Here is a 144,179-nt window from a genome sequence, read left to right on the forward strand (position 1 = left end):
CAAGTAGTGGGGATGCAGCTGACTGAAAAACAAATCAAGGATTGTGAATTTAAGACACATAAGACTTCAGTAACAGGGTCAGGGTCATAAGTTACTGTAGGACACAAGTTTACACGTCTCAGACTTGTCAGTCCTTCACCTCTGGATAGGATCGCACATCACACTTCAAAAACATGCTTAAGCATTGGGGGCATTTTCTCACTGTTGACATAACGCCAGAGCTGGGGTGAGCTGGAGAGGGTGTGAAGGGGACATTTTCTCAGTTTTCTAAGTGAGTGAAAGCTGTGTGCTTACAGCAAGCAGACAGACGCCCCCGGTTCCCCCTCCTAGCTCCTACCTCCCACACATAGCAGAGGGGAGGAGGGTGGGGGGATAAGGAACTAGGAAAGGTTTCCAAAACGATCAGAGAGCAGCCAAATCACAGAGCGTGACGGAGACTGTGGGAGTGACATATGCAAACATGATCAAATATAATTACATGGGGATGTCTCCTTGTTTCTATCAAAGGGTTGCTTGTCGGCTCTGTTAGGAGGATGAAAGAGAGGAACTGTTGGATGTGTACTGTATGCTTTAATATATTCACCATGGCTTTACAAACCAAAAAGGTATTGTGAGTTTAATTACTGTACGTTGCTCTCTTGAAAAGGCATAAATCCCATACTGAGTAGAAAATCAGTTGCACTTACTATTCAAGTGCTTTAATCATCAGCAAAACAACCTGGTTAATGAGTTTCACCTGTACCTTGCTGCCCATTCAAACACCTATTCATGAATTCACTGTACTGTAAGCTATCCTACTGAATGCACAGAGCAATTGGGGATGCACAGCACTCTGCACAGTGCATGTAGCAATATTATATATTCTGTGGTAATGGGTTATATTTTTCTTATAAATATGCAATAAGCATAATCCCTTTAACATGCTTTGGTTTTTAGGTGGTATTTAGTATGTCAATATTGATCTACAAGGGGAAGCCGCTTGTTCTATGTCTTGTACTTGGGCAAATTAAAGGGACATATATTTTAAAAAGCTTTGGCATTTCTCTAGTTCTATCAATACACACTCCTTTTTCCAGCTGCACTTCATGAATAAATTACTTCTCAAACATAAATTGTTTTTGCCACATTGGCTGTTTTAGATGCATCTTTTTGAAAGGTCAGCAGCCAAGGGACCGGTGTCTGAGATACAAATTAAGTTAGGAAGAAGACCGATGCCAACCAAAGTGGTGGTGTTTATTGCTGGCCACTATTTGTAGTCCCTCACAATCCATATTTTTCATTTGTGCTTGATTTTGTGTTTGTTTTCTGCTATTAGTATCCAATAACACACATTTGTTGAGCATAAGCTATCTCAGTGCTAATACATAGCTTATGTCATATCTATACTTTCAACCTAATGCATGTCGCACACAAATCCCTTGCCAATGCCCACACTGTATCAATGGCAACACAATGCATAATGTACACCCCCCATATCAAGTTTAGTGTTATTCACAGTGTGCATAAAGAAAACCAATGCCTGCCAGCACAATACACATACACTGTAGGAATACAATAACCATCATACACTGTATGAAGGGCTGCAATGCAAGCCTGAGGGAATGGCTATGCAAGCAGAGACATGGCAGGGTCTGAGGGGCTGTGGTCTGATTGCAGGGGCTGAAGGGTTGTGGTCCTGGGGGGCAGGAGATTATGGAGGTCCCTCATTCGAGGAGATCGCTAAGGGAAGGACCTCTCTCTGGGTCCTACTGGGCAGGGAATGACGATGGGCAGTGGGAATGGAGGATCGACACCTCATGGTGAGGGAGATACTGCAGTCTCGACTGAGGGAGGGTTGGGGTCAATGCCATTTCAATTCAGGAAGTAAAGTGAGATTCAAATGTTTACCTCTTGAATGGACTGGACTGAAATGGATGGAACTCTGGTCTAAGTGTGTGTCTATTTGTATTGGTTTTCAGTTTGGCAAAGTCACTTGAGCAAAATGTTGTTGGAAGGATTGCATGCGTTTCTTCTTACCTTTGCTTTGCCACCCACAGATCTGTAATGAATTCTTCTGATCCTCTGGTGCTGGAAGTTTCATAAAGGAGACATGTTTGAAACGATTTTACAAATCAGTGTGTCATCATGGTCTTTCATGTCTTAAACCGTGTAATGATTTTACATTTGGGAGATATGGTCCATTTTCTAGTGTGGGAGTTTGATGTTGTAGGCTATAATGTTGCTTTATAATGTTAGCCTAAAGCTTTCTTAATGAGCCAGATATGGACCTTGTCATCTTCTTCCAAAAAATGTAGAGCCTATATTTCCCTCGAAAACTGTGCCCAAAGACATTATTTCAAGAGAATTCAAAGCCAAAGACAACCCATCTTGGAATATAAATCCAAAACAAACTGAGAAATGCTAAACATGATCCTCTCTAGATGATCTGGGACATATATATATATATATATATATATATATATATATATATATATATATATACTGGTATTACAATCACCTTGCATTCAAATCCAGAACCAAGACTCTCTTGCTGGGCTACATACAGTGCCTTGCAAAAGTATTCACCCCCGTTGGCATTTTTCCTATTTTGCTGCATTACAACCTGTAGTTTAAATTGATTTGATTTGGTTTTCATGCAATGGACATACACAAAATAGTGTAATAAAAAAAAATTAAACTGAAAAAAGTTGCATGCATATATGTATTCACCCCCTTTGCTATGAATCGCCCAAATAAGACCTGGTGAAACCAATTACCTTCAGAAGTCACATAATTAGTTGAATAAAGTCCACATGTGTGCAATCTAAGTGTCACATGATCTGTCACGTCATCTCAGTATATACAGTGGGGCAAAAAAGCATTTAGTCAGCCACCAATTGTGCAAGTTCTCCCACTTAAAAAGATGAGAGAGGCCTGTATTTTCATCATAGGTACACTTCAACTATGACAGACAAAATGAGAAAAAAATCTTGAAAATCACATTGTAGGATTTTAAATGAATTTATTTGCAAATTATGGTGGAAAATAAGAATTTGGTCAATTACAAAAGTTTATCTCAATACTTTGTTATCTACCCTTTGTTGGCAATGACAGAGGTCAAACGTTTTCTGTAAGTTTTCACAAGGTTTTCACACACTGTTGCTGGTATTTTGGCCCATTCCTCCATGCAGATCTCCTCTAGAGCAGTGATGTTTTGTGGCTGTTGCTGGGCAACACGGACTTTCAACTCCCTCCAAAGATTTTCTATGGGGTTGAGATCTGGAGACTAGCTAGGCCACTCCAGGACCTTGAAATGCTTCTTACGAAGCCACTCCTTCGTTGCCCGGGCGGGCATGCTGAAAGACCCAGCCACGTTTCATCTTCACCCTTGCTGATGGAAGGAGGTTTTCACTCAAAATCTCACGATACATGCCCCCATTCATTCTTTCCTTTACACGGATCAGTCGACCTGGTATCTTTGCAGAAAAACAGCCCCAAAGCATGATGTTTCCAACCCCATGCTTCACAGTAGGTATGGTGTTCTTTGGATGCAACTCAGCATTCTTTGTCCTCCAAACACGACGAGTTGAGTTTTTACCAAAAAGTTATATTTTGGTTTCATCTGACCATATGACATTCTCCCAATCTTCTTCTGGATCATCCAAATGCTCTCTAGCAAACTTCAGACGGGCCTGGACATGTACTGGCTTAAACAGGGGGACACGTCTGGCACTGCAGGATTTGAGTCCCTGGCGGTGTAGTGTGTTACTGATCGTAGGCTTTGTTACTTTGGTCCCAGCTCTCTGCAGGTCATTCACTAGGTCCCTCCGTGTGGTTCTTGTGATCATTTTGACCCCATGGGGTGAGATCTTGCGTGGAGCCCCAGATCGAGGGAGATTATCAGTGGTCTTGTATGTCTTCCATTTTCTAATAATTGTTCTGAAAGGCCCCAGCGTCTGCAAGAATGCGGCACCTTGAATACCAAGGAGCTCTCCAAACAGGTCAAGGACAAAGTTGTGGAGAAGTACAGATCAGGGTTGGGTTATAAAAAATATCTGAAACTTTGACCATCCCACGCAGCTCCATTAAATCCATTATTAAAAAATGGAAAGAATATGGCACCACAACAAACCTGCCAAGAGAGGGCCGCCCACCAAAACTCATGGACCAGGCAAGGAGGGCATTAATATGAGAGGCAACAAAGAGACCAAAATAACCCTGAAGGATCTGCAAAGCTCCACAGCGGAGATTGGAGTAACTGTCCATAGGACCACTTTAAGCCGTACACTCCACAGAGCTTGGCTTTACGGAAGAGTGGCCAGAAAAAAGCCAATGCTTAAAGAAAAAAATAAGCAAACATGTTTGGTGTTTGCCAAAAGGCATGTGGGAGACTCCCCAAATATATGGAAGAAGGTACTCTGGTCAGATGAGACTAAAATGAGCTTTTTGACCATCAAGGAAAATGCTATCTCTGGCATAAACCCAACACCTCTCATCACCCTGAGAACACCATCCCCACAGTGAAGCACGGTGGTGGCAGCATCATGCTGTGGGCATGTTTTTCATCGGCAGGGACTGGGAAACTGGTCAGAATTGAAGGAATGAAGGATGGCGCTAAATACAGGGAAATTCTTGAGGGAAACCTGTTTGTCTTCCAGAGATTTGAGACCGGGACGGAGGTTCACCTTCCAGCAGGACAATGACCCTAAGCATACTGCTAAAGCAACACTTGAGTAGTTTAAGGGGAAACATTTAAATGTCTTGGAATGGCCTAGTCAAAGCCCAGACCTCAATCCAATTGAGAATCTGTGGTATTACTTAAAGATTGCTGTACAACAGCAGAACCCATCCAACTTGAAGGAGCTGGAGCAGTTTTGCCTTGAAGAATGGGCAAAAATCCCAGTGGCTGGATGTGCCAATCTTATAGAGACATAACACAAGATACTTGCAGCTATAATTGCTGCAAAAGGTGCTGTACAAAGTATTGACTTTGGGTGGATGAAAAGTTATGCACTCTCAAGTTTTCGTTTAAAAAAATATCTTATTTCTTGTTTGTTTCACAATAAAAAATATTTTGCATCTTCAAAGTGATAGGCGTGTTGTGTAAATCAAATGATGCAAACCCCCAAAATCCATTTTAATTCCAGGTTGTAAGGCAACAAAAATGCCTTCGTATCTACAAAGGTGTTTTTGGGGGAAACTGTGATTTTTAGAGAGGAACTAGGATGGGTAGGAAGCTGTCACATTGAGTTTCCCTGCCGTCCCAAGTATCATACCACAGAATGTCTCCTACCCCTCATTTAGTCTGTAGGAGAGATGCTCTATTTGTGTCTGTATATATTTATGCACAAAACTCAGGGAGAAAAATATGCAATTATCACTGAATTAAAATATGTAAGGGTCATGATAATTGTCAGAGAAAAGGCAACACGAACTCTAAAATATCTCTATCAGAGAGTGTACATCTGGACCATGAACTTGCACTTTAAAGACTGAAGGAACTACTGTAGGTTGTAGAACGTTGCCCGATTCTGTTGTGAAACACCGCTGACCCCTTATGGTCAGTTAGGGCAGACTACTCCAAAGGGATATGGCCTGACTGATTTACATAAGCTCTACAGTACTAGAGAGAACAGGCTACTGTTAAGTGCCATTCAGTGATGTCCTGAAGCTCATTGTATCCTAGAAAAGGTAAAACACTTAAAAAGAATTTCCAGATCTCACCTGATCATTTTAGATAAGAATCAAGCTGTAAAACGTGTTCTGATGATGATTCTGAATCAGTATGTGAATGAGAGGAAACAGAGAGAGGAAACATAAGAGAATGAGAGGAAACATAAGACGATTATGAATCCCCAACCAATTAATAGGAGAATAATAAGAACAATGCAGCCTCTCTCTAAATTCACCACAAGACCAGTTCACTGCTTATTTATCAAAGGAAGGCACTTCTGGTACACCTTGCAATTCATCTCGTGACAATTGTTCTATACACATTATTAACTAAATATTTAGTAGGACAATTAATCTATTCACATATTATCTTCCAGTAAGTGCTAATTGAATGTGCGTAGAGGTCAGCCCATCCCCCAACCTGCTTCTTTATCACCACGCTTCCCAAGGATTTAAAAAAGGGGGGAGGGGTAAAGAAAAGCAGAGAAAGTGCAACATACAGTGCCTTCAGAAAGTATTCATACCTTTGTCAAGTTGGTTGATGTACAATGCTATAAAGACAGTTTTAAGTCATGCCATAGATTTTCAAGCTGATTTAACTCAAAATGGTAACTAGGCCATTCAGGAACATTCAACGTCGCCTTGGTAAGCAACTTTAGTGTATATTTGGCCTTGTGTTTTGGGTTATTGTCCTGTTAAAAAGTGAATTTGTCTCCCAGTGTCTGTTGGAAAGCAGACTGAACCATGTTTTCCTCTAGGATTTTGCAGGTGCTTAGCTTTCTTCAGTTACTTTTTTTTACGATAAAAGACTCCTTAGTTCTTGCCAATGACAGGCATACCCATAGTCATCATGGTGAAATCCCTGAGTGGTTTCCTTCCTCTCCAGCAACTGAGTTAGGAAGGATGACTGCATATTTGTAGTGACTGGTGTATTGATACACCACCCAAAGTGTAAAATTCACCATGCTTAAAGGGATATTCAATGTCTGTTCTTTTTCAAATTTTACCCATCTACCAATAGCTGCCCTTCTTTCCGAGGCATTGCAAAACCTCACTGTTCTTTGTGTTTGAATCTGTGTTTGAAATTCACAGCTTGACTGAGGGAGCTTAAATATAATTGTATGTGTAGGGCACAGAGGTAGTTATTCAAAAATCATGTTAAACACGATTATTGAACACAGAGTGAGTCCATGCAACGTATGTGACTTGTATCACATATAATTTTTTTTTACTCAAGAACTTATGTAAGCTTGCCATAACAAAGGGGTTAAATATCTATTGACTCAATTTCAGCTTCTCATTTTTATTAATTTGTAAACATTTCTAAAAACATAATTCCACTTTGACATTATGGGGTAGTGTGTAGGCCAGTGACAGATAACAATTTAATCAATTGAAGCTGTAACACAAATTCTGGGAAAAAGTCAAGGGGTGTGAATACTTTCTGAAGGCACTGTGTAATTTTACAATAGCCTCACGTCAACCGGAAACATTTTCTTTATTGAATCAAGAATTGCAGCACTAATTTTCCTTAATATAAAGAGTAGCAAAATAACCTGTTCAGAGGTCTTTCTCAGAGGTAGGTCAATAGGACATAGGCAGATGGACATTCTACTGGCTATGAAGTCTATTGTTTTTAAGACATCTATAGACAATCTGAACCTGTGCATCTTCTAGCTGTCTCAGCAGACGCTCCTCTCATACCAGGGCATGGTGGATGACACAGCAAGACGGCGGCCCGGCAGAGGACAGAAGGCGTATGTGAGTATAGGACAGAGGGTGTATGTGTGTGTATGTCACTGTGTTTGTATGTAGGTCACCCAGCGACCTGTGTCGTATCTGGTGACAGCCACAGCGGTCATTGTGCCTGTGCCGTGGTGTCGCCCGCCCAGCGGGAGGTGGGATAGGGATTAGAGTGGACAGACCACGGTGGGGCACAGAGGCCTCCCCCCACACGTCAGCGTCAACTTTCTCATCTCCTCCCTTAACGACTTTGACGTTATCAGGCCAGGCAGTGCAATGTCCAGCTGCATTACTCTCACCGGCCCTACATTATTCATAACGGCCACAATGTAGGCAGAGTGTAGGGAGGGATAGGAAGCGGTGTGAGGGTTCAAAAGACTGGACAGACAACATGGTGAAGCAGTTCAAATATAAGGTCTGAAATATAATGCCTGTACTCTGACACTAAACTCCACACTTGTGTTATATATTTTGAAAGACATAGCTCAACATGTCTGTGATAACACATTTTCTTTGTGTGATAAATTAACATTGTGGGTTATCTGGATAAAGGTAAATCAGAAAATAAAGAGCTAATATTCCCTTTTCATTATTAATATCAAATCTTCTTTTAGATTCTCCTGCAACAATTACCAAGTTCGCAAAATGTCTTGACCCTCTAATATAAATGGGAAGACCATGCCATCTAGTGTTCACAAATTGAAGCACATATCCGTTTCACTACATTCACCGACACTGTATGATGCCTTCTTTTCAAATGGATTTATTTAATCAAAAGATAAAACACAGCATATATCAATATGAAAATTGTCATTGCTTTACGTCACTCTCTCATCATCCTGAATACTTTATCAGTATTGGATAGAGAATCTTATCGGTTGTAAGGATGCATTGAGGAGGCAGCCTTGATGTTTGTCTTGATGTTGCTTGGCATTTTCCCTGAAAAAAAAAAAAATGTAATAATAATAAAGTCAGTTACAGAGCAGTCCTTTGATCAATGCCTTTAGGGCCGGGTACCCAGATACACGTTAAGCCAAGATCTCTATTTAGTTATTTTTAGTCCAGGACTAGGTATAATCTGTGTCTGAGCAACCAACTGCCTTTATTATACAAGTCTATATAACCTTGATTAAGGGCCTTCAAATGAATACAAGACTTTAAAGTATAGCAAAGCCAGATGATGATATTCAGGCGCATCATACCTGCCTGTCCCTGTTGCTGAGGAGCACCAGGCCCCATGCCTTGCTGCTGTCCTGAACCCCCACCAATGGTAACTTGCTGTAAGGTGGGACCTCCACTCATCATGGGTCCTTGTCCTGGGTGACCAGGGGCAACGGGCCCAGGGGGCCTGCACTTCGAAAGCCCCTTGCCAAAGCCCACCGCTGCCACCAGTGCATTGGTGTCAGCGGTGTTGAATGATGGTTTGTTTTGCCGTATAGCTGAAACAGAGAGTAGAGTGCATAAGTATCAACTCCATAACATGGATCTTTGGTTAGACAGTGTGTACATTAGCATCAATAGCAACTCCATAACACAGTTCTTAGGTTGGCTTGTTTAAATGTTCAGGTAAAAAAAGGTAATCTTGGTTCAATCAGTGTACCTGCACTTTCTGCATCCCTGTCATCGCGAGGATTGTTCAGTTTCTCCAGTAGATTTGAGCATAGCTTATTCAGTGTCTGGATTTGTTTCTGTCGTGGGAGAAACAAGGGATTATTTTGTTACTCATTGCTTCCAAATATAGTTGTGAGATAAAAAGGTTACAATGTGCATTACATGACAAGCACCATTTTACTTAGAATTGTGTCTTCCCACCACACACCATGGTCATGTTCATTATGTAATAAATGTATTGTACTGTAAGCTCACTCCACAGCTTGAAATGTATCCACTTGCTTCGCCAAATTGGTACATTTTCAGTGGTACAACTGACTAACAGCGTTGTCAAGCGGGCAGATGACCCTGGTATGAGCTGTTGTACGGCATTGTACCGAGGCGAAGTGAAGCTGCTAAAGCAAGCATATTGAGGTCCGTCACACTTGCTTGAAGTGGCCTCAATATTTTCTTGTTGTATTGTCCTTTCCAACAAATGGTGGATGTACAACTTCACTCAGTAGTAAGAAAAGGATACAGGTTGCCTTATGTGAACCAGAGACCTACTCTCCTCACACAGCTGCCATAAAGAACTTGTGTGTTTAGATAAAGACCATGTCTGTTTACCTGTGCCACCTCAGGTCCTATCCGGGCAGCTTCTGCACTCAGCTGTTTCTCCTGCTCCTCCACCTCAGGATCAGGCTTGGTGCGCAGGTGATCTGGCACAATCTCATGGCTGAACACAGGCACACGCTGCTCTGTCAGTTTCTGGAGAGTGGGCGCAGTGTGTATGGATGTAAGCAAAGACTAGGGTAATGGTATCTGTAAAGTCATCCTCCTCTAGCCTGGTTAAACCAGAATCAATGCTATTCTCACCATTGTTTCACTTAGTGAACACAGTATTCAGTCTGGTTTAATCAGGCTAATCCGTATCCACAGAAAATATACTCACAGCTAGTTCCTCATCCCTGTCTGGAGACAGCAGAAGGGGGATGATGACCTGCTGACGGAAAGATGGTGTCTTCTCATTCCTCAACAGTTTATTGATGGTATTCAACTGACCGGACAGGAGGGCAAAGTTGTCCAACACTGAGGGCCTGTTGTCCAAGTTGTTCAATTACAGAGACACAACAACTTCATGAATTAGCTAGAAGAGTATATTCACTTTCAATGATATGTATTTATCCAAATAGCTCGTTAGCTAGCCAAGTCTTACATCCTTACATATTGGTTTAAGTGATGTAATTCCAAAAGCAACACTAGGACCTTGGTTCGCTTTCTCCAAACTCAGCATTTATACACACCACGCGGTGGAAATTTGTTTGAAAGAGAACCCAATGGGTGTATGGGCTTGGGTTCTCGAGAGTTGGCTAACTAACTAATCAGTTGAACGTGTTGCATGCGCAATGCTGTCTAAAGTTAGCTCGTCACTTAAGTTACCATGTCAGTCGTTCATACTCGTTTTCCAACTTGTAGATGAAACTGTGAAGAGCGTTTTTTAGATGAGCCACGCGGGAAATAAGGGATTCCACGGATGCTTCCAGTAATTTTTCTTCCCGTTGCTTGATATAAACAATTAAAGAGACATTTGATTAGCTAACTAACGTTACCTTTTTACCTAAAGTAGCAGAGTAATTGGATAATGTGAGCTGAATCAAACGAAATATTTAACCTGCGATGGTGATTTTTATTCAATGGTTTTAATTTCAAACAACTGACTGCTTAGGAATTTAACATTTGTAGAAAACGCACTTTACCTGCATTTTATCCGCCTCTCGTTATGTTAACTAGCTAGCCAGCTAAAAAAAAGAAATAATCTTAACCGGAAGTAAACAATTAGCGCAACAGTGCGCATGTTCCGTTGAGAATAATTTTGCTGTATGTTCCACACCTTTATACTGAAGTCGCCACATAATCCTGTCTTTGAGTCATCATGCCGTGAAATATTCAATAATATATGCTATAACGCTTATCTGCACGCATTATTTTCAGAAAGCTGGTCATATCGGAATCAAAATAAATTAGAACTACAAAACCTTCGAGGTCTAGCTGTGTTGTTCCGGCGGAAAGACGAGGGTGCGAGCATCCAGGTCACGTGCTTCTTAACCAAATAAACAAAATACAACGTTAGCCAGCAATCGTGCATGAAAACGAACTGAACAAGTCGTTATATGTCAGCCAGGGCCTGAAAATATCCTCGGAGCTTTCACAGAACCTGCTAGTTATGCCATACAAGGCATGGCAGAGAGACAGGACAATGAGGTAATTTACTGAGGTTCATGGTTTTGTAGCCCTGACCTGTCACTAGCTATAGCTTGTTATGCTAGCTATAGCTAACATCTCCAAGTAAAACAGCTAGCAGAGCAACGCTAATTTTAGTTGGCGTGTAGCAAAGCGCTCGCGTCTGACTGAGCATACCAAAGATACTGCAACGTTACATATGCTGTAAAATACAGCATATGACAGGCCATACAGGCCATATTTAGCTATAGCCAAGTTGTTTTGCCAGTGTCATGCCGTGCATCCCATGAGTCAAATTGGGATCAGAATGCTGCTCATTAAGCTTTGCAATGATGTCACACAGCGTAATGGCATATGATACTTTACACCCAGAATATGCTAAATGTTTAATGTTGTCAATGTATTGTGGTAAAGCCTTGCTTACGGACATAAATAAAGTGTATCTTCTTGCTAAGACAATATTGAACAAAAGGTACAGTGACAGGATAGTCCTTCCTTTGCAGATGCAGTCTGCGACCTCAGTACCCATTAGAAAAGTTCATCAAGATATTTGCAGAAACCTGCTTGGGTGATCAGGCTCTGTCATTCCTTTCAGGAGAATACTATATGTTTGAATATTCTCTTTCTTCAGGTGGAGGAGGCAGACCAGGTGTACCTGCTGATGAAGGAGGAGTACCGTATCTCAAGGAATGTACGTCTGGCTTGGTTCCTGGGCAAGCTTAACCAGGTCATCTGGCCAGCCCCAAAGTCTGAACTGGTGGGTTAATTAGCTCTACTGGAGGAGATGTAGCCTGCTCCTAGATCTGTTGTGCTGTCTCGTCAATGACCACGACCATAGGGGTTGGAAAAACAGCATAAATAGATCTGGGACCAGCCCAGAGGAGATGGTTGAATCACTATTTTTATAGTTATGATGTACTGATGTTCCCGCATGTTCCATATATACTGAATCGATGTGTCACTTCAAGTTGCTTTTGATGAAACTTAGCATCTGCTCAATGACCATATATCCTTTGGGTTGTTGTTGATGAGGATTGTTGTGGTTCCACCTACTGTGCAGCTGAACTCTGAGAATGAGCTGGACCTGCTCAGCATCTTGCCGAAGGGGTGGCAGCCAGACTTTCCCCCCTCCACCATACCCTACCTGCTGGTACCTTCCACTCGGGTCACCTTCCTGGCCCGCAGGTACCGCTTCATCATCGAGCTGGACCTCAGCCCCTCCACTGGGATCGTGGTGAGTAAGAGGCTTCTTCAACAAGTTACAAACTAGGCTACTAAACACAATCTAGGCTACTTGGGTTAAAACAGATACCTAATGGAGCAGGTTTTCCATTAGTCCGCAATTGCCGGCTTTTGTACCCCCCCCAAAAAATTTTTTTATAATAATGAAAAGCATTTTTATAAAACTGTGGTTGGCCAAAATGACCAGGTTGGAAATACCAGTTGTTCATAGTTGGAAATACCAGTTGATGGAAATGCATCAATACCGTCATGCTTATCTGTCTGGGTTAATTTGCATAATATAGTGGAATTAAATTGCCGTGTATATTTTCGTTAATCATCATGTAGCCCATCTTAATTATCCAACACAACTATCACAAACATACAACATACAGAGTCTATTTTGAGCAGGATTTCTCCTGCAGCTCCTCAGCTGGCTTTTGTAAGCCCATTCCCTAAATGCCATCGTGGGGTAAAATCGGTTTGTGCACGATTAAAAAGAGCTAGGCCTACTATCTTTAGAAGCGCGCCTCACATTCAAGTACAGGCAACAGACTATCAGTGCGTCACCACCACTTTACAATATGAGCTGGAGGCAGTATGCATTTTGAAAACATAGACCTACTTAATTGTTTCAAAACCTGAATGTTTTACATCATATTATGAGGCGTGTCTTACCTTGCTTCAAAGTAGCCTACAGACAAATCCAACCATGGAAACGTGGAGGCAATTATTTTATAAAGACTTCGTAGGTGCGTGAGTTTCAAGTTTGTGGTAGCTTACAATTTATCCAACCATTTGTACCCATCTGTGTGCCAGTAATGATTTTCATATGTGCATTTCCATGGAATAGTTTTTCATTTGAATAAAAAAAAATGTGTTTCTTAAAATCATTGTCACGTGGTTAATCATAAAAATGGTATAGATCTAAAAGTTAAAATTCAACTATTGCGAGAGCACCAGCCTCTGCCACATGGACACGTTGACACACCGTGATCCATAGGCGGCTAAAGAAATTAGCGCATGGAACTCATAGCCTATAGGCAAATGCAGCAGTAAGCATGTAACTTAATTGTCAATTAAGTCCAAATACATAAAGCTGACAAATAGAAATGGTAGAAAATAATATGATAAATTCAGGTTCTTTCAATTGCATTCCTCTCTACTCAGCCTGTCTGCCTACCTTTTCTGTAGGTGTTGAGCTACTCTATTTATTAATTCCCAATTACATATGTACTGCTGGTGACATACAGTACCAGTCAAAAGTTTGGACACAGCTACTCATTCCAGGATTTGTCTTTATTTGTTTTTTACTATTTTCTACATTTGTAGAATAATAGTTAATACCGTAAAACTATGAAATAACACATATGGAATTATGTAGTAACCAAAAAAGTGTTAAACAAATCACAATATATTTGAGATTCTTCAAAGTAGCCACCCTTTGCCTTGATGACAGCTTTGCACACTCTTGGCATTCTCTCAACCAGCTTCATGAATGTATTTCAGTTAACAGGTGTGCCTTGTTAATATGTGGAATTTCTTTCCTTTATGAGTTTGAGCCAATCAGTTGTTGTGACAAGGTAGTGGTGGTATACAGAAGATAGCCCTATTTGGTAAAAGACCAAGTCCATATTATGGCAGGAACAGCTCAAATAAGCAAAGAGAAACAACAGTCCATCATTACATTAAGACATGAAGGTCAGTCAATCTGGAAAATTTCAAGAACTTTGAAGGTTTCTTCAAGTGCAGTCTCAAAAACCGCCAAGCGATATGATGAAACTGTCTCTCATGAGGACCACCACAGGAAAGGAAGACCCAGGGTTACCTCTGCTACAGATGATACGTTCATTAGAGTTAACTGCACCTCAGATTTCAGACCAAATAAATGCATCACCGAGTTCAAGAGCAAACCCATCTCAACATCAACTTTTCAGAGGAGACTGTATGAATCAGGCTTACATGGTCGAATTGCTGCAAAGAAACCACCCACTACTAAAGGACACCAATAACAAGAATAGACTTGCGTGGGCCAAGAAACCTGAGCGATGGACATTAGACTGGTGGAAATCTGTCCTTTGGTCTGATGAGTCCAAATTTGAGATTTTTGGTTCCAACCGCTGTGTCTTTGTGAGACGCAGAGTAGGTGAACGGATGATCGCTGCATGTGTGGTTCCCACCGTGAAGCATGGAGGAGGAGGTGTGATGGTGTGGGGGTGCTTTGCTGGTGACACTGTCTGTGATTTATTTATAATTCAAGGCACACTTAACCAGTATCGCTACCACAGCATTCTGCAGCGATACGCAATCCCATCTGACCCAAAACATACCTCCAGGCTGTGTAAGGGCTATTTGACCATGACGGAGAGTGATTGAGTGCTCCATCAGATGACCTGGCATCTACAATCACCCAACCTCAACCCAGTTGTGATGGTCCAACTCATCCCAAACCATCTCAATTGAGTTAAGGAAAAGAAGCCAACAAGTGCTCAGCATATGTGGGAACTCCTTCAAGACTGTTGGAAAAGCATTCCAGGTGAAGCTGGTTGAAAGATTTGTGTAAAGCTGTCATCAAGGCAAAGGGTGGCTATTTTGAAGAATCTCAAATATAAAATATATTTAAATTTGTTTAACACTTTTTATACTCACTACATGATTCCATATGTGTTATTTCATAGTTTTGACGTCTTCACTATTATTCTTCAATGTATTAAATGGTCAAAATAAAATAAAAACCCTTGAATGAATAGGTGTATCAACTTTTGACTGGTACTGTATGTAATGGGGAATTGATCAAAATGAACAGTCAAAGGGCAAACCGTTCACAAAGTTAAACAATGAATGCTAAGAATTGGCGGGAGACGGGTGAGCCATTCTGGAGAGAGACTAGCCAAAATCTTTTCCACACCCCTCCCCTTCTTCTTGTCTCAACATGTTATGTTATTATGTTCACACATATTTTAATTACTTTTCACTGACAGCCGCAACCCAATAATCAGCTAGGCCCATGGCCACGCGCTCTGGCCACATTGCGAATTTGAATTACCATAATCTAAATGTGATTTCTGAGCGTCGTAGGTGGATGCCCTAATGGGTTACGCAGCTAATGCATATGGTTCTGGTCAATTTCTCAAATGGCCAGTAAATTAAAATATTCCTGGTCCTGTTGTCCGGCGCTACAATTTCCTAACGGAAAACCTATAATGAAGGTGGTTCTCTGAACCGCTGAGCTCCATTAGAAAACAAGCACGCCATTATAAGCAATGGCATGCAGGAGACCTGGATTTGAACCCTGCTTGTTGGACAATGTGTGCAATAGGACTATTTTACAAGCATCTATGGGAATCTATGAAGGGATGCTTTTCTTTTTGACGGCAGGAGGAAGTTTATAATCCTTTATGAAAATCGTGTAACATATCACACTTTTATGCTATGGCTATTTTGGTCGAATGCCAAGAGCAGATCCTTCTCATGATGTGTTGTTTGGTATGTTAGGTACATCATGTTAGTTTTGCCTTCTGTTCACAGGATGACAGCACGGGGGAGATGATATTTGATGAGGTATTCCATGCCTTGTCACGATGCTTAGCTGGACTGGTCCGACCCTTCAATGTTCCAGGCACAGATCTTGTTTTCCAGCCGGAAATCTTTGTCACTATCCTGGCTTATTCCTCCATTATTGGGCTCAATACACACCAGGTGATCATATTATTCATATCAAAATTATATACTACTTGGTGATTGAACCAGAGACGGGTGCAGGTAGATGTGCTACCCATGATGGAGATGGATTTTAAAGGGGATGGGAACTATAGTAATACACTCTAGTCATGTGAGCCAATGTAGGTGATTGTTAAGTGTATCACTACTGAAAACTAGAAGGACTTTCCACTCCATCACACCTATAAAGAAACTGTGTTGTGTCTCCTTTGACTGTAGGTGTTGGTGCAGGGTTGTCAGCTGAATCGTACAGACCTGGTTCAGTTCCTACACCAGGTCTACCAGCAGCTGCGATCAGTGGAGAACAACATTGCAGAGGTCCTTCAACAGCAGCACAGCCATCTTCAACAGCAGCACGACCAGGCAAGAGGACACATGGTTATTACAGTACTATATGGTTATTACAATACCTTTTAGGTCATCTGTCAATCTTTTTACTCGAGAACAGAACCATATAATTACATATGTATAATACAGTCAGGTCCAAAATTATTGGCACCCTTGATAAAGATGAGCAAAAAAGAGTGTATAAAATAAATTATTCAAGTGCAGAGCTATATTGTATGCTCAAAAAGAGGGGGGAAATTATATTTTATATATATATATATATATATATATATTAAAGAGATTTGGTTTAAAAAAATAATTATCTCAAAAAGATAGGGGTCAAAATGATTGCCAACCCTAAAGATTCTTAAACAAACAAAATTACATCTGCATTAAGATTCTACTTTTTAATTTTTATTAGTCGTATTTAAGGAACTGTATTATGGCTTTCTGTTTCACTGGGTTATAAAAATGAGGTAATACACATGTAAAATCACTTTGATAATCATCAGCATGGGAAAAGGCAAAGAACTCACAATTGAAAAGAGACAAATGGTTGTTGACCTTCAGAAAATGACGTCATGCCTACTGTAAAACATAGCACCTATCAAAAATCACAAAGAAATGGTTTAATTGACCACTAAATCAACATTTTGCAATGGCCATCTCAGTCTCCGGACTAGAACCCCATTGAAAACCTGTGGTTTGAATTTGAAGAGGGCAGTCCTTAAGTGCAGACGAAGGATATCAAGCATCTGGGAAGGTTCTGTATGGAGTAATGGTGTAAGGTCCCTCCCAATGTGGTCTCCAACACATAAAACATTTTAGAAAAAGGGTCAGTGTCGTTATCATCACAAGGGTTGTTTTGCGGAGTATTGAAAACAGGTCCAATAATTTTTACCTTATCTTTTAGATTTTTTAAAATTATTACTTGTTAAACAAAATATATTTCTTTGAGGAATTGTATTAGTACAAAATAATATAATTTCACAATTTTTGGGAGCAAAAATATACAGTAGTACAGTATTTGCATTATTTATTTTATATAGTGTTTTTGCTAATCTTTATCATGGGTGCCAATAATTTTGTACCTGACTGTACTGTATATGTCTCTGGAGTAGAGTATGACTATGAAAATGTTGTTAGAAGATGTTTGATATAATTTCCAGGTTGATCTCAGTTGATTATTATTCAATTTGTCTCTGATAGTCTGATGGGCCAATCCCGTGCTCCGGGCTTGGCAGTGACATCACCATGGAGGAGGTGCCTGTGAGGAAACATGGTGTTTCCATGGTGACTGCAGACGTCGGGCTGGTCAGCATGGTGCGACAGGGCATCCTAGCTCTACAGCTGCTGCCCCCCAACTCCTCCGCAGGTTGGTTAAGTCTGTCAATACCTTCACTGTTAAAGTTGAGCTTCTCAAGGCTGGTTCCATAGGGAGAAATGACACTTGTTTGAGTCAGACTTATGTTAAGGTCCTCCTTTATTGCAACCTATTGAGTGATCTAGCCTGGTCTGAAAGGGCACTATCAAAGTAATTGTCTAAAGGCACCATCGAAGGGAGATCTGATTTATTTATACATGATTGATTATTTTAGGCCTATGACACAGTTCCTGTCACCTCTCCCAGGTATAATCATCATCACAGACGGGGTGACCAGTGTGCCTGATGTGGCTGTGTGTGAGACCCTTCTGAACCAGCTCAGGAGTGGAACCATCGCCTGCTCCTTCGTCCAGGTACTGAAACATGCCACAACATAGCCCAGTGGATCAAACTGCTATTTGTATTCAGTCTACATTACAACATGCTGACACACCATGAGAACTGCTGTCTGTCATCTACTGCATAGATTGTTGTATCTTCTCAGCAAAGGCCGGCAACTAGCCTGGAATCCAAACTGAATCCATGCTCTGTTTAACAAAGTGAAACGCAGCATGGATTCAGTTTGGATTCCAGACTAGCAGGCAACTGCTCTTTACAAAAGTCCATTTACTAATTACGGTCTAATATCTATCATTCAATGACAGTACTTTTGTAATCTTAGTTCGTTCTGAATATATTTTTATTTGGGTATCGTAAGTATTCACCCCCATTTTGTCTTACAAAGTGGGAATAAAATTGATTTGATTGAATTTTTGGTGTTCACAAAATATTCTAATGTCAAAGTGGTTTTCCTTACTAACAATTCTTAAAAAGTAATACAATTGTATGAAAACACGAATATACCTTGATTAGAGAAGTATTTACCTCAGTCAATACATGTCAGAAAGAACTTTGGCAGTGATTATAGCTGTGAGTCGTCTTGGATTAGAAGAGAAACGTCAGGATGTATATGAAAAAGGGACAAAAAAATCAGTCCGGTTCACGCATTCAGACTGTGAGGTGAGTTGTTTCTTATTTTGCACACCTGGATTGTGCAATGTTTGCCCATTATTCTTTAAAAAAAAATGTAAGTTCTGTCAAGGAGTTGGGGGTCATGGCTACACAGCAATTTTCATATCTTGCCATAGATATTCAAGCAGATTTAAGTCAGAACAGTAACTGGAAAATGCTCATCCAGAAGCGGCGCACCTGGTGGCCGGGGACTTTAATGCAGGCGAACTGAAATCCGTCTTACCTCATTTTTACCAGCATGTCACATGTGCAACCAGAGGAAAAAAACATTAGACCACATTTACTCCACACACAGAGATGCATACAAGCTCTCCCTCGCCTTCCATTTGGCAAATCTGTCCATAATTATATCCTCCTGATTCCTGCTTACAAGCAACAACTAAAGCAGGAAGTACCAGTGACTCGCTCAATACGGAAGTGGTCAGATGATGCGGATGCTATGCAACAGGACTGTTTTACTAGCACAGAATGGAATATGTTCTGGGATTCTTCCGATGGCATTGAGGAGTACACCACATCAGTCACCAGCTTCATCAATAAGTGCATTGACGACATCGTACCCACAATAACCGCATGTACATATCCCAACCAGAAGCCATGGATTACAGGCAACATCCGCACCGAGCTAAAGGTTAAAACTGCCGCTTTCAAGGAGCCGGACACTAAACCGTACGCTTATAAGAAATCAGGCTATGCCCTCAGATGAACCATCAAACAGCTAAAGCGTCAATACAGGACTACGATTGAATCCTACTACTCTGGCTCTGATGCTCGTCAGATGTGACTGGGCTTGAAAACTATTATAGACTACAAAGGGAAACCCAGCCGCGAGCTGTCCAGTGATGCAAGCCTACCAGATGAGCTAAATGCCTTTTATGCTCACTTGGAGGCAAGCAACACTGAAGCATGCATGAGAGCACCAGCTGTTCTGGACGACTGTGATTTTAAAAACTTTTATTTTATTTAATTAGGCAAAACAGTTAAGAAAAAAAATCTTATTTACAATGACGGCCAAACCCTGACGACGCTGGGCCAATTGTGCACCGCCATATGGGACTCCCAATCACGGCAGGATGTGATACAGTCTGGAATCAAACCAGGGACTGTAGTGACTCTTCTTGCACTGAGATGCTGTGCCAACATCGAGAGCATCGTGACTGGTTGCATCACTTGCTCGGCCTCTGACCGCAAGACACTACAGAGGGTAGTGCGTATGGTCCAGTACATCACTGGGGCTAAGCTGCCTGCCATCCAGGACCTCTACACCAGGCGGTGTCAGAGGAAGGCCCTAAAAATTGTCAAAGACCACAGCCACCCCAGTCATAGACTGTTCTCTCTACTACCGCATGGCAAGCGGTACCGGAATGCCAAGTCTAGGACAAAAAGGCTTCACAACAGTTTTTATCCCCAATCCATAAGACTCCTGAACAAGTAATCATATGACTACCCGGACTATTTGCATTGTGTTCCCCCCCCCAACCACTCTTTTTACGCTGCTGCTACTCTCTGTTTATCATATATGTATAGTCACTTTAACTATACATTCATGTACATACTACCTCAATTGGGCCGACCAAACAGTGCTCCCACACATTGGCTAACCGGGCTATCTGCATTGTGTCCTGCCACTCACCACCCACCAACCCCTCTTTTACACTGCTACTCTCTGTTCACCATATGCATAGTCACTTTAACCATATCTACATGTACATACTACCTCAATCAGCCTAACTAACCGGTGTCTGTATGTAGCCTCGCTACTTTTATAGCCTCACTACTCTATATAGCCTGTCTTTTTACTGTTGTTTTATTTCTTTACTTACCTAACACCTTTTTTGCACTATTGTTTAGAGCCTGTAAGTAAGCATTTCACTGTAACGTGAATACCTGTTGTATTCGGTGCACGTGACAAATAAACTTTGATTTGATTTAGACCACTGCGCCTCTCGGGAGCCCAATGTGAGCAAGAACTTTAAACAGTTCAACATTCACAACGCTGCGGGGCCAGACGGATTACCAGGACGTGTACTCAAAGCATGCGTGGAACAACTGGCAAGTGTCTTCACTGACATTTTCAACCTCTCCCTGACCGAGTCTGTAATACCCTCATGTTTCATATAGATCACCATAGTCCCTGTTCCCAAGAATGCAAAGGTAACCTGGCTAAATGATTACCGCCCCCGTAGCACTCACGTCGGTAGCCATGAAGTGCTTTGAAAGGCTGGTCATGGCTCTAATCAACACCATCATGCCGGAAACCCTAGACCCACTCCAATTTGCATAACACCAACAACAGATACACAGATGACGCAATCTCAATCGCATTCCACAATGCCCTTTCCCACCTGGACAAAAGGAACACCTATGTGAGAATGCTGATCATTGACTACAGCTTAGCGTTCAACACCATAGTACCCACAAAGCTTATCACTAAGCTAAGGACCTCCCTCTGCAACTGGATCCTGGACTTCCTGACAGGCTTCCTACCCAGACTTCCTACCCAGGTGGTAAGGGTAGGTAACAACACATCTGCCTTGCTGTTCCTCAACACTGGGGATCCTCAGGAGTGCGTGCTTAGTTCCCTCATGTACTCACTGTTCACCCACGACTGCGTGGCCAAGCACGACTCCAACACCATCATTAAGTTGGCTGACGACACGGTGGTAGGTCTTAACACTGACAACGATGAGGCAGTCTATAGGGAGGAGGTCAGAGACAAGACAACAACTTCTCCCTCAATGTGAGCAAGACAAAGGAGCTGATCATGGACTACAGGAAAAGGAGAGCTGAGCTGGCCCCCATTAACATCAAAGATGCTGAAGTGGAGCGGGTCGAGAGTTTGAAGTTCCTTGATGTCCACATCACCAACGAACTATCATGGTCCAATCACACCAAGACCGTTGTGAAGAGGGCACGACAACATATTTTTTCCCCTCAGGAGACTGAAAAGATTTTGCATGGGTTCCCAAATCCTCAAAGTGCTCCAGCTGCACCATCAAACATCCTGACCGGTTGCATCTTTGTCTGGTTTGGCAACTGCTCGGCATCTGACCGTAAGGCGTTACGGAGGGTAGTGCATATGGCCCAGTACATCACTGGGGCCAAGCTTCCTGACATCCAGAGGAAGGCCCAAAAATGTTTTGAGACTCCAGTCCAGTCCTAGACTGTTTTCTCTGCTACCGAACGGCAATTGGTACGGGAGCGCCAAGTCTAGGACCAAAAGGCTCCTTAACAACAGCTACCCCGAAGCCATAAGACTACTAAACAATTAATCAAATGGCCACCTGGACTATGTACATTGACACCACCCCCTTTTTTTTTTTTTACACTGCTGCTACTTGCTCTTTATTATATACATAGTTAGTTTACAAATTACCTTAACTAACCTGTACCCCCGCACATTGATATTGGTACCGGTACCCCCTGTATATAGCCTCTTTATTGTTATGTCATTTTCATGTTACTTTTATATTTATTTATTTTATTTTATTTAGTAAATATTTTCTTAATCAACAACGCGGTTAAAGAAATGGAGTTAAGGGCTTGTAAGTAAGCATTGAGTTTGAGTTTATTTTTATTTTTACAGGGACAGTGCACATTAATCAACATTTCAGTAAAAGTGCCGGTAAGGTCCACACCTGTTCTGTTTGGTGCATGTGACAAATAACATTTGATTTGATTTGGCCACTCACTGTCTTCTTGGAAGCAACTCCAGTGTAGATTTGGCCTTGTGTTGTAAACTCAGCAAAAAAAGAAACGTCTCTTTTTCAGGACCCTGTCTTTCAAAGATAATTTGTAAAAATCGAAATAACTTCACAGATTTTCATTGTAAAGGGTTTCAACACTGTTTCCCATGCTTCAAAGAACCATAAACAATTAATGAACACGCACCTGTGGAACGGTCGTTAAGACTAACAGCTTACAGACGGTAGGCAAGTTGTTGAATCTTGTTATGATCATACAAGTATTTACACATGTTAAGTTTGCTGAAAATAAATGCAGTTGACAGTGAGAGGACGTTTCTTTTTTTGCAGAGTTTAGTTTATTGTCCTGCTAAAAGGTGAATTCCTCTCCCGGTGTCTGGTTAAAAGCAGACTGAAGCAGGTTTTCCTATTGGATTTTGCCTGTGCTTACCTCCATCCCATTTCTTGATGCAGCTACCACCACGCTTGAAAATAAGCAAGCACTTACTCAGTGATGTCTTTTGTTGGACGTATGTGATTTGGTAGCTCGTAACCTAGCGTGGCTGACACGCAACCCATATGACTACACAGCAGGGATGCAGAGAGGCTAGGGTTAGCAAGACTAACTCATTCCTGTCCTACCCCACATTTTTCAGGAATTTTCTTATGTTACTGAATGTATCCAGAGTATTTTCAGATTTCGTTATCAACAAGTAAGGTAAATGTAACGTAGAATCAAAGGTGTAATGTTTGGATTCAGTTTTGTCAGGTGAACTGTTGTGTCCTCAACTTTGGTCTAATACTTTTCCCATAATCTCCAAACGGTTCCCTTTCAATTGCTACCATGCTTATGCTTTTCATATTTATTCTGTCACAAATATTTTGATTTAGCCCTATCCATATTGGCTAATTCCCATGAGTAAACCTACATTTTAGTTTCAAGTTCCTTGATGTCTACATCACCAACAAACTTTCATGGTCCATACACACGCAAGCCTAAATGACTCCTGAACTAGGTCAGGCTTGCGTCAACAAAGGGGGGTGAATACTTATGCAACAACTATATTTTAGTTATTTAATTTGTATTAATTTATAATTGTTTGTAGAATTTTCTTTTCGCTTTGACATTATGGAATATCTTCTGAAGATCAATGACAAAAGTACAAGTAAATGCATTTCAATCCCACTTTGTAACGCAACAAAATGAGAAAAATAGTGGTGTGAATATTTATGATACCTGCTGTAATTTACATATTGTGGAGAGTCTGTAGTTGTGATTTGTTTCATATTTTGTTGCTATTCTCTGTGTCTGTCTGTTTAGGTGGGTGGGGCCTACTCCTACAATTGTAGTTTTGGGTACATCCCTAATGTTGAGTTGATGAAGTTTATCTCCCTGGCGACCTTTGGCTCCTACCTATCCAGCTGCCCTGAGCCTGATCTGGCCTGTCAGGATATGAACACCTACCACAAGGCCTTCCTCACATACTCCTTCCTCAAGACCAGCGAATCCATGAACCCTGAGTACTACTGTGGTAAGAAAGAGCATGGCATTCGTTAGGGTTGGGCCGACATATGATTAAGTTGAATATTTGACATTGACGATATTTCAAGTTTTAATGTGTATTCGCCACGAGCCTAGGATACAACAGGTGTAAAACAGTACAGTGAAATTCTTAACTTGAGAGCTCTTTCCAACAGTTAATAATAGAAAATAGAACAGTTTCTATCCCCAAGCCATAAGATGGCTAAATAGCTAACAAAATGGCTACACCTTTGTATTTTATTTATAGTTTCTAATGACACTCAGTTATCTACACACTCACGCACACTGACACTCCAACACACACTCCAACACTCACTCACTCACCTACTCACTTCATTTGCTTACGCACACACAACATGCACACACATTTACACTGACTTCACACACTCACATACCATCATCATATACACTGCTCCTAAACAGTTTATAATATATCCTGATGCCTAGTCACCTTACCCCAAAATATACAGTACCAGTCAAAATGTTGAACACACCTACTCATTCCAGGGTTTTTCTTTATTTGTACTATTTTCTATATTGTAGAATAATGGTGAACACATCAACACTATGAAATAACACATATGGAATCATGTATAGAGCAACAAAGTGTTAAACAAATCAAAATGTATTTTATATTTGCACACTCTTGGCATTCTCTCAACCAGCTTCATCTGGAATGCTTTTCCAACAGTCTTGAAGGAGTTTGCACATATGCTGGGCATTTGCTGTTTTTCCTTCACTCTGTGGTCCAACTCATCCCAAACTCAACTCATTGGTTTGAGGTTGGGTGATTGTGGAGGCCAGGTCATCTGATGCAGCACTTCATCACTCTTCTTACACATCCTGGTGTTGTTTTTGGGGTCATTGTCCTTTTGAAAAACAAATGATATTTCCACTAAGCACAAACCAGAGGGGATTGCGTATTGCTGCAGAATGCTGTTGTAGCCATGCTGGTTAAGTGTTCCTTAAATTCATAAATAAATCATAGTGTCACCAGCAAAGCACCTCCACACCATCACACCTCCTCCACGCTCCACGGTGGGAACCATACATGCAGAGATTTTCCGTTCACCTACTCTGCGTCTCACAAAGACAGCGGTTGGAACCAAAAATCTCAAATTTGGACACCGGTCTAATGTCCATTGCTTTTGTTTTTGGGCCCTAGCAAGTCTCTTCTTGTTATTGGTGTCTTTTAGTTGTGGGTGGTTTCTTTGCAGCAATTCGACCAGGAAGCCTTGATTCACACAGTCTCCTCTGAACCGTTGATGTTGAGATGTGTCTGTTACTTGAACTCGGTGAATCATTTATTTGGGCTGCAATCTGAGGTGCTGTTAACTCTAATTAACTTATTCTCTGCAGCAGAGGTAACTCTGGGTCTTCCTTTCCTGTGGCGGTCCTCATGAGAGACAGTTTCATCATAGCGCTTGATGGGTTTTGAGACTGCACCTGAAGAAACCTTCAAAGTTCTTGAAGTTTTCCAGATTGACTGACCTTCATGTCTTAATGTAATGATGGACTGTCATTTCTCTTTGCTTATTTGAGCTGCTGTTGACATAATATGGACTTAGCCCTATTTGGTAAATGACCATCTTCTGTATACCACCAGTTCCTTGTCACAACACAACTGATTAGCTCAAACTCATTAAGAAGGAAAGAAATTCCACAAATGAACTTTTAACAAGGTACACCTGTTTAATTTAAATACATTCATGAAGCTAGTTGAGAGAATTCCAAGAGTGTGCAAAGCTGTCGTCAAGGCAAAGGGTGGCTACTTTGAAGAATCTCAAATCTCAAATATATTTTGATTTGTTTAATAAGTCCTCAACTGGCAGCTTAATTAAATAGTACCCGCAAACACCAGTCTCAACGCCAACAGGGAAGAGGCGACTCCAGGATGCTGTTAATGAAGCTGCCATTTGAGGACTTGTGAAGTGTCTGTTTCTCAAACTAGACACTCTAATGTACTTGTCCTCTTGGTCAGTTGTGCATCGGGGCCTCCCACTCCTCTTTCTATTCTGGTTCAAGCCAGTTTGCGCTGTTCTGTGAAGGGAGTAGTACACAGCGTTTTACGAGATCTTCAGTTTCTTGGCAATTTCTCGCATGGAATATCCTTAATTTCTCGGAACAAGAATGGACGGACGAGTTTCAGAAGAAAGGTCTTTGTTTCTAGCCATTTTGAGCCTGTAATCGAACCCACAAATGCTGATGCTCCAGATACTCAACTAGTCTAAAGAAGTTTTATTGCTTCTTTAATCAGAACAACAGTTTTCAGCTGTGCTAACAGCGAGTAGCAGCAGTGTACAAAACAAATGGGAGGGGGGGTCAATGTAATATTCCGGTGGCCATTTGATTAATTGTTCAGCAGTCTTGGCGCTCTGGTACCGCTTTCCATGCGGTAGCAGAGAAAACAGTCTATGACTTGGGTGACTGGAGTCTCTGACAGTTTTATGGGCTTTCCTCTGACACAGCCTATTATATAGGTCCTGGATGGCAGGAAGCTTGACCCCAGTGATGTACTGGGCCATACACACTACCCTCTGTAGCGCCTTACGGTCAGATGCCGAGCAGTTGCCATACCAGGCAGTGATGCAACCGGTCATGATGGTGCAGCTGTAGAACTTTTTGAGCATCTGGGGACCCATGCCAAATGTTTTCAGTTTGCTGAGGCGGAAAAGGTGTTGTCGTGCTCTCTTCACGTCTGTCTTGGTGTGTTTGGACCATGATAGTTCGTTGGTGATATGGGTACCAAGGAACTTGAAACTCTCGACCAGCTCCACTACAGCCCCATTGATGTTAATGGGGGCCTATCCGGCTCGCTCTATCCGGCTTTCCTGTAGTCCACGATCAGCTCCTTTGTCTTGCTCACATTGAAGGAGAGGTTGTTGTCCTGGCACCACAATTTCAGTTCTCTGACCTTCTCCCTATTCAGACCCTTTACTCAGTACTTTGTTGAAGCACCTTTGGCTGCGACTTCAGCCTCGGGTCTTCTTGGGTATGACACTGCAAGCTTTGCACACCTGTATTTGGGGAGTTTCTCCCATTCTTCTCTGCAGATCCTCTCAACCTCTGTCAGGTTGGATGGGGAGCGTCACTGCAAAGCTATTTTCAGGTCTCTCCAGAGATGTTTGATCGGGATTCCTGCCGCTGAAAATCATCCTCCCAGCATGATGCTGCCACCACCATGCTTCGCCGTAGGGATGTTGCCAGGTTTCCCCCAGACGTGATGCTTGGTATTCAGGCCAAAGAGTTCAATCTTGGTTTCATCAGAACATAGATTGTTGTTTCTCATGGTCTGAGAGTCCTTTAGGTGCCTTTTGGCAAACTCCAACCATGCTGTCATATGCCTTTTACTGCAGAGTGGCTTCTGTCTGGCCACTACCATAAAGGCCTGATTTGGTGGAGTGCTGCAGAGATGGCAATCAATAATCAATCGACAGCATATTAATGGAATAATTCATCTAATCAATAATGATTTTAGCAGCAGCATATGTTGTGTCTGTTTGGGTGGATAGTCTGTGGGAGAGGTTGTGAGCCATTCACAGTCTTATGGCCAGGGGATAGAAGCTGTTTAGGATTCTGTTTGTCAGTGATGCACTGGGCCGTCCTCACCACCCTCTGTAGGGCCTTCCCGTCGCGTACAGTGCAGTTGCCATACCAGACGGTGATGCATCCAGTCAGGGTGCTCTCAATGATGCAGCAGTAAATGTTCCTGAGGATCTGAGGGGCCATGCCAAGTCATTTCATCCTCCTGAGGGAGAAGAGGCATTGCCTGGCCGCCTTCACAACAGCTCTGGTGTGAGAGGACCACATTAAGTCCTCGGTGCTGTGGACACTGAGGAACTTGATCCTCTCTACCGTGCTCATTGATGTGAATGGGGGTGTGCACCCCCCCCTGTTTCCTGTAGCCCACGATCAGCTTCTTGGTCTTGCGGAGGGATAGGTTGTTGTCCTGGTACCACACTGCCAGTTATCTGACCTGTAGGCTGTCTTATCACCGTTGGTGATCAGGCCTTCCACCGTTGTGTCATTAGCAAACTTGATGATGGTGTCATGCGTGGCCACAGTGTTGGTAAACAGGGAGTACATAAGGGAGCTGAGCACACACCCCTGGGTGTCCCCTTGTTGAGTGTCACTGTGGCAGAGGTGTTGTTGCCTACTCTCACCACCTGGGGTCGGCCCGTCAGGAAGTCCAGGATCCAGTTGTAGAGGGAGGTGTTCAGTCCCAGGATCCCTTGCTTGGTGACAAGTTTGGAGGGCACTATGGTTTTGAATGCTGAGCTGTAGTCGATGAACAGCATCCTCACGTAGCTATTCCTTTTGTCCAGGTGGGAGAAGGCAGTGTGGAGTGCATTGCCTGAGGATCTGTTGGGGCGGTATGCAAATTAGAGTGGGTCTGGGATGATGGAGGTGATGTGTGCCATGACCAGCCTTTCAGAGTACTTCATGATTACAGATGTTAGTGCTGCGGGGCGGCAGTCATTGTAGTCTAAAGCATGAAAGGCACAGAGAATCTTAACTGCCGATAGTCTTCCTATCGGTGCTTATCACAGTAGGAGGCTGTTCCTTCTCTTGTTAGAACAAAGGGGTACCTGCTGCTTGCCTACCCGGTAGCGACAAACCTACCGTTTCTACTTGTAGAATTGCAATGATCGTCAGTGGCCAACAACTTGGAGCCAATAGGAGAGCACGTTCGTGGGGGAGCCAACAGGAGTGACAACAAAATGCAATATAGGCAATGGGATGGTAGCTAGCTAAGTGCACAGACGCAATGCACACAACACTAAATACTTCTTCCAAGCTAGTTAACCACTGTAGCTAGTATTGACATTCTAATTAAAGGTGCAATATGCAGACTTTGTCTACCTTTTTTTCTAATCCGTAATGGACTGTGTCCCCTTCCACATGCGTAGACCATCGGTTCCTATTTTGTCATTTTGCCTGTTTGACGGCTCTGCTGCGGTCGTAGCGGGACATCTTGTACGTATTAGTTGCCTCATCCATAGCCTCGGGGTTGGCTGCGATAGCCCTGTGTGCAGTATCTCTCTGCTTTAGTGTATACCTCAGTGTTAATCTAGGGCTTTTGATTGGGGAAGCAGCGAAACTTCACTGTGGGGACAACGTCAGCGATGCATTTCCTGATGAAGCTCCATACAGGTGCAAGATGCCCGAGATGTGACGTGCAAGACAATATATCATGATGTGAAAGACTATACTCTATGTGAACTTTACAAATCAAAACTGTACAGTTTTAGCAGTTAGGCTGTATCAATATGTTGAAAATAAAGTTGTCTTTTTGCTGCTGTGTCCCCGATCCCATCAGAGTGCAATTTTGCCGAAACAAGTTGGTTTTAAACATAGTGTTCTTGATTGTACTCGTTAGTGCTCTCTGTGACAGCCCAAACACAGTGGCTTTTAAGCAAGGCTCTTGTCATTTCCAAACACCCTGTCATTATCTGTGAATCGTGTTGGAGACACCCACAGTGATGGCTGCTCACTGAATAGAAGTCCGCTTTCATCGTGAGAGGTTTAGCATAAAGAGATGCGAATGACAGGACAATGTTTAATGGCTGGGTCTGACTTCACCGAGACATAATGAAATGGGTTGTCTTTTTTTTTTTCTTCTCTGCTGCTTTTTAGAGTATTTCCTTCCCAATATATCTCTTTACGTTAGAGAGTATACCCACCGGTAAATTATTTTACTGGACCAGAGTTTGTCACAGTGGAGATGTCAACAGAGGAAGTGAAAATGCATGATGTTGCCAATCGTACTTTCATTTCATACGTTTTTCTTTTGATATCCCTTCACTGCTTCTAAAAGAAAGCATTGAGGTAGAGCAATGACTCAGGGCTGCCAGGCAGTTCAGCAGACATGATTTTGGTTAAAAGGCAGACTAATTGCCTAATTATACGCTGTTGTAAACGTTGAACATCTTTGTTGGCATGTTCCAAATTCTGTTTTCCAGTGTCTCAGCACAAGTTGTTCAACGAGCACCTGGTGTCAGCCAGTGGGAACCCTGCGCTGGTGATGAGGAGGAAGAAGCACACAGAGAAGGAAGTGCACGCCCACCTGGTCAGTGTGGTGTCGGTCAGACTGAGAGAGGGATACACCATCAGGGAGATCAACCTCACTAAAGGTACCGGCTCACACCAGCCTCGAGCCTAACCTCGTCCCCGGCTAAATTGCTAACACAGATAGAGCCTGGAAACACTTTGCAACAAAGTGGCAATGAAAGGGGTGTGGGTTCAAATTGAGATGGGAGAGAAAGAGAGCCTACTACAGCTCTGTTAGATGGGACTTGCAGAAAATCACAAAAAAGAAAGAAATGTTCTATCCCAGCGACCATATTTATTTTTGGGATGCTCACTTGATTCTGATTAGTTCCGATCCAGTTGCACTGCTCACACTTTGAAAGTCCACAATGTAGAGAGGAGGTTCTAAGGGTTGTGCTAGGTAGTGATTGGCTGAGAGATCAGCCAATTTGTCCGCTCCTGCCATAGACTTCCATCCAAGTCCTGTGTTTAGGCGCTCGGAAACCAGACGTCTCGACAGAGAGAGAGAGAGCAGGATGGTGGGATTAGCCTCCAGCCTAACATTTTAAACTGACTTTCTACGACCCACAGAAGACCCACGATATCGAACATCTGTTTTACTGCAAGTGCATCCACAAGGCCATCTTTCTTGCTCTTTTCCAGACTGTATACAGTTTTAAATAAACCAAACTACACATGTTTCACATGTTTCAATTTGTGTTTTGGTCCCTCCCGTAGGTGGCACCCAGCTGGAGGTGAAGCTGGTGTTGCTGTGGAAACACAACATGCGTATAGAGTACCTGGCAGTGGCCCAGTGGCCCCTGGATCCTGCCAAGAGGACCACCTGGGTAGAGGTCACCATGGAGGGAAGCTACGACATCCTCCATGATATCAGCTGTACCATGAGAAAACCCATCACCTCAACCTACCGCACCTCCGTCATCAGGCGATTCTGGAACACACTGCAGAGGTGACCTTTGACTCACCTGTATCTACCTGGCTAGGGAAACTGCTAGGGAAACACTGATGCAGCTCATTGTCAAGGATACTATTCTATTTAAAAATATATTATTTAGTTTTACTCCTATAATGGGTAATCATAGGACCTACTTTAAAATAGTTTTAAAGCAATTCTACACATTTTGCCATGTCTTATGCCGTGTTCTTATGCTATCTGAGTGACTCAAACATATCAAAATCAATAGGGTCCCCATACCATTTTTTTTAATGTTAGATTCTCTCAGTCTAGTTTTTATTTTGGTGATTGTTAGTTCCTCAAAGATCTTATTTAAACATATATATAGTGTAGCTACATTATCAATTGTATATACTTTGTCTCTGGTTTTAGTCATTTAAGTTTACACTGAAAACATCATATTGTACTGGAAATTTTTAAAACAAATTATTATAATAATAATAATAATTTGGAGTGGCGTCAGTAAATATAGGGGAAACACTGAATTGAATTCGAAGTACAAGATTTTGAAAGTGTATACTGTGCATTTCTCCTGATACGACACATGTTATTATGCTCTTTGTCTTCACAGTATAAACCAGACAGATCAGATGCTGGTCCACCTGCAGTCCTTCAACTCTCTCCCAGAGAACTACACAATCCCTGAGAGCACCAAGAACGGAGTTCCTCTCTTCTACATCCCACCTGGATCCACCACGCCTGTATGTACTTTGTCTGCTCTGGTTACTCCTTTACACTTACCAACACAGATTTTTCAAATTCATTATTACATTGACCTATATTCATAAAGCTGATCTAGGATCAGGTCCCTACTTTCTGTAGTTGTATTCATGATGGTCTAGAAAAAACTGATCTTATAATCACGAAGGCAAAACTGATCCTATATATTCTACTGTTCTGAGAGACACTATGAATATGGGCCATTGGTCCTATTGACCTAAGGACAGGTAGTCACAGTGTTCCTCTGCTGTTTCCTTCAGGTTCTCTCCCTCCAGCACAGTGGCTCTAAGGACTCCTCCCAGTCCCAGTTTGCCTTCTACTGGAAGCCCATCCTGTCCATGGACGCCAACTTCTGGCAGAGATGGCTTCACATGCACCGCATTGCTATCATCCTGGAGCACGACATGTGAGACATGGTTTATAGATACAACACCAACTTCTGGTGTCAATTTCTTAAATTACAATGTTGTCAATTCATATTGATTTCATTTCTCCTTTTAGATGTAATGTAAAGTGATGCATCACTGAGAGCAGTGTTGATAGTCCTCTCCCAGTCATTTAGTATAATTAGTCAAATCTAAGTAGAATCTACAAGTGTGCAGGTTTCATTTTAAAAGTATTTTCCCAGTCATTGTAATGGTGATCTCCTGTCTTCTCTTCTCTGCAGGCCTGTGCCCAAGCACCTCCACACTGCTGGTAGTAACGGGCGTTTCAGCACCATCCAGTGTCGTATCTCCCACTCAGCCCTCACCTCTTTACTGAGGGACTGGAGCAGCTTTGTACTGGTGGAGGGATACTCGTATGTCAAGCTCATATACAGGTAGCGGCAGAGAGACTCATGGGAAATGTTGTTCACATTGTGGAGTGAGATAGAACTGTGTTAAAATAATGTTTGTTTTTTCTTTCAAATACTTAAGCTGTTATTCAATGAACCAATGGAATAGTCTCAAAATATACTAAAACTACAGTAAATGACTGGCTACAGTAAATGACTGGAGTAAGGTTTTAATGAATGTCCTGTTCTGTCCCCAGTGCCTCTGACCAGCCCCCCAACTCATTCTATCTGGTACGTCTGATCTCCAAGGCTCCCTGCATGGTGCTGAGGCTGGGCTTCCCTATCGGCACCCTGGCCCACACCAGGAACAAGGTATGGGACATGGTCCACACCGAAAACACTTAACAATTTTTGAATAAAATATAGATTTTGAATCTCGAGCTGTGCCTATTTCTCCTCACTAAATGGATCTAGCAAGCAGAAAGAAGTCAGTCACTAGGTGAAACATCACCTTTTTTCCCCTCAGAATGTTGCAACCCTCTGTTGGTGTGACCTTTTGTTGTCGTTTATGTAAATGTTGATTCTTAACTCATTGCTGAAGATGCAAAAACAAAAAATCCTGAACAAGGCCGAAAAAGGCAGGTGAACTAAACTGAACTGTTTGTGAGGGAACCAACACATCCTATTCTTCAGCTTAACCTTTTCTCTGCCCCACTTCCAGATAGTGGATGAGCTGCGGGAGCAGATCCTGAGGCTTCGCTTCCCTCACCGCGTCCAGAACAAGGAGGCTACGCCCAAGACCAAGAGGAAGATTCTGGGGCATGCATCCCCCTCCATGTCTCCTCCTCTCCCTGCTCCTAAACCTGCGCTGTCTGACCGGCCATGTGTGGTGGTCCTCAACAAACCTCTGGAGAAACTACTCATCAGGTCAGTGGAATGTTGTCAGATTTGTGATTTCAGCGACGTGGCTTATTACTGTAGATTACAATTATTGAGGTCATAGCACAAAGTATCAGACCTAAGGTTGGATTATGAAGACATTTTACCCAATTATAAACATGAATACTCTAATGGTGTCCAATCTCCTCCTGTAGGTACGAGAAGCTCCCGTCAGACTTCCGGACCCCATTTATTCTGAACATGGAGAACTTCACCCAGCCCACTAACATGACCGTGCCCCTTAGCATGGCAGCCAATCGGACGGCCTCGTCCACGCTGGCGTCGCTGTCACGCTACTTCCTCCATCAGCGCTGGGTGTGGACGGTGCAGAGCGGCCTGGGTGCTACCGTACCGCTGCAAGCTGTGGTTCATATACTGTCCATGCTGTCTGAGTGAGTCCCACAGGCATGTCTAATGGTACCTGACTCGTGCACTATGTATGTCATATTTGTGAAGACTCTCCTTAGGAATATAAATAAAGTCATTATCATATCAGAGAGTTGTTAGGGAGGTCTTAGGAGTACTAACATCTTCTGACTTGTTGCCTGAAAATGTTTTTGGATGTTTCCTAAGGATTCGCCTCTCTGAGGGCTTTCATTTTGCTGCCAGTGGAGAGGGCATAGTCAACATGGTGACTGAACTGCCAATGAAGGTGAGAGTAACATGCTGGGGCACCTAGGGACAGCAAATATTTACTAAACTCATATGAACTCAATAGAAAGACCCTCTCACTAATCCTTTGAGTACTAATGTAGCGTTGTCTACATTAACACTGAAGATTAGGCTACACAATACACACATACATATGTTCTAATCTGGACATATTGAGGCCAGACAGTTTATTGCTGTATAGTGTTTGCATTGAATTCCTATAAAAATCCCATTGTAATGATGACTTGTGATGGTGTGCTCGTAGGGGATGCCAGAGGCGGTGGACAGAGAAAGTCACACCTGTATCGTCCAGTATATCCTGTTTCCACCTCACTCCACCTCTACCAAGGACAGGTGAGACTGAATTCCATTGAATATTTGGCCATTATTTCTATTGCTTTAGTCCACCAGTTCCACAAATTCTACACATTCTCCAACCGTATCTTCAAATATGATCAAATTATTTTTTATTTTTTTACCCTTTGAACACTTTGGTATATTTTGCTGGTTATTTAGTCAGTAAATGGTGCTCTTGCTGAATAAGCATCTGTTTGTCTCCTCCTGTCCTGACCCCTTGTCTTCCATCATGGGTCTCCAGTTTCTCCACAGACGATGACAACGACACAGAGGTGGAGGCCATTGATGTGGACACAGAGCTCAACCTGGTGACCGAGTGTTGGGTAGAGCCTCAGAGTGGGACAGTATGGAGCCCTAGAGACCAACATAGACACTTCCAGGAGCTCACCTACCAGGAGATTCCACAGGCGGTCAGTATCAATCGCTTAATCGATTAATCAAATTGATCTTCTTACATTCTCAGCTGTTGTCAAAGGTACTGTAGCTATTCAGTAGTACAATCACTGATAATTCCAATTCACCAATTTGTATAGTATTAAAATACTGATAGAGATGAGATGAAGTTGAAGCGTGTGTACATATGCAGCCAGAGGATGGACTAAGTCTGGATGGACTAAGTCTGGTTTCTTTAAGTCTGGTTCCTCTCTCTTCATTGGATTGATTTGTAATAGCGAGTTTACTTTAATAACTGGCCTATGGAAGCCCTTCTCTTAGTGAGATGTGTATTACATGTTTACGTGAGCTACATACGCTACCTTTTATATTCTTGATCCTAATGATATAGACCTAAGTGTAAAACGGACGAGGTGATAGAGCAACAGCCCTGGAGTAAAAACCAAATGTGTGTGGGTGGAGAGCGGGTTGGTTTTACAGGTTTACTCGTTCTAGAATGTCAGTACTGCATGTCTTCTTTGCTGTCATGCCATGGCTGTGTCACTTCCCTTCATGGGTAGTGTGATGCGTAAGACACATTTTTACAGACAGTCATTAGCGGCTGTTAAAATGAATGTTCATTTTTCTTTCTTCCTTCTTGTTGGAATATAACAGGATATAATAAGGAGTACATGAAATGTCTCTCTGCCGATAGGCTGCGTGCATGTAATGGGCATAAAGAACTGGTCTTTTGTTATATTTCTAGGTATTTTTCTTATTTTCTTTTTCTTTTTCTAACAACTGGATCCAATGAACTGAGCGGGCTGGGCTGACATGCTTATAGCCCTTTCTATCACTTTCTTTATATGAGCATGCATCTATATTATTGTGCTCTTATTCATTTGGAAAAAGTCAATGGGTCTGAATACTTTCTGAAGGCACTGTATATGGACCAAATAATGACGATCCACACTTCTTCGAAAATATATATCATAATCTATTGAGCCCACAAGTAACGAATGAATCTGTTATTATTGTGAGAGATTACAATATGATTTTAAGTACCTCAATGGATCGTAAAGGAAATCACACTACAAACTATCACCCTCATGCACTTAAAGAGATCACAAATATCATGGATGCATTAGAACTAGTTGATATATGGAGGCTGACTTAGTGAGATATACATGGAGGAGGCTTAATCAAGATAGCTGAATTGACTACTTCCTGGTCTCATTCTTGCTGGCATCAAACGTTTAAAAGGTATTAATAGGAGACAGAATGCGATTGAACATTCATCTAATTGGCCTCCACATAACTCTTACAGAATTTCCACGTGGATATTGGCAATGTTATCAAAGCCTACTGGATGACAATTTGTTCTTAACTAAGAGAAGATAATTCATTATTTACTTTTTTTTGCACAACATAGGTACCACAGATCCCCTTATCCAGTCCATTTAAAAAAAACTGGAGGCCTCTTACACTTCAATGTTGTGATGCAAAAATCCTGGCGAAGTGCATAGCACATAGAATAAAAAAAGGTTTTTACCAGATATTGTTCATCCTGATCAGACAGTTTTTTTTTACAAGGATGATGTATTGGAGATAATATACAACAATTACTTGAAACAGTGGAACATTATGAAACGTCAAAGATACCAGGCCTGCTCTTCATAGCAGATTTTGAAAAGGCGTTTGATAAAGTACGACTAGAATTTATATATAAATGCCTTGACTACTTTAATTTTGTTGAATCTTTTATACAGTGGGTTATGGTTATGTAAGCAACCCCAGGTGCAAAATAGTAAATAATGGTTACTTCTCAGAAAGTATTGAGCTTTTAACAGGAGTATGACAAGGCTGTACATTGTCTCCTTATTTATTTATTATGGCCATTGAAATGCTAGCTATTAAAATGAGATCCAACAAGAAGGGGTTAGAAATCCAGGGGATAAAAACAAGTGTTAACTGTAAGCTGATTTCTCTAGTTTTTACCCTGTTGCGCTAGCGGAACCCCTCGCCAATACAAATCAAATACAAATCTCATAAATCAAATTTCTCAAAATTTCAAGTATTAGGCACCATTTTAAAGATAAAAGTATCATTAATCCAGCCACAGTGTCTGATTTTCAAAAATGCTTTACAGCAAAAGCTCCACATAAGATTATGTTAGGTCACCACCAATCCAGCCATTTTTCCAGCCAAAGAGAGGAGTCACAAAAAGCACAAATAGAGATAAAATTCATCACTAACCTTTGATCTTCATCAGATGACATTCATAGGACTTCATGTTACACAATACATGTATGTTTTGTTTGGTAAAGTTCATCTTTATATCCAAAAATCGTATTTTATATTGGCATGTTACGTTCACTAGTTCCAAAACATGCAGTAATATTGCAGAGAGCCACATGAATTCACAGAAATACTCATAATAAATGTTGATGAAAATACAACTATTATACATGGAGCTTTAGATACACTTCTCTTTAATGCAACCACTGTGTCAGATTTAAAAAAAACTTTTACGGAAAAAGCATAATCTGAGAACAGCGCTCAGAGCCCAAACCAGCCAGAGAAATATCCTCCATGTTGGGTAGTCAACATTATTCATAAATAGCATTCTACATATTCACTTACCTTTGATCATCAGAATGCACTCACAGGAATCGCAGTTCCACAATAAATGCTTGTTTTGTTCAATAATGTCCATCATTTATGTCCATTTATGTCCAATAGCTTCTTTTGTTAGGGTGTTTGGTAAACAAATCCAAAAGTGCGATCTGGTCCATTTGAGCAAAACGTTCAAAAAGTTATATTACAGGTTGAAGAAACTTGTCAAACTAAGTATAGAATCAATCTTTAGTATGTTTTAATCATAAAAGTTCAATAATGTTCCAACCGGAGAATTCCATTGTCTGTAGAAAAGCAATGGAACGCAGGTCGCTTTCATGTGAAAGTGCGTGACTGAGAACGAGGCTATAGGCAGACCCCTTAGTCAAACAGCTCCCATCCGGCCCCCCTTCACATGAGCAGCCTGAAACAACGTTCCAAAGACGGTTGACATCTCACAGACATAATTCAAACAGTTCTAGAAACTTCTGAGTAATTTCTATCAAATACTAATAAAAATATGCATATATTAGCATCTGGGAGTCAGTAGTAGGCAGTTCACTCTGGGCACGCTATTCATCCAAAAGTGAAAATGCTGCCCCCTATCCCAAACAACTTAAGTCCGCAATCTGCATCCCTGCACAGTCATATTGAAGATCATGATCCCTTTTCTAACTTCTCTGAACTAAAAGCTAAGTATGACAAGTGTACCATATTATGTATTGGATTGTTAAATCACAATGTTAATACTACCTTGACATACTTTGTATTTACATCTCAAAACTTACCACAAACTTACCACAAACAATTCCAAAGAAGGTTTGTAAAAATATATTAGATACTGCAACCATTGAGAGGGAAATACTTGTATATTATGGAAAAATCACATTGATTTAACTCTTTAGTCCTATCAAAGTTTACTTACTAATGGTGCTGCCTACTCTAGACGACTCGTTCTTTTAAATCATATGGCAAAACATGTAACTTTATTTGGAATTCGAAGACAGACAAAATTAAATGTGCCTATCTACAGTGGGGAGAACAAGTATTTGATACACTGCCGATTTTGCAGGTTTTCCTACTTACAAAGCATGTAGAGGTCTGTCATTTTTATCATAGGTACACTTCAACTGTGAGAGACGGAATCTAAAACAAAAATCTAGAAAATCACATTGTATGATTTTTAAGTAATTAATTTGAATAATATACCAGTTTCATTTGAGGACAAAAATGTTGACAGCTGAGCCATACAGGTTGCAAAATAAATTGGAAGATATTTTCAATGTACAGAATCCATGGCACGTGATACAGTATATGAATGGATACAAAAAAGCAACACTTGATTCAACACATTTCAATTGACATTTTTATCCAAAATTATTGCCACCAACAAAATGTTATATACAGTATATGGGGCACACAGCAATCTCAACTCTGTAGATTTTGCCTGCAAAGATACAGAATCACTAGATCATTTATTCTGATATTGCCCCTATCTAGCTTGTTTCTGGTCACATGATGAGGAATTGTTACAAAAATCTCAACATTAACTTGAAATGAACCTTACAAAAATGCAGTGTTGGGCGATTTGGAAAGCCATAGTCAATGAATCAGCAATATAATACTACTTGTAGGAAAGATTTTAATCTTTTGCTCACAATCTGTGGATGAAATGCGATTAGAAAGGTAAACCGTTAATGTAAACATCACAGCACAACTGAAAAATATATGGCACATGGAAACCAAATGAGGGTGGTCTATGGTGATAAGTGGGATGGGCTGAGAGTGGCTGAGGGGCGGGATTAAAGAGCTTATGTTCAGTAATGTATTATTGTTATGTGATTGCTGTATATAATAGTTCAATCTGTGTAAAATGTGTATGTAAAATATGTAGCAGAAAAGCTGTAAAAACGGTGTGTCCTCCGAAGAGGGGGGGTGGTGGATGGGCTAATATTTTTTTTTCAACGATAGTGAATTTACGTTATCCACAGATCTTCCCCCGGGATCTGACCTGTATGTCCACCATTATGACGTTTGAGTACCTTAGCCAGCTGTGCCAGAACAAGGAGCAGGTGTACCCTCCCATTGGGACCGCTGCAGGAGAACCCCCTGCCTCTGAGGACTGCATCCACACTGTTCCCTTCCAGTTTGACCTCATCGAGCTGCTGCCCAAGTGCCAACAGATAGAAATATTCTTCCTCACTCTCAGCAGAGGTGAATTTTATCATGTTATTTTTTCCTCAAGTATCTCATTGTTATCAAACATGAATTTATACATTTTTGCTAAATCAAGGCTTCCCTGCGACTGTTAGTCCAACACCTTAGCCATTACCCCAAAAAGTCCAAACCTCTTGACATGGTCACTAGGTGTTGTTGCTGCAATATGAAGATGGTGGATGAATTAATGAATGCTTATTTGTGTGTATTGCAGTGGAGAACGAGGAGGTGTCCCAGAGCACCCCCTATATTCCCAACGAGCTCCTGCTGAGCCTGTTCCACAGCAGCTTGCAACAGGAACTCAGTGACCGGGAGATCCCATTGGCTGACCAGGACAACGTCACCTTCATGCATCACATCCTAGACAGGGAACGAGACGGACATGTTGCACCCTTCTCTCTACCTGTCATCAGAGGTAGGCTTTTTGAATGTAAAGCACTTTGTGACAACTGTTGATGTAGGCTTTATGAATACATGTTGACTGACTGAAAGGAACAGAATCCTGCTAATGATTGTATTCATTATGTAAAAACATCCTATACTCCTGCACACCTTTTTTTCATTTTTTTTTTGCCTTGCCATGTGGTTACTTTCCCTTGACAGAAGAGTGCCTGAAACCTCCAGAGAGACAGGACACAATGATGTCCTTCCACACTACAGGGAGCAGTAAGGAGGTGACAGGATCAACCAGTACCCTTCAGGTAAACCTTTTAACCAGTCTGCATTCTCTCTTCAGGGAAATAAATCCAGAAGGTTCCTCCTTGGCATTGATATCGGTTTTATGCAGTGTAAAAACAATGGAAAACCAGCAGTGGGCCCGAAGTTCCGTTTTGGATGTCCAGACATGGTTTACACTACCGTCTTCTCCCTCTCATTGGAACTCTGTCCACCTTGGGCAAAACATTATGTTTAGTTTATTTTGTAGCACTTGTCCTGTCTGTTATGCCCGGTGAGTTTGTCCCCTCTTTCTCTCAGAGTTTCAGCAATGCAGACCTGGTGGATGAGGAGCCAGTCCCAGTGGAGAGGGATGGGTCTACCCCTCAGTGGAAGTGTTACGCCAAGTACATCAACCCTCAGCAGATCCTACTGACCTTCCTGCCCGCCACCTTCACAGGTAGGCACCCCGCTACTGTTCCCTGTGCTCTGCTGTAGTTGTGTGATGTGCGTGTACGAATAGGACAGAGCTTACAGATCTTTTCTACTCATTATTCAAGTGGGGGCTCCACTCTAGTTATAGGAATCCTATGTATTTGGGCTAGCCGCCAGCCTGGCATCGTGCTAGTTTTAACTGATTGTAATCGACATGCTTATCATCATAACGTAGTACAGCAACAGTGCTGTGTGTTCGTAGATGTTGGTAACCCCCCCACAAATGTCTAATAATTAACCAGCACTTGACCTACCCACCCCCCCAACCTTCCTGCTCGGATTCCACTGATAGCTCCGTTTATTGAGGAAAAATATTGTTCTATGCCTGTGACATGTGGTTGTAGCACCGAGCTATCTTAAAACGAATGCAAGTCCCTCTGTGAAATGTTTGAGTTCAACATTGTTGTGTTTTCTCTTAAGATGTCCAGATGTTGATGTCGTCTGGGCTGGAGACCGAGCCCCAGGATAACGGAGATGATGACGACACCCTGACTACTGGCAACAAATCACAGGCTGATTCTCACTCTGGCTCCACCAATGGGCTGAATGGTGGGTTGAGTAGCGGGTTGAGGTCCCCCATGCTCTCCCCTGGTGTTGGTGGTCCTGTGGGACCCAGGTCACCCCTGCTCTCCCCTGAATCTGGGAGCTCCACGTTGGAGCAGGACAACTGGGATAGCCGTTTCTCTGAGCCTGAAAATGGCACCAAAGGTGCAGGTAAGTACTGTAGGATTATTGCATCATTAGTCCTTTGCTACCAACATACTGTGCCTTCTCACCAACCCAACGCTCTCTCTTTCTATCCCCATTTCTCTCTGCAATAACATAATGTTACTGTTGTGAAAAGGAAGAGATGGGGCTCCCTGAGCAAATTGGAAATTACTCTCTCTCTCTCTCTCAGGTGTGGAGGAGAGGGACGGGGTGCAGTTCGCTGAGCCCCAGAAGAGAGACTTCCACATCACGTTCAGTCGCCAGGCGTCCCAGCAGAGCTCAGGGGATCTGTCCCGTCCGCGCTGCCCTGTATATGTCTATAACTGTTCCCTGGACTCTCTGAAGGATCAGCTACTCAATCCCCACTCTAACAGGCAGCCAAGGGACATCTTCTTCAGGTACCCAGTAACACACACACACACACACTGGGGCTACTGATGGGGAGCACATCTGGGTTCAAATAGGATTTGTTTTCTTTCAAATACTTTAGCTGCACTTGATTGAGGATGGATCGTTCCCGATGCAATGTTATCACTTGAATATTCTCAGAAGTGGAAAATCCAGCCATCTGGGACTGAGGAGTATTGAGGAGGAAATCATTTCAATTTGAACCCAGGTCTTGGGAGGGGAATACAGCAGATCCAAGGCTCCATGTATTCAGCACTTTACTTTTCATCAGTTTAATCACCTTACCACCCATCATATGTGACTGACTCTTGAAACGCTCTGTCAGAAGTCCTACCATGCCATACCCGATTATACCCTTCATAAGTCTACCCTTCACTCAACATTGGCTGCCAGCAAGCTCATTGTTGTTGGTTGAGTCCCATGTTAACGTTGTGCACCTCTGATTGTTTCCCTGTACTACGTTGATAAATAGACCTCAAGACGCTGACTCCTGGGAGATGCATCAGCAGATGAAGTTCAGGTAGCACAGCACAGCTAGCTTACTGCTGCTTCCATCATCCTGCCGCGCACCTCGCCCCATTCTCCTCTTCCTCCTCCCCTCCGTCCCTTCCTGGTGTAGAGCTGTGGTGAGATCAATCTCAGTGAATCTTTCCTCAATTTCTTGCGTCTTATCTCCTTGCGTCCTTCTCAAAAGACAGCGGAGAAGAAGGTCTGAAGGAAGGGGCCTTGGACCTTCTCCTCCAATACGGTTGAGGAGGTGAGGAGAAAGGATGCAAGGGATCATGGAAAGATGAATTGATGGGGTTAGGAGGGACTTAGGCCTGGCCATATGCTCATAGCTCCTCCTTTTTCATACCAGGGAGAGGTACTCTCTAAGTGGGTGAGGCTGAGGCCCTCGCTCCCACACTCACTCCAGGCCTGTGTTGCTATTGGGAGGTTGGTATCTGCCTCCAGATAAGACTGTTGCCTATTTTGACTTTATATTCATTTACATGACTGAAGGCTTGACTTCACAACGCAAGCCACTTATGTTTGCTGGAGCTCAAACTTCTTGTAGGAGGCTGTCTCTCTCTGTCTGCAGTCAGATACTAATGGGTGGAACTCTCCAAAATCAACATGTCTGATGTGTTAACTGACAATATCTAACTTATTGCATGTTCACAGAAAATCTAATTTGGTTCATGCAGTTGCAGTACTTTTTTTTCAAGCTTCTCTGGGGGGGGTGTGGTGACTTTTTACAGACCCTACTTGATGACATGGGTGTGGTGCTTTGGAAATCTCTCCTCTAAGCCTGTGATTAAACAATTCATGTTTTTTTAATGAGTAAAGTTCCTTTGTACTCTCTTTCCTTTTAACCTGCAAGTTCCAAGTCAAATATGGGAATTATACACTTGTGTATCATGGTACAGGACTGGCCATGTGTTGATCTCCAAATTAACATAAGACACATAGTATTGACATATCGGATACATTTTCGGAGTGATTATTCCCCCCCCCCACCCCTTGTTTAAAGCACGCTTCGGCGCTCTGTTTTTCAGTGACCGCTCAAGCTAATAGACTTTTAACAGCATCCTCCTCAATGCATAATGCAACATTACATGGAGCTGGACAGTGTGTTTATTCTCTAACGGAGATTAAATGTCATCAGAGATTTGTGTGTTATTGTGGCGTGAGATTACAGACTGTGCGTTTGCAAAGGAGACATGCGGCATGTTAATTGGGGGGTGAGATGAGATTGTGTGTTTTCAAAGGGGTGTGTAAAATAACCGTGTTATATACTGATGATGAAGCTGTGCTCCCTCCTTTTCTATGGCTTGTATGTTTCTCCCACAGATCTACTATTGGGCTTCCTGATTCTGCACTTGCTCCTCTTCTTCTCTAATGGTGTTTGGGGTGTTTGTGTGTGTCTGTCCTCTTCCTCCTGCAGGTCTCTATCTCAGGAACGCAGCAGCACCTCCTCCTGGACAGACCTGATGTCGCAGCCTCATAAACACAAGGAACTGGCCAACTACTGCAGCCTGCTACAGGAGCACTACCACCAGTGTTACGTCACAGGTAATACACTGCTGACAGACGTGAACATTTACGGTAACGGCCTGTCAAGGTGACCTGTCCAGTCTGACTGTTTAATCTGTCTGTGTAGCTTGCCTTTGACCACTGCGACAGCCAGACGTCATAAAACACCCCTTAAATAAACTGACTCGCAAATGACTGACGCAGAGAGGAGCCCAATGGTGATGTACCCTGCTTTATGGCACTAAAGGGACAAGGGATGGGCTACTGGTGCTGGGGAAAGCAGATGGGAGAAGAAGTTTATTATTGACCAGAGTATCAGCTAGTAGCTGATTCTCTTCCTATTCCCTATATAGTACACTACTTTTAATCTGGGCAATGCACCCTATTCCCTATTTAGTGCACTACTGTTGAACAGAGTAATTTAGGCCTTTGACTCGCCATACACACACACACACACACACACACACACACGTACCCGAAGATAGCGCCTCCAATACTACAGAAGCAAGCACAGGGCAAAGCCGTCACCTGCATCATCCTAGTGACGGAGAAATCTATTAGAGTGTTTTAAGCTGTCATCTCAGGATTTGTTTTTATGCTCCTTTGCAGCATCTGTAAACCTCAATCAGGAGGAGAGCGACTAGACAACGCACGTACACTCACACACACTAGACACAACTCTGCTTAGGCGAAATATCCGCTTCTCTCTGACAAGCCTGATGGATTTAAATTGGTCTGGCATGCCAATTTAAATATAAATATATTCACACCAGGGCAGCATCTTTTTTCTCCCTGCTCACTGAGTCAAGAGGTTAACACAAAATGTATACCCAGTGGTACTGAAAAAAAGCATAATTTAAATGCTGTTTTCTCAAGATGAATTTGATATAAACAACATCCAGATAAAAGTATTGACCATTTCTTTAGGGTATATTACAGTGCTTCAGAAAGTCTTACTTTTGTTGTGTTACTGTGTGAAAATAGTTTTTTTTTATTTTTTAAAATCATTCTCACACATCTACACACAATACCCATAATGACAAAGTGAAAAAAATGCTTTTAGAGTTAAACGCAGAAATATCTCATTTGCATAAGTATTCGCACCCCTGAGTCACTACATGTTATAATCAGCTTTGGCAGTGATTACAGCTGAGTCTTTCTGGGTAAGTCCCTTAGAGCTTTGCACACCTGGATTGTACAATATGTGCACATTATTATTTAGAACAATTTCAAGCTCTCTCAAGTTGGTTGTTGATCGTTGCAAGACATTTTCAAGTCCTGCCATATATTTTTAAGTACATTTAAGTCCAAACTGTAACTTGACCACTCAGGAACAATCAAAACGTCCTTGTCCTTGCCGATGACAAGCATACCCGTAACATATGAGGATTTTCCTCAAACATAATGCTTTGTATTCAGGACATAAAGTGAATTTCTTTGCCAAATCTTTTGCAGTTTTACTTTAGTGCTTTATTGCAAACAGGGAGCGTGTTTTGGAATATTTTTATTCTGTACACGCTTCCTTCTTTTCACTTTGTCATTTAGGTTAGTATTGTGGAGTAACTACAATGTTGATCCATCCTATCACAGCAATTAAACTCTGTAACTGATTTAAGTCCCCATTGGCCTCATGGTTTTCTTTCCCTCCGGCAGCTGAGTTAGGAAGGACGCCTGTATCTTTTTAGTGACTGGGTGTATTAATACACCACCCAAAGTGTAATTAATAACTTCACCATGCTCAAAGGGATATTCAATGTCTGCTTCTTCGAGGCATTGTGGTTGAAACTGTTTTTGAAATTCACCGCTCGACTGAGGGACCTTACAGATACTCGTTTGTGTGGTGTACAGAGATGTGGTAGTCATTAAACAATCATGTACATTTTTATGTGACTTGTTAAGCTAATTGTTACTCCTGAACTTATTTAGGCTTGCCATAACAGAGGTTTTATACTTATTGACTCAAGACATTTCAGCATTGTTTGTAAACATTTCTAAAAACATTATTCCACTTTGTCATTATCGGGTATTGTAGGCCAGTGACACAAACTCTCAATGTAATCCATTTTAAATTCAGGCTGTAACACAACAAAATCTTGAAAATGCTCATGGGGTGTGAGTGCTTTCTGAAGGCACTGTTTTTTTTATGTGGATTTATGTGCTGACCTTGACTGAACTTAACATGGAATAGTTGGACAGATTTGTATTTGAGAGTATAGTGGAAGGTTTTTGACGATGTAGCTAAGATATTCCTTGCATCCTCTCTCCTCCCCTCATTTTCAGATGACATTGGAGAAGGTCCACTTTTACGTTCTCCTTTTAATGCAGTTGAGAAGGACGCGAGGAGATAAAGACTTGAGGAATCGTGGAAAGATGAATTAAGACCGAGCAGGCATGGATCTGAAGTGTGTGCGTGTGCATGATCGTGTTCTCTCCCCCTAGGTGTGTACCGCAGCCTGCAGCAGTCCCACAGCATCAGTTCCCAGGACTTGCTGACAGCCATGGACTACTGTGAGGAGTCTCTCCAGGAGATAGACATCACTTCCTTCCTCCAGACGCTCTGTGGACACATCCGGGTGTTCCGAGAGCGCCATGGAGACGGAGGGGTCAGGGGTCACAGCATCACCCCCGCCACTTTCACAATCGGAGAGGCAGAGGAAGATGGGCCGGTCAAGAGAGGACCCATGGCCTCCTCATCCAGGTACTACTGAGACCTACAGAGCAGTTACCCATTTTTTTTTTTGTTGATTTGAAGTACTCAGTGTGTCTTTGACTGGTGTCTTTGACTGGTGTCTTTGACTGGTGTCTTTGACTGGTGTCTTTGACTGGTGTCTTTGACTGGTGTGTTGGACTGGTGTGTTGTCTCTGGCTGGAGCAGCCTTCTACTTTAAATGATCAAATAAATAAAATCTAACAATCTGGAGTTTGCACTTTTAGCGACTGACAAACTAAATCAAGGGCACCTGAAGTCTATTACATATTTTCTATACGTATTTGACCCAGGTCGGCTACAGAGTGACCCTCAGAATGTTATCTGACCTTGGTTCAGAACTTAATTAGCAAAGAGTGGTACATACAGTACATTTGTTTGGTTTGTTTTGGTACTTGTTTGGTTCAGACTATTGATTGACGGTGCTGAATGGTGCTCTATGAGTAAACATGATGACCTTGTGTCTGCAAGTATTGAGATGGAGGACGTGAGTGAGGCAGAGAACAGGGGGAAGGCCTCGGCCCCTAACTCCCCCCACGGCCTGGACGAACCCCCCGGGACCATCAGGATACCAGAGTTCCCTCTGTCCCTCCTCCGCCTTCAGCAGAAGTGTGAGGTCTACCCTGACCTGCACAAAATCATACAGGTAAACAACTGAAGGATAGATAATGGTAGAATGGAAAGAAATTAGATGGATTATGTTACAATTTGATGCTCTTGTTAAAGAACCGTTTTAAAGCTAGCTAATGCCTGCATTCAACAGGACAAATTCATGGACATTGGTGCTCAGTTCTTCAAGACCGTGCCTTCCAATCCTCACTACTTCTACTACTGCCCACCATCATCTAAGAAAGAGATATGTGTATGTTATTTCCTATCCATTGTTCTCGGTTGGTATCCACCCCCAGGACACTGAAGAAGTCCTGTTTCCAAAACATTGGTTCAGTATTAACTGTTTCCAAAACATTGGTTCAGTATTAACTAACTGGGACTCTGAATAATATAGCGTGATGATTTTATTTTTTGTTCTCCTCCTAAGGACTCTGATAGGGAAGAGGAGAGACGACTTAGTGAAGAGGTTGTCTCCGAGGCTGAGCCTGCTACAGAGGACGGTGGGGATCCTTGTATTTTAGTTGCTTGGATTGCTTCGTGTTACCCCCGCCTAAGATCTTCTAGATAACAGTACATCAGATACTCTATACTCATCCTGTGCACCACAGACAACATGTAGTTAAGGATACGTCATAAATCCTGTGTACTATGTCATCCTAATGTGCACCTCAGAGAACATGTCGGGCTGTTGCATCATGATGGAGAGCGACACAGACCTGGAGGTGGAGTACCAGGAGAGGGCCGGGGGCCGGAGATCCCTAGGGGCAGACGGAGAGGGGGAAGCGGGGGGAGAGGGGGAGGATGAGTCCCTGTCTGACTCCAACACGGTGAACCAGGATGAGGACTCCTTCAGCATTCTAGAGGGAGACAGCCTGTTGGAGCCAGAGGGGCCTCAGCCTGAGATGCCTCCGCTGTTCGTCCACCTCACCTGCTCTGTTAACATGAAGAGCTGCCACGGATCCATGCCCATAACCACACTACCCACCTGCCTGGGTGAGTACACGCAGTACCTGACAACCGTCACAGAAGAGACACAAGCCAATAGACAATGTGTGACTCAGACCTGGTGTTCTATCTCAAGGCCATCAGACTGTTAAATAGCCATCACTAACCAGCTACCACCCGGTTACTCAACCTTGCATCTTAGAGGCTGCTGCCCTATACATAGAAATGGAATCACTGGTCACTTTAATCATGTTTACATACTGCTTTACTCATTTCATATGTGTGTTTTACTGTATTCTACAGTATTTTAGTCAATGCCATTCTGACATAGTTCATCCTAAAATGCATACGTTTCTTAATTTCATTATTTTACTTTTAGATGTGTGTGTTGTTGTTGTGAATTGTTAGACACTACTGCACTGTTGGCGCTAGGAACACAAGCATTTCGCTACACCCGCAATAACATCTGCTAAATATATGTATGTGACCAATAAAATGTTATTTGATAGCTTCACTTTATTGAGTTTGTCTGGCACAATGGAACCAGTGGACTAGTTCCAAAAGTGCTAAACTTTCCCATCTGGCACTACAAGCAGGCTCACTCCTGCAGTCAAAGTATTTGAAAGACAACGAATACTATTTGACCCCAGTTCTGCTGTGAATTTTCACAATGCTATTAAATGCCCTGCTGTTTGTGTTGACGTGTACTGTTTTGTTACAGGTGAGGTGATCACATGTCTGGAGAATGCAGAGGCCCTGCAGGCTCTTGATCTGAATGATCTCTCTGTCACATTGGACATCTTTGTCCTCACCTTACCCCTAGAGATCGAGGGCATGCAGTCTGACTTGAGGCACAACAGGTGAGAATTTTAGATCCTACTTGAGAATTATGTGGAATAAAATAACAATTTTTAAAAATGCATCTGTTTGTTCTTGGATTCATTAGTGTTCATATGGTAAGGTGCCCTTTGGTAAACCAGGTTTGTAAAAACATTGAAAGAACTTGGAGCTTAAACTAGGATATCAGTCATTAGGATAGGCACTCTTACCAGATACATTGTCATTGGAATGATAATGTGCAAGAGCATAACCCTGTGCTGTATACTTTCGTCAAACTGCATTTCCACATACAGTAGGATCTTTCACTAGACGATGATCATGTTAACTAACGGGCTGCACTCTCTCCAGGTACACGTCAGAGAGCAGTGTGTCTCTGAACCGTTCTCCAGGTCAGCCCTCCTCCTACCGCTCTGATGAGGAGCTGATGGGCAACTTGGACAGCCTGAGAGGAGTAGGGGTGGACGGGTGAGTCATTAGGAAGGGTGGGGAAAAGAGTAGCCTGGTTCTATGTCTGTGCTGTATAGCCGTTGTCTTTTGGCTATACAGCACACACATCTGGGACCAGGCTAGAGGAGTAGTGGTTGACGGGTGAGTGGTCTGAAGGATAAGAAAGCATGTTGAGCAGGCCTTCGCTGCCTGCATGATCATTTCACGGAGGCTACAGTAGTTCACTCTTCTTTATTTCAACAGGGTTGGAGGAGACCCTTTGGCCAAACTCCCAATTCCCCACAAACTAGCAGTGTTGGCCACCATGGATGAGGTAAGTTCAGTCTTTTTTTCTAAAAGTTATATTTAACCTTTATTTAACTAGGCAAGTCAGTTATTTAAGAACAAATTCTTATTTACAATGACAGCCTACCAAAAGGCCTCCTGCAGGGAAGGGGGCCTGGGATTAAATAATAATAATAATAATAATAATAATAATAATATATATATATATATATATGACAACACAGCATGGTAGCAACACAACATGGTACACACATTATTGGGCACAGACAACAGCACAAAGGGCAAGAAGGTAAAGACAACAATACATCACACAAGCAGCCACAACTGTCAGTAAGAGTGTCCATGATTGACTCTTTGAATTGTGATAAAACTGTCCAGTTTGAGTGTTTGTTGCAGCTCGTTCCAGTCGCTAGCTGCAGCAAACTGAAAAGAGGAGCGACCCAGGGATATGTGTGCTTTGGGGACCTTTAACAGAATGTGACTGGCAGAACGGGTGTTGTATGTGGAGGATGAGGGCTCCAGTAGATATCTCAGATAGGGGGGAGTGAGGCCTAAGAGGGTTTTATTAATACGCACCAACCAATGGGTCTTGTGACTGGTATACAGAGATGACCAGTTTACAGAGGAGTACAGAGTGCAGTGATGTGTCCTATAAGGAGAATTGGTGGCATATCTGATGGCCGAATGGTGAAGAACATCTAGCCGCTCGAATGCACCCTTACCCGCCGATCTATAAATGATGTCTCCGTAATCTAGCATGGGTAGGATGGTCATCTGAATCAGGGTAAATTTGGCAGCTGGGGTGAAAGAGGAGCGATTTCGATAGAGGAAACCAATTCTAGATTTAACTTCAGCCTGCAGCTTTGATATGTGCTGAGAGAAGGACAGTGTACCGTCTAGCCATACTTCCAAGTACTTGTATGAGGTGACTACCTCAAGCTCTAAACCCTCAGAGGTAGTAATAACACCTGTGGGAAGAGTGGCATTCTTCTTACCAGACCACATGACCTTTGTTTTGGAGGTGTTCAGAACAAGGTTCAGGGTAGAGAAAGCTTGTTGGACACGAAGATGGCTTTGTTGTAGAGCATTTAACACAAAATCCAGGGAGGGGCCAGCTGAGTATAAGACTGTATCATTTGCATATAAATGGATGAGAGAGCTTCCTACTGCCTGAGCTATGTTGTTGATGTAAATTGAGTAGAGCGTGGGGCCTAGGATTGAGCCTGGGGTAATCCCTTGGTGACAGGCAGTGGCTGAGACAGCAGATGTTCTGACTTTATACACTGCACTCTTTGAGAAAGGTAGTTAGCAAACCAGGCCAAAGACCCCTCAGAGACAACAATACTCCTTAGACGGCCCACAAGAATGGAATGGTATCAATGGAATGGTATCAAAAATTTGGGCCAAGTCAATAAAAATAGCAGTACAATATTACTTCGAATCAAGGGCAATGGTGACATCATTGAGGACCTTTAAGGTTGCAGTGACACACCCATAACCTGAGTGGAAACCAGATTGCGTGCCAGAGAGAATACTATAGACATCAAGAAAGCCAGTCAGTTTTTCCAACACTTTTGATAAGCAGGGCAAAAATAGAAATAGACCTATAACAGTTAAGATCAGCTTGATTTCTCCCCTTGGCTGCCTTTAAGGAGCTCCTTTAGCACCTCGGACTCCGTGACTGCCTGCAGGGAGAAACTTTGTCTCGGGGCAAGGGAAAAAGAGGGAGAAGTATCGGGGATAGTCACATTAGAAGGGGTGGGAGATGAGGAAATGTTGGACGGGCAAGGAGGCATGGCTGAGTCAAATAGGAATCCTGACTTACTGAAGTGGTGATTTAAAGAGCTCAGCCATGTGCTTCTTGTCAGTAACAACCACATCATCAACATTAAGGGACATGGGCAGCTGTGAGGAGAAGGTTTTATTCTCCAGGTCTAACTGTTTTCCAGAACTTCTTGGGGTTAGACCCACAGAGAGAGAACTGCTCCTTAAAGTAACTAACTTTGGCCTTCCGAATAGCCTGAGTGCACTTATTTCTAATTTGCCTGAGCGATAGCCGGCCAGCCTGAGTATGCGTGTGACAAGCCTTTCACCAAATACAATTCTTGAGGTGGAGTAACTCTGCAAGATCACAGTCGAACCATGGGCTGAACCTGTTTTTAATTCTAATTTTCTTTATGGGGGCGTGTTTGTTAACAATACCACTGAAAATATCAAAAAAGAAGGTCCAAGCATCTTTGACAGAGGGGATCAAGCTGATTCTATACCGTTTTACAGAGGCCAGTTCATGAAGGAAGGCTTGCTCATTAAAGTGTTTTAGCAACGTCTATGACAAATCAGGACAGGTAATTTCACTGAGCAGCTGTACAACAGTGATCACTAAGGAAAATACCAGACTGATGCCTATCAGGATTATTTGTGAGGATAATATGAAGGAGAGTAGCCTTTTCTGGGTGTCTGGAGTCATACCTTGTGGGATTGGTAATAATCTGAGAAAGATTTAGGGAGTCACATTGCGTTTGGACTTGGTCAAGTGGTTTAAGCATGCCCCAGTTTAGGTCACCTATTAGAACAAATTCAGACTTAGTATAAGGGGCCAGGAGAGAGCTTAGGGCAGGTAGGTTACAGGCCGGTGCCGATGGAGGACGATAGCACCCAGCAACAGTCAACAAAGAGCTATTTGAAAGATTAAGGCTTAAAACAAGCAAATCAAATTGTTTGGGGACAGACTTGGTGCAGACAAACGAGCACTGAAGGTGATCCTTGGTAAAGATTGCCACTCCCCCACCTTTGGAAGATCTGTCTTGCCCGAAAAAGGTTATAACCAGAAAGGGTAACATCAGTATTCAAAACACTCTTCCTTAACCACGTCTCAGTAATGACCAACATATCTGGATTGGAGCTGTGAACCCACACTTACAATTGATCCATTTTAGGTAATACGCTTCTAATCTTAACGTGCAGAAAAGCCAGGATTTTACGAGAGCAGAAATCAGTGAAGCAGATATCAGAGCACAAGTCAGAATTGGGGCTAGCAACAGTAGATGGGCCAGGGTGAGCAGGCACATTTTCAGATATCATCAAGAGTAATACAGTCAAGGCTCAGCATAGGACAGGGAGAGCTCTGCAGTGCTGATTTATGTAATCTGAATGTGCATCAGATGGCAACAAGATCATATTGTACAGCAATTTCATCAGGTAACATGAAAATAAAGTCGGCGAGAGGTGGTTAGAATAGGATGGGAGGCCAAAAGTCTGTAACCAATAGAGAGTCAGAGTCCTGAGTGTAGGAACAAACAGTCTGTCCACTGCTTGGGTAAAGAATGTTTGTAGTCAACAAAGTATGCAGGAGTCATGAGGCAAATAGCAAAAAGCACAAGAAAAAAATGTAATATATAACGACTTGGAGATAGTCATTGTAAGTTCAGAGTCACTCGCCCCAACAGTGCATGTGTGCTGGAGGAGAGAGAGAGCTCGGGAGAGAGGGGGGAGTGTGGTAGGGGTACCTGTGCCAGACATGGGGAGACAGGCCAGGGCAGATGGTGAACAGATCACCAGGTGGAATCCAAGCAGCAGTGCAGCAGGCAACGGGAGTAGGTGTCACACGCTTTTGTTTATTTCTGGAGGCAGATTTCTTGTAGAAAATGCCAGTGAATGGCCTTTGAACAGCAGGAGGGGGCTTCAGAGGACGCTTCAAAGACTCCTGCCACTTGTTGGGCCCAAAGGCCTCGACACCTTTTACTTCACACCGTAGTGCTAATTGAATTTGTATCTGGTCTGTCCTTGCAAACTTGGGAGCCTCAGCATTCAGTCCCCATGAAGTAAAATATATCCTTGTAATGTGCTTTATTTTGAATGATTTCTTCTACTTGGCTTTCAAAATAGCATCATACCAAACACGACTCACTCAGTTCCAGGTTGGAATGGTGTCCTCTGGTCTCTGCTGTTTGTTTGCTAGCAGTAATCTCTCCGGTTAATTTGTCAAAATTAGGTTGTAGGTTGGACGTTTTGATCTGGAGCAAAGGCCATGCGGTGGAGGGTAGCATCCTGCATATTTATCTGCCGAAAAATCCACATTTATCCATCCTTTTGTAAAAAACATGTTGAAAAATGTGAGCGCTCACATGTGTGAATTACTTTTGAACTTGATCTTGATCTTTGAACTTCCATATTGATATTGATTTGACTTTGAGCTAGTCGACCACTAAATAGCGTTACAGATTTCAGGCCCCTTCACTCACCTCTCCCTCTCCTCTCCCTGTTGCCTCTCGTTGTAGATCCGTTGGCTCTTGGAGGACGAGATTGTGTCAGCGCTGCGTCTCTCCCGGGTTATCCGCTCGTCCACGCTACAGAAGGTGGCGGATCACGTGTTTCGCTCAGGCGGGCGACCACGGTGCCACTGTGAGGTCGTTCCTCTGCAGTTTGTCTTCGGCCCTGAGCAGTCCCTGGAGAAGTTCAAAGAGGTATGGTGGGAGGGTGACTAGAAGCGATGACAGGGAGAACTGTTTTTCTTTCATAGCAAAGATGAGTTTTGGCCCTTTTTTCTAGTGGGGTCAATTCGTTTTTCACATTGTCAGGAACCTTACATGTTGCATACCCAAGTGCTACTCTGACGATTTGTTTTTCAATTAGGAAAATTGGTACTGACCCTCACCCTTGAATCTTCCCATCCACAGGAGTTCCGTAGGATGTCATTCTCAGGTTATCTTCTGAATGGAGAGCAAGACAACTTCTACTACATGTCTCTGAGTAGACTCCACCCCCAGAGGATCCAGGCTGCTAAGAGGCTGTCTGAGAGCACTGTCAACCCTGGGGAGGTGGGATGGAACTCTATGATTGGACGGAACTCACAGCCAACCAATCGCTGTCCTGATGTGGACGACAGCGCCAGGGCTCCGTCCAATCATGGCACACCAGGGAGAAGACCTGACCAGGAAGCAGAGGTGGCGAGGGTGGAGCCAGACAGTGAGGTTTGTCAAACCTTTGGGGGGAAGGGGAGTTTCAACCTGACCAACTAGTTTATTTCCAAGCATCCTCTTTCATGGTTATTCCAGCCGGATTAAGGTCTCTTATATTTAAATTTATTTTTATGAATAAATGAAATTTTTATGAATGTATGAATAAATGAATGGATTAATAAATGGAGGAATGTGTATGAATTTAAACTGAATTAATTATTTCATGTACCTTAAGGTTCAGGGAGAAGAGAAGAAGTCTACTGTCGGGGCTGTTTGTGAATCTGCGAGTTACCCAGCCCAGGAGCCCAGCTACACCCCAATCAAACCATCCCGAGTTGACTCAGAGGAGGGCCCTAGACCCCGCTTGAGTTCAGTTGGTGCTACCGCCACTGCTGCGGGTGACAGCCCCCGGTTGAGTTTTGTTGGTGCCTCTACCAGTCGACCCCGACTGAGCTCTGTGGGCAGAGGAGGAGAGGAGATAAGACCTCGGCTGAGCTCCGTGGGCTCCGCCTCCACCTCTACCTCTACTGCTACAGGGGACAGCGGCCAGGTCAGCACCCATCAGCTCCAGCCCAGCACTAGCACCGACCGTTCCTCAGAATACACCTCGCCCCCCAAGACCCCCTCCACAGTCAGCCTGGCCGAGTCGGTGCAGTCCACCACCCACAGTGAGTGTCCCTTTCTCTAGACCCAGACTATATCAAGTACCTTTAGTTACAGCTGCATTGTTGGGTGGTGTTAAGTAGGGATACAGTTTTTTTTTTTACAAAGTGCAACAGCGGGGGTGTTCATAGACAAAACAAAGGCCTTAAAATGTCCAAAGTCTTCTCTGCCACATGTCAATAGTACCAGCCCACATCAATACAGTTCAAATGGCAATACACAATAAACTTGCAGGCAACCTCCCTTTATCTAAAATGTCAACCCAAATACGTCTAGCAGGGCAATAGTAGTCCAGCGACACTGAACATCAAAGGGAGGCGCATTGAGAAAAAAAAAATCTGCTGCACTGAAAAGCACTGGAGCGATAGCGGGAAGAAAGAGAGAGGGTCTTAGTGCAACTGCAAGCCTGAAGTCAACCGCTGTCTGTCCGTCTGGTGGTTTGTTTGTTTGTATGTCAAAGCTTGCTACTAATCAATGCGATCAATAACTGGTGCGTTCCCAAAAGATAACCACGTTCTAGAGTGGTAACAGCGACGATCGAGTTAAACACTTTACAAACTAAGCACGCTGAAAATAAACAAGACTTCTGCAGCATTGCACACCCCAATCAAACTGTCGCGCCAACCAAGAGCTCCCTCCCAGAGATTCGGAAGAGCTATCTTTATTTCTTCCTTTCTGACTGCTGATGTGCTCTTAAAGTGGCAGCGCATGGTGAAGGCTCCATGCAGGATTTTGCCCCACTCCTCCTGCCATGAATTAATAACAAAGCCTGTAGAAACAGAGAGGATGCAGGCTTTGGCAGGTTCATGTTCCTGCTACACAAAACCAGGGAAGTCCTCATCATCAGTCCTCCAAGAAGAGGTCCTGCAGGTGTTGCTTTTGCCTGCGATCCAGCTCTTCTGCCGTAGGGTAGCAGGCTTTAGGTCAACAACCTGCACCGTCCTGACATCTTCCCCAGTGTCTTCCAAACAGACCAAGTAGTTCACCGGCCCCAGCTGCTGCACTACACGGTATGGACCTTTCCATCTCGAAGCTAGCTTGGCAGTGAACTTCTTAGATGCCTTTGACAGATGATGTGAATGTATGTACTCAGACTTGGGTGGGAAACACGTCTCGTCTATGTCATAGTTGCTGAGCTGTCGTTGGCTTTGTTTCTGCTGGGCCCAACCACTCTGGCTAGTAAGGTGTGGTGGTGTTGGACTGCATCAAACACTGGGCAGTCAAGTGAAACATTGGAACTTTGTCCATCTGACCTTTTAGTGGTCTTCCCAGGTGGAGTTCGTTAGGAGTGACACCAGAAGTCTCCTGGACTGCACAATTCAGTGCAAAGCTAAACTTAGGAAGATGCTGATCCCACATTGTTTGCTGATCCCCCCACAAATGAAGAAATCATCCCCTTCAGGGTTTGGTTTACCCTCTCGGTGAGATTGGTCTGAGGATGGTAGGCCGTGGTCAGCTTGGCAACTACACCCCAGTAGGTACAGAGCTCTTTGTAGATTCCTGATATGAACTGCAGACCTCGGTCAGAGAGAATTTGGTCTGGAATCCCGTATCTGGTAAAGACCTCCCTTTGCAGAATTAGAGCAATGGCTGATGCAGTGGCTTTGCGAAGTGGAAAAGACCACCCAGTGTGTGTAGTTGTCCACTACCACCAGTAAAAATTCATTCCGGGTTCCCCGGCTGGGAGGAAAATGTTCATTGAGGTCAATTCCCAGCATTTCATTGGCATGGTTCACCACGGTCTGCTGCAGTTTCTCAGCAGGTCTGCCAATGTCTGGTTTGTGTTTCTGTCAGACTTCACGCAGTTGTACAAACTTCTTATGCCATTCTCTCTGGCACCAAAAGTTTAAAAAGTGTTGATAGGGGACAGAATGCGGTCGGATCATCACATATTTGGCGTATATATTACTCTTACAGTATTTCCACGTGGGCGAGGACATTGGAAATTTATTCAAAGCCTACTAGATGATACATTGTTTAGATCTAGGACAGAATAATTTATAACTGACTTTTTCAGACATAACATAGGCACAGCAGATCTCCTTATTGTATGGGACACTTAAGTGTGCCTTTAGAGGCCATGCAATTCAGTACTCATCAATAAAACAAAAGCAATTTAGATCAAGAGTCCATATTAACAAAGGAAATTGAAGGACTAACAATACAGTTAGATAGCAATTAAAACTGTACCATAGAGGAAAAACAAAAAGAAATGGAGGAACTTATTCAAGAAATATCCAGTGTAATAGATTATACAAATAAAGGGAACTGGATGGAATATGGGGAAAAATGCACAAATTCCTTTTCAATCTTCAATATAGAAATGCTACCAAAAAACATGTATTAAAACTTGTTACAAATGATGGAGTCACGCATGATTCACCAAATTATATTTTGAGAAAGGAAGTAAAGTACCTTAAGAATATGTTTTCGTTTCAGACGCCTCCATCTCCACTAACTGAAACTAATTGTATGGATTTTTTTCCTAATAATATAATAAAATGAACGTCTGTACAGAAAGACTCATGTGAAGGCCAAATTACAGAGGAGGAACTGCTTGAGGCAATTGGGGGCTTTAAAGATGGGAAAACTCCAGTGGAAGTATACAAAACCTTTTGTTGATATACTCAAAGGACCATTATTAGCATGTTTTAACCACTCCTATATAAATGGTAGATTATCAGACACGCAACAAGAAGATCTGATATCATTATTACTGAAACAGGACACAAGTGGTATATATAAAGATCTAGTCCATTAAAAAAATTGGAGACCTCTTACACTTCAGTGTTGTGATGCAAAATGCTTGGCACATAGAATTAAAAAAGTATTGCCAGATATTATTCATCCTAATCAGACAGGTTTTTTACATCAAATCAAATCAAATTTTATTTGTCACATACACATGGTTAGCAGATGTTAATGCGAGTGTAGCGAAATGCTTGTGCTTCTAGTTCCGACAATGCAGTAATAACCAACAAGTAATCTAGCTAACAATTCCAAAACTACTGCCTTATACACACAAGAGTAGGGGGATAAAGAATATGTACATAAAGATATATGAATGAGTGATGGTACAGAGCGGCATAGGCAAGATACAGTAGATGGTATCGAGTACAGTATATACATATGAGATGAGTATGTAAACAAAGTGGCATAGTTAAAGTGGCTAGTGATACATGTATTACATAAAGATGCAGTAGATGATATAGAGTACAGTATATACGTATACATAGATGAATAATGTAGGGTATGTAAACATTATATTAGGTAGCAATGTTTAAAGTGGCTAGTGATATATTTGACATCATTTCCCATCAATTCCCATTATTAAAGTGAATGGAGTTGAGTCAGTGTGTTGGCAGCAGCCACTCAATGTTAATGGTGGCTGTTTAACAGTCTGATGGCCTTGAGATAGAAGCTGTTTTTCAGTCTCTCGGTCCCAGCTTTGATGCACCTGTACTGACCTCGCCTTCTGGATGATAGCGGGGTGAACAGGCAGTGGCTCGGGTGGTTGTTGTCCTTGATGATCTTTATGGCCTTCCTGTAACATCGGGTGGTGTAGGTGTCCTGGAGGGCAGGTAGTTTGCCCCCGGTGATGCTTTGTGCAGACCTCACTACCCTCTGGAGAGCCTTACGGTTGTGGGCGGAGCAGTTGCCGTACCAGTCGGTGATACAGCCCGACAGGATGCTCTCGATTGTGCATCTGTCGAAGTTTGTGAGTGCTTTTGGTGGCAAGCCGAATTTCTTCAGCCTCCTGAGGTTGAAGAGGCGCTGCTGCGCCTTCTTCACGATGCTGTCTGTGTGGGTGGACCAATTCAGTTTGTCTGTGATGTGTATGCCGAGGAACTTAACTTGCTACCCTCTCCACTACTGTTCCATCGATGTGGATAGGGGGGTGTTCCCTCTGCTGTTTCCTGAAGTCCACAATCATCTCCTTAGTTTTGTTGACGTTGAGTGTGAGGTTATTTTCTTGACACCACACTCCGAGGGCCCTCACCTCCTCCCTGTAGGCCGTCTCGTCGTTGTTGGTAATCACTGTTGTGTCGTCCGCAAACTTGATGATTGAGTTGGAGGCGTGCGTGGCCACGCAGTCGTGGGTGAACAGGGAGTACAGGAGAGGGCTCAGAACGCACCCTTGTGGGGCCCCAGTGTTGAGGATCAGCGGGGTGGAGATGTTGTTGCCTACCCTCACCACCTGGGGCGGCCCGTCAGGAAGTCCATGGACGATACATTGGAGATAATATAAGACAAGTACTGGAAACAATAGAATACTATGAAATATTGTGGACACCCCGGCCTGGTTTTCATAGGTGATTTTGAAAAGGCTTTTGATAAAGTACGACTGGAGTTTGTATATACAGTGCCTTGCGAAAGTATTCGGCCCCCTTGAACTTTGCGACCTTTTGCCACATTTCAGGCTTCAAACATAAAGATATAAAACTGTATTTTTTTGTGAAGAATCAACAACAAGTGGGACACAATCATGAAGTGGAACGACATTTATTGGATATTTCAAACTTTTTTAACAAATCAAAAACTGAAAAATTGGGCGTGCAAAATTTTTCAGCCCCTTTACTTTCAGTGCAGCAAACTCTCTCCAGAAGTTCAGTGAGGATCTCTGAATGATCCAATGTTGACCTAAATGACTAATGATGATAAATACAATCCACCTGTGTGTAATCAAGTCTCCGTATAAATGCACCTGCACTGTGATAGTCTCAGAGTTCCGTTAAAAGCGCAGAGAGCATCATGAAGAACAAGGAACACACCAGGCAGGTCCGAGATACTGAAGAAGTTTAAAGCCGGATTTGGATACAAAAAGATTTCCCAAGCTTTAAACATCCCAAGGAGCACTGTGCAAGCGATAATATTGAAATGGAAGGAGTATCAGACCACTCTAAACTTGACAGTACATGGCCCCGTCCATCTAAAGTTTAGAGTGGTACAATCTTCCCAGCTCTGCAGATTCTGCTCTGAGGAGGCAGAGTCATTAGATCATTTATTTTGATATTGTCCATATGTAGCTTGTTTTTGGTCACAGGTCCAGGAATGGCTGAAGAATTGCAACATTTGCCTAGAACTAACGCTGCAGATAGCACTACTGTTTGATTTGAAAAGCCATAGTCAATCAATCAATAATATAATTATTATTTTTAGCAAAAATGTTTATTTTTAATTTACAATCTGTAGAACCTATGAGAATAGAAAGGTTCAATTCGTTTGTGAAGCATCACAGCACAGTTGAAAAATATATGGCAAATAGAAATCCAAAATGGATGATGTTGAGAGATAGATGGGAAGGGTTGAATGGAGCTGAAGGGTGGGACTAATGGCAAGATAAAACATGTAAAACATATGGGATCTGTAAAATGTATATAGGTTCAGAACTTCTGTGAAATAGCACAGTTACAAATAGAAATCAAACTGGATGGACATCAGAAATAGAGGAAGGACTAAAAACAAACAAATAACTATTGTAAAATAGACTGTAGAATGTGTATAAGATGTATAAATTGAAGGGAAAAGTGCTTAGGGTCCTTGTCCTGTTGGAAGGTGAACCTTCACCCCAGTCTGAGGTCCTGAGTGCTCTGGAACAGGTTTTCATCAAGGATCTCTCTGTACTTTGCTCCGTTCATCTTTCCTTCGATCCTGACTCGTCTCCCAGTCCCTGAAAAACATCCCCACAGCATGACGCTGTCACCACCATGCTTCACTGTGGGGATGGTGCCAGGTTTCCTCCAGACGTGACGCTTGGCATTAAGGCCAAAGAGTTCGGTCTTCGTTTCATTAGACCAAAGAATCTTGTTTCTCATGGTCTGAGAGTCCTTTAGGTGCCTTTTGGCAAACTCCAAGCGGGCTTTCATGTGCTTTTTACTGATTATTGGTTTTCCTTCTGGAAAGTTTTCCCATCTCCACATAGCAACTCTAGAGCTCTGTCAAGAGTGACCATCGAGTTCTTGCTAACCTCCCTGACCAAGGCCCTTCTCCCCCAATTGCTTAGTTTGGCCGGGCGGACAGCTCTAGGAAGTGAATGGGGTTTCCTGTAGTCCACGATCAGCTCCTTTGTCTTGCTGACGTTGAGGAGAGCTTGTTGTCCTCACACCACACTACCAGGTCTCTGATCTCCTACCTATAGGCTGTCTCATCGTCGCCGGTGATCAGGCCTACCACCGTTGTGTCGCCTGCAAAATGAATGATGGTGTTAGACGTGCGTGGCCACAGAGTTGTGGGTGAACTGGAAGTACAGGAGGGGACTTAGGTGCCAGTGTGGCGGATGTGTCGTCGTCTACCATCTGTGTGGAGTTTCTCTTGCAAGGCTAGCTGTGTGTAGCAGATACTGACAAACCGATGATAAACCATTGAGAAGTGAGCGAGTGTTATGTGAGTGAGTGAATCATCTTCAGCACTAACAGCACAAGTCTCTTGGCTTAGCTTGCAGCTTTACGGAGTGTCTACCTCCAGGCTGTTTTCTCCTTCTCCTCACCAAATCAACAGGGAGCAGCACACAGCTCAGATCAGAGCTGACAGACAGACAGAATAATACATGTGATGACCCCCCCCCTCCCCGTACTCTCTTCTCTGGGTTACTTGTTCCAACACTGATTTGGGGAGACTCATAGGCTCTGCCAGGATAAGGGAGGAGGAAAAAGCCCTGAGGGTCTCAGTGATGCCTCGGAGAGTCTAGGATAGTAGAGCTCTTGAGATTGGTCAGTGCTAGGGAGGGTTGTTTAGATTGGGCCTGGGTTGTGTTCAGTAGGCACGAACCTGAAGAATGCTCCGTGAAACAGCTGGGTACTGTCTGTACATTCAAAAATACATTTTTTTGTTTTCATTTTACATGTGCCCTAGCGAACATGCCCTTGGGCTGTGCTGACTCCGGTGAATGTGTTGTGGCGTGAGACTATAGAACCCATCTCCTTCTTTCCTCAGGCAGCGGGAAGCTGAGGCCCAGTCGAGTCCAGAGTGTGGTCTCCAGTCAAGGCAGCCTGGACTCTGACATGCTGGGTAAGAGATGGACATTATAGTGATGATGACAAAGATGATGATTAAAGTGTTGATTATCACAATGACAATGATAATGATGATGATAAGGATTATGATCTTCATCACAATGATGATAATGATGATGATAATGCTGCTGGTAATGCCCATGATGATGATAATAATGATTATGATACCAATTCTAATGATAACTGATCTCTGGGACATAAAAAAAACATATCTACCTGTATATTTTCAGGTTATGACGGTGGCAGCAGTGATTCTGAGTGTGAGAGCCCCACTGTGGATGAGCAGGAGTCCCAGGCCCCTCTGATGCCTGACTTCTGGCTCATCGTTAAGATTCACCAGGACAGAGTGGAGGTGTACTCTCAGTCTAGGTGAGGGAGTGGCTTAGGCAGGACACTTATCCAGCTCATAACTGGTTCTCATCTTCATCTATTTGAACTTTTCAGAATGCCATCTGACATGACATAATTGTTCCATAATGTTTCCATTATTTAGCTCCTGAGAACGCTTTTGGAAATACATTTCATAAATACAATATTATTCTTACTAACCACGTTTCCGTCCACAGTTTTTGTGAGTAAAGTCATACGGTATATTAAAAAAAAATCACAACAGCTCTGACTGAAACAGGAAGTGTCGTTTAAATTTCAGAAATGTCAACAGATAATGTGTTCGTTGGACATGGCGGGATCTTTTTATGTCGGTTTAATGAATTATGCGACAAATTGCGGCTCCAACGATTTCTTGCGCAATTGTTGACAGAATAACCATGTCTGTCAAAGTCGATTTGCAGTCACCCTCTGCTGCTATGTTGTGTGGTCCTCCTACTATGACTTGAAAATGCTGCCAATTAACAAATAAGAATGATCTTGCTCTTATCCATCATCATATAACCTAACCTGTCCACTTTATGAGCAAACTGTTGTCTAGAGAACATGCGCGAAAACTAGATTGGGCAAGTTTGCCATTTATCGCAACCGTTTATGTGACAAAATCATCGAGAGAGTGGAAAATGCCACGGAGAAACAGTGAACTTATTTATTTATTTTTCTGGTACATTAAGAACTTTAGCGCAATTTATTTGTATTTTTATGTGCGCTACCTCTTCATGCATCTTGTACATTTTTATTTATGCGGATAATATTCGCATGGAAATCTGTCGCAAATTGGATGGAAAACTCGCTACGGAGATAAAATCTATTTAGCAAGACAGACCTGTAAGATACAAATCCATCATGGCATATTGTGTACAGGAGCTTCAATGAAGCTAAGGAGGGCAGAGTAGAGGAGAAGGAGGAGGAGGAAGAAGAAGAGGAGGTTCCAGAGTACTTACGGCTGCATCAGATGGTGGTGAGGAAGATTGGGGAGATCTGTCGTATAGTCAATCAGGTAGGTTACACTCCTTTATGTGACTGTGATCCTCTGACCTTAATAAAAAATGTTTCCATGAAGAAATTGTTTGTAAAAGGTAGGTTACGCTCTCGCTCTTCAAGACACATCTGCCACTTTATTGCTTGAATAGCAAGTAGCAACATTAAAGTGCAGTCCTAGCCTTTAACCTTCCCTCCCTCTGTCGGTCTGGTTGGTGCTGTTCAACCTCTTAAGGCTACATTCAAATGTCCACAGTAGCATACCTCTTATAACTAAGCAGCGTATTATGCTTGCATTCTAAGTAGTGTGGATATTGGAACAGGCACTAACTCTCCTCTCCTCTCTTGTCACTCTCCTCTCTTCTGTCTCGCTCCTCTCTTCGGTCATTCTCCTCTTCTGTCAATCTCCTCTGTCTCGCTCCTCTCTTCGGTCATTCTCCTCTTCTGTCACTCTCCTCTGTCTCGCTCCTCTCTTCGGTCATTCTCCTCTTCTGTCACTCTCTTCTGTCACGCTCCTCTCTTCTGTCACGCTCCTCTCTTCTGTCACGCTCCTCTCTTCTGTCACGCTCCTCTCTTCTGTCACGCTCCTCTCTTCTGTCACGCTCCTCTCTTCTGTCTCGCTCCTCTCTTCTGTCTCGCTCCTCTCTTCGGTCATTCTCCTCTTCTGTCACTCTCTTCTGTCACGCTCCTCTCTTCTGTCACGCTCCTCTCTTCTGTCACGCTCCTCTCTTCTGTCACGCTCCTCTCTTCTGTCACGCTCCTCTCTTCTGTCTCGCTCCTCTCTTCTGTCTCGCTCCTCTCTTCTGTCACGCTCCTCTCTTCTGTCTCGCTCCTCTCTTCTGTCTCGCTCCTCTCTTCTGTCTCGCTCCTCTCTTCGGTCATTCTCCTCTTCTGTCACACTCCTCTGTCTCGCTCCTCTCTTCTGTCTCGCTCCTCTACTGTCTCGCTCCTCTCTTCTGTCTCGCTCCTCTCTTCTGTCTCGCTCCTCTCTTCTGTCTCGCTCCTCTCTTCTGTCTCGCTTCTGTCTCTCTTCTGTCTCGCTTCTGTCTCTCTTCTGTCTCGCTCCTCTCTTCTGTCTCGCTCCTCTCTTCGGTCATTCTCCTCTTCTGTCACTCTCCTCTGTCTCGCTCCTCTCTTCTGTCACGCTCCTCTCTTCTGTCACGCTCCTCTCTACTGTCATGCTCCTTTCTTCCGTCACTCTCCTCTGTCTCGCTCCTCTCTTCTGTCACGCTCCTCTCTACTGTCATGCTCCTTTCTTCCGTCACTCTCCTCTGTCTCGCTCCTCTCTTCTGTCACGCTCCTCTCTTCTGTCACGCTCCTCTCTTCTGTCACGCTCCTCTCTTCTGTCACGCTCCTCTCTTCTGTCACGCTCCTCTCTTCTGTCACGCTCCTCTCTTCTGTCACGCTCCTCTCTTCTGTCACGCTCCTCTCTTCTGTCACGCTCCTCTCTTCTGTCACGCTCCTCTCTTCTGTCACGCTCCTCTCTTCTGTCTCGCTCCTCTCTTCGGTCATTCTCCTCTTCTGTCACTCTCTTCTGTCTCGCTCGTCTCTACTGTCTCGCTCCTCTCTTGTGTCTCGCTTCTGTCTCTCTTCTGTCTCGCTCCTCTCCTCTGTCTCGCTCCTCTCTTCTGTCACGCTCCTCTCTTCTGTCTCGCTCCTCTCTACTGTCTCGCTCCTCTCTTCTGTCTCGCTTCTGTCTCGCTTCTGTCTCTCTTCTGTCTCGCTCCTCTCTTCTGTCACGCTCCTCTCTACTGTCATGCTCCTTTCTTCCGTCACTCTCCTCTGTCTCGCTCCTCTCTTCTGTCACGCTCCTCTCTACTGTCATGCTCCTTTCTTCCGTCACTCTCCTCTGTCTCGCTCCTCTCTTCTGTCACGCTCCTCTCTTCTGTCACGCTCCTCTCTTCTGTCACGCTCCTCTCTTCTGTCACGCTCCTCTCTTCTGTCACGCTCCTCTCTTCTGTCACGCTCCTCTCTTCTGTCACGCTCCTCTCTTCTGTCACGCTCCTCTTCTGTCTCGCTCCTCTCTTCGGTCATTCTCCTCTTCTGTCACTCTTCTGTCTCGCTCCTCTCTTGTGTCTCGCTCCTCTCTTCTGTCTCGCTCCTCTCTTCTGTCTTGCTCCTCTCTTCTGTCTCTCCACAGCGTCTGCTACTCCAGGACCTCCACGACAGCCATGTGTGTAACTCGCTCCTGGTGGCAGAGAGCGAAGAGGACATCTGGAAGAATGAGTCCCTGTACAGACAGAGACTGGCCAACTCCGATGGTCAGTCAGTCAGCGACGCTCACAACCACACACTAATACAAACAGACATGATGCATGCTTTTATGTAGACTCAACGACTTTCTTAACCTGCTTACATAAATCTCCAACAAAGGTTTTGGGGTATCGACTACAGTCGTAGTTTGTGTGGAACATCCCTATTCTAGTACCTACGGCTATTTTAAGAAATTTTTGCAAGTATCATAAACTTCATGTGCATCATATGCACGCCTTTGGTGGCACCAGGTTTGTTGTTGTACAGTCCACAAGGTAGTAATGCATTGCGCTTTCTTGGCCCCACAAGCTCCCAACTGTCATAGTGATCGTAGAGCTCAATCCAATACAGGTCCATGGAGAAGGAAAGGCACACAAACACACCCACTCTCTCTAATGTATTCAAGGTTACAGGTAGGAGCATTAGTGACAGGCCAGTGAAGTATGCTCGGAGACGGAACCAGTGTGAAATGCTCATTAGATTCATTTTCTATTTTATGGCAGCCGTTAAGCCAGAATTACCAACTGTTATTTTCTAATATCGCAGATTTTTTTCCCGTTCCGGTGTGTGTAAATGAATTGGATCCTGTAGAGGGGATAGGCATCAGAGAGAAGGCTTGTTGTTTGCGACTGCAGTGCAGTAACATAATGTTAGTGTGGAAGGGAAGGGGCTCCCAGAGCAAATTGTGTGTCTTTTCTCTGCTGGCGTCATGCTGAAATGCCCCCAACCCCCCCCCCCCCCCCCCCCCCCCCCCCCTTTCCTCTCAGCAACTGTTGGTAAATGTATTCGTAAATTTTCTTTTTTTAATATTCTCATGTCTCTTTCTTTCTTGTCTCGCTCACTCACCTCACTCACTCACACACACACACACACGTACACACGTACACACAACAGATTACAATGCAGAGGAGAGCTACCAGCCACGGGACTACCTAGCGGCCACAATGCAGTTCATCCCGGGTCACTTTGCCTGTGAGGTGGTGTGGAGCACCGTCATCCACATCCACCCTCGCCTCAAGATGGGGCCTAACATGGGGGTGTCCAGGGGTGAGTCCGGTGACGCTCTTAAAATACAGAACAACAATGTGTTTGGGCATGCAGGAAAATAAAGACCACCCACAGAGCAGGACTTCATATCTTCATTAACAATAACCCCTTGATCCTGAAATGTACATTTGAATATGCCAGTATTAATATACATATGAAAATGATCATGAATAGGTATTCCTTTACTTAAAATACATTTTAATATGATTGATTCAGTACAATCAATGTCGGTATAATTGAGAGAATTTTCTCAGTATCTTTATTTGTGTTGATAGACTCTCTTCTCCATATCCCAGCTATCCAGGCTCTGCGGTCAGTGCTCAACGCCATGTGTGTGGTCAACAGGAAGAGCATGTTTGTCTATCAGGAGCGCTCCACTAAATCAGTCTTCTACCTCAGGTTAGCCCTGGTGCCCCCCTCGTTCTAACTCCGCTGCCTGCCCTCTCTTTGTAGAACAGTCCCACCTCTTCATAGGCTCTCCTCTCCTCCTGCATCCAACCCTGCACCCAAATACTTTTATTGAAGGAATGGAGCAGGCCAATTCTTGCTTATGAATATTCCCATGATCTGTGTTCTTCCCAGACTTTCTGAGACGTCCCAAACAGGGAAATACTCTGACCTGGATGGCAACCTGCACCCCATGTCTCGCTGCGTCGGCCTCGCCCGGAGCCAGGAGCCGCTCTACTCTGAGGACCTCACGGTACATTAGCACACTTTCTCATATGAACAGCAAGCAACTTTGGTCCTGAAGAACCATTAGGGCTCTACTCTTGTCGTCTCATAGTAAACCCATACCACACTCATAGTGGATTTCTCTATGAAGAGCAGGCAGCTTTGGCCCTGAGAAACCATTAGGACTCTGAGATGGTGTCACCGCTAGATGATTGATCTGCTGTTCCCAGAACTGTGGTATCCTGCTCTTGGGTTAGAGAGGATTGTGCGATGTCACATATCTACAGTGGTCTGATGTGGGTTTGTGTGTCTGCATGTTGTTCTTGTGTCTGTGTGTTACTCCTATCCCCAGGGCTCCCGGTCATCTCAGGAAGGTGCTCGGCCAGTGGGACAGGTGGACAAACACATCCTGTTGCTGGTGCATGGAGTGGGAAGTGCTGGTAAGACAGGGGTTTGAAGAGCAAGGGGAAGAAAGGGGCTCACGTGGCTAGGGGACGATTCTAGCAAAGACTGTAATTGACAGTGATTATGACGGCATACTTTTGGTACTGATAGCAGAGAATCCTACGTTGTATGGGTTGTGAGAAGAGTTCTCCTAATGAGGGATTAACTGCATATGTAAAGGGCTGATGCAGGAGTTAGGAATAAAACACGACCGGTTTGTCTCCTCTCGGTGCATTTCCTCTCTGAGTTAAATGTGTCCCTGTATACTGTCCTCCTGGCAAACAGATAAAACATGAAACTGCTGATTCATTCTGTAGTCTGTGCTGCAGTACCTTCTAATGGCCTGCTAGATGGCACTGTTGCTCTGGCTCCATCTAGCTCTTTCCAGGCTTCATCCATGACGTCAGCTCTTTCCTCTCAAAGTTTTTCTGAGCTTTAACAAGAGGGACATATTAAATTCGTACATGTTTTTTTTTCTCTCCCCCACAACTGTTCAACTTCTTTGTTGATGAATTCCTTTGTTTACAGAGAGGTGAAATTTTCTTGAAGTGTGTGCATTTGTTTCAATGCAGCGTTTGTTTCTAAGGCTCCAGACCAGGGGCCTCATTATAAACCTTGTGTCTGCACAAAATATGTATGCTCCAGTTTTCACGCAAAGCTTGGCATTCATAAAAACTGCCCCTTGACCTGTGAATGTGCTTATCCTCCTGCAAACTTTAGACCATGCGTACGCATAGTTTCCAGTGGTTGAAGTATTGTATTGCCACAAGGCAAAAGTAGCCTTGTAACCTTGTGCAAATAGGGAATGTAAGGGTGGGTGGTAGGCCTCTTACTTGCCCTGGTTGGTTGGCGCTATCTGGCTGGTGTTGGTGAGCAAGGAAAGGGAGGATGCAGAAGATCTAGTGTGTGGTTCTTATTTTAAGGCTCTTGGAGCAGGTATTTCTAAAATATACAAATCATCCAACAAGATGCTGGACCAGGCTGAGTGTATAATAAACTGATTTCTTTTAAAAACTAGTCAAATGAATAGAAAAACTGAAGAGCAGTCTGACTAGCCCCTAGGGCTCAGAACAGATGGCCCTGCCAAGCCAGGCGGCCATCTTCAACTACCATAAAGCTCTACACCTGAGCATATATACCCTGGCAGAGACCAGGTAGCAGGAAGCACTTCTATTTGAATACATTTTGTCAAACTAAGCCTATAAACACTTAGCAAAATAAACAACTCTACAATAACAGTTTAGATACTGTAACCTGTACGATACAGAAAGATACAGAATACTTTTAAAGAGCTGGACTAGAGCAGGAACTCTTTCCCCCCAATTAGTAACATAGAGTCCCTTAATTAATTGTCGCCTGCATGCATGGTCGCAATGCCCCTCCACATGCCACAAGACCAATCTCACACAAACATTTAGTTAGTACTGCTTTAGACTGGCAAATAGTACAGATTTAGACTAGCAACACAACTAACAAACTTTCTGATTTACTTCTCATGTCTTCTGTAATTTATATTTAATGTTTAGAAATGATTTTAGAATAGATCAAACACAGGTAACGTGACCTAGCAGTTCTATCTCTATGTATACTGTGAAATGGGTCTAGTGAGGAGGCACAGAGTTAGCTTTCTCACAGGGAATGTATGATGATTTATTCATGCAATCATTGGCTGTTAGTGAGAAGAAAATCTATTAATTTGATAGTTACATTGTAAAATAATTAGATTAGAATTAAATCTGATTTATTTATTTCATTTCCATGATAATTGCTAAATAAATTCCTGACTGATGGTTTCATTCTTGCAAATTAGCCTACAACAAGGTAGGATACAGTGGGTTGCGAAAGTATTCACCCCCTTGGCATTTTTCCTATTTTGTTGCCTTACAACCTGGAATAAAAATGTATCTTGGGGGGATTGGTATCATTTGATTTACACAACATGCCTACCAATAAAAAATTTAAAAAAGAAATAAGACACAAAAAAACTGAACTTGAGCGTGTATAACTATTCACCCCCCAAAGTCAATACTTTGTAGAGCCCCTTTTGCAGCAATTACAGCTGCAAGTCTCTTGGGGTATGTCTCTATAAACTTGGCAAATCTAGCCACTGGGATTTGACTAAAAACTGCTCCAGCTCCTTCAAGTTGGATGGGTTCTGCTGGTATACAGCAATCTTGAAATCATACCACAGATTCTCAATTGGATTGAGGTCTGGGCTTTGACTAGGCCAAGACATTTAAATGTTTCCTCTTAAACCACTCGAGTGTTGCTTTAGTAGTATGCTTAGGGTCATTGTTCTGCTGGAAGGGGAACCTCCGTTGCAGTCTCAAATCTCTGGAAGACTGAAACGGGTTTCTCTCAAGAATTTCCCTGTATTTAGCACCATCCATTTTTCTTTCAATTTACGCCAGACATAGCGTTTTCCTTGATGGGCAAAAAGATCCATTTTAGTCTCATCTGACCAGAGTTCCATATATTTGGGGAGTCTCCCACATGCCTTTTGGCGAACACCAAACGTGTTTACTTATTTTTTTCTTAAAGCAATTACTTTTTTCTGACCACTCTTCCATAAAGCCCAGCTCTGTGGAGTGTAAGGCTTAAAGTATTCTTATGGACAGATACTCCAATCTCCGCTGTGGAGCTTTGCAGCTCCCTCGGGATTATCTTTGGTCTCTTTGTTGCCTCTCTGATTATGGTCCATGAGTTTTGGTGGGTGGCCCCTCTCTTGGCAGGTTTGTTGTGGTGCCATATTCTTTCAATTTTTTAATAATGTATTTAATGGTGCTGCGTGGGATGTTCAAAGTTTCAGATATTTTTTATACCACAACCCTGATCTGTACTTCTACACAACTTTGTCCCTGACCTGTTTGGGGAGCTCCCTTGCTTGGTGGTGTTGCAGACTCTGGGGCCTTTCAGAACAGGGCTGTATATATACTGACATCATGTGACAGATCATGTGACACTTAGATTGCACACCGGTGACTAATTATGTGACTGAAGGTAATTGGTTGCACCAGATCTTATTTAGGAGCTTCATAGCAAAGGTGGTGAAAACATATGCACGCACCTCTTTGCCGTTTGGACTATTTTGTGTATGTCCATTGCATGAAATCCAAATACAATCTGCAATTTAAATTGATTTTAAGGCAACAAAACAGGAAAAACGCCAAGGGGAATGAATACTTTTGCAAGGCACTGTAGGCTACCATTTGTCCCATCTCTCATTTAATTGGACCCACTTCACAGTAGTAAATACGGTTGATAAGCAGCGGTATTTTGCTCTACGCGATCTGATCCGAAGCACAGTTTAACGGTAGAACAGACAGTTCACCTTTTCCGTTGACGTTTGTAGGCTACGTCTGAATACTGTAATGTCAAATTTCTTGAGTAGCCTAGACAATATTTCATTTATAAACATAATATATGCACTATATATCAGTGACTTTCAACGTGGCACTGTCATAGGGTGCCACCTTTCCAACAAGTCAGTTCGTCAAATGTCTGCCCTGCTAGAACTCCCCCGGTCAACTGCAAGTGTTCTTATTGTGAAGTGGAAACATATAGGAGCAACAAAGGGGAAGGGGGACACCTAGTCAGTTGTACAACTGAATGCATTTAACTGAAATGTGTCTTCCGCATTTAACCCAACACCTCTGAATCAGAGCGGTGCGGGAGGCTGCCATAAACGACATCCATGTCATTAGCGCCCGGGGAACAGTGGGTTAACTGCCTTGCACATGGGCAGATATTTTACCTCGTCAGCTCAGGGATTCGATCACTCACAAAATGGTAGGCCACACAAGCTCACAGAACGGGACTGCCAAGTGCTGAAGAGCGTATCGCATAAAAATTGTTCTGTCCACGGTTGCAACACGACGACGAGCACCACCAAAAAATCCCGGGGAGAACCTTGGAAGTTATAAAGATAATTAAGTTGCTAATGGCAGCCTGCAGTACCCTGGTCGGCCTTCAACTTGAGTTGAGGCAGCATGAGCTAGCCTAAAAACGTCATTTCCTGGAGTAGCTCAAACTGTGCATGTTATGTCATGCCATCTTAACCGACTTCATTTGGCTTCAATGCGCTGTTCAGTCTTCACATAGGAATGAATGGTGTCACGTGATTGATGGCTTTGTCCATTCATAAATACAGTCATTGCTCCAGAATCCTTACTGAGCATTGATTTGCATAAATATGTCAGAGAGAAACACCTCTAAGGTATCCTCTCAACAGTAAAGGAAGTCAGCAATACACCTTCTGAAGTAGAGAAGCAGCCGTTATACACGGAACAAAAATATAAATGCATAATTTAAAGTGTTGGTCCCATGTTTCACGAGCTGAAATGAAAGATCCCAGAAATGTTCCATACGCACAAAAATGTATCTTAAATGTCGTACACACCTTTTTTTTTGTACATCCCTGTTAGTGAGCCTTTCTCTTTTCCCAAAAATAATCCATCTACCTGACAGGTGGGGCATATGAAGAAGCTGACATTACTCAGCTGCACCTTGTGCTGGGGACAATAAAAGGCTACTCTAAAATGTGCAATTTTATCACACAACACAATGCCACATATGTGAAGTTTTGAGGGTGCGTGCAATTGGCATGCAAACTCCAGGAATGTCCACCAGAGCTGTTGGCAGAGAATGTAATGTCAATTTATTTTTACCATAGGTCGCCTCCAATGTCGTTTTAGAGATGTTGGCAGTACGTCCAACTGGCCTCACATCCACAGACCACGTGTAACCACGCCAGTCACCCGGACAGTTTACACAACTGAAGTATTTCTGCACAAACTCTCAAACAGTCTCAGCTCATCTGTGTGCTCGTTGTCCTCATCAGGGTCTTGACCTGACTGCAGTTTGCCGTCGTAACTGACTTGAGTTGGCAAATGCTCACCTTTGATGCCCACTGACATGCTGGAGAAGTGTGCTTTTCACTTATGAATCCCAGTTTCAGCTTTACCAAGGCAGATGGCAGACAGCGTGTAAGGTGTTCAGTGGGCGAGCGGTTTGCTGATGTCAACGTTGTGAACAGAGTGCCCGACGGTGACTGTGGGGTTATGGAATGGGCAGGCATAAGCTACGGACAACGAACAGAATTGTATTTTATCAATGACAATTTGAATGCACAGGGATACCGTGACGAGATCCTGAGGCCCATTGTCATGCCATTCATCTGCCGCCATCACCTCATGTTTCAGCATGATAATGCCCATGTCGCAAGGATCTGTACACAATTCCTGGATGCTGAAAATGTCCCAGTTCTTTCATGGCCTGCGTACTCACCAGACATGTCACCCATTGAGCATGTTTGGGATGCTCTGGATTAGGGCTGACCCCAATTATTCGACTGGCCGATTCTTTAGTCGATAGGATGTTGGTCGACCAAGATTTTTTTTTAGTTGAGCAGTAGCGAAGATATATATTATTTTTATGGCACAAGAGACTTCTTATTCCTGCCCATCTCAGTGAACTAATCCAGTGCAGAGGCAGCAGGGATGACACTGTCCAAGAAGAAGGGGAGTGTGGCTAAAATGCACAATGTATGTCTCTCTCCAGGATACAATCTCTCCTGCCAATTTATATACATTCATTTTTTCATAACTTAATTGTGTGAATTGTTTTCATTGGATAGTTAGTATCTATGAATTCCCCATTACATATGTCACCAGTAGTACATTCCTAGAATTTCTAATCTATAATGTTTGTTTGGTTACGGTCATTTCTGTTAATGGATTCAATGTATTATTATTCCAGTCTTTTACCATTCTCATTATCGGAGTGGACATGTTATATGCAGAGAGCACAACCTATGTTTATTTCATTCCGTTTACGAGTTTGGTCAATTTAGTAATTGTATTTTGTTCAGAGCGCTCCTGTCAATGTTGAGTAAGGACGGGCACCTGATTACGCATAGAAGTAGGCCTATAGGCCACCTGGCCTGTGAACAGATGTACACTACCGTGTACAGCTGGCAGCTGCATCCCGGAGTCGCCTCTTCACTGTTGACGTTGAGACTGGTGTTTTGCGGGTACTATTTAATGAAGCTGCCAGTTGAGGACTTATGAGGTGTCTGTTTCTCAAACTAGACACACTAATGTACTTGTCCTCTTGCTCAGGTGTGCACCGGGGCCTCCCACTCCTCTTTCTATTCTTGTTAGAGCCAATTTGCGCTGTTCTGTGAAGGGAGTAGTACACAGCGTTGTACGAGAACTTCAGTTTCTTGGCAATTTCTCGCAAGGAATAGCCTTCATTTCTCAGAACAAGAATAGACTGACGAGTTTCAGAAGAAAGTTCTTTGTTTCTGGCCATTTTAAGCCTGTAATCGAACCCACAAATGCTGATGCTCCAGATACTCAACTAGTCTAAAGAAGGCCAGTTTTATTGCTTCTTTAATCAGAATAACAGTTTTCAGCTGTGCTAACATACTTGCAAGAATGTTTTCTAATGATCAATTAGCCTTTTAAAATGATCAACTTGGATTAGCTAACACAACGTGCCATTGGAATACAGGAGTGATGGTTGCTGATAATGGGCCTCTGTACGCCTATGTAGATATTCCATAAAAAATCAGCCGTTTCCAGCTACAATAGTAATTTACAACATTAACAGTGTCTACACTGTATTTCTGATCAGTTTGATGTTATTTTAATGGACAAAAAAAATTGCTTTTCTTTCAAAAACAGGGACATTTCTAAGTGACCCCAAACTTTTCAAATGTAGTGTAGGTATATAAATGTGCACATTTGGAGATCTGATACGATTCCTGATTTGGCTTAACGCACCACCACTGATGAGCTGTGGACCTTCTCAAAGTAATGTTTTCTTATGTCTTTGTTCATTGAAGAACTGGAAAGACAAAGCCAAGTCAGGTCTGAGGCAAGGGTCATTTTGACATGGTCTCGATTTGAATTGCTTAATCTGTCATCTCCCCTTCATATGCACTGATGGGAAAAATACATCATTTAAAACAATATGGTGGACACTCATCATTAACCTGGCTTTCACCTGGTCACTTCTTTCTGGTCAAAGCGATGGAGAGGTGAGGAGATGCCAGATTATTTACAATCAAAAGCTATGGTTTGAGGTCTTCTCCTGACCCTTGTCTCTGCCTGGTCTCCAACACAGGTCCAGAGATCACAGATGAGCTGGTGAAGGTTCTGAGGAAGCGTCTGGATGAGACCACCCTGGACATAATCACCATCATGCTGGGCAGGAACTGCAAACTCACCCCTGCTGACGTGGAGGTAAATGATTTGGTGCATTAGTGTCACATATTCCTTTGATGAATCGTGATTTAACGGATTTAGAGATTTTAACCGAACCGTTCGGTTTGTTCTGTGGCGGGAAGGGGCTAAATATGCTATTTTCGCCAGTTCAAATGTAGATACTTTCACCCCCAGAAGTAGTGTTGAAGTTTGCTTCTGAATCTCTTGTGGGAAAAGACAAAATATTAAGTTATGGGTTTCAGAGATTACTTAGAATTTAGTAGGAATGGGAGAGACATTGATGTGTTGCTTGATTACGTGTTGATGTTCTCCCCTCAGTTTATCCAGCCGTCAGGCTCTCCAGCCACTGAGGTGATGGAGTTTACTCTGCCGCAGTGCTTCATGCCCTGGACCCCTGCTGTGGCCCACTACCTCAGGCAGAACCTGCTCATCTTCCTCCACATCCCCAAGTACACAGACAGCTACGTAGAACACCACTTCAAGGTATGCAACACTACTTGTACACTACACTGGTACCACTACACGAGTACAAAGACGGCTACAATACAGCGAGCACCACTTCGAGGTAGACTACAGCCCAGCCTCATCCTGCATACCGACATCAGGGGCAAAATCTGCTTCTGCAAGTGAAAGCGTGTATATCATGTCCCACCTCTCTCCCTCTCAACTTTGGTAGAATTTAAACCAATATATTAACCGACCTCTGTCCCACCAACATTTTCTGCTGTGATGCCGCTGTGTCTGAATGCCGGGTAACATTACTCCCAGCACTAGGGCTGCCCAATTCCGATCTCTTTTCCACTCTCTTTTGACCCATCTCATCAGATCTTTTTCAGAGCTGATCTAATTGGTCAAAGCGTTTTTTCAGCGACGTATTTGTCAGTTTTAGAGGATGATAGAAGGGGACCATTCAATTGATGCATACAGTTCCCTATGAAGGGGTGTAGGCTAGATGTATTCAAAAAGAGAACCAAGCCACAGATGGATAGAGTAGTGACAACATGTATTTTGACAAGTTTGAATTTTGTGTGTTAAATCACACCTCTTCTCTCTCTCTATCTCTCGCTCTCTTTCTCTCAGCACTACTTCCATCAGAGCAGTGAACTACCTGACTCTGATGTCTACCTCTACAATAAGCCTGGGGGCCAGGGGACTGGAGGGAAAGGTAATGAAGTTATTTTCTCTCTTCTCTCAGCTGTCCCTGTACACACACTGTCCTCTCACTCTGTCCCTGCACAATGTCTGTCTGTCTGTCTCTCTCTCTCTCTCTCTCTCTCTCTCTCTCTCTCTCGTTCGTGCACATACACACACGTATCCCATTGCAGTTGGCATAGCGCACCCTACACCTAATTCACCAGCTGATATTGTGTTTCTTTATAATTAGGTAGCCTTCACTTGTTTTCTCAAATGATTTAGCGGAGGCTGTATTTTCTCTCCTCTACTTTACGTTTTTTGCTCAGTGGAGTCGTGTGTGTGTGTGTGTGTTTATAAGCTGCTGACTTCGAGGGAGTGATATCACAGGTTGTGCTGACACTCTCTTTCCCTATTTATACTTTTCGCCACATTAAATAATCGCACGTAAAATTATCACAGCACTGCCTTGCATAGCTAATACGCACTATCCTGACTTTTGTTCTGCTAAGGCACTTCTGGTATAGAATGTTTGTTTCTCTGGTTAGTGTTCCACTCATTCTCCCAAGGTGACTGGCCCATCAGACTCGCCAACTTCCATATGTGAAGTGTGCTTTAGTGGATAACTTGCCAAAAAATGAAACGAGACTGAATAATGGCCTGTTTTGTTGTGTATTCCCCTGTTTGAGGATCAGATCATCTTTCTTTGGGGACAGCACATGCTATTGCCGTGCGCCCGGGTGCAAGCGTGCACGTGTGTGATATGGCCTCCTGTTAGTTGGGATTAGCCTATAGTAAGACATTTCTCCAGCTATCCTGTTCATTATATAGTGTGTTGACAGCTATAATGATTAAACACACGGCTCCTATATTATCCCCACTGCCTGTCGGCATAAATATTGTTTCAAAACAGGCTGATATCTCACTTAAACTGACTTCTCTGCAGTGTCCTACTCAAAGTACCAAGGGTGATGTTTATTCGGGGGGGTTCCCTCCAGGTTGCTTCCCAAATGGCACCCTATTCCTCATATAGTACACTAGTTTTAACCCGAGCCCTATTGGCCCGAGTGCACTATAAAGGGAATAGGGTGCCATTTTAGATGCACACACAACCCAGGCTTTTGCATTCATTCCCCATGCAGTCTCACTGCTTTTTATTTGCTGTGAAGGGAAGCTCTGGCAGCATCTTATTAATTTGAAGTATTGCACAACAAGGTGCTTGAGTGATTTGATTTGACTTGATCCCTGCCTGGCGTGAGAATATGTCAGGTGCAGACTGCCACTCTGCCAGAGATGGAAGGTTGAGCCTTGCACTGTTGTGTTCCACGGCCAGATTATTAAGAAACTGTTTTCCGATGGTTACCACATTTAATCTTGTAGAAAAGTCACAACCTAAACTACACGCCTACTGTGCTTGAATATCATGGAAGGCATTTTAACATGGGCTGCTGCTTCAGCGATTCCATCTCAGTGAGCTTATAGACCTCGTTTTATTGCAGAATTCAGACAGAGATATTTTCCTCTTACTGATAGCTGTGTACGAAGGCCCTGCAACAAATAACTCCTATAATAACTCATGTCTGTTATTGTATGTGTGATAAAATAGTAGCAATGTCTGTGCATAAAGGAAGTGAAAGAGTGTAGTACCAGGCTAGTGGAGGCTTAGCTCTGGTCCAGGGCATTAGTGTGGCTTGTTAACACTGAGACTTCCTTTTAAAGCTGCACTGATGCCCTGGACCAGAGCTAGTAGAGGCCCAGGTCCCCTGGACATTTGCATTCAATTGGTAGATCAATCTGAGATGGGGTTGCAAAATTCCGGAAGCTATCCACAAATGTACAGGTTTTCTAGAAATCCCGGGTTGGAAGTTCGCAGAACCAGGAGGGAATAAGCAGGAAATCCGTAATCCTCTGACCAGGATTTCTGGAAAACCTGTGGATTTTGGGAAAGTTAGCGGGAACCCTTGGCAACCCTAATTCGAGATGATCTGAAGATGCTTGTTCCACTGACTCCGCCGATTCCTCATCAGTTTGTCAGTTTGCACTACTTAGTACACAGTTCGCAACATACCATACGTTACATTAGCAACTGATGCACCATCTGGCCTTCAGACAGGAGCTGAAAAGAGACACCTCTCATATCATATCTGATGATACTAGAAGGTAATGTATTGAGGGTATGTCTGCCTGTCTGTCTGTCTGTTGACTCAGGTACCATGTCGGACCTCGTTCAACACCTCTTCCCACCCTCTCAGTTCCAAGGTATCATGTTTGATGAACCCCTAGCTACCTTGGCTCTACTGGCCTGGCTGGCTGGGGGTGCTCTTGCTCTTGCCTCATTTTCCATATGGCTTTATTTGGCTGTGTTTTACTCTTTAAGGGAGATTGGCTCTTTGGAAGTAAATTGGCTGCACTTCAACAACAGTAGTGTTTAATGTGGACCGGATTGCTTATTTGAGTTGCCCATTGCTCTCTGCATTACTTTTTAAGTGGCATGCAGAGTGACCTGACTGTTCTTTTGTTCTTTTAATGTAGTCTGGTGGCACTTTTGCCGCCTTTTTAAAGCTTCAATGTGTTCCTATGACTGGCTTTGGTCTTGGTTATAATGGCTTCTGCAGTCTATCAAGAGATGCTGCTCAATGAGAAATTGAATGGAAAATAATCAGGCATAGGAATATGTGCGTTTTAAGTTTAATAGTATCCAGCTTTTAAACGAAATTGAATGTTGTTTTTTTTCCAATTAGGCAATGATATTTACAGCTATTGAGATATATAGGCTGGTTAAACACAGGGCCACTGCAATGCTACTCATTGATACTGGAATAATTATTTTGAGCAGAATGAAACAATGTTGTAGTATTTTATTCACTGTCTTTCCTACAGAAATGTTATCTTTGGATCTGTAGAGCTCTTTTCATTCCAAGTAAGGCTATGCTATGTAGCCTAAAATGTGCATTTTTCGGTGTTCTTTAAAAAAAATGAATTAAGGCTGAGACAGTTTGAAAATGTCATCCCGGTCCTGTCTTGTCTGTCTAGTGGATGTCAGTGTGACTTCTTCAAAGGCTGTGGAAAGGATCCGCAGTCCAGACTAACTGTAGTGTAATTGACTGAATGACTGTCTGGCTCAGGGCCTTACAGGATAACGGCGTGGCCTTGTCTTGTAGATAGATAGAGGCCCATCAGCTCTAAATCCTGTTTTCTGGCTGCCACCATTACTGATGTGCTGTAGCAATCCATTGGCTCATTGCCCTGGCTGACACGGGTAGCCGTCACAGAACCCGGACAGCCTGTCAGAGGCTGCATCCCAAATTCTGTAGCACCTTATTCCCTGTATAGTGCACTCCTTTTGACCAGAGCCATAAGGGCCCTGGTCAAAAGTAGTGCACTAAATAGGGAATAGGGTACCATTTGTTTGGGATAAACCCTCTCACGTTAAAGCCACTATGGAGGGACTGCTGAACACAAAAGGACACCTGTTGCATTGTGTTTCTGTGTGCGTTTGCGACTCACAGGTGACGGCCCGGTCAGTCCGTCAGACCTCATAAACCACCCTGTTAAAGTAGCCAAAGAAAAATGGGCCGGAGTCCCCGCAAAACTCAAAGTACAAAAAAATTCAAGTCACTTGCTCCGGCTGACCTGTTCAGTCATCAGAATGCGCAGGCATGTAGTAGTAGTAGCAGTAGTAGTAGTAAAATCTTCTGGAGAGAAACCATAACGCTTGATAAGTGGGTTTAGTGGTTTGAGAATGACAAGTGGCTGCTTTGCTGACTAGCTGGCTGCAATAGACAGATACGCACGCACAACATGCACGCGGTGTAGCATGACCGTCTGCAGTCGAGTGTAAAGCCCATGTGTGTGTTGCTGTTTTATTCCAGGTGATGAATGTAATGCATCTATGTCTCCCGCCAGCCTGCCAGGTACATCAGCCCATCAATCACTACTCCACGCCTGCCTCTACCCACTAACGGTGCAAGCTAATAGCCATAGTCGTATCAAACCAAACATGGGCCCGGGCAGATCGGCAGTAATGTTATTTAGCGCAGGTGTCCTGTATGGGTGAGGAATCCCTGTATGATGCAGGGTTTTATGAGGTGGATAGAAGATGCAGGGCGATGGGGGTGCGAATCCGAAGACGACGCTGTCTGGGTTTGTGTTGGGATGGAACATCAACTGTGTTGTAGTAGAAAGGTCATGGTTTATCCATTGATGCTGTTGTTCCTCTGATGTTACAGCAGGAGAATGTCAGACCGAATCAATGGTGAATCTCTGTAGCTTATAATGGCCCACAAAGTCGTTGTTTATTGCATTCAAACTGCACTTCATTTCACTTGAAAAATATGGTTAGCGTTTCGATGCACAATAGTCAAGGTTATTGTTAATCATGTACAAAAAACACTATCCGGCTCAAAGGACCATTCAAAAAGAGCACCACCTTTTATTCATCCTCTAATTAGTCTATCAGTGTAACTCTGGGTCACCCTGTCCTCCACATTTCACCTGTTCCCTTCAGGTATCGCCTGTATCGCCCTGTCGTTCGTTGATGCTCAAGGCTGCCCCTTGCAGGTTCCAGCCCAGTACTGCACCACACCACCCAGAGGGGAGGCATCCACCATCCTCCTACAGCCAGATCAGTTTGACACCCTGACAACTGTCATCAAGGTGGACTCCAACAACCTCAGCTCAGGTAAAGCCTGGTAGGGTTTCTTTTAGAGATCAGTGTCCTGTTTATTAGGGCACATAGTAGCCCTTTTTGGCTTCGGAAAACAATCATTCTTATTGGACAGGTTCAGATGGTACCCCTCCATTTAGTGCGTGATGAACATGACAAAGCCTGAGTAGCCAGGACAACCGTTGGCGGAGTTGTTGCTGTGTCTTTTTCTTCTCAACGAGTGTCATGAAATATGTTTTCTATTATGTGCCGCGTTGTCTATTTTGTATTAAGTGATTGAATTATATATATCATTTTTGCACACACAGTACCATTTCACAAGATGGACTCATTTATAAACAGAGCAATAAGTCGTACATAGTGGTCTCACTCTGGAATTAAATGCCAAGTCACCTTGAGTAGGACTGCTAAAGCTGCTCACATAATGATGGTCATTGCATCATTTTACAATGACTTTTTATTCTCTCTTTCTTAGATATGGGGATTGTATTTGTCAATGTGACATTGAGTTAAATTGAATAAAATTATGATGAACTTTTATGTTTTTGTAAAAAAAAAAAAAAAAAAATCCAAATCCTCATCCAAATAATGACATGAATAAAAACATATATATAATATATTATTCGCATATAGCTAACATCTTTAATTGGCAAATATGATTTATGCTTCCTAGTTTGTTTGAGAAAATGCAATTCGTTTCGAAGAGTAAAAATAACCTCCTCTCATGTGGTAATCTACTGCGTTGCCATGTGTTTGTGTAAGATTATTAATTAGAAGCCTTCTACCTGAGCTGCTTAAACTCTGCTGGGCTCTGCTCTACTGGGCTGTCTATAACACCATCATTAATCAGGTGTGCTCTGCAGTAGCCTGATCACGTGTGTGTGTGCGCTGTATAGCCAACTCCTATGCTCATAGTCACAATGTGATCATTGCTAAGACAGCACAAACAGAATTGGGACCGAGCTAGTTCAATGACCATAGGAGTTGGCAAGACCGCACAAACAGACCTGGGACCAGGCTACAGTAGCTCTGCTCATGCTCAGTGCAATTCTCATTAGTCATGAATCTGCTCTTCCTTCTTCCTGACAGGGTCAGAGATGAGGGTGCGTTTTGACATCTGGGAGCAAGGTAACGTCTCCCCCCTCCAGCTGACTGACAAGCTGCGAGGGGCCCTGCGCCACGCCCTCTGTGACGTCATTATGGAACTCCGGGTCCTGCCGAATCCCCTGTGTCTGGAGACGTTCTGCACTACACCGGGGAGAGGGCAGAGAGAGGACTCCACTAACGGTGAGGAACTAGAACTACCTTTACAGTACCTGCTTGGTAAAGCTGGCACAATCAGCAGAAAAAGGATCGACACTGACCATACCTATCACTTATCACAGGCATTTTCCTGATATCATTAATTTGCAATAACTAGCCTCTAGAGAAATGTGATGTTAGAAATGAAAGTTTTGCTAACATGGGTGGTTGTTAATGGGACAATTGATGGCTACAACCATCAAAGTATAAGTAGTAGTTTAAAGGGTAAGAAGAGAAAAATTATGCAGATTGTTGTAAACGTGTCATTCTATTTATCGTTATCGCATCAATTCAGGCAATTTATCGCGATACGGATTTTTGTCCATAGCTCTACTGCTTAGTACATATGGTTTCCTTTGGCCTTCACAACGAATGCAAATGCTTTATTGGTCTTCTTGGAAAGTAAATTGTCTAATGTTATCAGGTTCATCCCTTGTCTATCTCCACATCTTTTCCATAGGTCTTATAAGTCCTCCTCCAATGGAAGCAAAGGAGGGGAATGACCTGGAGGTTAGGGAAGTAAAGGAATTTAAGGACAGCTTCCGGCCTCGTAGTGGCTCTAGGAGGGTTAAGAACAGCCCCTCCCCTATCACCCTGATTCCTGCCCCCCTTGGGACCACCCCCAACACCGGACCAAGCACCCCTGAGTCCACTACACCCACCGGCAAGACCACCCGCCGAAGCTTCTGGGAAATACTGGTGAGTGAAGTTCTCTTTCATTGGGTTTGTGATGTGTTGTAAGAGAGGATTTTGTCCAAAATGGCACCCTATTCCCTAATGCAAAACTTGTCTATTTCTGCCAGAGTGGCCAAAATGAGTTTACTTGATTAGGGAATAGAGTGCCATTTCAGAATCTTTCATAACACATTTCTGTGGGTCTCATCTGAGTTTAGTTCTGTCAGTGCTACATCCATCCGAGATCAACATTTATATCTGCATTTGGATTATGAACCACCGTGTTGCCTGTTTCAGTCAGTGAGGAAATGATTATCCTCCCTACAGAGCAAGCCAGACTCCTCTGAGCTGGGGAGCCCGAAGACGACAGACGACATCGTGCAGGAGAAGGGGGAGGAGGGTCGGACACGCAGGAGACACAAGACGGAGAACGTGAAGCAGCAGTGGAGCCAGGAGAAGGCCATGGCTGTAGAACTGGAGCAGGCCCAGAGGTTAGAAGATACACAGGCTGGATTTAGATCTGAGTTCAAATCCTATCGTTTTTTTCTTCCAAATGCTTTTTATTCCTTTTTATTTATTTTTCCTGTCTGCATTTACAGATGGGCGGAGTTAGAACTATTTCATTGGTTTCATCGTGACAGGCAAATGAGCTACACTCACTGGACAGTTTATTAAGTACACCCATCTAGTCCCGGGTCAGACATCCCTGTGCCTCCAGAACAGCCTGAGTTATTCGGGGCATTCTACAAAGTGTAGGAAACGTTCCACAGGGATGTTGGTCCATGCTGACGCGATGGCATCACGCAGTTGCTGTAGATTGGTCACCGGTACATTCATGCTGTGAACAGCCTTTTCCATCTCATAACAAATATGCTCTATTGGGTTGAGATCTGGGGACTGTGCATGCCACTCAAGTAAACTGAACTCACTGTACCTAATAAACTGGTCGGCGAGTGTATGGAGAAAGGCAGGATCCATGATTGGCTGAGATAATGGAGGGGGATAAAAAAAAATAGACTACTTTCTGGAGGACAATGCCATGCTGACTCGTGCGTTTAGGTGTTCATTCTTAAAGAGATGGGTGGGGCTAAGGCTTAAGAGGGGTGTGACTGATGCTGAATGGGTGTAAACGAAGAAGAGCTCTTTAGAAAGTGTGGAAATCATTCAAGGGCATTTCTATGTATCCTACTTGTCTCCAAAGGATACATTTACACAATGTAAAAAATATCACTTTCCACGTTTCCAACTGCAGTGTATGATATAGAAGTTTTTTTGAGGACATAAGCTCCTTCCTGAATTCAGTCACAAATGTGGAGTTTCCGTCAGTAGTATTGCACTGTTCAATTGGTGTGTGTGTGTATTTTCCAACAGGAGACATGTGTCCCAGCTAGAGGAGGGTGACATTGGGACCCTGCACCCTCTATACCAGGTCACCTGTCAGCCCTGGATCACCTTCATGGCTAAACTTGGTGAGTGGCTCCTCTGCCCTCTCCTCTGCCCTCCTCTTTGCACTTCTCTTACCCCTGTCCTTATTTCTGCTGGAGTGTAGAGGAGGGAGAAGATGGGGGGGGTTATAGAAAATATTGTTTTTTATCCCAAATTGCACTCTATTCCCTCTGTATAACCTCTCTGGTCAAAGTAGTGCACTATACAGAGGCTATGGTGCTATTTGGGACGATACCATTGTCTCCTATCTATTTTCTGCGAGAGGCGTTCAATTTGAAGGTTAACTCTCATTTTCTCTTATTTCTTCTCCTTTTCTCTCGTTCTTTCTTCTGGTGTAAACAGGATGCCCGTCGATTCAGCAGTGCACAGCTGAGATTGCCTCCCAGTTTCTGCTCCCGCCCATCCTTACAGAGATTGTCAATCTGGTCAGCTCCCTGGCCAGTGACACCGCAGTCAAGGTGTTTGAGAGGACAAGGTGGGTCATTTTGAAATGATCACGCATACAAATATGTATACATTATTATCAGGAAAGCATCTATATACACTTTTCTAGGACCATTAACACATTTTTCAAGCGAGTGTTGTACGGATATTGTTTCGATATGAACTTACTTTATCATGGTTTTGTGTTTTTTTTGTTTGGTCCCCTAGTTGTCCCCAAGGAGACATGTTTGCTCCCCTGCCTTTGATCCACCACCTCAGCCAACCGCCTACCACCTCTAGAACCTTCATCCTCATTGGACGGAACTTCCACCAATGGCATTGCAGCACAGAGCAAGGTACCTGCATAAGCCAGAGTTCTATTATCCCTGTGCTTTTGAAACTAGTCACTGTTCACTGTTTGCTTAAGCTAATGTAGCAGGTGTAAAAAGACGCCTGAGCAGAGGTCCCGCATCCGGTTTTCAGGGGAAAAGGAAGTCCGGTTGAATTAACTGTATCCCTGAAAACCGGATGCATCCAGCTCTTAGCAATTCTGCTAATGGTGCTGTTTGTTTGACCCTTGATTTGATTGACTTTTTAGATTCATGGAGTTAAACATAGTCATTGCCCTTTGGTACTATTTGATGATCATTTTATACCTCAAATTATGCCTCATTTTCTTATTTAGTTTTTTGGAAATAAAAAAAATGATGTGGTACCTTTTTCTCCTCTGTAACTTTGGGATTCTGTGGTCAACCATGCTTTACTAACTGACTTTATGGCAGCAGCAAATTGAGAAATGAAAAAGTGGGAAATACTACATCAGCATATACTGAGAGATATTATTACGATGCTCAGCCACCCAGCAAGCAGGCACTCCATAGCAGAACTGGGCCCGAACCCAAATACTCTATCCTAACCCAACCTGGAACATTTTGCAGCTAATTTACTTCTAAATTACTCATTGCATCAAATCTGTTAGATAGATTCTCTCACTTCAAAAACAACACTCCAATGGCATGTTACTATTAGCTATTACTAATTATCAACTGGAGATGGGTGTAGAAGACTAAAGTGCATGATGTACACGAAGGCATTATTTCTAAGCTTACCCTGTCACGACATGTCTGCTCCTGCGCTTTGGGTTCTCGTCTCTCTCCTCTGTCCCTCTCTGACAATCACCGCTGTTGCTGTGATTTCTTCTTTCTTTCTTTTGCAAGCATGTCTGTCTGTAGTGTTAGCGGAGTACCTCTGTGTAGCTACTGTAGAACTGTCTTGTTGTCTGTGCCTGCACCCTGCCAATATCATGCTGTTTGTTTGTGCTCATCTCCGTTTGCCCACAGAAGACAGTTCAGATGATGAAAACATCCCTGAGATTAGTAGGTTCACACGTAAGTCTCACTCTGCCCCCCTCCTCATAGTATGTTCACACGTAAGTCTCACTCTGCCCCCCTCCTCATAGTATGTTCACACGTAAGTCTCACTCTGCCCCCCTCCTCATAGTATGTTCACACGTAAGTCTCACTCTGCCCCCTCCTCATAGTATGTTCACACGTAAGTCTCACTCTGCCCCCTCCTCATAGTATGTTCACACGTAAGTCTCACTCTGCCCCCCTCCTCATAGTATGTTCACACGTAAGTCTCACTCTGCCCCCTCCTCATAGTATGTTCACACGTAAGTCTCACTCTGCCCCCTCCTCATAGTATGTTCACACGTAAGTCTCACTCTGCCCCCCTCCTCATAGTATGTTCACACGTAAGTCTCACTCTGCCCCTCTCCTCATAGTATGTTCACACGTAAGTCTCACTCTGCCCCCCTCCTCATAGTATGTTCACACGTAAGTCTCACTCTGCCCCTCTCCTCATAGTAGGTTCACACGTAAGTCTCACTCTGCCCCTCTCCTCATAGTAGGTTCACACGTAAGTCTCACTCTGCCCCCGTCCTCATAGTATGTTCACACATAAGTTCACCCCCAGCCAGCCCCAACCAAGCAATGCTGGCTCTGGGCTATTCTGGTTTTATGTATATGTTTTAAATTCATGTAGAATTTTCGAAGACATTATTAATGGTTCTATTTACCCATTTAAGCCTCAAAGAATGTGTCCCAAAAAAAGAACGGTAAAAAAACAAGATTTGTACTGAATGCTTCACTGAATGCTTCACTGAATGCATGTTGTGAGCTGTGCATCATATAATCATGTTGCTTACGTGGCTTCATACGGATGACCTTATACCTGTGGAATATGAAGAGTTCACACAGTTTCTTCTGTCTCGTCTCCCTCCAAACTTTTATATTTCAATTCCAAATGTCAACTCAAATCTCACAATTTCTACTCTCATAAAGGGCTACAAGTTATCTTCAAGCTTAACTCTCTGGCCGTCTGGCAAAATAATAGTCAATTTCTTAGAAAGGAAATGTTTTTTTCCCCCCCTTCTTCTCTGCCTGCTCTAAAGGCAGCAGTGGAGTAGCCCCCTGCATGCCTCTCAAAGAATGGATCTGTGAATAATTGTATGCAACTGGTCTTTGGGGGGGCCTTACAAAACCCTGCTGAGATGTTCTCTGTCTGATAGGACGTAATGAGAACCGTCTATTATTTCATCTTAATAGCACCGTGTTCAGAAATCACTTTCCCACCATAGGGTGACTTACTGTCCGTTTAGTCATATACTTGATGGTCAGATGGTAATATACTTGATGGTAATCATATACTTGATGATCATAAGAGATGCAAGATTCTCAGTCTGTGACATTATTAAGGTCCCCTTGTTTAACTGATTGTCGGCCTGAGTCCATCCTACCGTACCATCCTTATCTTGGAGACTGCGCTAGAGTCTGGTTCAGCTCCGGTTCTCTCCTGTCTGTCCTCTGTCTGCTGTGTCAGGTTGGGGTCGATTCCATTACATTTCAGTCAATCCAGGAACTAAAATTCCAATTCCAATGCGCCTCATTGCTTGTCGATAAAGACAAAATGGAATTGGAATTTCAGTTTACTTTCGGTATTGACTGAAATAAATGGCATTGACCCCGAAACCTGGTCTGCATCCTTCCCCTGCGTCCCACTCTCACTGTCTTCTCTCTCCCTATTGGTCCAGCTCATAAGGGCTTCCAGCGCTTCGAGGCCTTGGAGCAGTCTGATTGTTTCAGCCCAGGGCAGGCCTCGAGGGGCGTGGCCCCAAGACAGAGGTTCCTCCTCATACACATCCTGGATAAGAAGGTGAGGAGAGGAGGTGGGGGAGTGAGTTGTGGGTGGTTGGGGGTATGTATGACACAATTTGGCCCATTTATTTCCACCCGTAGGCTATGTGAGGTGGGTTGATCTCAATCTCAGTGTTGAACTATGTCTCTCTCCCTCTCCAGGTGACCCTGTACACCTATAACTGGTCGGTGGACCTTGGTGTGTCTCTGAACCGGGGACTGGTCAGGCTGGTCCAGTGGCAGAATGCCAGGTCCCACGTTGTCCACTGTCTCCTCAACCAGAAGATGGGCCTCTTCCACCACTACTGCTTCTCAGACACACCGGCCCACGCAGACCTCAAACAGGTAAACCGTTTCTCAGAATCACCTTCACTCGCCGAGTACATTTACGTGTACCACGAATTTGACCTGGTGAAGTGGCGCTGACCGTCGCCTTACGACACTGCCAATCTCACACGGAGCCGTCATACTTCCAGTAACCACAGTCGAACGCTCACGCGCACACCAACGCCATCAGCGAGGTACCGTATCTAAATCAGACACACCTGCCCACCAAGACCTGATCAGGTAAACGCTCAATCTCACGCACGGCACAGCCATCTGCTTGAATTCGTCACGGTCTACCACTCTTTCGTGCAGCATAACTGTGGCCTATAAGTATGAAACATATGCCCACACACAATATACAGATGGTGCAATGTTAGGATTGGGAACAATGTCCTGGTGGTTTAAATGGGGGTTCAGTCAGGTGGAATCAGTCTGTTGGTTAGTGTAACGGCAGTGTCTGGTGGTACAGCAGGGTACACACAGCTGTCAACTCCTGAGGGTGGGGACTGAGATTCCTTTCACACTAGCAGGTACTGTGTATATACACACACACACACAGACACACTGCCCTCTTTCCCTCTAGTGGGTAGGCTACCTGCTATTGCCTTTCTTTGATTTCCCACTCTCTCCTCTGCTTTCTTGCTTCTCTTCTTAGCGAAAGCTGGGAGGGGGGTCTTGTCACTAAATCCCCTCCCACGTCTCTTTTCCCATCGGAGTTTTAAATGGCAGCAGTTTTAATATTCCTATTGCGCTTGTTTTGATCGGAGCCCTATTGGGCCCTGGTCAAGAGTAGAGCACGACATGGGGGGGATAGGGCGCCATTTGGCGTATGGTGTACTCAGTAGATTCTCCTTGGTCTTTTAATACGGAACATCAACATGACCTAGTTTTCTTCCCTCTCTCTGATCATCCCTCCCTCTTCCTCCCTACCTTGGTATGACATGTCGGCACCGAGGCCTCCCTTCCTCATTCCTCCTGTTCCTCTTCTTTTGCTTCTCCTTTTCAGTCAACGTTCCCGTCAGCGTCCTTGTATCTCTCACTCCTTTTGATATGCGCGAGGAGAGGAGCAGAGAGAATGGCTGTGTGCTAATTCTCACCCTATTCCCCTTGTTAGTGCACTGCTTTTGACCAGGGCCCACGGTGCTCTGTAGGGAATGGGATGCCATTTGGGACCACAGTGAAGAGAATCACTCAGCTCTCTGACTTCACAGCCCCGTGTTTTTAGTTCCGTAGCTCTGGGGTCAAAAACAAAGAATGCCTATCATTTCTGAGCAGTCTGCACGAGTGCCGATACACAGGAGTCGGAAGAAAGGCGAGACCTATTTTTAGGGCTTTGAGATGATTTTGCAAAAATAACATTCTGTATTTAATCTGTCATAGAAACAGTTTTGCTCTGCCGCTTTTCTTTTTACTGGGAACATAAGAGGATACACACACTGCATTTGGTTTTACAATGCTTTTGGGGGGGGGGGGGGGGGGGGGGGGTCCATGTGATTTAAACATCCTTCTAACATTTTGCCACCGCGCAACAACCGATTGGAGTGAAAAAATGTCAAATTAAAAGGAAAAGAAAATCTCCCAAACTTTCTCCTGTTTCTCCCTCGATGCCCTCACTCTTAATCGCCTCTCCACTAACGAATGCTGACAGAAGGCAGAATCAGAGCGACGGAAAATTTGCCCCCGCAGACCGTCATCTGTCACTGTCCTGATGAGGAGCACAGTGGGCACCAGTGCCCAGTTCAAACCCCCCCCCCCCCCCCCCCCTTGCCCTGCGGGCACAAGACAGACACTGGACAGAGGGTTCTGCCACCCTGGGGCGTCTGGGCCCTCCTCTTCCTCGTCTGTTGCCTTGGTCCTGCCCAGCAGCCGTTAAGCTGCTCCGTTGCGCTAACTTGCGCAAAAGTTCCCCTGAGCAGAGGGGAGAGGGGGGGTACGGACATATTAGCTGTGCAGTGTCAGACAGGACATGCTGTCCATGAGTCTGTGCCATCTCTAGAGCTTCACCAATCCCTGCCACAGTTTGAGTCAAGGGCTCTGTCCTAGTTCTGTTAGGCATATCAACTAGATCATGGTTTCAGCCCTACCAGAGTTGCTCTGTACATTTTGATGTTTACAGGATAGGTTTCTACCTTTTAGGTTCATCTAAAATGTGTGTGTGTACAACTTGTGTCCTGGTAGGTTGTTTTTTACACAGTGGAATTTGGAGTTGGAATTCAGATTTGTCAGATATGAGTTGCATTCTTTTGTTGTTGATAACAACCCATGGCTTAGACTTGTTTCAGGCACCGCGTTCATGTGTATTTAATAGCATAATCATTGTCGTGGCATGTTCATATACCAGAAAGTTACTTGTTCAATAACTTGGAGAGCGCCTCACAGCTTCTACGCCCCCCTCGCACTCACTCCATCGCTCTCATTCTGTCTTTCATCTTCTTCTTTATCTCTCTCCATCTCTCTCTCGCTCCCCCTCTATTCTCCTCCTTATTTGACTCTTTCTCTGTTCCCTCTCTCGATTCATCTCTCTCGCTCCCTCCTATCATCTACTTTCTCTCTCCCCTTTATCTCTCTTGCTCCCCCTCTCATCATCTCCTGCTTCCTCTCTCTCCCTCTCTTCCTCTCTCAATCTCTCTCGCTCTGACTCATCTTCTTCTTCTCTCCAGGAGCCCAACCCGTTCCTGAACCCAACCTTGGAGGCTGATGCCCTGCTGAGGAGCCCAGTGCCCCCAGTACCCAGCAAGGACCAGGGCAAGCTGGCTAGCTCCGTCCGCTCCCTGGCCCCCCTCCACTTCCCCTCAGAACTGGTGCCCTTTGACGAAGCCCTCCGGGACATCGGGATGGGCCGCCCCCTGGCCAGCGCTCAGGACGGGGCCGACGTGGTGGCTCGGCACGGGGCCCAGCTACTAGAGGTCAAGGCTGCAGAGAGGAGAGGTCAGATATGGGCCCAATGATGTGTATAAACACTGTATATGTTCTAAGATAAGGTTTATATTTCAGATTTAATGGTCAGATATGGTCACTCTGCTCCTCACCCACCTTTGCCATATAACTAATACATACTGTGCCATCTACTTTCCTACAGTTTAACTAATGCAATATTACTTAGGTTGAGAATGAAGTGGATATTTAAAGCATTTTGTTTTTATAACACAACCGATGTTAATGTGTTGTAAAAGGTTTAATGGGGGGGGGGGTTAGAGTACAGGATTCTCTAGTTATGTTTGTTTGATACAATGTGAGCCACACCAGTCCATCCAGCAGCCAGGCAGACAGGAGCAAAGATGAAGTAGACAGCTAGGCTGATTGAGGAGAGGGCGATGGTTAGTTCTTGGCCCTAACAGAGACAGGCAGATGGCTTTTAGCTCTGAGGGATGGCTACATGACCCTGGGAACTGTAAAGCTGCCCTATTGCCTATAGTAATGGCACCCTATTCCCCTTTATAGTGCACTACATTTGACCAGAGCCCTATGGGTAGTGCACTAAAGGGATTTAGGGTGCCATTCTGGACCCGCCGCGGGGCTGTGTGACCAACGAGTGTTTTGTGTGGATTTATCTCCACGTTGACAGAGATGGAGAAGCAGATGAAGATTGAGAACCTGTTTGTGACTTGGCAGCAGAGGTCAGCTCAGTCCAACATGCCCATCTCTGTAAGTACCGATCTACCGCAACCATTTTACGTCACATTTGACACTTGAGTCGTTTAGCAGACACTCTTATCCAGAGTTACTTATAGCGGTGAGGGTGTACATTTTCATTCATTTTTCTTACTCATGTCTCGTGGGAGTCGGAACACACAACCCTGGCGTCTCAAGCGCCATGCTTTTACCAACTGAGCCACGCAGGACCCTCCATTTTAGCCATTTCCCTCCCCATGACAGGCCAATGGACACAAACACGCACACGCAGCACCGTAAACGACTCTGCTGAGGAGAAATATCAGCTCCTCTCTGTCTGACAATCGGCGCTATCTACACTATATATACCAAAGTATGTGGACACCCCATCAAATTAGTGGATTCTGCTACTTCAGCAACACCTGTTGCTGACTGGCGTATACAATTGAGCACACAGCCATGCAATCTCCATAGACAAACATTGGCTGTAGAATGGTCTTACTGAAGGGCTCAGTGACTTCCAGTGTGGCACCGTCATACGATACCACCTTTCCAACAGGTCAGCTTGTTAAATTTCTGCCCTGCTAGAGCTGCCCCGGGTCAACTGTAAGTGCTGTTATTGCGAAGTGGAAATGTCCTCATACTCTCGGTCATGTAGTGTGTCTTGCAAATGCGTTGAGTTCACGGGTGCTGGCAGGTTACGCACACAGCGGCTCTCCATCTCAAATACATTTACACACATTTGCATGTGGGTGCAAATGGTTGTCTGAACTTTTTTTTTTATGCACTGTAGCTAATTGACGTATATTTAACTATTGCCATGTTTTAGTATTCTGGGACTTTGGCACGGATAAATAAATACGAGATTATTTTGAAGTAGTCCCCATTTTCAATAGTGCAACTCATTTACAAAGTTTGCAAGCTGGAGCATTTGAGCAGCTCTTAACGAGAGACGGTAACTCTTAAGTTGATATTCTAGCAAGCATTGTGGGACAGTAGACTTCATATTATTGTAGGTGTCCTGGGACTCCCGAGCACCAGCCCATCAGTGCTTTCATCAGAGGCACTGCAATATCTTGACAGGCGGCTAAGGGCTGCCGCAATAATCATATAATCACGACAATTATGGACAATTACCTGTAACAAAAAAAATATGTGATAATCGTCTTAATACATTTTAGGTGAAGGGGGGATTTAGCTTTATATTCAATGAGATAGACTTACATTTTTGACATGAATAGGGTAAAGTTTTAAGAGCAGAACAGCACGGCTCGGAAGAGAGGCTTAGTTGTATTCATTAGGTAAATCGCAGCAAATTTTCGAAGACTCATTACAATTATGACAATGCCGTGGTCATTTTGCGTGACAATTAATTGTTACCCAACATTACGTCATCGTCACGGACAGCACATCTCTGGAACATACCGGCGCAGCGTACCGTATCAATGGAAAAAAAATCACAAGTGTGTGTTGACATTCGTTCATGTTTCTGAAACACTCATTTCACAAAAATGCAATGTGGTGCAGGTGTTTCCCCCAGCTACCTTCATCATGAAAGGTAGATGGATGAAAACAACAGTGTGAATAACTGTTGGCTACAGTATAAACAGCAACACCACAACCACCACCAGTAGTCAGTCCCAATTAGACTCTTGTCTATTGAGCTAGTGCCTGGTGATGACATTGTCTGTGTTCCCTGTGTGTGCTCCTACTCCTTCTCTCAGTAAGTTACCTCTCACCAGAGCAGGCTCATCCATTACTGCCCAGTCAGATGGCTGGCTGCCTGCCTGACTTGGTCCATCCACAGTGGGGGACCCATCTCCCTTCACTGGCCCTTTAGGTCTCCTCAGATCTGCCTGCCGGCCCGCCTGTGGATTCCCAGCTCTATCACTGACGTGATGGATTAGATATGAGAGGAGATCACATCAGCTCAACAGACGGTGTTGTCTTCTGTCTGTCTCCCCTTCCCTCCTATATCACACGTGTGTGTGTGACTGTCTTCCTGATACCTGCTCAGGCCAGACTACGATAGAGCTCCCAGAATGCCTTGGGGCAGGGTTAATGGCCCTGTTTATTTGGCCCGTTGCTGACATCATCAGGACACACGCAGGACAGAAGGGACTTTTACTAAAGACAATGGAGGAGCTTGCATGTGCACACACACACACACACACACACAGTCCTATCTCCATCTTCAGGCTGCACTGGGAAGATAGATGATAGACGTGTCAATGGGAGTGATTTATAAGAAGGCAACAAATATATATGACTGAATAAGATGAGCCGTAACGTTTAACCAGTCAGATTCCTCTGTACTACGCCCACTAGCCGCATTGTCGGCGTAACGTTTAGTAGACTGTATTTATTGTGCCATTAGAAAAACCGGACGTTGATCTCAGTGGTTGTGACGGTGGGTAGGTGGTTGTGTGTGTATTGTAAAAAAAAAAAAAATTCATAAGAACACATTCTTATATACAATGACTGTCTACCCCCCGGGCCTTACCCTCCCCTGACCCGGACGACGCTGCGCCGCCCTATGGGACTCCCGATGACGGCCGGTTGTGATCGAACCCGGATCTGTAGTGGCGCCCCTAGCACTGCAAAGCAGTGCCTTAGACCGCTGCGCCACTCAGGATCTGTCGTGTGTGTGCGTGTATTAACATTCTGGGGCTTTTAGTATATATACTAGGAAGAATTCACATCTGACTCGAAGGACCACAAAGAGATGTTTCCTTACTTTCCACAGGTGGTGGACTTGGACACTCTGAAGCAGTCGTCCAGGCTAGTGCACTACTGCGCCACCCCTCTGCTCTTTGACCCCGTGTTCAGGAAGCAGATCCAAGAAGAGCAGATTGTCCAACCTCAACAGGTCAAGGTACAGCAACCATGGCTGCTTTCCCTTGGGGCCTCCAACACACTCCTCATGTGTTTTTTCACTTCTTTCTTACTTTTGAAAGATGCCCTTTTAGTTATAACATCTTGGAAACCATCCCAAACTTGGGGAATTTCTGAGAACAGGAAGGAACAAGCAGCAATCATCCAACAATCTTTCAACCAGAAACCACTGAAATCTTTCAACCAGAAACCTCTATTTTCGCCCCTCCGCTCCCCCTCTTCCCTCTCTTCTCCTACCCCTCTCCCCTCTCTTCTCCTCTCCCCTCTCTTCTCCTCCCCCTCTTCAGAAGCGCCACTGCTCCAGTGACTCCACGGCGTCTGGCAGGGACCGTAGCTACAGTACGGACTCAGCTGATATGCTGCCTAGCCGGCTGAGAGAGGAGCCCTGGCTGCAGGACATCTCTAACACCTTCCTCCAGCAGTATGTCCAGTACCTTCAGAGTATGGGCTTCATCCTGGTCCAGGTCCGGCCACAGTCCCCCGCACGCAGGTACGTCTTGTCTCAGTGGGAGCCCAGTGGTCCTCAAATCGCTACACACATACACATATATATATATATAATCAAACAATCTTTCTGCACCATACTAGCTCAAGTTTCAAGTTTATTTACCATGTGTAATGAATACATTGGATATCTAACTCACCCGATCTCTCACAATAAAAACGCAATAAAACTCAGGGCAAATGTCCTCTTTCCCTCCCACAATCCTCTCTGTGAGAGTGAGCCGAACTGTGAGCAGTGTTCATTCATCCATTAGTCATCAGATGTGTTGTGATCACATCCTAGCCCCAGTAGCCACATCCCCCTGGCCACAGATGTGATATAACTGTAGCAGCCACTGGGCAGATGCTGTTTCTGCTTCTCTCGGTCTCTGTCATCCTCTGGCCCAGGACTGGGTGATTCACTCTTTTGTGTTGCCAGTCTCTGGGACCCCTGCTTAAAGGAGAATGCACACACACACACACTCTCTCTCTCGTTGGTCTCTCCAGCTCTGCCTCACCCCTAACCCTGCTTGTCTCTCCCTCCGCCCCTCCCTGCAGCATCGCCAGGGCCCGGGCAGCCATGCTCAGCTCACTCTCGTCAGAGAGGCAGTCCTTCTCCTATAACAAGGCCAGGAGTGAGGACAGCCCAAAGGTAAGTAGTGGTGATGTAAGAGATGATGCTATTCACACACACACTTTTTGTGACTGAAAGGCATACCGGGAGATACTCACACACACACACACACACACACACACACACACACACACACACACACACACACACACATATATACAAAATTCCCTCCATCACCCTCATTAACTCTTGAGATATTGTTGTATTTCTCTGCAGAGCACAGGGTCAGGCACCACCGCGTACCACCTCCAGAGGGCGCTCCCAGGGGGCATCGTACTGATGGAGCTGGCCTTCCAGGTGAGACTGCTGCCTACAGACCTCCTCCACCCCTCTCTATATATTAAACCTCCACCTCTCTCTCTCTCTCTCTCTCTCTCTCTCTCTCTCTCTCTCTCTCTCTCTCTCCCTCTATCTCTCTCCCTCTAGCCCTTTCTCTGTCACTCCATATTACACCCCCCTCCCTTCTCACAGTGTCAGGAGATGAGTTTAGAACTGTTGTCGTCATTGTAACCACACCACACAATATGCATTTTAAAATCTCTCTCTCCTTCTCCCCTTGTCTTTCGCTCTCTCCCTCTATAATTGTCTTGTCTTTCTCGGTCTCCCTCTCTCTATCAGGGTTGCTACTTCTGTGTGAAGCAGTATGCTCTGGAGTGTTCCCGCATCCCCATGGGACAGACCGTCAACTCTCAGGTAACATCGCGACGGCGTCTCTTATCGCTGGTGCTGTGAGTTAGACCACAGAGCCAGGGCCAAATTAGCCAGACTCTAGGTCCGCCTGAGGCTGGGTAAAGAGGGATGAGTAGAGAGGGAGGGAGTGCGAGATGAGATCTTGTAAACGGCTTGATTTCACATCTCTGGAATCATCGTCATGACTTTAAACTCCTCCCCCTCCCCATGGCTATTAGGGGTCGAATGGTACACTTATTAGGAGGCCTATAGTCTATGCCTGCGCTGTGTTGTACGGCTGCCTCTTAAAAAATATATCTATATCTTAATTGGCGCATTTCATACTGTCTTTTTGTGAGGGGCAACCGGGAACTAGTTCTGTACGATGGCGAGTGGTGGGGGGGGGGGCTCCTCCATCACTGTTTCAATCTTCAGTTTGGCAACATTTTGGCTTCCCGGGTAGATCACGGCGGCGATGGACAGAGAGTTGTGGCTAAAACGTTAACCGTATGTCGCCGCGCTCAACGAGAACAGGCTATGCATCTGCAAACGCCTCAAATATGTTGACACGTTTATGTCGACATCACACCGGTATACCAGAGCAAGACGGAAACGCAAAGAAACAACATCTTCTCCCCTCTGCATTCAAGCAGCCCTCGGCAGCTGATTCTGACTGGGCCAAATCAATTATAAGAGCGATGTTTTTGACGTTTTTTTTGTTTATAGCCGCGGATATGCGCCCATTCTCGGTGGTTGAGAATAGGGGGTTTCAGCGCCTTGTGAGAATGCCCAAGACACGTGACTAAACGTTCTTTTTGCACCCATTTCAGCAAACAAGTATTACACACGCTATATAAGCAAGCCAAAGTTTTTAATGAATTTCACAGTGAGAGCCCATCAGATTACCCCGGAGTGGGAGATGTACCTTGCTACATACACACACCCCTTAGTACGCATCTGGCACTGAACGAAGCAGTGTTGGGGTGCGTTCGCATCCAAGTGGGAAGTGGGGATTTACAGCATACGACTGGGAAAAACCCAATTGAACGGCCCTCAAACTGGTAATTACTAGTGGGAAACTCATTTATCATCCTTTAGCACCCACTTCTCTATAACAGCATTTTCATCAGTTAAATGCAACTACAAAACATTATTTATAAAAAGCAATGTATTAATGTGTTTTGTTTTTTGTTTTTTACAAGCATGATAGCTGTACTTTTAATTTATAGTTTGCAGCTTGTTGGCCATTAGCCAATTGCCATTTTTCAATGAGTTCAAATCACATGAATGAATCCAACTGGTATTTACGACTTCAGAACTGGTAAATTCCACCTCCCACATGGTTACAAACGCAGCATCAGAGTGGAAACTTGAGAGGCCCAGCATAACAATCCGGTCACAACAGACAATGCAAGGAACATTGTGAATGCTGAATGAACATTGTGAATGGCATTACATTTTTCCAGTGTACCAAAACTGAACCGAACCATGACGCAAAACCGCAATACTTACCGAACCGTAGGTTTGGTGGACAGTTATACCCCTACAGGCTATTGTGTGATTCATGTGAGTCCTTCTCTCTCTCCCTCTCTCCCTCTTTCTCTCTCTCCCTCCCTCCCTCTCTCTCTTTCTCTCTCCCTCTTTCTCGCCCTCCCTCCCTCTTTCTCTCTCCCTCCCTCCCTCTTTCTCCCTCCCTCCCTCCCTCTTTCTCTCTCCCTCTTTCTCGCCCTCCCTCCTTCCCTCGCTCATCTCTCCCCCCTCTGTTCCTCCCTCCTTTTATCTATCTCCTAGGACTCACAGTTGACTCTGGTTCACTCTCTTCCTTACTCTCTCTCCCTCCCTCCCTCTTTCTCTCTCTCCCTCCCTCCCTCTTTCTCTCCCTCCCTCCCTCTTTCTCCCTCCCTCTTTCTCCCCCTCCCTCCTTCCCTCGCTCAACCCTCCTCCCTCTTTCTCCCTCCCTCTTTCTCCCCCTCCCTCCTTCCCTCGCTCAACCCTCCCCCCTCTGTTCCTACCTCCTTTTATCTATCTCCTAGGACTCACAGTTGACTCTGGTTCACTCTCTTCCTTACTCTCTCTCTTTCCCTCCCTCCCTCCCTCCCTCCCTCCCTCCCTCCCTCCCTCCCTCCCTCCCTCCCTCCCTCCTTTATCTATCTCCTAGGACTCACAGTTGACTCTGGTTCACTCTCTTCCTTACTCTCTCTCTCTCTCTCTGTCTCTGTCTCTGTCTCTGTCTCTGTCTCTGTCTCTGTCTCTTCTCTCTCTGTCTCTCTCTCTCTCTCTCTGTCTCTCTCTCTCTCTCTCTGTCTCTCTCTGTCTCTGTCTCTGTCTCTCTCTCTCTCTCTCTCTCTCTCTGTCTCTCTCTCTCTCTCTGTCTCTCTCTGTCTCTGTCTCTGTCTCTCTCTCTCTCTCTCTCTCTCTCTCTCTGTCTCTGTGTCTCTGTCTCTGTCTCTCTCTGTCTCTGTGTGTGTGTATATATATATATATAAAGCTGGAGTGTATCCAGGTTTTTGCTCCCGGTGTAATTCAATGTAAAGGTGTTTAAATGACTGCTGTGTGTTTGCTGAGCGTCTCCAGATGTCTCTCTGCCGGTAGTGAGGGAAAGCCCCAACAGGTGCCTCTCTCCAGCAGCTGGCCATCTACGACTATTAAGACATCTGAAGTAGTTTTTTTTTAACGTTTGTTTGTTTGTTTCTAAATGTGTGTGTGCTCAAAGCCCGGAAGCTATGAAATGATGGACTGGTGTATTACTAAAACCACAGTGGGAAACTCGGTGAAGCATTTATGTTGTTGAAATGACCTACAACTATATTAACAAGAGAGGGGATTTAAAACAGTCCTGTCCTCCATCTCCTTTTTAAGTCAAACTGAAATAAATTAGTGAACTCACTTGGCAAAATATCATTTTCTGCTCTTTTATTAAACTCTTCATCGTGATTGCCTGCCGTGTACGGTATTCTGATCTCAGACATATTCCGGTGCTCAAATATAACCAGTATATTTCAGACTGGTAATAGCTTTGCCGTGTAAACTAATGGGCAGAGTGGAGTGTGTGTCTCGCGACTGCAGCAGCCCGCCTACTCTAAACAGAGCTAATGGACTGTCGTGTCTGTGGACTAAGGAGATATGGAGATGGACTTAGGAGGGGTAGGTCTGTTCTGGACTTTATGTACGAGACTATTGGCTGAACTCAGCTCGGCACGGCATGCTGAGTACAGACTGACTGGATCTCCTGTGTAAGGCTTTTGTGAAAAGCTATTTTTCTCTTCCCTCTCTCTATCTATCCTTCTCGTGACTGATCAGTTTTCAGGTCGTGAGTTGACCGTTATTTAATGTGATTCAGACAGAGGACCGTGTGTCAATGTCCTCCACGCCGTCCTCTCTCCAGACTAGTGTTACTGTATGGCTCAAAGTGATGCATGTTAGTCTGAGTAAACAAAGAGAGAGGGGGGTGGTAAATAGTGTGTGAAGAGCCGTCGTGGTTCCAGAGTCTCGGTGCATAGCAGGTTGGCCGACGTGTGAGTTCAGCACTGGAGTGGATGAGTGAGAGATTCATTGGGCAGCTGTGTTTGCCTTTTGTGTCTGTGTGGTTTATAATTGGACGCTGTCACCAGTCACCCTCAGTTCCCATCAGTGTTGACCGTTGTATTTGTGGCCTGTCTGGCCTGCTCGTGCTTGGCGCTCACACACACCCACTAATGTGTCACCTCTTGTCACCGCTCTCTTCCATGTCACTGTAATCTTATTAATGTGAGTGTGTAGCAACACATTTGTTTTGTATTTGTCTTTGCATGTGTAATACATCTCAGTATTGTGACGGTTGTCTTTTGTATGTGTATTTTGCTCTGTTTGTGTTTCTGTCTGTCTTGTTCTCTGTCCATTTCTTTTCCTTTTGTGTGTGTGTATGTTTCTGTGTCTGTCTCGTCCCATCTCATATCCTCTCTCCATCAGGGCTCCCTCCTCACCAAACCTCTTCGTCTCAAGCCGTTCCCTGACGCCACACCGGTCTCTGACTCTGCGGTATGTCCCAGAACCCTTAGGGGCGGGGTGTCTTCCACCAATCAGGCTCCACCCCCTCCTCTTCCCTCTGCTTGCTGCCATGGCCCCTGATCTCTCGGTCTCTCTGTCTCTCTCTCTCTGAATCTACAGTATCCCTCTTTCTTTAACCCTCTCTTCCTCTCTCTTTCCCTTTCCGTATTGTGCTATTTTTCTCTCCGTGTCTCTCTCTCTCTCTCTGTGTGTCTCTCTCTCTCTCTGTCTCTCTCTGTCTCTGTCTCTGTCTCTCTCTGTCTCTGTCTCTGTCTCTGTCTCTCTCTGTCTCTGTCTCTGTCTGTCTCTCTCTGTCTCTCTCTGTCTCTGTCTCTCTGTCTCTGTCTCTGTCTCTCTCTGTCTCTCTCTCTCTCTCTGTCTCTCTCTCTCTCTGTCTCTCTCTCTCTCTCTGTCTCTCTGTCTCTCTCTGTCTCTCTCTCTCTCTCTGTCTCTCTCTGTCTCTCTCTCTCTCTCTGTGTCTCTGTCTCTCTCTCTCTCTCTCTTGTGATGGCTTCATCTGTCTGATAGAATAGATTCAATCATCAGTGCAGCCTGGTGGAGCTTTCGACTTCCCTACGTGTCTGTTCAGTTGTGACTCTTGGGTTTATCTCAGTCCTCTAGACCCTGTTGTCTTTGGGGTTGCCTGACTCCTGTCTCAATCTACATCTCCATTTTACTGCTGGGGCAAACAGGCCTGGGCGATTTACTGTCTGTCTGTGGGTCATTTTGCCCCTCCCTCCGAGCTACTTCTGTATCAGTCTGTGTTTGTCATGCAGCTGGTGAATAAACTAGCCTAAATGCTGCTTGTTCTGCAGAATGCCTACTGTTACTGTCTTTCCTTGTGTCTTTTTTTGTGCAGCTGAAATCTGGACTGAGCAATCTTCTGACTTCCATGAAGTCTTCAAGCATCTGTTTGTGATTTCTTTTAGCACATTTAGTGCTCTCTCTCTCTCTCTCTCTCTCTCTCTCTCTCTCTCTGTCTCTCTCTCTCTCTCTGTGTCTAGTTGAAACTTCATGTCACCTGGTGTGGGGTCTTGCGGGTTGGTGACCCATCGGTCCAAGGATCTGTGATCTTCTTCTTCTGATGGGCTCGAATCATGTCCCTGTCTGGCCCTGCCTTCCATTTCGCTCTTTCTCTGCTCCAATCAACTCTTATGTGATTTCTCTGCTTCTTGGATGGCCCCGATAATTAAGAATCCTCTCGGTATCTGTTTTTTTTTTGCATCACTAATCCACTGTCATCCTCTTTCGTTGTAATGTAAAGTGTCTCTTTGTATTAGAAAAGAGCTTTGATATACACTGTTCAAAAAAATAAAGGGAACACTTAAACAACACAATGTAACTCCAAGTCAATCACACTTCTGTGAAATCAAACTGTCCACTTAGGAAGCAATACTGATTGACAACAAATTTCACATGCTGTTGGGCAAATGGAATAGACAACAGGTGGAAATTATAGGCAATTAGCAAGACACCCCCAATAAAGGAGTGGTTCTGCAGGCGGTGACCACAGACCACTTCTCAGTTCCTATGCTTCCTGGCTGATGTTTTGGTCACTTTTGAATGCTGGCGGTGCTTTCACTCTAGTGGTAGCATGAGACGGAGTCTACAAGCCACACAAGTGGATCAGGTAGTGCAGCTCATCCAGGATTGTACATCAATGCGAGCTGTGGCAAGAAGGTTTGCTGTGTCTGTCAGCGTAGTGTCCAGAGCATGGAGGCACTACCAGGAGACAGGCCAGTACATCAGGAGACGTGGAGGAGGTCGTAGGAGGGCAACAACCCAGCAGCAGGACCGCTACCTCCGCCTTTGTGCAAGGAGGAGCAGGAGGAGCACTGCCAGAGCTCTGCAAAATGACCTACAGCAGGCCACAAATGTGCATGTGTCTGCTCAAACGGTCATAAACAGACTCCATGAGGGTGGTATAAGGGCCCGACGTCCACAGGTGGGGGTTGTGCTTACAGCCCAACACCATGCAGGACGTTTGGCATTTGCCAGAGAACACCAAGATTGGCAAATTCGCCACTGGCGCCCTGTGCTCTTCACAGATGAAAGCAGGTTCACACTGAGCACGTGACAGAGTCTGGAGACGCCGTGGAGAATGTTCTGCTGCCTGCAACATCCTCCAGCATGACCGGTTTGGCGGTGGGTCAGTCCCTCAGGAGACCATCCGCCACCTCATCAGGAGCATGCCCAGGCATTGTAGGGAGGTCATACAGGCACGTGGAGGCCACACACACTACTGAGCCTCATTTTGACTTGTTTTAAGGACCTTACATCAAAGTTGGATCAGCCTGTAGTGTGGTTTTCCACTTTAATTTTGAGTGTCACTCCAAATCCAGACCTCCATGGGTTGATGAATTTGATTTCCATTGATAATTTTTGTGTGATTTTGTTGTCAGCACATTCAACTATGTAAAGAAAAAAGTATTTAATAAGAATATTTCATTCATTCAGATCTACGATGTGTTATTTTAGTGTTCCCTTTATTTTTTGGAGCAGTGTAAATACCGAAAATTGACTTTTCAACTAAGTTCTATACTTTCACCTCTTTGCTAGCACATATGAACAGTTTGAAAGTTGTCGCATTAACACTAAGTTAAAGATACAAGCAAGTTTCAAAAGTCTACCCAAAATTATTTTTTAGATATGATTGGCTGAGCAATTCATGCATGAAATGCCTGAGAAATTAATCCACAGTGTTGATGTTAAAAGGTCCCTAATAAACGTGTTGCTCCACTCACAGAATTAAACAGTGTTATATTGTGTCCCTGTGGTTTCACTGCTAAAGGGACGTTTGCACTCCTAATAGCTTCCGCTGCCCTGTGGACTCGGGGGTCAGGGGTTCCAGTTAATTAGGCTCCAGATCTCTCCAGCTACAATTGGGGAACACTGACCAACAGAACCATTGAACTACTAAACTGCTCTGTACCGTCCCGTTCCGAACTTCTGACATTACTCTACTACTTCTACCCTTCAATCTCTTCCACCGTCTGTACATTTTATTATTGAAGGTGTCTGCCCGAACACAAAATAACATGGAAAAGTCAGGTTCAACGTGTTCACTTTATCAGAGAGCTGGTGAAAGGTTCAACTGTTAACGTTGACTTAAAAAGGAGAGAGAAATGACTTTATCTTGATGTGTAATGTACTGTATGCATCTAGACGACTAGTGCTGGCATTAAATGAAAACGGAGTGTTATTTTTCCCCCTGACTTTGGATTTGACAAGACCTGTTCCAGGCAAAGGGTCAAGATGAAAGCAGCAGTAATAGCATTTACCCCCCCCCCCCCCCCCCCCCCCCCCGGAACCCTAGCTCCTGTTATTGGGTCGTAATTACAGCATGCTCCAGCCTCTCACTGCAATCATTTGCATTTTGCCATTTAATGCTTTTGTAAGCCTCCGCTTTGATGTTGGATTTAATTAAATAAGATATACAATTGTGAAGTTGATTGATATCACAGTTGCTTACGAAAGGCTCTCACAAAGGAGGGTTGGGAGTAGCGTTGCAGTATAAGCACTTTAAGTGCATGCTGCCACAGATTGGATGGATACAACACAGACAGACAATGGCTGTAGACAACAGTTTTTAATGGGGCTGCTATCACTATTAGACACTAGACAGATGGCAATGCAGAGAGCGAGAGAGGCGCTGGGCCTAACTTTAGAAACGCTATTATAAAACATTGAATTGTGCATATGATACTGCCAATGCTGGCTCGATTTTAATCCAGGAGAATTCAGATGATTTTGTGAATGTATCGACTTGAAAAAAGGGGTTTGGGGTTTAAGGTCATGATCTGAGGATGCGAAGGATGCTGGGTAGGTTAGGTCATGGGGATCTTCTTCCTCTGGACTAGGTGATTGCTAGGTTCCATTGTGTGCGTGCGTGTGTGTGTGTGCGTTTGACTGTCTGTGTGTGTGTGTGGTGTATCCCATTCAATCCCATCCCCGCAACCCTTAATGAACTCGGTAGTGAGGGTCTACACTGTGTCGCCCCCCCCCCCTCTCTCTCACCTCCAGCTCTCCATGCTGTTCACAGAGGAGTGTGATAAGGTGCGTGACCTGATGCACGTGCACTCGTTCAGCTATGACTTCCACCTGCGGGTGGTGCACCAGTACCTGGTGGGCTGTCACATGACCCTGCGGCAAGGATACCAGCTGACCGGCTTCCTGGAGGACTTCATTGCTCATCACCCTGACATCCCCAAGTTCGGACGCAATCACGTCTTCCAGGGTGAGTCTGAGCCAGCCCACCTAAACAAGTAGACCCGGATGCTGCTGCGAAGATGAGTCCCAGCAGTAGGAACATGGTTAAGACTGTGCTTTAACATAAACCACCTGTGCTTTGCGTTTTCACTTTCACATGTGATCTCTGCTTGAGCCTAAACAGTGAGCATGGTCTCTGTGAACATCTGGGAAATTGCCTTTGAAAGTATGTCGCTGTGCGCAGGTTACTAATCCGTGTTGGGTTGAATGTAGGCCTATGTCCTGTCAGTGAGCTCATGCTCTCTACCTGTCTGTCTGTCAGGGAGTTTCTCTATCTCTACGGGGATGATCACAGCCCACCAGCTGTATAACTACATCACTGACCACGCTGGCACCTATGGCATGAAGCCCCTTCGCATGTCCAAGGTTGCAATGACCAGCGAAGGCAAGAAGGGAGCGCCACCCAGCTCCGACCTGCATGAGTACGCTCTGGTGGCGCTTTGGAACAGGTAGGTTTATGGACACACACACACACACACAACTCTGCGACTTTAAAAGATACATTATTCATGACCTATTCTTCTCCTCCAGCTCGGGCTCTTACAAGGACCTGGAAGGCCTGCGTCACCATGACGATTTTGACGTGTCCCTGCTGGTGTGTCACAATGCCGCACCATTTGAGGAGCAGTCGGAGGGAGAGAGACATCTGCTGAGGTCCAGTGTAGATCTAGTTTATAAATTGCCTGGCTGAGCTGATGAGACAGTGGATTGCGCAGTCAGATGGGTGAACGGGCATTTTAACTTCGTAGATTTAGCCGGTGCTAACTTGTGGAATAGACACCGGCTGGAATGCGGTTTTAACCAATCAGCATCCGTGATTAGACCCACCCGTTGTATAAATATCACACAATGGATGGGGGAAGTAATTACTCCTTGTCAGACGGGTTAGACCAGGGTATACATGTGGTGAAAACCATGTTGCTCTCTTTTGTCCTTGAGCAAGGCAGTTAACCCCGAACATGGGAGCCGATGACGTGGTTGTCGATTTAAGGCAGCCACGCGCACCTCTCTGGTTCAGAGGGTTAAATGAGGAAGACGTGTTGGTTGAATATCATTCAGTTGCGCAACTGACTAGGTATCCCATTTCCCCTTCTTCAATCCTCTGAAATGCTGTGGGGAAATGGTTTCTTTTGAAAATTGGGGAAAGGCTACAATTTTGTAGGTTGCTATTGAAAACAGTAGGTTAGTATTCTGTACAGTAGGTTACACAACATGAAGCAGTGTATTGTACCAATATCTCTGTGTATGTAAGAGGTTTATTGCACTGCATTGAGAGTGACTTGTCTGTCTTTTTAATCTGTGTCTGTTTAATGGTTCAGGCTGCGTTACTACGTGATCATGACCAGTCAGCGAGAGCTGTTCCCCCGGCTGACTGCTGACATGCGGCGCTTCAAAAAGCTTCCCCAGATACACCGAGAGTCCCGCGACCTGGGAGGAAAGGTTCCCCCTGAGAAGGGGACAGAACTGGGCGGGGTACGGGACCCTGAACCGGACCTCTGGGAGGAGACCCCACCTGCAACCTCAGCCCCAGACACCATCTCTACCCCCAGCGATGGGAACGAGTTTTACCCCCTGACTGGCCGCCGGAGGTCTGGGTCTGGGGCCCAGGGACTCCTCTACCCCTCTCCTCTGTTCCCTCTACTCAATCAGGAGGTAGGGTTCTCCAGGACTGCTAGAACTTAATTGTGTTTTTAATCTTGAACTATTTAATATGCGTAACATTGTACTCGCATGGATGAAGAAACTGTAGGTTACTATTTCATACTAGGTTCATTTCTGTTTAAAAAAAAGGAATAGGTTCCTATGTTAGTATAACTAAAGAAATCAGTGTACCGATATATTTACGTCGTAGTTATTGCCAATGTGGCATGTACATGAGATTATAGGCAATGTATTTTAAATGAGTCAAATAAATCCATCCAGGTGGGCTGTGCACGGAGGCAGATCCAGGCGAGCGTGGAGCAGGCCATGGGCCACTGTCGCAGGGATAATCTGTGGAGGAGGCTGTTCCATGGTGAACACCATCACCTGGCCATGGACAAGCTCAAGCTGAGCAAACTGTCCTTCAGCGAATTGGAGGAGCTCCTCAACGCCGTGCAGAGTCGATCTGTCGAGGAGATCGACCCACAGCTGGTAAAGAACACACTGTACCTCACTCCACTACAGACCACACCAGCTCACCTCACCGCCATACTTCATATTGATGTCTTTCCTGCCGGGTCGGGGCTCATTCCATTTCTAGTCAGTCAATTTAGGAAATAAGCTGAAATTCCAATACTCAATTTTCCTCATTTACTTTTCAATGATTGACCCTGACCTTGCTCTCCTGTTTACACACAAACCCTCCTTCCTCACTGACTCACTCAGATGTGCAGTGATGTATGATAAAACATGTCTTTCTCAGGTCCTGTTTGTATCGCCTCTATTCGCTTATTGCTTTAGCAGTAGCTGCTGTGTTGATTTGACAGCATCTGTTTGCTGCTCTTCCTGTTTAGGAAACATCTCAAACGCCCATCAGCACCCTACTGTACACATACAGCAAGGGGCATAATTATTATAGAGCCATCTACACCCATCATTAAAACGCATCCGGTCACTGATTGGATTGTGCAGCCGTTCAGAGCGATTGGATGGTTCCAGTCAGCTGTACATATGTATTGTTTTCAATAGCCTAATTTCCAGTATCACGTCATGTCCATATTAGGATATTGCGTTCCATTGCTGATTTTGATTTGGCTATGTACCTCTTGAGTTAGATAAGCATGCATTGTGTCAGTGTTGTAGAGTTTCCTGTTAGCCTTTTGTGTTTGTTAGATGGATACATTTAGTTACTGGGAACAGATTATCTTCTGTAATAACTTTTTTTTTAAACACTTTAACCCAGAAGTTTGTTATTGATGTTAACGATATAGCCATTCTTCACCTGTTGGCTTTGTAAAATAAAGGCCTTTCTTCAGAGCTCCAATAATTAAAAGTACCCTGCTCCAATTACACAATGGTTGGGGCAATGGTTTTGAGCAACTACAGACACAGGTAGACAGGTAGAAATGTACCTTTCAGCAGGACAATGACCTAAAACACAAAACCAAATACACACTTGAGTTGCTTACCAAGAGGACATAAAGTAATCCTGAGTGGCCTAGTTACAGTTTTGATTTAAATCGGCTTGAAAATCTATGGCAAGTCTTGAAAATGGCTGTCTAGCCATGATCAACCAACTTGACACAGCTTGAATAATTTTTTAAAGAATAATGGGCAAATATTGTGCAATCCAGGTGTGCGACGCTCTTAGGGACTTACCCAGAAAGACTCACAGCTGTAATCACTGCCAAAGGTGATTCTAACATGTATTGACTCGGGATTGAATAGTTATCTAATCAAAATATATTCGTGTGATTTTTTTTTTTTTTATTAAAAATGTTTTGTTTTTTTAATAGAATTTTTCTTCCACTGACATTAGAGTATTTTATGTAGATTGTTGACAAAAAAATGACAAATCCATTTTAATCCCACTTTGTAACACAACTAAATGTGGAAAAAGTCAAGGGGTGTGAATTCTTTCTGAAAGCACTGCATGTATTGTGATTAGTGGAATTTTACCATTAAACCCATGCAACCCAATGCCATAACAATAGCAAAACACTATAATCTTTTTTTGATCTCCTTCTTATTGTTATTACAATTATCATTATAATAATAAGTAATGTCGATATCATTAGTGCTCTTTGTATATGACTGGAAAAGTCACGTTTTGTGTGTGTATTTACCTCGAGTGTGTCATCGAAAATGGAATGAGACGGAATTCACAACACAAGCGGTTCACAAAATGTTTTGTGTTAGGCTATAAAAATGTATTTTATCAAACAATAGACCATTCATTGTGTAACAATGAGCATTGGGATTGCAAACAGAGGAAGATCGTCAAAGGTAAACAATTTATTTTATTGCAGTTTGTGATTTTGTTACGCCTGTGCTGGTTGAAATAGTTGTTTTTTATGGGGCTCTGTCCTCAGATAATCGCATCGTATTCTTTCGCATTAAATCCTTTTTTAAATCTGACAACGCAGTTGGATTAGCAAGATTCTTGGCTTTCAAACATGTGAGACACTTGTATTTTCACGAATGTTTGTTTAATATGACTTTTTATGTAGCGATCACCGTATGTTGTCGAATTTCATCCCGCTACCGGGTTCCGTGCGCAGAGAGGTTAATACCATAACTTACTTAGGCCTATATTTCCATATATAGGCTACTGTATCAATCTATCATTCATTCGTTCATGCCATCACACAGCACACGAGACATTCAGGCTTTGAAATTCAATCAAGCATTTTAGTTTTAAAATGAAATAACAAAGGGAGCTTTGAATAATTTGCCTAAACAATAAATAAACTGCAATTCACAAATGCATGCAACTGTTTTTAGTCTGCTGTAATAAAGGCTTTACAGCCTCCCTGGTACACTTATTTATTTTGTGTTTACACTGTTCCAAAGGGTTTGGGAAAAAATATTGTAGTCAACTGTTTGGCACACAATACTCACACATCGCTTGCTCCTATACCCTCCTTTTTTCTTGATCTCCAGTAGTTTCCACAACTAACTCAATGTCTTCCACAGATCTGACTTCCCCTTTCCCTTCTGAGCAACCAGTAAACATTCACCCGTTTCAAGTTTATTTTTCCACATCCATTGTGCTGTCATGTGTTACTGTGTTTGGAGTTTGTTATAACCCATTTATTGATGTGATTATGATAGGCTATAGGTCAGGCCCTATTGGTTACATGCGTGCCATGCTTATATGTGTCATGTAAAGAGAGCAAGGGTTGAGGGAATAGGGAATGTTTTTCCTAAACAAATTTGGGTTTTCGGTAACATAACTTTTCAGTCAGAAACAAGTAAGAAACTAAATGGCTGAAATAATGTTGTAGCTTCAGCATGGACAGCGCAATAAACACTTGCTGTGCTGTGGTGCCTTTCCGCTGCTGTAGGGAGGAGAGCGAGACGGCGTGCGCCAGTCACACAGGAACTCGCTGTCATTTTCTGGAACATATCGTGACCATCGGACTCTTTCTTGAGTCATTTTTGTGTCTTAATTATGTCATCAAACAGTATGGTTAAAGCATCAGACAAGCTCACTGCATATGTAGTTTATTTGATTCAAACACATAGGGGTGTGTCTGCCTATATATGGGCCAATCGATTGGTCGAAAGAACAGGATGACTCTCGGTCGACCAAGATTTTTTTTTGTCGGGGACAGCCCTATTTGGTTTTCTACCCAAAGTTGTAAAGGAAATGTTGTCACCTATTGAATAAAGACAAGAGACCAGCACAATGGATGAGTGTGGCGGTATAATAGGAACAGAAGCGTCCTGGTACTTTCGCACTACTTTAAGGTAAATAATGCAAGCGACTTCAATTACTATTTTCTCTGAAAAGAGGAAAAACACATCACCAGATTCACAGGGAATTACATAGTATGGAGAAGCAATGCTCCTCGCCGCAGCTTCATACTACATTGTCAAACATAAAGAATTTATACTGGTTGTTGGGGTGGGATTGGCACAGGGTGTGGGGGGCTTTTTGACATTTTTGTGGGGGATTCCACATGTCTTACTCATTGGTAGGAAAAATGTTGGTACAAATTGGATGTTGGGTACTATATTTATTGGATATTATCTGGATCCTAGAAATAAAAGTGGCCAATTTGAGTGCAATCAATTCGTTTAATGTTGCTGAGGTGAAATAAAATGGGTGTTTTTAAATTGCAGAAATGCCAATCTTAGCTGTTTCTAACTACAGAAAGAATTTCAGAACAATCTGAGATGGTGGGTGTCATGTGCCTTGTCATTTCAGCAAGCCGACTCCACCGCATCCTTGGATGAATAGTGATAATCACAGAGAGAGGTGTGTGTGTACACATGTTTCTTGTGCGTGTCGAAACAGGAGAGAAACACATCCATGGAGAAAGGAATCCTGATAATCACAGGCTCCCTCTAAAAGCCCCCATACTTTTCCTGATCCAGTGGTTGTGGGCTACTGGGCTCCTCACTGTGTGACCGACAGTTCCTTAGAGTCTTAGAGCCTTCCCACAGTGCACCGCAGCAGCTCATCCCATCAGAGCTGAGACGGGGAGGCAGGTGGAGAATGGAGCCAAGACCAGGCCGTATCCTCCATATATTAACCACACAAGCTTTACAGTGACTGCGACATGAGGAGAGTGCTGCCGTCGTATCGTCATGCGCAGTTGGAGAATGTGTAAATGCGCTGAATGCAGATATGGGCATTGTGATTACATGTAGCTACTCCACTGTCCACATGTCATATTTGATCTATTCTGTAGTTACATCCCTATTCCCTATATAGTTACCTACTTTTGACAATGGACTGTGGGCTCTGGTCAACAGTAGTGCACCGTTTTAGGGAATAGGGTACCATTTGGGATGCAACCTGTGAGTTTGTTTTATACCCCCTGACCCCTCTGGGCATTTCAGAAGTCTACATGCTGCTCACAACTAGGGGATAGCGCTCAGCTACCAGAGGTCTACTCTGGCTACGTGATCCCCAGCTTAAAAATAGATTTTAAACCAAATTGAACTACACATAGAATGTGTCTGATGATACTCTTTTCGAGTAACAAATGTAATTTAATTTAAATGATGTCTCGTTAAAGATGAACTAAAACTATTATCAAATCCATCATGAGGTTGAAGCTTCTCGATGCTCAGAAGCCCAACGTGCAGAAGGTATTCATTCTGACTAGGATGTTAGCATGGGATTCTTCCCAAACCCTATGTCCTAGTATATAGGCAATGGGGCGCCATTTGGGACAGTGGAGAGCAGCCTTTCAATGAAAAAAAAAAAAATGAAAAAAACATTATTATATCATTATGTAGTAAAAGATCTACACTTCAATTTAGTGTGGAGGTATAGCTACAGTAAAGAGCTGCCCTCTTCCAAGATAATACCCGCTCTGTCTTTCCCACGGGGATCTCAGCAATTATCAACAGGAAAGTCCTCATTTAAAAACCCAAACGTACTATTTATATGGCCGTGTGATAAAGAAAAAAGAAGTGGAATGGAAACTTCACTGCCAGCGAGCTGAGAGAACAGATTAAGAGTGTGTAGTAAAGTATGCACGTTGAGAACTGAGTAGGCTCTACAGCATTGCAGGGGTCTCCGTTGAAAAGCTGCCTACAGCTTTGCCTTCCCTCCCGATCCTCTTCTCTGCCTGCATCAATTGCTGCTATTCATAATGTATGCCAGGGAATCACAGATTCTCAGCCAAGAAATGTTTTATACATTTTAGATTCAAAGCCAGCTTAGTAATTGGATGTGTACTATTTCTGCATTTTTAATTTGGGAGGTAATATGTAGAAGACTTTGAAAGATCTTTACTTTTTTATCTTAATTCCTAATGCATCTTTTGTCAGTGTGTGTAGGCTATTTGTTCCTCCAGTTTTAGCAATAGTTCTTATGTTGCTGAAGCGGTTTTGTGTGTGGGTGGTAACATGTAGGGTCAAGCCATTTCTTTGTCTGTAGTTCAGAAGCCTGATGAATACTTTCGGGTCGAAATGTTGAACAATAACACTTCTTTTTCTTGTAAGCTTTGTGTCCTCTCTCTCGGTTCCAGGACTGTTTCCTAACCATGAGTCCCAGCTGGTACCAGAGTCTGATCAAAGTGCTACTGACTCGATTCCCTCAGAGCTGCCGACACTTTGATGACAGTGGCATTCAGTATCTGGTAAGAACAGAACAACTAATATAATGTATAAAATATAAACACTACAAGAACATGTCAAAACTGCCACTCCACAATCACAGTGGAATTCAAATGGTTTGTCAAAATAGGTTCCAGAGTGCGGCCCTCATCCCCCCACTAAATCAGGGTAATGTTCAGTAGGGCACACGTAGCATAATCTGCAATGGAAAAAGTATCAAAACACTTCTCCCCACTGAACACATCCCATCCCAGTATATTATGAGGTGCCACCCCCCCCTATTTCTGACAATATATAAATAGCTCTCTAAGTTCTGCAATCACTGACATGACAAGAGGAAACCTACTGATGCACTACCCAATTTCAAAATTGCACCTTGTGCATTCAACTATTACAACTTTCAAGAGTAAGTTGAAAGCCTGACTTTCAAAAAGAACAAAAACAATTGCATTTGTTCATCTCCCCCTAGCTCTCCGCACCCAAAAGTTTGGGAACCACTGGACTACAGCACCACCAGCTACTGCACCTCCAGCTGATTCAATGTGACCCAGAATATAATGCAGATTAACAGGGGAAAGCACCCCACTAAGCAAATGAATCATCCCCTGTTCTCTACTCCACATTCAAATGATTCCATCCGCCTCAAGCCAAACTGTATCGTGACATTGTATGCAACAACATCAAAACCACCTGGTGCCTCTATCAAAGTTCCCATAGCTCAGTCATTGGACTCCACTGTTTATTAAATGCATTCAAGACAAATACTATATCAATCTATATGTGTAATATTCAATCATTAATTCCCTCCCTCTGTCCCCTATTTGATTTCAATGGCTTTTGAAGGTCAACTTTTTAAACTGAACAAAAATATAATCACAGCATGTCAAGTGTTGGTCCCATGTTTCATAAGCTGAAATAAAAGATCCCAGAAATGTTCCATACACACAAAAAGCTTACTTCTCTTAAAATTTGTGGGCACATTTGCTTACATCCCTGTTAGTGAACATTTCTCCTTTGCCAAGATAATCCATCCACCTGACAGGTGTGGTATATCAAAAAGCTGATTAAACAGCATGATCATTACACAGGTGCAACTTGTGCTGGGGACAATAAAAGGCCACTCTAAAATGGGCAGTTTTGTCACACAACACAATGCCACAGATGTCTCAAGTTTTAAAGGGAGAGTGCATTTGGTGTGCTGACTGCAGGAATGTCCACCAGAGCTGTTCCCAGATAATGTAATGTTAATTTCTCTACCATAAGCTGCCTCCAATGTCGTTTTATAGAATTTGGCAGTACGTCCAACCGCAGACCACGTGTAACCACGCCAGCCCACATTCGGATTCTTCACCTGCGGTATCGTCTGAGACCAGCCACCCGGACAGCTGATAAAACTGGGTTTGCACAATGAAGAATTTCTGCACAGCCTGCCAGAACCCGTCTCAGGGAAGCTCATCTGCGTGCTTGTCATCCTCACTGGGGTCTTGACCCTGACTGCAGTTCGGCGTTGTAACCGACTTCAGTGGGCAAATGCTCACCTTCGATGGCCACTGTCATGCTGGAGAAGTGTGCTCTTCACTGATGAATCCCGGTTTCAACTGTACCGATGGCAGACAGCATGTATGGCGTCGTGTGGGCGAGTGGTTTGCTGATGTCAATGTTGTGAACAGAATGCCTCATGATGCGGTTATGGTATGGGCAGGCATAAGCTACGGACAACCAACTCAATTTCATTTTATCGATGGCAAGATCCTGAGGCTCATGGCTGTGCCTTTCATCTGCTTCCATCACCTCATGTTTCAGCATGATACTGCATGGCTCCATGTCGCAAGGATCTGTACACAATCTGAAAATGTCCCAGTTCTTCCATGGCCTGCATACTCACCAGACATTGAGCATGTTTGTGATGCTCTGGATTGAGGTGTACAACAGCGTGTTCCAGTTCCCGCCAATTTCCAGCAACTTCGCACATCCATCGAAGAGGAATGGGACATCATTCCACAGGCCAAAATAAACAGCCTGATCAACTCTATGTGAAGGAGATGTGTCGCGCTACATGAGGGAAATGGTGGTCACACCAGAAACTGACCGGTTTTCTGATCCATGCCCCTACCTTTTTATTTTGGGGGGTATTTGTGACCAACAGATGCATATCTGTATTCACAGTCATGTGAAATCCAAAGATTAGGGCCTAATGAATTTATTTCAATGGACTGATATCCTTATATGAACTGTAACTCAGTAAAATTTTTGAAATTTTGGCGTTTTATGTTTTTGTTCAGTTCTACTGGACTAATCCGTTATAAGGAACTGCCTCAAGTCACCTTGAACTTTTCTAAATGAAACTCAGCTGTTTCTCTCAGGCTTCTAACTTTCATAGGTAACAGGGGAGAAAAATAACTATTGAGTGTGAAGAAGGAAGAAAGAAAAAAAATGGTCTGTTCAAACATGTAAAATTGTGAGACCTCTGCAGTTTGGAAGAAGGGTTTTGACATTGTGTAAAAATGTGAAGCGTGGCTCTCAAGGGGGATTATGGGAGTCTTGTGGGGAAATTTCATCTCCTCTTCTGTGTCAAGAGGTTACTCTCTACTTAATATGGTAATTGAGAGAGTTGAGATCAAAAGAACATCCCCCTGACTTTTTTTTCTTCTGGAGATGTTCTGCCCTAGTACTGTAGTTGGTGACATAAACTCCACCTCTCCCTCCCTCCCTAGCAAACGACACACACAATAACTTTTTTGTTCCAGAGGGAAAAAGACTTAAACAGCGCAAACACAAGATCCCATCCATCTATTAACTGTAGGCAGTCACCTATTTTTGTTCCAAGTTATATTGTGTGGAATAGGGGGGGGTTTAAGTAAATCATTATAGCTTGAAATAAACAGTTGCCCTGCAATTCTCTTATTTTCTCTTTCAGGCTGTCCTAAACCAGAAATTCACTGACTGCTTTGTTCTGGTTTTCCTTGACACTAAGGCAGGAAAAACGGTGAGTAATTGGGATGCCTGCCCCTTGATATGCTCTCACTCTTAAAATCCCATTTATATTATTATATAGCTTCTCCAATACTGTGTATGAATTCCTTATAAGCTATAACATGAGATGACATTTTCAATTTATCTTTGTTGCCTCCCACCAGAGCCTCAAGGTTGTGTTTAGAGAGCCGTTGCCATCCCAACAGCAGCCTAGCAGCAGCCCCCCACCCCAGCTGGTGTCCATGTACCATCATCTGGAGTCTGTGATCAACACAGCCTGCTACAACCTTTGGACCGGTTTGCTCTAGGGCTGGAGGGCCAATCAGGACCAGGCGTGCCTCAGAGAAACAGAGCTGCTGGGAGGTGTAGTTCCAGACAGGCGGCTCCCTTTATAGGCCGCCTTGGCTTGTGGGACACCAATAAAGGATGTTATCATTGAAAAGTGCTGAACCAGCGAGTCAGAGAGATAGTTTGCAGGTCAAAGCTTCCTGTACAATTAATCAGTCGTTTACTAATTCTACCACTGGGGGAAAATATATTCAGAGGAACTATACACACTATTGCACACAAAGGTTCTTCTTTATCAGACAGTGTATGTGCCCTATAGTGACTGAAAATACATTTTTACTTTCCTCTCAACACAAAATGTAAGTTGAACCAGAGACCGGCTTTGGCTGAACTCTTTTCTGCCAGTTGTGGGTGTTGACATGCCCTCTGCAGTGGACATTGGGCCTCACAGACAGAGGTCATTTTATAAACACTTTGCTTTGAGGCTCAGGTGAACACTACCTCACAATGACAGAATCCGATTGAAGAAGGTTTAGCTTTTTGCACTGAACAGTGCACCAGATCAAAGCAGGGAAGTTATGCAATTTGCCCCCATTTCAATGCCAACTTTCTGGGCCCATTCCTCATTGACTTGGAGGTCAGTGGTGGTAGGGTAGAATGAAAGGGGGGTGAGACTTTCAGTCTAGTTTGATCTAAAGCCGTACTTCTGTATGTAATCTCAGTCATGTTCCCATTCAGCTTCTACTTCTAATGAGAGATCATCTACAATACATGTACAGTTAACCTGAAGTGGATCTCACTCCCCAACCAACTGAATTGGACTGTAAACAAGTCACTATTGTGCAACTAAGTGTTGGGAAATTAGATTCTATTCTCCAACTCGTAACCCATTTATCATTGTAGGTGTTCAAATCCTATGAACACGAATATATATGAAGTTATTTCTCTCGGATACTGTGCCTTGCGAAGGTACAGGACGAGATGCTCAAGATCGCCACTGCACACAATCCAGTGAATGCACAGTCTTGAGTCTTCTGCGGAGGTGAAAGATTGCTACCATTTCAGTCTGAAATTTTGGCTAATATATATATTTTTTCCCTCTTCCCATTGTATCCTACCTGTCAAACCTGCTAAACCAATTTGCCCTACTGCCATATTTTCATCCTAGAAGTGCCTTAGTTTTTTGTTTTATTTCTTAACAATGCTAGCAGAGCAGTTTTATTGTTATTGCATCAATCGTGCAAGTGGAATTTCTGGGAAATGCAATTGGACTGCTAACTAGCTACATTCGGACAGGCTTGAGGGTATTGCTGGTCTCTGTTTACAAAGATATGGAGTGTTGGGTGGACATACTGTTTGGAGCCAACTTGTGTACAACATTGTAATATCACACACACACCACACACCCACACATCAGTTCAGAGATGTCATTGCAATACCTTATGACTTCAAGATGGCCTTAACGTTTGTACACGTTTCAATGGAAGGAAACCAAATGTTTCAAGATTGTTTCAAGTTCCTTATTAAAAAGGAATTAATGAAATTTGAATGTTAATAATAATAATAATAATGGATTTCCGAGTAAGGTGAATTGTGTCTTTAGAGATGTTTCGAAGGTAAGAACACTGGATTTTGAATAATTCAAGATGATGTTAACAGTGAGGCCAGCTATAGCAACAGTATATGCATTCTGAAACTGTACTATAATCTGAACCTTGTATATGTACATTATGTATATACAGATGGATTTGTATGATATGCTACAATAAACCTTATGGTATATTCAAGTGTGTTTTAACAGTAACTTGACAGATGTAAGTATGGTCCTACTGTATACATGTGTGCGTTGTGCACTGTTAGGGACTGAGAGTGGAGTGAAGAGCGAGTGTTGGGTGGACATACTGTAGGAGCCGCACTGCTTCTTGCCACAATGACCGCTCAACCCGGAAGCCAGCCACACCAATGTGTCGGAGGAAACACTGTACACCTGGCAACCATGTCAGCGTGCATACGTCAAACCCACATTTCACATTGTTAGTTCATGATTTTGCCTATTCTACCAAGTATAATATTCCGGTCTCTTGGTCCATAACTTGTAGCTGCTCTTCCAGTAATCTTTCACCCAACCCAGACCTTCATTTGTAGAACCTTAATTCAAAGTTGACAGTTTTACTTTATACAGTATACACACTAACATTATCATAGCCTTACTACTACACTCAACATTGTAAATATGATGATTGAAGTGAGGAAACCGTTTAAATCCACAATGTCATAAGTGAGTTGAACTGTAGTCCAGTGCAATTAAAGGTGCTTTAGTTAAGACATCTATTAGTTCACCATTAAACCCATTAAATGTGAGGCCTCTGGCTAAAAGTAATGCACTATATGAGGAATAGTTTGTCATTTGGAATGCAGCTCAGATCTCACCTAGTAGTTTGTATTCATAGCCAATTTATCCCTGGTAACCCAGCTATTCCAGTAGACTGAAGAGGCACATGTATGGGAATTTCAGCTCTTCTGCACTGTCTGGGGCCACGCCTACACTTGACACTTACATGCGACTTCTGCTATCTGAATACAAATATCGCATTGAAAAGACTGGTCCAGAGGTGGTCAGGGACACAATCTTCACAGATTTTTCCTCAGTCTGGACGCAATCAGGCTACCGAAAGAGCATACAGTGGGCGACGTCATCAGCACTCCGCCCACAAGTCTCCAAATCAAAAAAAATATTAGAATAGTGAAACATTTAAAAACCCTTTTTTGATAAACCTATACTAAATATATTCACGTCACCAAATTACTGATTAAACCACACTGTTTAGCAATGCTCTACAGTACCCTCTAGAGTAGCACCATGGTGTAGCCGGAGGACAGAAAAAGAGAGCTAGCTATTTTGTTGTATATTTTTTACTTTTCACGTACTTAGCAACAATGTGACTCAAACCGAGAGGAATTATATTCATGTTTCCGACCTGGCTAAAGGCATCCGAAAACATGGGTTCGGTTTGCTCCTAGCAGAACTCTGCTATGGGAAATTAATATTTGTGTTCGCATACTCCCTTAAAATACCTTCCCTTAAAAAAGGCAAGGCAGGGTGGGAGGCATGGTTTCCGGTTTGGGAGAAAGATGATGGATGGGGACAAAGAAACCCTTAATAACATTCAAAGAATGTTTTATGTTCTCAGCCTCCACAAAACTCTATCCTCTATCCTGTTAAGTGTGTTCAGGTGTGTTGGCCGCTCCTACTAATTGGCCACACCTGATGTTGAGTGCTTGTTTCCTTTGAAATGGCGTATATTTGAATAGACTAAAATGAACAGCTTTGTATGTTAACAAAAAACATGGCATGCTAGCTCCATCCTGCTGGTGGACTAATTCCATGGATAACAAACAGAACATCATAGGCTCGACTCTAACTGATCACCTTTTGCAGGATTAATGCATCAGCAAATGCATTTCCATGTGTCCTATCTGTGCTTGGAGATCAAAACAGTTAACTCAAACTAAGGTAGCGGTGTTATTAAAAAATGTTCAGGGAACCACAGTAAAACCTCAATCTCCCTGCAACCTAAACATTTACTTTACAAGAACCGGCGAAACTTCACTTCGGTTCTCAGAATGTACATTTTAAAATATATATATATATATATATATATATATATATGTTTTACAGATCAGGAAATGTATGGCCTCTTTCCCAGAACCAATGGAAAACTAACATTTTACGTTCATACGACTTCTAAGGAACCAAATGTGCCCTAATCTTGAACGGGCCAGGCCGCCACTCAGAGCCAGCGGCAGAACAAATCAGTTGGATGGGCAATTGATTTCTACAGGCAGGCCAGTTTTTTTCATGGGAACACCTGTGTGCATGTGCTTGCGTGTGCAGAAATTTTGGTAATGCGTGTTATAATAAAGACCATAGGCAGCTCTTTGGGTTGAAGCTTACAATTTATCCTACCACATATGATAAACTCAAACTTATCATTGCGTTTACTTGATAGCTACCTACACAAATAGCTAGCTAGAACACAGTGTTAATAAGATAAATTCATTTAAAAAGATTAAAAGCAATAAAAATAAGCTATTTTATATGCACATTTCCATGGAACAGTTTAATTTCAATAATAATGTTTTCATTTCTCAAAATTATTGTCACAAGGTTCATCCTAAAAATCTAAATTTAAAATTACGTACTTAGCAACAATGTGACTCTAACCGAGAGGAATTATAGGGTTAGGGTCACAGCCGGTTGTAACACAGCCTGGGATCGAACCCGGGTCTGTAGGGATGCCTCAAGCACTGCGATGCAGTTCCTTAGACCGCTGCGCCACTCGGGAGGCCCGTATGCCTCACTTTCTATCTGTCTTGGCTTGAGCTATTGCTAGTGAAGTGCAACATTGTATTCAACTCAGCAGGTTGGCGTGCTCAGGTGAGCGCTACCACAGAGGATTGCGCTGGGTGGCCAGCTAGGCTATACGCTTGCATAGTGTCTACAATCCAATGTGACAACTTATTTTTAGAGGGACTTACCCTGTCGTCTTCAAAGCACACAAACTGCTGATCAAAGCAACAGAATGCCAGAGTCTGCTCCAAGTATGTGTTTAGGGATCTCACAGGACACAGAACGCGTACATCAACATAATGAGTACCATTTCCCTGTTCACGTGACCTGGGGGCAGGACCTAGTTCCCATGCTGTCCCCGCTAGAAGTGACTATTGTGCTGAACCAGTGGCATCTTGGGGCAATCCGAAGGACCTGCTGGCCCGCTTCCCTGGTTCTGTCCAGAGTTGCTGGAATCAGCGGATCGGAGGGAATTCCCTGGACAGCTTGTCCACTGCAGTGTTCAGGATCCCTGGGAGGTGTACAGGTCTTAGTGAGGCCAGATTATTCTGTGAGGTGAGCCGCATGCCGACGAATATCACGGTTTGTGTGGAGACCAGGGCGATTTTTTGCATGTTCAACCTGAGGCATAGCTGAGCACAGATTAGCCAATTGTCTAGGTAATTTAGTACTATTATCCCTTGTGATGTTAGTGGTGCTAGAGCGGCTCCAATTCATCTTGTGAATGCGCTTGGTTCCAGCAAGAGGTTGAAAGGTAACACTTGGTACTAGTATGCTATGCCGTTGAATGCAAAGTGTGGGAACTTCCTGTGATCCAGGTGGATCGGTAAATGGAAGTAGAATCATTTAGATCGACAGTGGTTAATCACTGGCATGGGCTGATAGCCTATAGGATGCTTGACTGAGAACATCTTGAAGGGGAGGGTTTTCAAGAACCAGTTGAGAGGCCTCAAGTGCAAGATGGGGCAGAAGCTACCATCTCTCTTGAGGACTAGTAAATATACTGCATAGAACCCACTGTTCTCTTTTCAGGGGGTCGGCTGTTGTAGTTGACCAAACCCTTTTGAAAGGTGGTGGCCGGCGTCGGAACTGAAGTTTGTAGCCCTGTAGTATTGTATCCAGCACCCAGAGGGACTCCACAAGCTCCTCCCACTTTACCCGATGGGCGTGAGAGAAGAGGGCCGATCCCCGGGGGAACACCCATCAGGATGACTGAGGGGCCCGTCCTCCTCAGCAGGGGGACGGCGCTTGTTATGCTGCTACCTGTTCTGGTGGTGGCACTGCTGACCTGGAGCCTGTTGAAGTGGCTGGTTCAGGGGGGGAGGGCCCAAGTGGCCTTTCAAGACAGGGGAGAGCTGAAGTCTAGACTGCAATGGTCTTTGGGTAGGGTAATACAGGGCAGGGGGACCCATGAAAGACTGCAGGGTCTATCTGTCCTTCTGCAGCTTTGCTGTTTGGACCAAAATGGCATCTACACCAGGACCAAGAATTTGGGGAAATGGGGAGCTCCATAAAGGGTCTCTTCACGGAGTGCGACATCTTTTGTCTGTGAGAGCCAAGGCTGTCTGCGTGAATAGATGACCGTAGACAAGAGCTTTTCCATTAGCACATGACATATTAGAGGGAGAGGGAGACCATGACCTCAACAATGGGGTCCATGATGGGGTACTGGTCCAGTTCCAACTCCTCGTGGTAATGAAGGTCCAAGGCTTGCACTGGCTTGAGACATGGAACCTTGAGTTCACCTTAGCCCAAATTTGGAGAACTTGGGACACTGAGGAATGTACACTCTGCTCGGGCTGCTGTTAAGGTCTGGCTCAATATCTAGAGTTTTCAGAACCATAGAGAGGAGCTCCTGCATATCAACTGATGAACAGGGCACTTCCCTCTCTGATCCTTCTTTCGCTGACCCAGAAATGGCTCAGAGGTCTCTTCATCTAGGTCATTGCCAGAAAATATGGAAGATGGCATTACGATCTTGTCTTCAATGGAGCCTGTCAGGCTGAGAGAGCAGAGCTGTGAAGAGTAGGTCCCCTGTTCTTCCTGGACTGCTTGGTGGGCAGGCCCACTGCTGAGAAGGGCTGTTTATGCTTGAGGCCACCCCCGTAGCCTCTAGCATTTGTCTCCATCATAGCTAATCATGCTTCACATAGGCGTGGGCCGAGAGTAGCACAATAAATGCAGCTAAAGGGGGAATTCACAGCCTGAATGGCATGCTCTAAGCCTAGGCACATCATACAGGTGGAATGGGCAACAGCCAAAGCCAGCATTGCATTTATCACAGTTGTATGGCACGGATAATCTTCTGTCTAGACTGAAGCAGAAATACAGATATGTCTTATTTAAGCAATAAAACATGAGGCCATGTGTTATGACATTTCTATCATGTATGTGATGTGGTCATAGCTACGAGGCGAAGCTGAGTGGCATAGACCACCAAAGTCATGGTAAAAATGTCATAACACATGGACTGGAGTGTATTATTGCTTTTATACAACGGGTTACCCTCATTAAAAATCAAGATTATTTCCCAAAACATACATTTTTCAACTAAATGTGATGCTACATGCAGTAACACTGGTTGTTAAGTGAAATGTTTGGCATTCTCTGGTCGTTCTATTTGTATTGGCTGCCATGTAAACTACCCAAGCGCTTGTTGATAGTTCCAGAACCTTGGTTTCTAGGGTCGCTGTCCATGGTGCTGAAAATAGAGCACATCTATGCTTAGGAAAATGTAATGCCAGATTGAAACATTGTATAAGGGCGCTGTCCATGGATCTAAAAACAGCGCTTCAACATTGAAGCAAAGACATTGCTACAGCAGATATGAATAGAAACCACAATGACATTTTTTTTCGGATCGTCACAGCATTGAACACTATTTATTTATGATACTGCAGAGCTCGTTCCCTAGGTTGTCATACATGCAGCCGCGACGATTCTCTCTCTCTTTCCATTGGCTATCTGTGGTCCTTGGTTCTTTTTTATTACAAATGAGTTGCCCGAATGATGTTATCCCATTTTCTGACAGAAATTCCAGAAAGCCCTTCACTGCCCAGTTGGGTTGTCTTGATGTAGCTAACTTCTTAATTTCTCTCATTTTCTATGTCGTGAATAGCAGCCCTAACGTTACTGATTTCGTCGTGTCTAACGTTAACGTTAGGCTCAGGTTGCTGGTTCACATGTTCTTCTTCTTGTTTACTTTCTTTCATCTCCTCCTCCTTTTTGTTGGCACCATTTTCAAAAGTTAGTGGATAAATGAAATCAAAAGTAACTTAAATTGTGACGAGTTACAGGTGCTGAGACTATTAGTTGTAAAAGCAGTAGTGTTAGTGCGTTCTTAGGTAATGACGTAAACAACACCACTTTACATGAACTTGGCCATGTGCCTGTTGTCTCGTACCGATTAGTCTATTTCACAGCCTTTTACCAAACTATGCAGCCTATTATTTTGAAAGCTGGTTTGCCCTTTAGGGCCACAGTACTACCCAGGGCTCCTAGTACCCCTGGTTGGGAACCTCTGTCTTAAATGACTTGGTTTTCATGAATTTGATTATATAAGCATGAAACCCATTCAAAACAGTATGTGTCTTGCAGTAGGTAGGACTTACATAGTGTATAATGATAAATACTGTGACAAAACTGTACTTGAGTCTTGATCAATTTTGCATCGGCATCGCTTTTCCTCATCAAATAGTGGGATCCACTGTGGTTCATGAAGTGGCTAGGGATGCTGTAGTAGGCTATGCTTATAGATTTATGCTTGATCAGGCAATGCTGTCTGGAGGCTCCGTATGGAGGTTGTGATGCAATTGCGGAGCCTCCAGAAGCTTGCGGAGGCCAAATTGAGCTCTGCACCGCAACGCGATGTGCCTTCCTTGACAAGTGCCTTCACAACAGCTCTACTCCAACATCTCTACTCTGCTCTGCAAAGTGAAGCACAAAAGTATGAATGCCCTGATTTCTGCAGAGGCCGTATCACCGTAAATGCTGTACGGCCAATGCAGACGTCGGATTGAAAATGCAGCGCCTTTTAGAAGGATGCTGTGAAGTAGAGCGTTCCTTGAGTAAATCTCTATTTTCAATTTATGTTGTGTGATGTGCTTTGTGTTAATTACCATGTCTAAGGAACTGCATCTCAGTGCTAGAGGCGTCACTACAGACCCTGGTTCGATCCTGGGCTGTATCACAACTGGCCATGATTGGGAGTCCCATAGGGCGGCGCACAATTGTCCCTGCATCGTCCGGTTTAGGGTTTGGCCGTCATTGTAGATGAGAATTTGTTCTTAACTGACTTTAAATTATATAAATAAAAAATAAAGATACATATGGCCTCAAACACACATTGCATTGACCTATTATTTTTCTTATACTGTACACAGTGACGGAAAAATATTTGATCAGCTTTTCTCAGTCATGTAACAAATTGTCCTCTTAGCCAGTGGCATGTCCAGGGGATGGGTTAGGGTTAATCTGATTGGTCTCCAAAGAAATTCTGAGATCTGAATATATTGGTAATCTTGACCAAGACGCACACTGACAGCAAGACTCAATCTCACTGGAGAAAATATCAGAGCTAGTGAAACAGCGCCCCTCTGTCTTAGTATATGTAGACCATGTATCTGATGCTGTTTGGCCAAAAATAGTATTCATATTATTTTTGGTCAGACAGCATCAAATACATAGGCTACAGATACTAAGAAAAAGGGTCCATGTTTCCTTGCTTGGATGCTTTCTCTGATGGTGAAATAGATTTAGCCTCTTGCGAATTGAAGGAAAATTATGAAACGGATAGTCACGAATGCTAAATAGTTTTGTTTTTTTTATGAAAGAAAAAATGATTGGGGAAGCCTGGCTTCCCTTGGCATCCCTGAATACACAACACCTGGTAGGCTGAGTGTCATTATAGGTACGGTGTTCGTAATAGATTTCAAATGGCAGGTGCACAGTGCACTGTTTGGGTGCTGGCATTAGTGAGTAACACGTCGTCCTTATGCTAGGCCCATATGGCTGTGGGCTACTATGGTTAATTTAGCAGGCAATATTTGCATATAATTCCTGTGGCATTATTTTATAGGAAGAACAATACAATTAAACATAGCTGAATGAAATAGACAGGATATTTTCCCCAAACGATTTGAGGGAGTGTGCACATGCGGCTATTCAGTGTTGAGGGGTTAACAAAGAAACAGGTCCTCCTATATGCTTAACTTAATTATTTCTGCAACTTTAGTTGTGATACAAATGTTAGGCTATATGTTTTGATTTCTAATACGTTATAAGGCTGCGTGAGGCTACTCTAATGATGATTTGTGCAGGCTGCGCACACACACACTTCATCAGTCTCTCATTCACAATTTGACAAGCCCTTGATAATATTCTCACCCATCAGACTATGCTCAATTTCATCTGGCCTTTACATATAGCCTACTAATAATATACTGTATATGTGGAATAATTTTTTATTTTGAATGGCCCAGGAAAACCATAATCTGTAGCCTGCGCTCGAATAGCGAATGGAAGATACTTTTTAATATACCATGTAGGCTACACTGTTTGTGAAGCGGATTAATGTGTCATCAAAACTATGTTTTCTCACACAATTGCATAGCCTATGGAAATGTTCCGCAACATGGGCTTATAGGAACATTTATTTAATTCCATGCATCAACCAGTTATGAGAAGCTGGCTCTTGCTGGGCAACAGCGGATCCTATTCCGCTCACACTCTGAACGCCAGGGCTCTCATGAAGTGTTTGATTTGATTTTCTATTACACTTGCACTGATGTCAGAGTGATTTAGAGGGACAATAAAGGGCTGAGTACCGGCCATTAGAGATGGCCATTAGCAAGTTTGGTAGGCTGCTAATGACCATCAGAGGCGTCATAGTGCATTTTTGGAGTAGCCTGGTTACCGTAACTCAACTGTCACATATAATTTGACTGCGGTCATGACTTGTGACTGCCAGTGAGGCGGTAATACGGTCACCGTAACAGCCCTATTCATGACACATTAGAAGGTAATACATTTTTGCAGTTAAATTAAGTCTTTACTATAAAGCCCATAAAATAAAAAAAATCCACATAGGAGGTTCCATTACAAACGTAGCGACCTTCGATTGTCATGGTATAATTTGCACTATGGATGACACTTTCAAGTGAATTTACTGCTGTATGCTAATACCCTTACATAATATCCTGATCTTGAATGCAAACACGGTAACAAGAATGTTTGAATTGATTTATGATTTATTTGAACAGGAAAATGTACCAGCTTAAGCATTTAATGCATTGAACCATCATAATTACAGTACCAGTCAAACGTTTGCACACCTACTCATTCAAGTTTTTTTTTAAACTATTTTCTACATTGTAGAATAATAGTGAAGACCTCAAAGCTATGAAATAACACATTCGGAATCATGTAGTAACTAAAAAAGTGTTAACTTCACTAGGGTAGGGGGGCACTATTTTCACTTCCGGATGAAAAGCGTGCCCAAAGTAAACAGCCTGCTACTCAGGCCCAGAAGCTAGGATATGCATATAATAGAAAACACTCTAAAGTTTCTGATTTGGCAGGCAAAAACCTGAGAAAAATCCATCCAGGAAGTGGGATTTTTTCATGTTTGTAGTTTTCTATTGAATGCCATTACAGTATCCATTGACTTAGGACTCAAATTTCACTTCCTATGACTTCCACTAGATATCAACAGTCTTTAGAAATAGTTTCAGGCGTGTATATTGAAAAATGAGAGAGTAGGACCACTCTGAATGAGTGGACCCTACAGTGTCCCAGAGATTTTTTATGCTCGAGACTGAGAGCGCGCTTTTCTTGTTTAACTTTTATATTGACAACGTTATTGTCCGGTTGAAATACTATCGATTATTTAGGCTAAAAACAACCTGAGGATTGATTATAAACATCGTTTGACAGGTTTCTACGAACTTTATGGATATAATTTGGATTTTTCGTCTGCCTGTTGTGACTGCGTTTGAGCCTGTGGATTACTGAACAAAAGGTTTTTGGATATAAACATAGACTTTTTCGAACAAAACTAACATTTATTGAGTAAATGGGAGTCTTGTTAGTGCAACCATGTGAAGATCATCAAAGGTTTTTTTTAACACTATTTCCTCTACTTGGCTGGTTACTGTTTGTAATGATTTGTCTGCTGGGCGCTGTTCTCAGATAATCGCATGGTATGCTTTCGCCGTAAAGCCTTTTTGAAATCTGACACCGTGGTTGGATTAACAAGAAGTTCATCTTTAAACCGATGTATAACACTTGTATGTTTTATGAATTATTATAATGAGTATTTCTGTTTTTGAATTTGGTGCTCTGCAATTTCTCTGGATGTTGGCCAGGTGGGACGCTAGCGTCTAGCATCCCACGTACCCTAGTGAGGTTAAACAAATCTAAATATATTTGTGATTCTTCAAAGTAGCCAACCTTTGCCTTGATGACAGCTTTGCGCACTCTTGGCATTCTCTCAACTATCTTCACCTGAAATGCTTTTCCAACCGTCTTGAAGGAGCTCCCATATATGCGGAGCACTTGTTGGCTGCTTTTCCTTCACTCTGTGGTCCAATTAATCACAAACCATTTCAATTGGGTTGAGGTCGGGTGATTGTGGAGGCCAGGTTATCTGATGCAGCACTCCATCACTCTCCTTCTTGGTCAAATAGCCCTTACACAGCCTGGAAGTGTGTTTTGAGTCATTCTGTTGAAAAACAAATGATAGTTCCACTAAGCGCAAACCAGATGGGATGGCGTATCGCTGCAGAATTCTGTGGTAGACATGCTTGTTAAGTGCCTTGAATTATAAATAAATCACAGACAGTGTCACCAGCAAAGTACACCCCCACACCATCACACATCCTCCTCCCTGCTTCATGGTGGGAACCACACATGCTGCAATTTCTGAGGCTGTAACTCAAATGAACTTATCCTCTGCAGCAGAGGTAATACTAGGTCTTCCTTTCCCATGACGGTTCTCATGAGAGCCAGTTTCATCATAACGCTTGATGTTTTTTTCGACTGCACTTGAAGAAAGTTCTTGACATTTTTCGTATTGACTGACCTTCCTGTCTTAAAGTAATAATGGTCTGTCATTTATCTTTACTTATGTGAGCTGTTCTTACCATAATAAGGACTTGGTCTTTTACCAAGTAGGGCTATCTTCTATATTCCACCATACCTTGTCACAACACCACTGATTGGCTCAAACGCTTTAAGAAGAAAATAATTTCCACAAATAAATGTTTAACAAGACACATATTAATTGAAATGCATTCCAGGTGACTACCTCATGAAGCTGTTTGAGAGAATGCCAAGAGTGTGCAAAGCTGTCATAAAGGCAAAGGGTGGCTACTTTGAAGAATCTCAAATATACAATATATTTTGATTTGTTTAACACTTTTGTGGTTACTTCATGATTCCATATCTGTTATTAGTTTTGATGTCTTAACTATTATTCTATAATGTCGAAAATAGTAAAACATAAAGAAAAATCCTGGGATGAGTACGTGTGTCTAAATCTTTGACTGGTACTGTGTGTATATATATATATATACTGTATATATATAAAAACTTGCATTGATTAAGTTTCAAATTGTTATGGCCCCACTAAACTTGGTTTGTGCCCCACCTTTGCAACCCCATTTAAAATGTTCTGGACACGCCACTGCTCTCAGGGTACCTGTGGTTCCATCAGTCAGTCCCTATCTGACTGTTCTTGATTCTCTCTCTGTCATCCTATTTAGCTCTCTAGTGGCAGCAGGGTGTTTTGCTAGGCAAAACAATATTTTACCTAAATGCAGATGTTGCTGTGCTCCATAAACTGAGCCTTTGTTTGTTTCTCCTCTCGAAAGGGTACACTACTGGAATTGACAGAGGTGTTGACTTCTTCTGACATGGAAAATAATAATTTAAATTAAACATTGAATATCCCTTTGAGCATGGTGAAGTTATTAATTACACTTAGGATGGTGTGTCAATATATCCAGTCATTACAAAGATACAGGCACCCTTCCTAACTCAGTTGCCCGAGAGGAAGGAAACTGTGCAGAGATTTCACCAGGAGGCCAATGGTAACTTAAACAGTTACAGTTTAATCCTTAAGAGTTCATTGATGCACCCGTGTGTCAATCTGAGTAACATCATTTAAAAAATCCCCATCAAAATCCGTAAGTTTAAAACTTCTTCTGAATCAGTGTCAATTCCACGGGACGATTGAGCTAATGTAGGCTAATGCGATTAGCATGAGGTTGTAAGTAACAAGAACATTTCCCAGGAATTAGACATATCTGATATTGTCCGAAAGCTTAAATTCTTGATAATCTAACTGCACTGTCCAATTTACAGTAGCCATGCTATTGTAGCCATGCTATTGTAGCCATGCTATTGCTAAGAATACCATGCTATTTTATCAAAGAAAACGGCACTTCATTTGATCACTGGGACCCTCAGGAAGAGAAATAAGAGCAAGATATCAGAATGTTATATCAGATGTGAATGTGTTATATCAGATGTGAATGTGTAAAAACTGTCATGGCGGAAAATGTTTCTGTTGTTGATTGCTCTTCTCAAACACAAGCATGGGATTTGTTCTCTGTAATAGCTATTTTAAATGGGAAAACGTAGTTTGATTACCAAGATTCTCATCTTTTGAATGGTGTAAGACACCTGCATTTTCAAGAAGGTTTAATGTTACGAAGTTGTATTTTTAGTTGTCACTCTGAAATTTCACCTGATGTTGATCCCTACACGGGGATCGCAGCCATAACAGGTTTTAATTAAGGAGAGTGCACAATTTTGCACATGAAAAGTTATTAATAAAGAAATTAGGCACATTTGAGCAGTCTTGAAACAACATTGTGAACAGATATACAATGGTTCATTGGATCAGTCTAAAACATTGCACATGCACTGCTGCCATCTAATGGCCAATATCTAAATTGCACCTGGGCTGGAATAATACATTAGGGTGTTTCTCTTGCAATTCAAAGATGATGGTACAAAGATAAAGAATGGTTGTTTTTTTCTTTGTATTATCTTTTACCATATCTATTGTGTTATATTATCCTACATTCCTTTCACATTTCCACAAACCATTGTATTTCTGTTCAAATGGTACCAAGAATATGCATATCCTTGCTTCAGGGCCTGAGCTACAGGCAGTTAGATTTGAGTATGTCATTTTAGGTGAAAAATGAAAAAGGGGGTTGATCTTTAAGAGGGTTTTAAGCTAGAGATGTCTGCACGGAGATGTCTGCAAGATAGGTAGGAGCAAGCCCATGTAATGCTTTGTAGGTTAGCAGTAAAACCTTGAAATCAGCCCTTGCCTTAACAGGAAGCCAGTGTAGGGAGGCTAGCACTGGAGTAATATGATCAAATTTGTTGGTTCTGGTCAGGGTTCTAGCATTCTAACTGAAGTTTATTCAGTGCTTTATCCGGGTAGCCGGAAAGTAGAGCATTGCAGTAGTCTAACCTAGAAGTAACAAAAGCATGGATGAATTTTTCTGCAGCAGTTTTGGACAGAAAGTTTCAGATTTTTGCAATGTTACGTAGATGGGAAAAAAAGCTCTCCTAGAAACAGTCTTGATATGTTCGTCAAAAGAGAGATCAGGGTCCTGAATAACGCAGAGGTCCATTCACAGTTTTATTTGAGACAACTGTACAACCATCAAGATTAATTGTCAGATTCAACAGCATATGTCTTTGTTTCTTGGGACCTAGAACAAGCATCTCTGTTTTGTCCGAGTTTAAAAGTAGAACGTTTGCAGCCATCCACTTCACTTATATTGAAAACAATAGTGGTCCTAAAACGGAACCTTGAGGAACACCGAAATTTACAGTTGATTTGTCAGAGGACAAACCATTCACAGAGACAAACTGATATATTTCCGACAGGTAAGATCTAAACCAGGCCAGAATTTGTCCGCGTCGACCAATTTGGGTTTCCAATCTCTCCAAAAGAATGTGGTGATCGATGGTATCAAAAGCAGCACTAAGGTCTAGGAGCACGAGGACAGATGCAGAGCCTCAGTCTGACGCCATTAAAAGGTAATTTACCACCTTCACAAGTGCAGTCTCAGTGCTATGATGGGGTCTAAAACCAGACTGAAGCTTTTCGTATACATTGTTTGTCTTCAGAGAGGCAGTGAGTTGCTGCGCAACAGCTTTTTCTAAAATGTTTGAGAGGAATGGAAGATTCGATATAGGTCTATAGTTTTTTATATTTTCTGGGTCAAGGTTTGGCTTTTTCAAGAGAGTCTTTATTACTGCCACTTTTAGTGTGTTTGGTACATAGAGAGCCGTTTATTATGTTCAACATAGGAGGGCCAAACACAGGAAGCAGCTCTTTCAGTAGTTTAGTTGGAATAGGTTCCAGTATGCAGCTTGAAGGTTTAGAGGCCATGATTATTTTCATCATTGTCTCAAGAGATATAGTATTATACCACTTGAGTGTCTCTCTTGATCCTAGGTCCTGGCAGAGTTGTGCAGACTCAGGAAAACTGAGCTTTGGAGGAATACGCAGATTTAAAGAGGAGTCCGTAATTTGCTTTCTAATGATCATGATTTTTCCTCAAAGAAGCTCATGAATTTATTACTGCTGAAGTGAAAGCCATCCTCTCTTGGGGAATGCTGCTTTTTAGTTAGCTATGCGACAGAGTCAAAAAGACATTTCAGATTGTTCTTATTTTCCTCAATTAAGTTAGAAATTAGACACTATACAGTGTCTTCATATAGTATTCACACTCATTCACTTTTTCCCAAATAAATTGTGTTACAGCCTGAATTTAAAATGGATTGAGATTTTTTGGTTACTGGCCTACATACACTACCCCATAACGTCAAAGTGGAATTATGTTTTTCAAAATGTTTACAAATTAATTTTAAAAATGAAGAGTTGAAATATCTTTAGTTAATTTTTGCTTAAATAGGTTCAGGAGTAAATATGTGCTTAACAAGTCACAAAATAAATTGCATGGACTGTACCCCACACATACAGTTCAATTTTCCTGTAAGGTCCCTCAGTCGAGCAGTGAATTTAAAACACAAATTCGACTACAAAGACTAGGGAGATTTTCCAATGCCTCGCAAAAAAACAGCACCTATTGGTAGATGGATATAACAAAAAAGCAGACATTGAAAATCCCTTCGAGCATGGTGAAGTTGTTAATTACACTTTGGATAGTGTGATACACCCTGTCACTACAAAGATACAGCCGTCCTTCCTCACTCAGTTGCCAGAGAGGAAGGAAACTGCTCAGGGATTTCACCATGAGGCCAATGGTGACTTTAAAGCAGTTGCAGAGAAAGATGGCTCAACAACATTGTAGTTACTCTATAATACTATCTAATTGACAGAATGAAAAGGAAGCCTGTACAGAATACACATGTTTAAAAATATGCATCCTTTTTGCAACAAGGCATTAAAACAATACTGCAAAAAATGTGGCAAAGCTATTTACTTTCTTTCCTGAATACAAAGTGCTATGTTTGGGGCAAATCCAATAATATTTTTATGAATATGTTTTTCAGGATAAAAAATAAACAAAATGGAGTTAAGCATAGGAAAAATCTGGAGGAAAACCTGGTTCAGTCTGCTTTCCACCAGACACTGAGAGATTAATTCAACTTTCAGCACAACAATAACCTAAAACACAAGGACAAAAATACACTGGAGTTGCTTACCAAGAAGACAGTGAATCTTCCTGAGAGGCCAAATTGAAAATCTATGGCAAGACCTGGAAATGCTTGTCTAGCAATGATAAACAATCAATTTGATAGATCTTGTATAATGGGTAAATGTTGCGCAATCTAGGTTTGGAAAGCTCTTAGAGACTCACACAGAAAGACTCACAGCTGTAATCGCTGCCAAAGGTGCATCTACAAAGTATTGACTCAAGGGTGTGAATACTTATGGAAATGAGATATTTCTGTATTTAATTTAATAAATTTGCATACATTTCTAAAAACATGTTTTCACTTTCTCATTATGGGCTATTGTGTGTACGTGGGTGAGAAAAACATATATTTAATAAATTTTTAATTAAGGCTGTAACACAACAAAATGTGGAATAAATCAAGGGGTATGAATACTTTTATATTTATGTATGAATACTCCCCCCCCCCCCATCAATTTGACAGATCTTGAATAATTTAGAAAAGTATCATGGGTAAATGTTGCACAATCCAGGTTTGTAAGGCTCTTAGAGACTTACCAAGAAAGACTCACAGCTGTAATCGCTGCCAAAGGTGCATCTACAAAGTATTGACTCAGGGGTGTGAATACTTATGGAAATGAGATATTTCTGAATTTAATTGAATAAATTTGCATACATTTCTAAAAACATGTTTTCACTTTGTCATTATGGGCTATTGTGTGTACGTGGGTGAGAAAAACATATATTCAATCCATTTTGAATTAAGGCTGTAACACAACAAGATGTGGAATAAATCAAGGGGTATGAATACTTTTATATTTATGTATGAATACTCTCCCCCCCCAGATTGTCTGTCAGGCCTAACCGACAGACAATCTGGGCAGTATTCTACCGCCTGATTGCTCTGAAAGTCTAACTTGTAGGGTAGACTCATTTCCTATTGTCCTGGCTGGCTCATATTACTACCCACTGGGCACAGATGTCTATTCCACGTTGATTCAACTTAATTTAATTGAAATTACTTGGAAACAATGTTGATTCAACCAGTGTGTGCTCATTTGGATGACAAGTCAAATGTGGTAGATTGAACATTTGCAATGTTCTCCTTTTGCATGTACAATGAAGACTTCATAAATTTGAGGCCATCTAACCAATTGATGTTGTTGACTTGCAGATACCATGGCCTTAAAGAATATGATTCATTTCTCACATACCAGCTGAAGCAGTATTTTTTTATTTTTTTACCAATATGCCGCAGTGACAGTGTCATTCTATGGCCACCGCCACCATAAGTTGTAGGTAGTCTAACTGACAGGCCTCCTCCAAAGACGGTGTAAACGAAAACCACCTATGTAGTGCACTACGGGTCAAAAGTAATGCAGTATATATTTGGGATGCAGGCCCAGAGAAGAGGGCTAGCGCTGCCCCTGGGCCCAGGGGAGGGCACTGGTGCAGGAAATTGAAAAGCGGACAACACAGACCTCATACGTCCTAGCACTTAACAAGCCTACTTTGGGGTGACAAAAAAGAAACCTAGGGCTTTTATTGATTTCATTGTTCAGGCTGATGTGTTAACTGACGGGCCATCTAACGGTGACAGATGTAACATTACTGCTGCAGGGAGGGAAGAGAGGAAAGTGTGGGAGGTTTTAGGGTTCAGATAAAGAGGAGTGTACAGTTGTGGCATGTTGATTTACTTCCAATATGTAGCTCACAATATCTTCTCTTGTCCCTTGCGTTTATACGTTGGCCCTACGTTCAGCATGGGCTATTGTTCACATGTAAGACTAAATGCACGTGCGTTATTATTTGGAGTGTTCATAACAACCTCGGCTTGGATGACAATCCCACAGAGATACTTTTGCACATTTGTGGCTCTTTTGTGTCTACATCCATGTCAAGTCAAGGTCATATACCTGCCCACCACATGCTTAAGGAGTTTACAGTTGTACTTCTACTAGCCTTAAGATCTTACGATCCGACCCAGACATCGTCAATTCATGGATGTGTGGTTTTGTAGATATAAAACCTTTGTAACATGTTGAGGGAATTGTGTGACTTTTTCATCCAAAATAGTACTGCTATTACACCCGTGGTTCTGCTGTTCGCAATAGCACACCTGTTATGGGTTCGTGTTTCACATTCATTGTTGTTCCATGGACACCTTCTGTGGTTTGTAGTACAACAGCGCATTGGGGTTTGTAGTACAACAGTGCATTGTGGTTTGTAGTACAACAGTGCATTGTGGTTTGTAGTACAACAGCGCATTGTGGTTTGTAGTACAACAGCGCATTGTGGTTTGTAGTACAACAGCGCATTGTGGTTTGTAGTACAACAGCGCATTGTGGTTTGTAGTACAACAGCGCATTGTGGTTTGTAGTACAACAGTGCATTGTGCTCCCAGTGAGCAGCTGATATTTCATAATGAGGCAACCCATATGCAGCAGTTACTCTTCCTGGGGTCCACATAAAACACACAACAAAGTACAGAATCATTTTAGACTGTGGCGCAGCGGTCTAAGGCACTGCATCTCAGTGCTTGATGCGTCACTACAGACCCTGGTTTGAGTCCAGGCTGTATCACAACCAGTCGTGATTGCGAGTCCCATAGGACGGTGCACAATTGGCCCAGCGCCATCCCGCCCTCATTGTAAATTTATCCTCAACTGACTTGCCTAGTTAAATAAATAAATAAAAATAAGATTTTACATTAGGTAAAGAATTACAATAAAATAAGAGTTATATATTCGAAAGACACCGAGAGACAACACATTTTGTTTACTATTTACACACCATTGATATACAGGACCAGTCAAAAGTTTGGACATACCTACTCATTCAATGGCTTTTCTTTATTTGTACTATTTTCTACATGATCTACTTATTATACTTACAGTTAAATTAAACTATGAAATAACACATATGGAATCATGTAGTAACCAAAAAAAGAGTGTTAAACAAATAAAAATATATTTTAGATTCTTCAAAGTAGCCACCCTTTGCCTTGATAACAGCTTTGCACCCTCTTGGCATTCTCTCGACCAGCTTCAATTGGAATACTTTTCCAACAGCCTTGAAAGAGTTCTTTAAAAAAAGCTTTTTCTTCACTCTGCGTTCCAACTCATCCCAAACCATCTCAATTGGGTTGGGTGATTGTGGAGGCCAGGTCATCTGATGCAGCACTCCATCACTCTCCTTGGTCAAATAGCCTGTAGGTGTGTTGTGGGTCATTGTCCTGTTGAAAAATAAATGATGTCACAACACAACTGATTCGCTCAAATGCATTAAGAAGGAAAGAAATTCCACAAAGTAACTTTTAACAAGGCACACCTGTTAATTGAAATGCATTCCAGGTGATTGCCTCATGAAGCTGATTGAGTGAATGAGAAGAGTGTGCAAAGCTGTCATCAAGGCAAAGGGTGGCTACTTTTAAGAATTTCAAATATAAAATATATTTAGATTTGTTTAACACTTTTCTGGTTACTACATGATTCAATATGTGTTATTTATTGGTTTTGATGTCTTCAATATTATTCTACAATGTAGAAAATAGTACAAAGAAAGTAGGTAGGTAGGTGTTCAAACTTATTATACATACAGTTAAATTAGATCTTTAGAAAGAGGAGAAGTGCTGTGATACAAGATGTTTTTAAAATCTTTTTGCCTGAGTAACCTCTGGTGGCAGTACATTGCATGATGACATGGCTACATATAGTACATAACTGAGCAATTCATTAAATCTGTTTTTGGTTTGGGTACAGTGAAGAAACCCATAGTGGCGTGTCTGGTGGGGTATGTACATTGCCTTCAGAAAGTATTCATACCCCTTGACTTATTCCACATTTTTGGTGTTACAGCCTGAATAAAATTAAAATAAATGCTCACACATCTACACACAATACACCATAATGATAAATTGAAAACATATTTTTAGACATTTTTCAAATGTATTAAAAATGAAATACAGAAATAGCGCATTTACATTCACACCCCTCAGTAAATACTTTGTAGAAGCACCTTTGACGGCGATCACAGCTTTTGAGTCGTCTTGGGTATGTCTGTATCAGCTTTGCACATCTAGATTTGGGGATTTGCTCCCATTCTTCCCTGCACATTTTCTCAAGCTCTGTGAAGTTAGATGGGGAGAGGCGGTGAACAGCAATCTTCAAGTCTTTCCACAGATTTTCAATGGGATTCAAACCTGGGCTTTGGCTGGGCCACTCAAGGGCTTTCACGTTCTTGTTCCGAAGCCATTCTAGCATTGCTTTGGCTGTATGCTTGGGGTCATTGTCCTGTTGGAATTTAAATCTTCACACCAGTCAGTAGCATTGTATTTGTTCAAACACAATTTTCTCCATCAGTATACTAAGAACAGGCAGCAAACGTATAGGTCAGCTGTTAGAGCCAGCATATGGTGCTTTACTATTTTTAGGTAGTGGTATAGGTCGCTATCAATAAAACGTCACGATAAGGTGCAGAGCGTTCGATTAGACTGCTGGGGGGCAAGGAGACCCCAGCTCTGCTAAAACCATTGACAACTTTTTATTTAACCAGGTAAGTTGACTGACAACACATTCTCATTTATAGCAATGACTTGTGGAATAGTTACAAGGGAGAGGAAAGGGGATGAATGAGCCAATTGGAAGCCGGGGAGGAGTAGGTGGCCATGAAGGCCAGATTTGGAATTTAGCCAGGACACCCGAGTTAACACCCCTACTCTTGCAATAAGTGCCATGGGGTATTTAATGACCACAGAGAGCCAGGTCACCCATTTAACATCCCATCTGAAAGACGGCATGCTACACAGGGAAATTCTCCCCAATCACTGCCCTGGGATAATTTTTTAGACCAGAGGAAGAAGAGCCTCCTACTAGCCCTCCAACACCACTTCCAGCAGCATCTGGTCTCCCATCCAGGGCCAACCCTGCTTATCTTCAGAGGCAAGTCAGCAGGGTGGTATGCTGCGTGCCATTGTTAAATAAATGTTAACTATTTGGTTGTAATATCATCACCTCTTGAAGAGCATAGATCAGAGAACTACACGTTTCCAATTATTCCATGCAAAACAATTGCACAGATTTAGTGCACATTTTGTGTTATTGCCCCATTATGGTTACTACAGCCAATGGGAATTGATATTGCTTTGCAGCATTAGCAAAGATATTATCAATAAAAGTGGATGTCACAGATCCAACGCTATTGGTATACACTTTAGTTGGCTGACTCATAACCTTGGTCATGTTACAGGCATTAGCAGCCTGGTCTCATAGACTAGACATAACATAGTAAATGTAAATCCGGGACACTCAAATTAGTATGATACTAGAACAGTATCTTTTGAGGCTCTTGTTATCTGGCCTTAATTAATATGATATGTCGAGATGGCCTCCTCTCCTCGCCTGCTCCACACCCCCCTCGCCAGTCACAGTTACTAGACACCATCATGGGACAGACAGAAGGGTTGTTGATGCCCACCCTGAGAGGAACGGCCACAGTGTATGTAAAGCCGTGTTAGAATGACTATATAGTTTCACCTTTCACTGTGTAATCGTCATATGATAGGTGTAAAATAAGGGAACAGGATGGGGCATTTAAAGGAAAACACCACCAAAAACTATCTTTTGGGATTTGTTTTGTTAGTCCATTGTTGATCTAGTACCAAAATGTTTTGCATGTCAGCATTCAAGCTTTCAAGATATATAAGCTTTCAAAATATTGAAATACACCTGGTATGATGCATTTTGCATCATATGATGCTGCGTTTGCACCATTCAGTACAATGCAAAATGCATCATACCAGGTGTATTGTCACGCCCTGGTCTTAGTATTTGTGTTTTCTTTCTTTATTTGGCCAGGCCAGGGTGTGACATGGGTTTATTTTGTGTTGTGTTTATGTATGGGGGTTTTTCGTAGGTTTTGGGATTGTGGCTTAGTGGGGTTTTCTAGCATAGTCTATGGTTGCCTGAGGCGGTTCTCAATCAGAGGCAGGTGATTCTCGTTGTCTCTGAACCATATTTAGGCAGCCATATTCTTTGAGTGTTTCGTGGGTGATTGTTCCTGTCTCTGTGTTAGTTTGCACCAGTTTAGGCTGTTTTGGTTTTCATGTTCCGTTTGTTGTTTTTATCGTGTTTCATCTTCATTTAAGATGTATCGCTCCATTTTGGTCCGACTCTCTTTCGACGGAAGAAAACCGTAACATGTATTTCAATATTTTTAAAGTTAGATATCTTTTTGGGTGGAATTTGCTTTTGAGGTTATAGAAACAAACTCAATACACTTTAAAATGACTAAAACCAAATTGAAACTGTGTTGAAATAATGGTCCTACATTCATACAGTTTCTTGAATGTGTCCAGTTCGCTAATAATCCCCAAAATGAACGCTAGACAGTCATCGAGCATCGGAAATTTAAAAAATGATAGATATTTTTATTTTGACCACGAGGAAATATATAACATTTTCAGTATGGCCCTTCTTACCTCGTTGAATGCGGCCCCCGGTGCAAAATTTGTTTGACACCCCTGGACTAGAGAGAGTTAGGGCGTCTACTCTCAGAGGTGGTCCCAGTAAGTTTCACCGTAATACTTTATGCATATTTCATGGCTGTTTTTTACATTTTGCATCTCATAAGAGCCTGACAATCTTTCTTGAACTTACATTAACCTGTTTACATTATTAATGGCATTACTAATTGTTGCAATCAATTCATTATTGACCAGAGGGCGTATTTGTTGCTTGACAACCTTTAACTCAGTAATCAATGGGCAGTGGCCAGCACAACTGATTAAATACACTACAATTACACCATGTCAAAGGGCCTGCAGCACAAGCCAATCATTCTGTGGATTTACACAGATTGTTATCAGGTTGCAGATAGCCTCGAAAATAGCCGATCTGTCACAGATTTGGTCTCCAGAACATCTCAAATACCTGTCGGGTTAGATTAGGTTACTGATACACAAGCCAGATACAGAATGAGGTGTTTAACTATGGTTTCTGTGTTGGTGGTAGCTGTGTGTATAGTTGTATATTTGTATCTATATACAGTACCTTTGGAAAGTATTCAGACCCTTTCACTTTTTCCACATTTTGTTACGTTACAGACTGGGGTGAAGGTTCACCTTCCAACAGGACAATGATCCTAAGCACACAGCCAAGACAATGCAGGAATGGCTTCAGGACAAGTCTCTGAATGTCCTTGAGTGGCCCCGCCAGAACCCAGACTTGAACCCGATTGAACATCTCTGGAGAGACCTGAAAATAGCTGTGCAGCGACGCTACCTATCCAACCTGACAGAGCTTGAGAGGATCTGCAGAGAAGAATGGGAGAAACTCCCCCAATACAGGTGTGCTAAGCTTGTAGCATCATACCCAAGAAGTCTCAAGGTTGTACTCACTGCCAAAGATGCTTCAACAAAGTACTGAGTAAAGGGACTGAAAACTTATGTAAATGTGATAACAGTTAAAAAAATATATACATTTGCAAACATTGAAAACACCTGTTTTTTCTTTGCCATTATGGTGTCTTGTGTGTAGATTGATGAGGACGTTTTATTTATTTAATACATTTTAGAATAAGGCTGTAGTCTACCAATATTTGCAAAAAGTAAAGGGGTCTGAATACTTTCCGAAGGCACTGTATTTTATATTCCGTAAAAGAGAGGATGTGTTCTTCTAAAGTGTTGCAGTGTAAACATGTTTCCCTCCTTGTAAGCTATCCTCTGTCTGTCTGCACATCTGATGTGATTCAGATAGAAATGGGATCAGCTACAAGGCGACATCTTGTTTTGCACTTATAATCGATACCAAGAGAGTAATGTTGTCTCCTCAAATCAGAATCACATTGGACATTTTGCCTGACAGTCTGCTTTTTGTTGTTGAAAACACAACACATATTACCCTTCACTTTGGACTAGAGAGGTCTTGGCAGCCAGGGTGGGTGTCTGTGTGTGTGTCACCCGGCCAGATGTGCACTGTTTCTTAAATTAAGTGGCTAATGAGAATACAGCAGCTGCTTCCCTTTAACACTAGACCTACAGTATTGATCTGCAGTCTGCAATACACACACACTCACACACACACTTGATCTGAAAGATCAAGTCAAATTCAAAGCAACCCATGAAAACATCACTCTGTTCTTTTCAGACACAGAAGACACCATTCTTTCCACCTACAGTGCACTCGGAAAGTATTCAGACCCCTTGACTTTATCCACATTTTGTAAGTTAGTCTTATTCTAAAATGGATGAAATAGTTTTCTTCCTCTCATCAATCTACACACAATACCCCATAATGACGAATATTTTTTTTTTCCTTCTTCAAATGTATATTAAAACACATTTTGTTGTAGCAGCAATTACAGCTTTGAGTCTTCTTGGGAATTTCTCCCATTCTTCTCTCCAGTACCTTTCAAGTTCTGTCAGGTTGCATAGGTAGCATCGCTGAACAGCTATTTTTAGATCTCTACAGAGATGTTCAATCGGGTTCAAGTCCGGGCTCTGGTGGGGCCACTCTAGGACATTCAGAGACTTGTCCTGAAGCTATTCCTGCGTTGTCTTGGCTGTGTGCTTAGGATCTTATCCTGTTGGAAGTTGAACTTTCGCCCCAGTCTGAGGTCCTGAGTGCTCTGGAGCAGGTTTTCATCAAGAATCTCTCTGTACTTTGCTCCGTTCATCTTTTCTCGATCCTGCCTAGTCTCCCAGTCCCTGTCACTGAAAAACATCCCCACAACATGATGCTGCCACCACCATGCTTCAACGTAGGGATGGTGCCAGGTTTCCTCCACACGTGACGCTTGGCATTCAGGGCAAAGAGTTGGGCAATATTGGTGTCATCAGACCAGAGAATCTTGTTTCTAATGGTCTGAGAGTCCTTTATGTGCCTTTTGCCAAACTCCAAGCGGGCTGTCATGTGCCTTTTACTAAGGAGAGGCTTCCGTTTGGCAACTCTACCATGAAGGCTTGATTGGTGGAGTGCTGCAGAGATATTTGTCCTTCTGGAAGGTTCTCCCATCTCCACAGAGGAACTCTGGAGCTCTGTCAGAATGACCATCAGGTTTTTGCTCACCTTCCTGATCAAGGCCCTTCTCCCCCGATTGCTCAGTTTGGTTGGGCGGCGAGCTCGAGGAAGAGTCTTGGAGGTTCCAAACTTCTTCCATTTAAGAAGGATGGAGGCCACTGTGTTCTTGGGGACCTTCCATGCAGCAGAAATATTTGGGTACCCTTCACCCAGGTCTGTGCCTCAACACAATCCTGTCTCTGAGCTATATGGACAGTTCCTTCCACCTCATGGCTTGGTTTTTGCTCTGACATGCACTGTCAACTCTGGGACCTTATATAGACAGGTGTGTGCCTTTCCAAATCATGTCCAATCAATTTAATTTACCAGAGGTGGACTCCAATCAAGTTGTAGAAACATCTCAACGATGATCAATGGAAACAGGATGCACCTGAGCTCAATTTCGAGTCTCTGGTTTTTAATTTCTACAAATTCTAAAAGCTTGTTTTCACTATTTCATTATGGGGTATTGTGTGTATATTGATGAGGAAAATGTTTAATTTAATCAATTTTAGAATAAGGCTCTAACGTAACAAAATTTGGAAAAAGTCAAGAGGTCTGAATAGTTTCCGAATTCACTGTATGCTCAAAAAGTAACATGAACATTCCGAAGTGAATCGTTTGATGAATGATGAATTTGGGTGTTGAATAGGAGACAATAAATAGTTCAAGACATTCTTGACTGCTCAGGACAAATAAACCTGCAATTAGACAGAAGGGTAGGAATAGGTCAGGATGGTTTCTAACGTGCTTTTCTGTCGCCCCTTGATATAGGCTAACAACAAAGCTATAAAGATTTTGAACAACAGCAACAAAAAATAGAGCCCAGTAATGCTCGATACTTGCGAACAAGAAACAAAATAAAGAGATTCTACAATGAACCACAGCCCAGATAGTCAAACGGTACTTTCTACAAGCACTCAACATTAACAAGGACCTACACATACAGCACATACCCCCTTCCCTCAATGAATTGAATTAATTCAGCCATTCGTTCATTTATTCCAATCTTTTTTGCAATATAATACAATACATGATAGTCACAAAAACAGAATGGGCATTGGAACCGAGAAACAGCATCTCTAATCAGATAGTAAGATAAAGGCATGTTTCTCAGATCACGTTTGCTGTGAGAATCACATATGATTTCTCTCCCTTGTAAAAGCCAGGGGGTGACAGAGTGAGATGTAGGGGTTGTTTGGGGGCCACAACGACAACTTGGTGTGTCGCCAGAATACTAATCTCCCTAGCCAGTCTGGGTGGGATGTTTCCTCTGATCCAAGTGTGTGTGTGTGTGTGTGTGTGTGTGTGTGTGTGTGTGTCAGTCCAGGCTGGATGGTTCCTCTCTTATCCTAGGATGGATATTTTTTCCCTGTGATGTTGACAGTTGGAAAAACAGGCCCTATCAAAGAAGAGGTTAAAGGGTCTATCTGCCATTTGACACATTCATTCATCTACCACACATTACATACACTGTTCAGAAATGAGAACATAATTAACTTAGGTATGGGATATGCAAGATTTATTGATATACTGTATAGGCCAAGTCCAGAATATAACTACTTTTTTAGCACACAAATGCACAGGGATAGCCTACTAAGAATTTAAAAAATGAAACATAAAATATGGATGTCTTCAATTATATGTCTGTCTGCAGAGAGGCATACCTAAAGTAGTTCAGGGGATTTCCACCTCAGCTGCAGGTTCAGGTTGCCATGTAAATGCCACCACCCAGTGACAAGGCTATTGTCAGCTGTTGTCAGAGAGTTAGCCATGTTAGTATTAGCATATATTAGAATAACTCAGCACAGTTGTCCATCTCCTCAGAGATAATGAA

General features: G+C 43.2%; 2 protein-coding genes across 10 annotated transcripts; one reads left to right on the forward strand and one right to left on the reverse strand.

The window, feature by feature from the left end:
• Positions 1-8,138: 8,138 nt before the first annotated feature.
• Positions 8,139-11,009, reverse strand: LOC109898076 (mediator of RNA polymerase II transcription subunit 8). Of its 4 annotated transcripts, none has more exons than XM_020492848.2 (7): positions 10,743-11,009; positions 10,426-10,547; positions 9,938-10,082; positions 9,613-9,753; positions 8,996-9,083; positions 8,598-8,834; positions 8,139-8,334 (listed from the first exon to the last, which is right to left on the reverse strand). In XM_020492848.2, exons 1-7 carry the CDS (start codon positions 10,746-10,748, stop codon positions 8,267-8,269), a joined length of 807 nt encoding a protein of 268 aa, XP_020348437.1. In that variant the 5' UTR covers positions 10,749-11,009; the 3' UTR covers positions 8,139-8,266. The 4 variants fall into 4 exon arrangements, with proteins under 4 accessions (XP_020348437.1, XP_031689437.1, XP_031689438.1 ...); XM_031833577.1 differs by having other exon boundaries at positions 8,602-8,834; positions 10,743-10,862; XM_031833578.1 differs by lacking the exon at positions 10,743-11,009 and having other exon boundaries at positions 8,602-8,834; positions 10,210-10,547.
• Positions 11,010-11,043: 34 nt separating this feature from the next.
• LOC109898077 (KICSTOR complex protein SZT2) lies at positions 11,044-118,051 on the forward strand. Of its 6 annotated transcripts, XM_031833571.1 has the most exons (76): positions 11,044-11,247; positions 11,858-11,983; positions 12,287-12,460; positions 15,976-16,146; positions 16,387-16,530; positions 17,704-17,869; positions 18,125-18,231; positions 23,894-24,104; positions 30,079-30,249; positions 30,884-31,115; positions 31,693-31,822; positions 32,102-32,247; positions 32,509-32,661; positions 32,874-32,988; positions 33,338-33,543; positions 33,711-33,947; positions 34,129-34,207; positions 34,472-34,560; positions 34,805-34,973; positions 39,543-39,765; positions 39,983-40,183; positions 40,372-40,469; positions 40,744-40,882; positions 41,338-41,631; positions 41,816-42,023; positions 42,506-42,553; positions 43,961-44,088; positions 46,489-46,747; positions 47,228-47,402; positions 47,520-47,618; positions 47,796-47,868; positions 48,041-48,361; positions 49,035-49,173; positions 49,502-49,618; positions 49,844-49,913; positions 54,163-54,348; positions 54,562-54,855; positions 55,079-55,511; positions 62,440-62,514; positions 62,750-62,888; positions 63,771-63,906; positions 66,028-66,148; positions 67,035-67,187; positions 67,484-67,586; positions 67,770-67,887; positions 68,212-68,299; positions 75,432-75,550; positions 75,851-76,015; positions 76,613-76,697; positions 78,872-78,922; positions 81,171-81,344; positions 82,419-82,616; positions 83,092-83,330; positions 83,634-83,797; positions 84,678-84,775; positions 85,095-85,227; positions 85,404-85,531; positions 86,516-86,563; positions 88,267-88,388; positions 88,532-88,714; positions 91,357-91,624; positions 92,262-92,341; positions 95,055-95,183; positions 95,491-95,693; positions 96,245-96,338; positions 96,537-96,617; positions 96,939-97,013; positions 100,938-101,006; positions 105,039-105,252; positions 105,547-105,733; positions 105,816-105,938; positions 106,604-106,937; positions 107,208-107,417; positions 112,916-113,026; positions 115,921-115,989; positions 116,141-118,051. In XM_031833571.1, the coding sequence occupies exons 1-76, from the start codon at positions 11,224-11,226 to the stop codon at positions 116,282-116,284; spliced, it is 11,586 nt and encodes a 3,861-aa protein (XP_031689431.1). In that variant the 5' UTR covers positions 11,044-11,223; the 3' UTR covers positions 116,285-118,051. The 6 variants fall into 6 exon arrangements, with proteins under 6 accessions (XP_031689431.1, XP_031689435.1, XP_031689432.1 ...); XM_031833575.1 differs by lacking the exon at positions 100,938-101,006; XM_031833572.1 differs by lacking the exon at positions 86,516-86,563.
• The last annotated feature ends 26,128 nt before the right edge of the window (positions 118,052-144,179 follow it).

This window comes from Oncorhynchus kisutch, linkage group LG10, assembly GCF_002021735.2.
Source record: "Oncorhynchus kisutch isolate 150728-3 linkage group LG10, Okis_V2, whole genome shotgun sequence".
NCBI classification, from domain to species: Eukaryota; Metazoa; Chordata; class Actinopteri; order Salmoniformes; family Salmonidae; genus Oncorhynchus; species Oncorhynchus kisutch.

Excerpts from the sequence above, each read along its gene's own strand:
- LOC109898076 (XM_031833577.1), bottom strand. Across the intron at positions 9,754-9,937 it reads ACAGGGATGAGGAACTAGCT|AAACTGACAGAGCAGCGTGT; the intron begins GTGAGTATATTT and ends CCCACTCTCCAG. Across the intron at positions 8,835-8,995 it reads CAGGGATGCAGAAAGTGCAG|CTATACGGCAAAACAAACCA; the intron begins GTACACTGATTG and ends TCTCTGTTTCAG.
- LOC109898077 (XM_031833571.1), top strand. The coding sequence starts at position 11,224 with ATGGCAGAGAGACAGGACAATGAG. Across the intron at positions 16,531-17,703 it reads TTCAACAGCAGCACGACCAG|TCTGATGGGCCAATCCCGTG; the intron begins GCAAGAGGACAC and ends TGTCTCTGATAG. Across the intron at positions 32,248-32,508 it reads ATCATCCTGGAGCACGACAT|GCCTGTGCCCAAGCACCTCC; the intron begins GTGAGACATGGT and ends TCTTCTCTGCAG.